Below are 144,179 nucleotides of genomic sequence, written 5' to 3'. Positions count from 1 at the left end.
TGTCAGGTGTGAGATAACTTCAAAAGGCATCACGAAGATGGAATGTCGAGCCCGTTATTCTACGCGGGAAGGCCTCACGCATGCGCCATCCGAGCATCTCGAACATCCTAGAAGACTCCTCCAGCACATTAATTAAACCCTCCCAAATACCAGCCCTCCCTCCCCGTTTCATGGCAGCTGAAGCAACAGCAAGGCAGAAGCTGACATCCAGGCTCTGATCCGTTATCAGCTCTCTCTCTCTCTCTCTCTCTCTCTCTCTCTCTCTCTCTCTCTCTCTCTCTCTCTGTCTCTCTCTCCCTCCCTCCCTCCCTCCCTCCCTCCCTCTCTCTCTCTCTCTCTCATCACCCCGGCTCAGCTGATAAGGAGTCGAACTCTGTGGCTTAGTGGTTAACACATCTGCCTAAGATGCAATACAGCACAGGTTCAAATCCCAGTAAGGGTATGGCTAGCTGATGAGAGCTAAATAGCTTGAAATAGATCTATACTAGTCTCCCTTTATTTATTTATCAGCACAAATAAAAAAAACACAAATATAACAAAGGCAACAGTAAAAAAATATTGGGTTTCTGTTGTGATGGACTTGTGACGAGCCGATTGACAGATGATGGAAGCAGTTAGCTTCCTCCCATAATTGGGGCTTACCAGGGGTTGTAAAAAAATCTAATAGATACCTTTCACCCTGGCTTCGCTGATAATGGATAAGAGCCTGTGGCCTAATGGCTAAGAAGTCTGCCTAGTAAGTAATATAGCCCAGGTTCAAATCCCAGTAAGGGTATGGCTAGCTGATGAGAGCTAAATAGCTTGAAATAGATCTATACTAGTCTCCCTTTATTTATTTATCAGCACAAATAAACACACCCACACACCCACACCATATATATATATATATATATATATATATATATATATATATATATATATATATATATATATATATATATATATATATATATATATACATACACACACACACACACACACACACACACATATATATATATACATATATATTATATAGAATATATATATATATATATATATATATATATACATATATATATTATTATATAGAATATATATATATATATACACACACACACACACACACATATATACATATATACATATATGCATATGCATATGCATATGCATATGCATATGCATATGCATATGCATATGCATATGCATATGCATATACATATACATATACATATACATATACATATACATATACATATACATATACATATACATATACATATACATATACATATACATATACATATACATATACATATATATATATATATATATATATATATATATATTCTTTCTATATTCATTCTAGCCTGAGATGCAATAACTATGAGAGCAACCGTTTGTTCTATCAAAGAGGACCATGCCTGCTTTTCCTCCTTGGTATTTTGCCTGTCTCTCTCTCTGTGTCTGTATTGGACATACAATATTTTTTGCTTGCCACCTCTTTTTTCTATTCTTCATTTCATCTTTCTTATAGACCAATTTGGCTTCTCTAATACTCAGTAAATCTTCATGGTATACTAGTTTCAATGCATCTTTGTCACTAACCTTATGATAGTCTTTCAGTGCCCTTCTATCTTCTTCAACTGGCTGATGTACTTACAACATTCCATGTGCCAGGATCCAGGCTAGAGATAAGACAGGGAGATCTAATCAAGTCAAATCCTAGATTTGCTTACACATAATAGACAGAATCTTGCCAAACTAAAGCTATAGCTTTCTAATCTGTTAGATGTATCCTGGTTGATTCTAGGGTATCCTGAACCTTTTTCCTGGTCCTCCTCCTAGCTCAGAACTATGCAGTCTCTTGATCTGGGTCTCCGTCTGGGAAGGTTCTAAGTTGGCAAACTCCTATCCCTCAGCTGTTTCAGTTGCACGTTCCATCACACATGCCAACCTATGCTTCTTGGTAAGTAGAGTCTGTCAAAATCATGGGATAGATGAAGAGCATGATTAATTGCCATTATTTTTCTGGTTTGCCAATCTCAAATATTACCCTATATCATTAACTTTATTTACAAAACACATGAATAGCAATAGCAATAGACTTATGTACCACTTTACAGTGCTTTACAGCCCGCTGTAAGCATTTTACAGAGTTAGCATATTGCGTCCAACAATTTGGGTCCTCATTTCACCCACCTCAGAAGGATGGAAGGCTGAGTCAACCTTGAGCTGGTTAGATTTGAACTGCCAAATTGCAAGCAGCTGGCAGTCAGCAGAAGTAGCCTGCAGTACTGCACTCTAACCACTGTGCTACTGTGGCTCATACACCAAACTATTACACCAAACTAAGTCTTGCTATGTTTATCCTTACTGCTGTTAATTGTGCAGTAATGATATCTAGAAAAACTCAGGAAATTTATAAAAAAAGAAAATTAAAAACATATAAGAATGTATCTGAACTTGTACGTTGATCTCTAAACACTTGACATTAACTACTAACCATCTTTATTTTTGGTATCTCTAATTTACTCATTATAGCTTGTAGATATGTGGCTGGGGGTCAAGCAGGATATAAATGTAATAAATTAACCTCCTGAACTTCCACAGTCCACTTACAAACTGTAAAATTGAACTGAGGCATAGGAAAGTTGAATTTCATCAAATTTCTCCAGATAAATAAGCATTTCTTCAATAGTTTCTAAAGGATAGTGCTCACCATTAGCAAAGGTACATGACAATTCATTTTCTTAAGATGCTTTGATTTTTGCCATGCAGCAAATAAATATCCTGACAAGCATTTTGCAACCAGTATGTATCATTGTTCTGGGTTACAGAGGGGAAGAAAAGGACAACTGCTACAAAAATAGAAAATAGACAGCAGAAGAACAAAAAAAAAATATCTGCAGAGCGGTCTTGTTAACATCACACATTTTCTAAATATCCTCAGAGAAACTTTTGCTCAACTCTATTTGTTACATCTTGACCATTTTGTCAAAGGAAGGAGCTAATGAGATAGCCAGAGATAGAATTGTCTAAGCCCTATAAAAAACATTGTCAAGGAAGTGCAGTCTGCTGGGTACTGAAGACATAGATGTTCTCTGGGGTTCTAGGTCTGAAGTTCAATTTGTAAACCCAAACCTCTTCCAATGTTTATTCTCTACTCATTTCCATGAATCTACTTTTTTTCCTGCTAAAGATCATTGTGACCACTCTGTGCCCTCTACAAGATGGTGCTGCAGCATTTTTGACCCAAAAAGATTGGCGGGGGGGGGGGGGGGGGGGATCAGACAGAAACTAAATGTAAATTATTAAAATTTAATTGCACTTAATACTTTACTCTGTTATTATCAGAAGCAAAATATTATGGCAGGTTCATCAGGAGCTGCATCTAAGCTCTAGAGATTGCAGTTTATTGGATTATATCCTCCAATTGGTAGGGGTTACTACAGGATCTTTGTGATCCTGTTCTTACTTATTGGAAGGGGCAAAAGCCTGAGGCTTCCCCCTTCCTTTCAGTAAATATGTTTGAGTTTGTAGGGTGAGGAAGGAAAACCACAATGCAAGTTTACCCATGGGAAAGCTGTATTTATACACATGTCCTTCATTCAAAAGGCTTTATTTACATAAATAGTCAATATGCACATAACCTGACAGCTAAAGTGGGAGGCTGTGAGCTCCAGTCCTGCCTTAAGCACGAAAGCCAGCTGGGTAATCTTGGGCAGTCACTCTGTCTCAGCCAAACTCACCTCATGGAATTATTGTTGTGGAGAAAATAGGAGGAAGGAGTATTAGATATGCTCACTACCTTGAGTTATTTATAAAAATAATTAAGGCAGGATAGAAATAAATAAGTACATACATACCTATATAAACACCAGTAAGAGAATCTAAATTCTGCACACTTTTTTCAGAATAAATTAAAACTTGTTCTTTCCCTCCTAAAATACTAATTTTATTTTATTCATGGGAGCCTAATTGACCATTGGCCTTATGGTCTAAGGATGGCAGAAGCTAAACTAATATGTTCAGGGGGGGGGGGGTGGTAGAATTAGTCACATTGTCTCACCAATGATTTATATAGTTCTAACTAGGGCTGTTCCTGGCTTGGGTGATAACTCAAAGTAAGAAGATTTTACCTCAAAGTAAGTCTATGCTCTGGGAAAACAAAGTACAAGACCTTAGAGATTTCAGTGTAAAACATTACAAACTGGGGTTAGTCTCATTATGTAATTTCAGCACTCTGTTTTAGTTTAATTAAGGGCTTAAGAAGACTCAATAATCACATGATTCTTTAGTTTCACAACTTTTTGTTCTTTTCTTTAAAGAGATCCTACCCCATTCAAAACTCTAACATTCCTACATGGCTAAGTCATCATAGACATGATGGCAGAATCTGAATATTCAGATGAAAGGAGTTTTCAGATAGCAGAAAAGTATAAAAAGGGATGCTTTATGGTTGGCAATCATTTTGCAAGTTAAGTGTAATTTTCAAGAACAACCTCCCACTTATGCCTGAAGAGAAAAGTTTTCGATCAGTGTGTGCTACCTATTCTAACATATGCCAGTGAAACACTAACTTCACAATTAATACAAAAGCTATGAGTGGTGCGAAGAGCCATGGAAAGATACATGCTCAGCATTACGAGACAAGATAGAAAGACCTGCATGTGGATTAGAGAACAAATAAAAATATACAATGTCATCAAACAAGTAAAATAATTGAAATGGAAATGGGCTGGTCACATAGCAAGAAGAACTGATGGCAGGTGGACTAAGACAGACATAGAATGGATTCCACTTGAAAAAAAAGTGTCCAAAAAAGAAACCTAAAGCACGATGGAGTGGCAATATAGTCAAATATTGTGGGCCCAATTGGCAAAAGACCACTCAAGACCATATTGGTTGGACACGTGCAAAAGAGGCATTCATTCTGCAGTGGATAGACAATGGCTAGAATGATAGTTATGAAGAGTTTCCCAAATTAGGATTAATTCCCAAATTAAGACTGCCATATTTGAAATGCAAAATCTAAACAGCCATTAGATGGGAGCACAGAATTTGAGTTTTCAGTAGCTCTTTACTTCCACCTAAAAGTTATTTTGCAGTCCAGATGTGGTAGTAGCTATGTATAAACTGGGGATGATTACACTCTGAGTCTTAAATAGAATCCTTTTGTGCTTCTGACACTCGAGATATGACAAGATCCATGATATTAATTTCAGAAAAGTTGTATTTTTATGCTGTTATTGGTATATTTATTTCACATGTTCCAGCTTTTCCTCCGTCCCTTTTCCTTCTTTCTGACTGTTAAAACAGTAACCATCTTTGCCAATGGATTGTATGCATTAAGCATTTTCAAATATCTTTTCTTTGCTTCAGATTGTCTATTTGCAATTTCATGAAGCATGAAATGATTGAATTTAAAGAAGTTATTTTTCTTCCTCTTTGTTCTCTTCCAAATTTTTACTCTGCCAGGACTTTCCTCATAAGTGTTGTTTTTAAACCAAATATTCTTATGAAAAATCATTATCCTTATCATCTTAATCATTTGTTGTTCTTTTTTCCAATCCCTTTTCCTGTTCTGTTGCAAGATGGCACTGGATAAAATTTGATTTTATTAAGGTTAATTGTACAATAATTGTCTTATTTATGTTATTGATTTACTCAGTCAACAATCTTTTCTGATTATAGAATGTAACCAGTTCTGTTCTGCATTATCAGACCACATTTGGAGTTTTCTGTAATTTTAAATGTCACAATTGAAGAAGAACGTCATCAAATTACAGCACCATCAAGAAAGAATAAATAATATGTTGAGTTGCCTGTAGATGAAGTCGTGTAAAGAATGGTGGAAACAGCTCAATTGACTTAAATTGGGGAAAAGAAGATTAAGGGAAAGTTTTAAACAATCTGAACAGCTAACATGCAGATGATGAAGCAGACTTGTTCTGTATTACTTTAATGGGCATGACTTGAACCAATAGGCAGAAATATCAGACAGGCAGATTTTTCCTAGTTTGAGTATTAAACAACCCTTGATGGAGCCGATCAACTTATTAACTGGAAAAATGCTAATAGCCCTGGAAACAAAAATTACTTATGGGCTTGTTTTTCACTGGAGATATTTTGAAGCAATTAGGATAGCCATCTATCAGTTATGTTGTAAAATGCACTCATTTTGCATCTTTCTTTGGAATGAACAGAAATTGCTTAAATAAAAGCTTATACATATTTCCTGGAACCAACACCACCAAAGGTGCTTTTTCAGGAGACAACTGGGCCTTCTGATTTTTTTTTCTTTTGAAGACGTTTTGCTTTTCATCCAAGAAGCTTCTTCAGCTCTGACAGGATAGCGGGGACCAATATGGTCCTGTAATTGTTTATACTTCAATATGTTTTACCAAGATTTCTCTTCTCTTCATAAACTTTTACTTGAGAATAGGATGGTTGTGTACACATTGTCTACACATATGCACCCTTAAATCAGTCTTTTTCTTTTGGTGATTGCTTGGGCAAGTCCATGAAATTTCTCAGCAATATTTTTGGAGGTAATTTGCCATTTCTCTCTTCCTAGGGCTGGGAGAGATTGGCTGGTCCATTCATTTAGTTGACTTTGTGCCTAAGGGACAACTAGAACTCCAGTATACAATTTCTAGCATGTTGTTTTTAACTAGTTAACTCCAATTCTGATTCATAGCATTAACACTTTTTTACTGTAGAAGTTGGACCAGATGATCTCTAACTTCCCTTTAATACTAACATCCTATGGCAGTAAAAAGCAAACTACTGCAGGTTGAACATCAATTATGTTTTCTGCATAATTTGGAAATAATAAAATGGAAGAGGGAAATAGTTAACTAGAAACTGTACAATCAAGGGAAAATTGATTTGTATAGAACAGGGGTGTCAATTTCATATCGTCACATTGTCATCACGTGACATATCGCGACTTTTCCCCCTTTTGCTAAATGGGGGTGGGCATGGCCAGTATGTGATGCATCTGGCCTGTGGGCCATGAGTTTGACTCTCCTGGTGTAGAATATCTAAAGCAGGAATATTCAACCTTGGCAACTTTAAGAATTGTGGACTTCAACTCCCAGAATTCCCCAGCCAGCTGTGCTGGCTATGAAATTCTGGGAACTGAAGTCCAGAAGTCTTAAAGCTGCCAAAGATGGACTTCTCTGATCTAAAGTATACCCTGGAAAGTCATTCCGAGAATAAAAACAACTAAACTAGAAAGACTGTTGATCCAAGAAATTACTTTCATTCACAACAGACTGTCAGCATCCTGAGAACTGTTCTTTTTTCCTGGGAGGCAAGCCCGGATGGTTCTCCTATACAGATTTCCCACTTTCCTTCCTTAAAGAAATAACTGTTCCTGAGCTGGAAAAAAGTGTGGTTTCTTATGTAATAGATTACACAGGCATTTCTTTCCTCAAATTAGTATAACTAGCAATTAGCAGCATGTAATCATCTGCAGGTGAATGAAATAAAATGTCTAGGAAGCACATTAAGTGCAAAATACAGACATATGAGGAAATAAGAAAAGATAACAATAATTTCACATGTATTAATATTCCCCTAGTTCCTGGTCATCATTCATTCTGGCAGTTTCACATTAAATGTTCTACTTTATATACAGTGATGGCGAACCTTTTCGGCGCTGAGTGCCCGAACTGGAACACATGTGCATATGCACATGCTGCAGCCCCAGAGACCCAAATACCAGCTTGCCGGTGTATGCACACCTGGGTTTTTGGCCCTTTTCAGGCTGTTCTTAGGCTGTTTTCAGGCTGTTTTTCGGGCTGTTTTCAGGCCAATCTAGGCCGTTTTGGGCCGATCTCTGCACTCACGAAGACCAGCTGGCCAGCACATCGGAAACCAGATGATCTGCTGGTGACACATGCGTGCCCATAGAGAGGGTTCTGCGTGCCACCTCTGGCACGTGTGCCATAGGTTCGCCATCATGATGATAGAGCATTTAATCTGAAACAACCAGAATGAGTAATTATGAGGTCTCCATAAGAAATATGTTGGGGTACATAATCTTTTCATGGAAGCTAACCAATTTCATTGTATTTATTTTGTACAATGACAATAAAGATTATACTCTACTATAAAGAATGAATATCCTATCTGGACAACCAAGAATTTTCTCTCAATCTTTTCTGCTATTTAGAGCTGCACAATATACCAATTTTGCAGCTCAAATGTGACAGCACTAGCTAGTGGGGAGATGCCATGTTTGAGTCCCAGATATTATTTATACAGCTAGTCCTCAAATTATGGTGACAACTGGGAGCTAAATTTCCATCCCTATACAATGTGATTCTGAAGTGCAACGTCATATGACTGCATCAGTTAGTGATAGCATCCCTACAGTTCCCACTGCTGTTGTTCAGCAACATTAAGGGAGAACTTCCTTGCAACTTCTCACAGATATCCAACAATCAAAGTTGGTGGGGATCCTGGCAGAAAGTTGCAAGTTCCAGACAGTTCCCAAGCAGGCCAACAAGTAGATAAGCAGCTACTGCTGAGTAGAAGAGGGAGTGAGTTGCACAAATGGTAGAGTAGGTACAACATGAACATTGTGGAGATTGGAGTGGCTGTTGTCAGGAGGTCAGGATACATGAGAATCAGAGGTGGTATTCAGCCAGTTCTGGAGAACCTGTAGCAGATATTTTGAGTAGTTCAGAGAACTGACAAAAAGAGTGGCCCCACTGCCTCACAGCCTCCTAGCTGATCTTCTTCTGTTGCCCTGAACAGGAAAATGGAGCTGGAAATGGAGCAGATTAGTGGGATGGGGAGGAAATGGGGATTTTGCAGTATCCTTTTTCTGGCATGCCCACAAAGCCACAACCACAAAGCCATGCCATGCCATGCCCACCAAGCCACAAGTCCAATGAGGCCTGGAAAGTGTTGCAAGGGTGTGCAGGTGGTTAGTAATGCATAGTCTAATATGAGTATAGGAAGGCTAGGGGAGGATATGTGGATGAGGAGGCCTACCAGTTGTGAGTTTCAATTTATTTTACTACCTGTTCGCTCATGTGTGTACTCACGCTCATGTGTGTGCAGGACACTTCTGTGCATGCACAGAAGTGTCCAGGTGGGTGGGCGGAGCCTCCCGCTGCCCCCACTATTGGTTTGCCCAATCCAGGGCAAACTCGCAGAAACCCATCTCTGAGGCCTACCCAAGAAACCTAGGGAAAGTGAGGGGTTTTTGTTTTTATTATCTTGGTTTTTTAAATTGTTGTAGGCTGCCCAGTCACTGAAAGTGATTGGGCGGCCATATAAATCCTCTAAACAAACAAGCTTGCAATGTTCCCTGCCAGCTTCCCTACTGAATTTACTTGTGGGAAGGTGACAGGGAAAGTTGCAGGTTCTGATTATATGATTGTCAAGGCCCTAGGACAGTCAGGACTTCATAACAACTGTACCATTGTGACTCTGAATGGTTGCTGAATAAGTGGACATTAACCAAGGACTACCTATATAAAGGTTTGTTTGGCATTGTCTAGGCATCGGAGTTAGGCAAGAGACTTAAACTTGGAAAAGTACTATTTTTTAGATATTAAAATATGGACTTAAGAAATAAATAATTTATCCACTTATGAAAGACTATTTTTTCTATGAAACAAAAAACAACAACTTTCCTTTCCCTGGTTTTATAATTTTAAATAATTTTATGCACAATTTTATACATTATTGTTAAATAACCAGATGAATATGTGATATTTAGGTGATTTATATTAATTTAGTAGATTGGAAAAAAAATCTATTTCTTTAATATTTCTTGGGGTTATATTTTCACAACTAATTGATTTGTTGGATATTACTGGTTTCATTTTAATTTTGGACAATGTTTTCTTTGTAGTTATCTTTTAAAAAATTAAATATATTTAGAAGTATATTAGGATTGTTTTAAGGATTGATTTTTTCCCAGTCTTGTTTATCTGAGCTACATAAACTGCAAAACTGCAAAAAGAAAAGGAGATGGAAGGAAACTGCTATATTTTCCATCTTTTATTTCTGAGTAGTCTAGGGATAATATTTTCAACACTTTGCAGCTTTTTTTCTTTTATTTTGAAAAGAACTTGTAGTCACAAAGTTTCCAGAGCAAACAAAAAATTGTAATGGAGAGTGTTGGGTTTATTTATTTTTGTTTTTCTTATCTTACCTTACCAGTCAAATCTGTCTGGAGTTGTTATTGGTGTTCTGTACTTGTTTCTCTTGAAAATCTCCGCAGCTTCCCACAGACTCACCATCTGCCTATGCTTCCTAAAAAGTGTTGTAGATTACAAAGTACACAAAGGTATAACATTCCCAGCAAACTCGGGACATGCCAAATCAATTTAAAAAGCCATCAGCCCAAATTGTACAAATAAGACCCTGAAAGTTAACTATGTAAATAATGTATCTCAGATCTTAGGAGGTAACCAGCAATGTTGGGCTCAAGGTTACAAATGAACTGCAGAAATCCAGATGACCATTAGATAGCAGTACAGAGTTACAAAACAGCTTTACAGACTTAGATGTAGAGTTAGCATCTGGAAATTGCAGCTCAGATTTACTAACTTTGAGAACCTTCAATATCTAGGGAGCTAACATGATGTCTCTAGGAGTCAGCAGAATGGGCATATAAAACTGAACAGGCAACAGAATGATGGAAAACACGTAAGAGACATCTAGTTGACTGGGAAGTCCATCTATCTCTTCCTTGATCTCATCAGCAGCCTGAATGGTCTAAAGAAGGAGGGAGAGGAAGCAGAGAATAAATCTTAGTTCAGTATTTGCAGGACTATAAAGTCCTATTTTGCCATTGGTGGTCTCATTGCCAGACTGAATTTAGAGCAGGCCATTTCATTCACTGATCTAAAAAGACAAAATGATAAATTCCTCACACCTTCACCTTGTTACAAGAAATAAAATATTGAACAAATAAATTAATGGGATTTCACCCCAAGGCAAATAAACAAAAGGATTTCAACCCAAGGAAAAATGGCAAGTACAGAGAAGGGTGAAAAGCAAGGAAGCATCCAGAACAAATCTTGGCACCAGTTGCCAAAATCAGAATTATCATGCCATGAAGCACTAGCAGACATGTTGTAGTTAATACAGGATCAATGGCTATTAGCCTTGATGGCAATGTGATATCCTGTGAAAACATCTGCTGGGAGACTATTGTGCTTCCTTATGAAGTTGATGGGTTATTTTGAGGACAAACTACTGGACTAGATGAGGTTGAAGTTTGAGGTTTATTTGACTTATACACCGCCCTTTTCCCAAAAGACTCAGGGCGGCGTACAACATAAAAACACATATTACAAAAGTTAAAAGAAAGATTAAATAGAAGATGAGTCAGGGCACCAGCAAGGCACCTCTTATGTTCGCAACAAAAGCATGAAGTGAAATGCAAAGAAATGTGTGGCGGACTTTGTGGGTAAGAATTAAAAGGAAAGCTGTTAGAGACTCATTTTCAGATACTTTGCAATTTATGGAAGCTACCATTGGACCCTAGCACTTGATTTGCACTCAGCCCCTGGCAAATTTGGCCAATTTGTACTGGGAAAATGTGAGTAAAAGTGTGTACGTGTGATGTTTACGGGAGCTAGAGCCAATAAAATTTAGTGAGTTAAATGACCTGTGTGTTCCCTGGAGCATTTCATTACCGTATAAGATCTTGAACTCCTCTATCTTATTGACAGTGTATAAATGTGTAGCACTAATAAATCCGCCTTCCCCCAGTCCTGACTGTCTAGGACTTTGTGTCATGAAGTCTAAGATGCACCTCTCCAGTCTCTGAATCAGGTTGAACATGGGAGACAAAAGCCTTGGGTACTTGAGTGGGAGGTCTGAGAACAAAAATGAATGAATGAACTATAAATGGAGGGAATTGTAGCAACTAGATAGCAAATGTAGGTGACTGAATGGATCCAAAAAGCGATGAATGCATCTTAGCCATTATGTAGAATGTGTCACTATTGAAGGGTGAGTAAGGATAGGAACTGATCCAGACACAGAAACAGAGTAATCAAAGAAAGTGGCATTTATTTCAGTTTACAACAGATTCTACTACAACAGAAGTGGTAGTTTGTATTTGTATAAGTGAGTGCAAAAATTACAACAGGGGATGTACAATTAGGGTGTATATAAATGAGAGCGAAAATGAAGCTCTAATGGAAAATGTAACAATAATATGCAATACGTACTTATCCATCTCTGTCAGCAAGACCCTTAACATTCCCCAGCTTGCTAATGCACCTTGCTTTCGACTCCTTTTTCCCTCAATCACTTTTCTTAATTGCCTACTTTAGAATGCTAACTTCCCACCTTCGCTAGTCTTGCTGGTGCCACTAGAATAAGGCTTTTCTTGGTGGAAGAAAAGCCTTATTCTAGTGAGAAAATACTCTTCTGTTCCCATTCCAAGAAACTTTCCTGCCAAGATGTGAACTACTGCAACAGTCCTCAGTTGAAGGCTGCTTTTTCTGGCACTGCTTGGTTCTTCCTTTCTATGATGTCTCCCTGAGATTCCCCTTTGGTCTGTTGCAGATGTAACAACTGCATCAAATACTAAATGACTTGGGAGCAGATCCCAGGATGACATTTTGTTATTACATACCTGGTAAGATAGGAAAACAAAACTTTAAAAAATAAAATTTAAATTTAAGACCCCTATTTATTGTTTTAATGTTTTATAAAGGTAAAGGTTCCTCTTGCACATACTTGTTAGCCATTCCTGACTCTAGGGGACAGTGCTCATCTCCATTTCAAAGCTGAGGGCCAGTGCTGTCCTCAGACATTTCTTTGGTCATGTGGTCAGCATGACTAAACACCCAAGGCATATGGAACGCTGTTACCTTCCACCAAAGGTGGTTCCTATTTTTTTACTTTCATTTTTACATGCTTTCAGACTGCTAAGTTGGTAGAAGCTGGGACAAGTAATGGGAGCTCATTTCCTTATGCACCGCTACGGATTTGAACTGCCAAACTGCTGACCTTTCTGATCAACAAGCTCAGCATCTTAGCCACTGAGCCACCATGTACCTTAAAGTTTATAGTACATTTTATTTGAATGTTTGTAGTTGTTTGGGTGAGATAGACAACACAAAATTTTAATAAATAAATAAACAAACCTTTTCTCCACACCCACCTTATCAGAACCCCTAATTGAAAAGACAGATTTTTCAGTAGCGCCTAAAAATCTTAACAATACAGGCGGTCCTCATTTAGTGACCCTAATTGGAACCAGCAACTCTTTCATTAACTGAAATGGTTGGTAAGTAAAACAGCTTGCCATCTTACTTCAACTTTCCTTTCCTTTACTGTAAAATCATAAATGCAAGGATTGGTCATAAAGTTACTTTTTCATCACCACCATAACTTTGAAAGATTGCTAAACAAATGAGGACTATCTGTTAAATAGATCACCACAGAGAAGGCCTGCATGTGTTTATTACTTATGGATGTCTTTGTTTTGTTGATGATATTTATATATAGTGCTGTTCGAATATTACTGGATGTGTAACCTGCGCATTAATTTATTGCAAAATATTTTGGAATGGAACCTTTTAGGAATAGTGGTTAAATATTAGATGGATGGATGGATGGATGGATGGATGGATGGATGGATGGATGGATGGATGGATGGATGGATGGATAGCTAGATGGATAAATGGATGGATGGATGGATGGATGGATAGATGGATGATGGATGATGGATGTTGGATGATGGATGATGGATGATGGATGATGGATGATGGATGATGGATGATGGATGATGGATGATGGATGATGGATGATGGATGATGGATGATGGATGATGGATGATGGATGGATGGATAGGTGATAGATAGATAGATAGATAGATAGATAGATAGATAGATAGATAGATAGATAGATATCTTATGTAGAACTCTTTTCCACAAGAACAATTTGCTTCAGCCTCACAATCTCTTCCATCACTCACTGGCAACAGATGAAGTGGTTTTGTGATCAGGTGCTGCACATATGCAGAAATCTCTTTGGGGTTTTAGAAGTATGGGAAGAAACCTGTGGAAGAACTGTGAAGTTGAGGCAAATGATGTGGACTTTTCTTTTCACTCTTAAAAGGAAGGAGGCTACATGTCATTTGGAAGGGATGCTTTGCCTGAATCTTCATCAAAGCAATGTAGCCCTTTAAATATATCAAATACAAGTGTTCAGAGATAACGATGGACGTGATTTTTAAAACACCGTTTTAATTTTAAAAGAATAAGAAGCTAGCATAATGTATAGCACCAACAAAATTACATGTATCCCCAATTTAAACATACTGCTGAAATTAAGAAAAAAGAATAGGGTAGCTGGAAGAGATCTCAAGGTTCTAATAAAAATAGACTCTAAAAACTCAAATAGCATACTGGAGAATTCAATAATGGATTTCTCTTCACGCAATTTGGAAAGATCTACCTAAACACAATACATTGCTGCATTATTGTCCATTATTATCCATTTTGAAATGTTTAGGCTTTAATTGTTTGTATGTTTTGAAGACAGAAGTGTGTTTGGATAGGAAGGAATTATCAATGTTACTCTTAAATATGCAATCTTATGCACCATAAAAGCCCATATATAGACTACTTTCTAGGCCAGGGGTTTCAAATTTTTATTTTATATGGTTATAAACAGTTTTGATTGTATTGATAGAGATGTGATATTGCATACCCAGATAGACAGAGATACACAGAGAGAGATGAATTCATTTATTTGTCTTCTAGGTTGTTGCATTTGATGATGAAATGTATTATATACTTTATGAGTGTACAAATATCTAGTTCAAAAAAATGGGAATTATAGTGTCTGTAAGGAAAAGATAAAAGTTCCCCTCACATATATGTTCTAGTCATTCCTGACTCTAGGGGGCAGTGCTCATCTCTGTTTCAAAGCCGAAGAGACAGCGCTGTCTGAAGACATCTCCGTGGTCATGTGGCTGACATGACTAAACACCGAAGGCACAAATAACGCTGTTACCTTCCCAACAAAAGTGGCCCCCATTTTTCTACTTGAATTTTTACATGCTTTTGAACTGCTAGGTTGGCAGAAGTTGGGACAAGTAATGGAAGCTTTCCATTACGCAGTGCTAGGGATTCAAACCGCAAAACTGCTGAAGTTTCTGATCGACAAGCTCAGCATCTTAACCTCTGAGTCATCACGTTCCTTCTACAGTATCTGTACATACATGTATTTGTGTGTGACTATGTATGTGTCTGTATACTTATATATAAAATGGTGTTTGTCCTGTTGGTTCAGACTTTCATGCTTTTCCTCTGGGTCTCCTGAAAGCTACTGCGCAACCATATTACCAAAATCAGAGTATTTTATTTATTTTTCTGAGTTGATTTATGAACTTCTACTTTATTTCCTGTTTTTTGTACTCTTGGAACTTTCCCACAGATTCTCTCAATTTTCTGACCACTTTTACTTCTATTCTTTATAGTATATAAGATTGCACCTTTTCATTATCCATTTCCCCCCAAAAATGTTTTCTATCCCAGTATGTAGCTGCTGGTATTCAGAGAAAATTACTTCCTCATAGAAATGTTTTATATTATAAAGTTACTACTAACCTTTTTCTCTATGTTTAGAATTGTAATTATGAATGAAAGTTCATTTATTCATCTGTATATCTGAAAAAAATGTGGTTAGAAATAGATGTCTCTAGATACATAGCTTTCAGCTGTTATACACTTTTATTGCAACGATCAGAAGGAAAACTGGCTTATATTCTTATTTGTTGTTTACATGTGATGGGCTGGATAGTGTTCATTCCTTATTACTCCACAGTAATAATCCTTCTTCACACTGGGATAAATACTATTATGAACAAATCCTAAATACGGCACCATGTTTCCTGATTACTAATAAACATTTATAAAGTGTAAATGATCACAGCATGTTAACAAACATGATCCAGCTCATATTTCTGTGACAAAATACTGATGGTTTCATCAGATGTGTTCTCAGCAACTAAAATAAATAACCAAAAATAAAAGTGTTATGTGTAAACAACAGCTTTGCCTTCTATTTTATCAAAAGCAGATTTATTTATTTGGTGTTCCTAACTGGAGTAATTTTCAGAAAAGGAAAGACTGAATAGGACATCATTTTGCAATGGAATACTAACCTTATTTACTAGCCATAGTAGGGATACTGTGCCCTAATACAGATTTCAGTAATTCAGATGCAGGTATGGGATCATAAAATGTATAGCTATTTCATTCTAATTCATATAGCTATTCATTACTTGTAGATGAAAATTTTCCTTGGTGCAATGTGATAGTGGAAGCAATGTCCAATTCCATAGAAAGGCAGCAAAAATTTCCTTTACTGGAAATATTCAAGCAGAGGCTAGATAGCCATGTGTTAGGGATCCTTAATCTGGATTCCACCACCAAGCGGGGGTTTAGATAAGATGGCATAGATCAGTGATTACAAACCTGGCTGACATGTCAGGATATTTTTGGATTTATCATCCAAACTATTTGAAAACATGCCTTATTCATGTGTGGTTTTCTGGGGCTGTGGGGGCTGTGCAAGAATGGGGTGTGCTCTTGTGTGTCCTCCGAATGCTCTGGAAGTCACACAAGAAAGCTGTACTCTCAGAGCCTCCAGAGCAACTGAAAATTGTGTGGGAATGAATAAGGGTGGTTTTTTGCATGAACTCTGCAAAATTCTTGCAGACCGATATGTGAGAGTAACTGAGTCCGGCACTGTGTGATCTTTTGAGGGAATAATGTTATCCTGGGTAGCATTAAGGAAATGTTTATTAACCCATTTGTGAAATGGCTATCTCTAGACTCACAATATATTAGACCACTATCATCAAGTTTCCAATCTTCTCTTTTTTAGGGACATTTGTTGCAATGTGCCCTAAAAGAAATGGATTGTCTCACCCCTTTCAAGATTCAGGCCCAGGCATGGAACTAAGATGGCATTTGTCACTCTGGTAGATAACTTTTGTCAGGATGTGGGCAGGGAAAGTGCAGCTGTCTTAATCAATCACTTATCTTCTCACTGGCCTTTAATGCCATTGACTATGGTATCTTTCTGGATCTCCTATGTGAGCTGAAGACAAAGCTACTGCTTTACAGTGATTCTGCTCCTTATTTGATTTAGATGTATTAATTATCCAATTTATATTACCATCCATCTGTCTGAAGATACTGTGGGCAATGAACAAAATAAAAATATTCCATTAAAACCATGAACAAATTGAATTAACAAAATAAAAATATTCCATTAAAACTGAAACAAACAAACAAAATTGAGGTCCCATTTAAAATTTAATTCTCACTTATCACGCATGCCTATGCCAGAAATCCAGTAACAGTCTAACCCCAATGCCTAACTACATGGCCCCAGTCAATAGTGGGGAGGATAGTTTCATTTCTTATGTATGTTCCTATTGGTTTGAGGTGAAATGCCACCCGTATACTGATAATACTTAGCCACAATATAACCTTGCACTATGTCTTCAATAGTGTAGACCAGATTACTATGAGAGTCTAGATTGGATGAAAGCAATGGTTGAACCTCAACAAGACAAGACTTAGTGTTTCTCAAAAGATGATCTAGTTCTCTGAATGCTCTGATGATTACTCTGCATGAGGTAAACAATGCAGTGTATTTATTCTGAAGATATGGTTGATTCATGGCTATTATTTTATTGGTGGGTTGATGCTCTGACCAGTAGGCCATCTGCCCAGCTTTGAATGATGAGTCAATTACAGCCCCATTTGGAACAAAAGGTACAATACTTCATCACTACCAATATAGGCTACTGCAAAGTTTCTACATTGGGCTTACATTCAAAACTCTCAGAAGCTGCAGTTTGTACAAAAATAACACATGTTCACAGGTGAGAGCTTTAAAACCATCAGATATACTGATATTGTAGGAATTTCATTGACTGCCAAGAAGTCTTTGAATAGAGTTTTTCCATTTCTGGAAACACCTCCTGCCTTGCATCTACATGTTTACAATAACTTGCCACCCTATGTTGCCTACTGGTGCCAAATGAGTTGTTTTTACAGATTTAGAGAAAATAAATTGAAACCAGAGGAAATGCCAAAACAGACATTATTGAATAAATTTCAAGAGAGTTATAGAGCAAAAGATACCAATCTACATCTCTGCAGCTCCCCAGAAACCCCAAAGAAGAAATCTCTGAAAATAGGATCTTAGGTCTGTACTTTCGATCCAAGTTATTAAGTTCTAGCTGAGTCCAATCCAGAGGTGGGTTGCTATTGGTTCACACTTATTTGGCTAAACCGGTACTGGAAATTGGGACTGAGTGGCCGAACGGGCATGGATGGCAGACTGGCCACACCTCCGAACTGATTCCCTGATCACCTCTGCCATTGCTGGCTTGTTTTTTAGTCATTTTTTTTCATGTTGTGCAGAACAATTTACAGGCAACTGTGCATGGACACGCAGCACACGTGAAGTGTGTGCGAAGCAAACTGGCAGCAATGCCAGCAGCAACCCACCCCTGGTCCTATCAATTATTCCAACTGAATATAATATTACAGGCATTGCCCAAGAATTAATTGCCTTTATGATATTTCCTCCACTTAGCTTTGATCTCAAGATTTTTCTGGACTTGCTTTATGTATTTTGTTGAAGTAGCTTCTTTGACTTGATTGTGCAACAGGTCAGAGGCTTCCAAAACTCCTAAGTACTTGTACCCTTCTTCTGCTGTTACTGCTTTTATCAACTCTTCATTATGAAGTCCGAATCCATCAACTTCAATTATTTTTCCTGTCTTAAGAGCAGTTCTTGCACATTTGTCAATAGCAAATTGCATTTCAATGTTTCTGCTAAACTCTTCAGTGCTTTTCATTGAGGAGATGATGATGACAATGATTTAGATGATGATCTTACCTTATATTTGTATTTTCTTTTACATTGTGAGCCACCACATGTGTGTATGTGTGTTACAAGAAAGGAAAGTAAGATAAGAAGGACTAGAACTGTGATAGCGAACCTATGGCATGTGGGCCCAAAGTGGCATGCAGAGCCATATTGCCTGGAAAATGCAGCGTCATCCATTTCTTTTCCTCTTCTGGTGTGCATGCGTCCATGACAATCAGCTGGCCTTCATGTGTATGCCAGTGTTAGAAATTGGAAGAGCTGGTTTTCTGTTTTCCGGTGTGAACATCCATGTCAGACAGCTTATTGTTGCACATGCATGCACGTCAGTAACTGGAAGACTAGCTGGCTGGTGTACATGTGCGTGCCAAAAACCAAAAGTTCATTTTTGGTGCGTGCCTGAATCCTAGGTATCGCCTCTTCTGGGTTGTGGCTCAGACGAACATGTGTGTGCAAACGAAGCATGAGCACACATGTACATACTTCCTTTTTGGCACTTGGTACTGAAAAAGTTCACCATCACTGGACTAGAACATACAGTATATGATAGAGCCCTAGCAGCACAATGTTTAGAATGTAGTATTGCAGCCACCCTCTGCCAGAAGTTTGATCCTGACCAGCTCAAGGTTGTCCCAGCATTTCATGCTTCCAGGTTTAGTACAATGAGGACCTAGATGGTTGAGGGTAATATACTGACTATGTAAACCATGCAGATAGTCCTGTGAAGCACTATGAAGCACTATAAAAGTCTATGTGCTGTTGTTATTTCTAGTAGATCTTGGTGATAGTCATATGTTTCCTCTGATATTCAGCAATTTCATGAAGAGGGAAGAAGTCACAAAAGCATTAGAATAGAATAGAATAGAATAGAATAGAATAGAAGAGAAGAGAAGAGAAGAGAAGAGAAGAGAAGAGAAGAGAAGAGACGAGTTGGAAGGGACCTTGGAGGTTTTCTAGTCCAATCTCCTGCCTAGGCACGAAACCCTACATCACTTCAGACAAATGGTTATCCAACATCTTAAAAACTTCCAGTGTTGGAGCATTTACAACTTCGGAGACAAGTTTTTCCACTGATTAATTGTTCTAACAGTCAAGAAATTTCTCCTTACTTATAAGTTGCTTCTCTCCTTCATTAGTTTCCACCCATTGCTTCTTGTTCTACCCTCAGGTACTTTGGAGAATAGCTTGACTCCCTCTTCTTTGTGGCAACCTCCAAGATATTCGAACACTGCTATCATGTCTCCCCTAGTCCTTCTTTTCATTAAACTAGACATACCCTGTTCCTGCAACCATTGTTCATATGTTTTAGCCTCCATTAATCCGATGAAACAATATGTATTTTTCCTTCTCTCCACCTATACCAAAGTGCACCAATAATATTATGAAAAGTTCATTGCACAATGCGGTTATTGATTAGAATGGAAAAAATGTGGTTTGCTTAATAAACGTCGCATTATTTGCATTCTTGTATTTTTCCTTAGGTCTCTGTGCTGTGCAAAGCAAATTACACCAAGAAGCTTGTGTTTCAGAATATGCCCATCCGTTGTTTCTCTTGTGCTTATACCAGAAACATATTTTCTGTTTTAAATACGACAAGCCGAGCAGAATAGTTTCTGAAAGTTAATGAAATATTGTAATGTGATCAAGATCAAATAAGTTCATTTTTTTCCTTTCTGTCTCACCCTCCCCTTACAAAAGTAGTGATTTATCTTAATTGCCACAAGCTGTTTACAGATGCATTCCATATAATACAGAATCATCACAATCAGCACATGGATGGAACAAGAAAATGCAAGAGGAGGACTGGTCCCTCCTTTTTTGTACTGAACTGAACAGCCACCATTAATTAATGAACATCTGGTTCATTATCTGGTATAAAGATTATAATGGCCTAGAAGGCAGCATTGTCACTGAATGGCAACTTGGTAGTGCCTGAGGAGTGGCTATGAAACATAAGGCAAAGGATATTTTTAAAAGATCTCAGCAGTTTTAATTCTTACCATAGAGATGGCATTTGGCAGGACCCTTCCGTGGTTTTTCTGATTGCTTTTTAGCCAGACAATTATTATAGTAATTAGTAAGTAGGACTTTCTCTTTTGGGGAGCTGGTGGCCCCTTTCCTAGTTTCCTATATCTTCTGCCATATGTAGAGCTTGATTACAGCTTCTAGAACCCAGTTCTAGAACCCAGTGCTCTAGGCAGGATGATAGCAAATTGCTTTAAGACTATGCACTCACATCACAGACTTCTTGAGAAGTCTGAATTTTAGGACCCAACTACTTTTTGCCCCTCTCTCTGAGCTGGTTCAAGGCTTCTTTATATAGTTCCTCTATTCCATGGGTGTGAAACTCATAGTGTCATGTTGCCGTCACATGATATTTTGTGATATTTTTCTCCTTCGCAGAGTTTGGGTGGGTGTTTCCTGCATGTGACTTATCCGGCCCGCGGGCCATCAGTTTGACAGCCCTGCTCTACTCTGAACCTCTCACCTCAAAACTGTTGTCAATAAGCATCAGCAAGGAGTTTCAACTTTATTGAATTGCAGTCTGAACTATTTTACAGTCCCAGGATCCTGAGGTGAAAAACTGCTAAAAGGTTCAAGACCTTCATAGTCAGGTAAAGAGCCAAAAGTGTACCCCATTCACCTGACTAGTAGCACACAGTAGCTACTCTTTCAAATATCTATAAATAAGTGTCTTCTCCCCCATCTTAACCAGCTTTATTTCTATGCAAGGTTGTGGCAGTGGAACAGCAGGAGGGGTTAAGGAAAGGGCATCCTATCTGCAGAGCTCCAAAATAGCCGACATTTGCTTCTGATGTCTTTGCTCATTAGCGGGATCATTCTGATGCTTTTCCTCTCTGGCAAATATTTATTTTTCCAGTTAATTTCGGTATACTGGCTTCCATTGTGCTGTATATTCCCAAGCTTATTCTGGGTTCATCATGGCTTGCAAAATGGCTATGGGATCCATTCCACATGCAGCCTGGTCTGGACTGGCTTCTTTAAAAGTGTTCTTGGGTTGGGCTCATCAGAAGAGTCATTCTGATTAACTGCTGCATCTTTTCTGTCTATCTACTCAGTCATATCAAGAAACTTTTCCTAAACCAATCTAGGCTTGGGTTTTGGGATGTACCTCTGGTTCACCCAATTCATAAAGCTTTAAATATTGAGAACTTTAAAAGTTTTTCTCGGGCATTATTTTCATGAATCATCTGCTTGCACTTTATGGGTGGGCCACTAGCTAGGGCCTCTTCCAAATCCCATTGCTGACACTCACAGAGAAGTAGAAATCCTTGTACACAGAGAGGTGTGCAACTGACTGGTGAGTAACAGAAGGCAAACACAGGTCTCTCTCCAAAGATTTAGAAAACCTTCTTCAGTTTATTCCCGCCAGATGCTTGACCAGTTAGGGAGACAGGTTGTCAACAAAGATGGACCCTAAAATTTTCAGCAGTCCAAACCAAATACTTAAAAGTAATTCTCAAAATATAAAATCAAGGATGCAAATGGGTGTGGCTGTAGCAAGTTGAGACTTATTCTCCTACTCTTTGCACTAATAATTTCAGTGTGCTTTCCAGTCTCAGCTGTCAGGATATAGTCAATTCCTTATTTGAGAAGTCTCTGACCCCTTTATGGTTCTGAGAAAGACTTTCTGTGCCTGGAAAATGAGCTGAATCTTGTCCAAGCAACATAGAAAGGCAGCAGAGTATGTTTATATTCAGATCTGATCAGAGTAATCTCAGCAGGCTTCTTTGTTGTCCTCTGGTATCTACCATCTCCATCAACCTTCTTCTCCAGCCATTCCCACATACCCTTTCTTGAGAGAAGCCTTTATGCTTAGCAACTCAAAATCTGCAGGCATTCATAATCTGGAGCCATGACTTAATCACAAGGATGCTGACGTTTTCCCTTCACCACACAGAGAATTTCAGTTTTTAGTTCATTGGGTTTTAAATGCTATCCTATACTGGTGCATTATTGTTCATCAGTTTGACTTTAGTTTGTGGTTCCTATTTGATCCTTTTGTTGCAAGTAATTAAAGAATTCCATTTGACACTGAAATTATAAAATATATTTCAAAAAAAATTAGCAACCTAATATAAAACTAGCTTAAACAGACTGATTTACAGACTGAATATGCAGTTGTAAGTGGTACTTAATATCTATTTTTTTATACTTCATACATATTGGCGCTCATATTTGGATGATTCACTGAATCTGAGGATATACTTACAAACATTCTCACTTCTCCAAAGGTCTACATCTTGCACTCCCTCCAGATACAAATCAAGGCTACAAAGTGTTCACATATTGAGGAAACACTGAACAATAGAATTGGATATAATCAACTTATTGATGAAAGTTCACTGTGTTTGTTCTATTAATCATTCTCAAAAGTCTAATACTAATATTAAACAGCATTAGAGATAGATTAGAGCCCAATGGTTTAACTGCTATACGGTTAAAGTTTAGCCATCAATTGCTGTCCTCTGACTATGATCACATAGATAAGAATATTGTCAGTGTATTAGAGTTCTCTATTCCCAAACCTACAGCTGTGTGAAAAAGTTCTGCACACTTTCAGTTTTAAGCTGTATTTACATGTTTAATCACCTTTCACTCATAGAAACCACACAAAATTAGTACTTCGATGAAAATTTCTGTAATTGGATTGAGATGCATAATTTTTATTAATATAACTAAAGTCTTTTTTTGAGTGAGTTTATGTGCTAAAACAAACACAATGAATTTTCGAGAATGTTAGGATCGAAAGTAGCCAATCAGCAGTGAGCTTTGGCAGACCAATCAAAATGCACAGAGGCTAATCTATGAGCCAATCAATGTTGTCATACTCTCTGACTATAAATAGGCATGAAAAGCATTGAGAAATTTAATTTAGCTCTGGCTCCTGGCAAAGATGAAGACCTTTGCTTTCACCATTACTGAGCAGTGGCATTGCATCACTGTGCTTCATGAAGGGGGTTACTTCTGTACAGAAATATCCAAGAGAGTGAAATGCCATCGTACCACAGTGAGCAGAGTGGTTGAAAAATACCAAATAACTGGTTCAATTGATGACAGGCTCTGCTCTAGAAGACCAAGAAAGTCGACAAAACAGCAAGATCAGGCTCTGCAATGCATTTCGATGGCTGACAGGAAGCTCACCTCAGATGACAAGAATTTCGGATGAAACATGTGATGTAAAAGTGTGCACAAGCGCAGTGCATCACAGACTGCTTGCCAGAGGTTTCAAAGGCTGCAAGGCTCGAAGTAAACTTTTGCTCACAGATGCTCACTGCTCTCAACAATGTGTGTGGGCCAAGAAGTATGCCAAGTGGACCAATAAACAGTGGGCCAAGGTCATCTTCAGTGACGAGAGCAATTTCTACTTGACTGGGAATCAGTGCAATGAGTATGTCAGAAGATTTCCAGCTGAAGAATTTAGGCCATAATACATCCATTGTACATGATGCATCCATTGTACGTGATGTATCGCTGCTTCTGGTATTGGTCAGATACAAATCATGAAAGGAATCATGAATTCTAAGCAGTATGTTGAAGTCCTGGAAAAGTCCATGCTTCCTTCAGCTCAGCAACTTGTAGGGAAGGACTTTTACTTCCAAGATGACAATGCTCCTTGTCATTGAGCCAAGTCCGTCCAGCAGCGGATGAAGAAGCATGGTGTACAACTCCTGGATTGGCCAGCTCAGAGCCAGGATTTGAACCCAATTGAGAACTTGTGGGCCAAGATTGGTTACAAAATAAGCAAGAAGCATCTGAAGACCAAGCAGGAGCTGATTGAATCCATTATTGCAGCCTGCCACCACATTCTCACCAAAGATCAAGTGCAAAGGCTTATACAGTCTATGCCGAAGCAATGCCACCTGGTGATAAGCAATAAAGGCTGGCCAATTTCATATTAGTCACCATGTTTGGTTACCTAAATGGTCCTTTTCAGGGCCACAAACAATAAAAATGTTAACAAAACACTAGCATCGGTTTTAGTAATTGCAACACATATGCCACTGGGTATGCATCAGTTAATCTGTTTTCACAGTCATTGTAAGCATGTATTGTAAGCATGCAAGAAAATTCACAATCTCCATCCAAACAGCACCAAATTGAAAAAAGCTTATGCTTTTCACTTAAAAACCACCAGTATTTATCTAAATATAACAATGTTTGCATAGTTAGCATACAATATCATAAAATCAATGGCTTATCCAAAAAATGTCATAATCCGTAAACTGTAAACCATAAAGCGTGCAGGACTTTTTCACACAGCTGTAAAAGGATATCACAGTGATATCCACAGGGGAGGGGGAGGGGAGGGGAGGGGAGGGGGGAGGAGAAGGAGGAGGAGGAGTCCACTGCAAAATGCAACTTAGATTTTTGAATCTAAGGAGGCTTCTTAACTTCTTTAAGGGTGGAAACATTTATAACACCCTGGATCCAATGACCTACCCCCTTTCAGCTGCTCAAAGGGACAGAAATCTAACCCGTGGGTAGCCAAAGATATTCTGTAATTCCATTTCTCTATGGTTATAGCCCTAAAAGAATACCAGAACATATAAATAAGATGGTGATATAGTCACCACACAAGACCTTGCCCAAATAGAATTTAAACTGCAGTTTAGCAAATTTGAATAACTACATGAAAATTGGCTAGGTGACCTTGAACCATTCACTTTTTCTCAATCCAACTGACCTCAAAGATTGTAGTTGTATAGAAAATAGGAGGAGGAAGGAATATTAGGTATATTTACTGCTTGAAATTATTTAGAAAAATAATAAAGGTGGAATATAAATAAATACACTGTAATAATTAGTAATAATTGCCAGATGGTATCTCTACTGAATGATTTTTATCTAGAATCTAATTAACCACCCCATGAAGGGCTGCTAGATTGCAATTGCTTGATATAGTAAAAGACATCACCGCATTGTATCTTCTGTAAACTGCAGGCTTCTCTTACTGCTTTAAGCACAAAGCCAGCTGGGTGAGTTTGGGCCAGTCACTTTTTCTCAGCCCTAGGAAGGAGGCAATGGTAAATCACTTTTGAAAAACCTTGCCAAGAAATCTAACTCATGGGACTTGTTCAGGCAGTCTCTGAGAATCAGATACAACTGAATGGAAGAAAAAAGTATTCTTTAATTAAAAAAAAAACCAATCGAATGGATTTATGTCTTGCTTTTCACCATGAGAAAGGATTCCCATATCCTCTATAAACAACAGCCTTCTTTTTAGACAAACAGCATGAAGATTATTATTTTTTAAATCAGAAACAGGTAAGTTGATTCTCTCTAGAGGATTCAATCTATGGTTGCCACAATACCATGCTGTGAGCCATACTATTGGGGGTTTACAGAACTTTATGTGTTCATTTTACTGTAAAAAAATGTGCAATTAATCCCATTTATGACTGGAGAATTATGTGGAAGACACTAGGTTGCCTACTTTTGTCTTTCAAGAAATACGTAACAAGTCATATTTAATATTTGGATTGTGTTACTAAAATATTTTTTGGGAGAGTAGAGATAAATTTGCTCCTTCTGTCTCTTGAGCGCCCTCTGGTCCTCCACACGTTTCCATGGGTTACAGATTAAAAGTGCACAACAGAGAATCTTTGCTACTAATGTAATTTTGCCAAATGGTTCAACATGCTGGCAGATCATGTACGCTGCATGTAGAACTAAGTTGAGTAGGCTGTCTGCTACATGGGATCGCTGTACAAATTGTAGAGGGTGACAGACCTAGTATTTAAGGAGTCAGAACTATTGTACTTATTATTGCTCCTCTCTCTATGATACCAATTTTCTAGGGCTTAAAATCTTCAAATATGACTCAGCTATTCAGATGCTTCTTGAACTTCACAGTCTAAAAGAAAGGTCTTCCTACCAACTGATAAATAATCTGAAGCAACATAAACAGTGAAATAGGAAACTAACCTCTACCTTTCTTAAATCATGTCATAGAACAGGAAATGATGAAAGGAAGGTTGATCAAAATGATTAGACAGTTCAAATATTTAGGGTGAAAGTTTATATGATTATAGTTTAGGAAAAAAATCATACTTTATAGTTTGAGGAAGGGAACAGGACACAAAAACTGCTGCAAACCAGGGGATGGGATAAACTTCTAACAAAAAGAACTGATCTCAACCAACACTACTGGCAGTCCCAATTTTGGCCCTGGACCACCACATTCCATCAACATACTCAAAACCATGAAAAAGGGTGACCTCACACCTCACATATCCATTGTTGTGCCTTTGTTCTTTGGGCCAGTCACTATCTTTCAGTTCCTAAATGGCATAAAAGTATACACAAACAATCCCCTTAACCGCCCCAGACACAACATTGATGAAAAAGAAAGATCCTACACTATTTGGAACCAACAAACATTCAGTATGTCTCAAGATGACTCACAAATATGAGAGACCATAAAATATTTTAGATTTACAACAGACAATAAAATACGATTGATAGGTAAACAGTAATTGAAAATATTTTTAAATATTTTAGGAATGAGAAAATAGGACAGTTTTCATCTAATCCATAAAAAAATGCCTAGGTCGGAAATAAAGACTAATACATTGTTTTGTACATTCATTGCCACTATTTTGCAGGTATATTTGGTGTAGGTAAATCATTTATCAATTGTAATTATTTGGGAGTACAATTGGGGAGAGGAAGGGTGTAAGGGGGTATTCCTACTTTGTAGAACCATCTATGATTATTTTGCAAGGAATGTTCATTATATATAAAGAGGTATAACAAATGATCTTGAAACATATAGTAGTAGTCCTTGATATTTAATTTACTGGATGCCAAAATATGATTCCAAGAAAATCTCCTATCAAGAATCATTTTCACCACATTATATATTGTGATTTAATATTATTTAAATTTTTATACTAATACATTGCTTCTCATATATTACCTGTCGATCTATAGTATTAGTGGGAAAGAAAGGGCTTTTCTTTTTAAGTGTAGAAACATTATTCTTTATTTTTTTAATTTTCATTTAATGAAATTTCTTTCAAGAATTTTCTTTCAAAATTTCAGTGAAATGTTCAAGGCATTATGGTGTAGATACCTGTAAATCTACTGTCTTTTACTGTAATATCATATTTCTAGTATTTTGAAGTTTTCTTGGCTACCTGCATTTCAGTTAAATCCCAAAGGAAGATATTCCCATTGAGAAATATGGATTGCTGAAGTGACTTCAAAATGATGGAAGGACAAGTAACACAGAGCAGCAATAGTAGCATCTTCTACTGTTTCCACCAATAAATTAAACCCCAACAAAAAATTGTAACCTCCTCTACTCTAAAAATGAGGTTGGAAAACCCAGAGGAAAATGTTTGAGAAACTGCAATGTACTTTTTAGCACAGTAGAAAACAAAATAGACCACAACAACAAACTCTACTATCCACTGAAACAATGTTTATTTTCTAAATGGGGATTACAGCGCCATGTAGAAATTCTGGGAGAATTATATCATTTCTGCTCAAGCATTCATAAAATCAAAGATTCTTAAATATCACAAGGCAATGATGCTGTAGACCAGTGAAGCCTGTAGATTGAATTTTCAAGTATTTGTTATAAATGTTTGCACTATATAAACTGGTATAAAGTGGCCATAGGAAGCATTTACAAAGACTGCAATAACAAAACAGTAAAATGCAATTTCCTCTTGTGTGTAAATGAGATTTTTAAAAAGTGCTGAATGTTCACACTTTAGTTGCAGTGCATGCATACCACTTTTTATATCCGTGCACCATGCTAATTTGCTCTCTGGGCATACTGTGAACCATTTACATAATTCCAGTTTCCTAAAATCTGGAAACCTCAGGAAAATTCATGTGTTCATTTGCCTGGAGCAAAAATTCATTGAACCTCCAACAATTGGTATGAGCTCTTGGAAACATGAAAAAAGGGGGAAAGGGAGCCACTTTTGGAAACCTGCAGTTTAGCTTTGACAACTAGCACCACAATTTCAATTACTGTGCAACCTAAGGCTACTTGTCACAGTGAATGGTTGTTTAAAAACGGCTCTTATAGTCCTAAGTACAATTGTTATAGAAATAAAATTATGGAATGGTTATTCCACAATAGTCACAGTAGCAAAAGTGCAAATTATAATATTCTGAATATTTTTTTTAAGTTTCTGTTGTAGGGGCAGAAAAAATATGATCTGGAAAAATATTTCAATTTGGTTGTTAGGATAGTTTATATTTTATGTGTATAATTATCATTTTAAAACAAAGCAAAGCAATTAGCAGCATTTAGTTGCAGCCATAAATATGTTTAATCAATTTGAATCACCATTATATCATAACCTTCCATTTATTCAGAAATAAGTTGTCTAACCTCAAAGGACACTTCCCAGGCTCCCAGGTCATAAGACTGCATTTTCATTATGCAATGCTATTTATTTGCACTTCAGTTAAAGAATTAGTTATTGTTATTTTACACCATACAATATCAAGATCATGGCATCTGGCCCTCTCAATTCCTGGGAAATAGGTGGGGAAGAAATGGAGGTAGTGGCAAATTTGATTTTCCTGGGCTCCAAGATTACTGCAGATGGGGACTGCAGCCAAGAAATTAAAAGATGCTTGCTCCTGGGGAGGAAAGCTATGGCAAATTTAAAGAGCATACTAAAAAGCAGAGACATCACCCTGCCAACAAAAGTGTGTATAATCAAGGCTATGGTTTTCCCAGTTGCAATGTATGGCTGTGAAAGTTAGACCATAAGAATGGCTGAGCGCCAAAGGATTGAGACCTTTGAACTATAGCAATAGCACTTAGACTTATATACCATTTCATAGTGCTTTACAGCCTTCTCTAAGCAGTTTACAGAGCAAATTGCCCCCAACAATCTGGGTCCTCTATTTACCAATCTCAGAAAGATGTAAGGCTTAGTCAACCTTGAGCCGCTGAGATTTGAACTGCCGAACTGCAGCTAGCAGTCAGCTGAAGTAGCCTGCAGTGCTGCACTCTAATCACTGCGCCACCTCGGCTCTTAATTATGGTGCTGAAGAAGATTCCTGCAAGTCGTCCATGTAAGATGATCAAACTGGTCAGTCCTATAGGAAATCAACCCTGACTGTTCGTTAGAAGGCGAGATCCTGAAGATGAAACTCAAAAACTTTGGCCACCTAATGAGAAGGAAGGACTCACTGGAGAAGAGCCTAATGCTGGGAAAGACTGAGGGCAAAAGAAGAACAGGACGACAGAGAATAAGGTGGCTGGATGGAGTCACCGAAGCAGTAGGCGTGAGCTTAAATGGACTCCAGAGGATGGTGGAGGACAGAAAGGCCTGAAGGAACATTATCCATGGGGTCATGAAGTTAGACACAACTTTGCAACTAACAACAACAACCATACAATAATGAATACTTTTGTATAATGAAAACAAATACCACAACCCCATTAGCAATGAGAAGAGAAGAACATGCTATTGAGTTCTATTATAATATTCCATGTCTGGTATTTCTGCAACCAATATGCAATATGTTTCTATCCCGGCAAGTTGTGATTCAGGTATTCATACATTCTAAACATAGCCTTTCCATGATTGATCTTCGACCATCCAATTCTGCTTCTCTCTGAGCCCCTGGATTATAGACTGCTTCCAGCAGAAGCAGAAATGTAGCTATGCACAGGAGTATAGGGAACAGCAGACATTAAACATTTGCACATGAGATTCAGAAATACCATACTTTCAAACTATATATAATAACAATGTTATATTCAGACATACATCAGCAGCTTATTGAGTAGGGTAGGGAAAGAGAGTATTATAACTCCTAGAATTATAGAAATCCCTTGGTACTATCCTTTTTTATGCATAGTTGCAGAATTACAATCCCAAATATTTGTTTGTATTTCCTTTGAAAAAATATAAATTGCATGAGTTATGACTGTAGAATACAATTAACATGCTGAATAAATATATGGTTAAATTGGGTGGGTACTTCTCCCTCATTTCCATATTCAAAAGTCAATGGAATAGATAACATGGAAAACAATTGTATAGCAACTATATTATTTCACCAACTAATCTATTATTATTTATCCAGGCTCATAGCAGTTCTTTAAAATATAAGGCAGATATACTATATATTTTCACTGCTACCTTATAGAGATTTACCCTGTATCTCCCATCCAATTCACGGATTTACCAGGGAAAAAAATCCACATTTTTTCATGCTCAGAATAAAAATTGTTTCTCAGAGAAGATGAGATCACAAAATATAGTTATAACCTTCTTTATGTTTTCATTTAATTATCGGCAGGAAAAAAAGTGAAAAGGCAGCTCCCACATAGCTTGGCATTTGTAAGTACAAAAGAAGCAAGTCTTTCTTTGAGTACTATCTTTGCTAGCATCTTTATGATCATACTCATAAAGAAGAGATTTCCTGTTTCTTCTTACTGCTGTATTTGAAAAACTACATAATTACTGATTGTTTTTACCATTCTAGAATGGACCCTTTAAAGTAAATATTTAATATTTATTAGTGGGCAAGTAATAGTTAAGGTTCTGGACTAAGAACAGAAACTAGGAACAGGAAGAATTAAGTTCTAGTCCCACCTGAGTATGAAAATGAAATGGGTGACTTTGAGCTAGGCACTTTGTCTTCGCCCAAAAAAAGTAGGCAAATTTCAAACCACTTCTGACAATTTTGCCAAGAAAATTGCATGGACTTGAAAACCACACTGGATTTGTTGGTAAAGAGGTAAGGAAAACTGTCCTCTACTCTCAGTTTCATGAGATTGACTAGATCACAGCTATCAAATTCGCTATGGCATGTTGCCACCATGTGACATTTCGTGTTCTACCATTGGCCGCCAGTTTGACACCGCTAGACTAGATAATCTTTTAGAGACTATTGCAAATTTGTTAAATAATGATCATCCTAGTTTCTAGAGTGATTGTAAAATCAATTCTGCCTAAAATTCAGAAATTAACTAGCATGTTTTATTTAAAAAGTTGTAAGGGTGAAACAATTCCATTTCACACTTACATTAGGAAATTGTGCTCTATGTTTTTAAGGGACAGGTAGGACAAATAAGAGGTGAAATAAAGACGAAATCTTGATATCAAAGATTAAATTCTGATATCAAAAACATAAATGAGAAGGAAAGCTGGATTATGAATTGAGAGCTTTGATTTGTAATTCTGAGGTGCAGTACTAATCTAAAAGCACAAGGTAGGTCAGGACAGAATGAAACATTTACTACTTTTATACATTGGCCTTTGGCAATGTGTTTATTACTATTATTTATTGCATATATATGCTATCCATCTCATTGTCAAACAGTTCTGTGTGGCTTTTTAGATATTAGATTAACAGAGTTGGAAGGGATCTTGTGGGTCCTTTAGTCCAATCCCCCATCCAAGCTGGAGACTCTATACCATTTCTGACAAATGGCAGTCCAATCTCTCCTTGAAAGCCTCCAGTGATGAAGCTCCCACAACTTCTGAAGGCAAGCTGTCCCATTGGTTGATTGCTTTCACTGTCAGAAAATTTCTCCTTATTTCTAGGTTGAATCTCTCCTTGATCAGTTTCCATCCATTATTCCTTGTCTGGCCTTCAGGTGCCTTGGAAAATAGCCTGACCCCCTTCTAACTGCATTGTAAGACATTCAGAATTACCTGAGGTAAATTTTATAAGTAAATAAATAAATTTGAAAAATCTAATGTCGAGTGAAAAATTTGATTTATTAAATTTGGATTTCATGTATGAAACTAGATTAGCTGTCCTTCCTGGAAACCTGGATAGAGGTTGACTTTCTTCACAATATTTGGGCGATTAACAAATTTTACAAATAAATACATAAATTGGAAAAATATAATACTGAGTGAAAAATTGGATTTAATAAAATAAATTTGGATTTCATGTATGAAACTGGATTAGGTCTCCTCCCTTGAAACCTGGGGAAAGAAATTGACTTTCCACACAACATCTGAATGCCAAAACAATCTTATCAAAGATTAATAGGTTGTTTATTAAACTTGGTCCAGCATTTAAAGATTTGGAAACATATTTTGTGTTTAAGGTAAATCTTGGTGAAAGTTGTCCAGAACTGATCAAACCAGCACTCTGGACCAGAGCATCTGCCAAACTAAACCAGATACTTTCTATTCTAAGATCTTAATGTGGTAGCTTAAAGTTAAGCAGACATTTCTTCTTTCTGCTGTGGATATGAACAATGTCAACTTAATATAGAACCATGTAATCATAGTAAGGGACTCCAGAGTTCAACTAATTTAACTTGCTATTCAATGCAGGATCTGCTGAAGCATTTTAATTGATAACTGTCCTAGCAGTATTTGAAAATTTTCAGTGAAGGGAAATATACTATCCATTTATTCTTCTGTATGATAGCTATTAGATACCTGAAGATTTCTATTGTATCTCCTCTCAGTGTTTAGTGTAAGCTAAACAACCAGTTTCTTTAACAGTTCCTTATACTGTTTGATTCCCAGTCATTTGTTCTCCTCTGAACTTATTTCAGTTTGTTGACATCTGTTTTAGATTGCATTTTCCCTTTTAGCGTATGTATCCTTTTCAGATGTACTACTGGGAAGCTAAGTGTCCCACCCACCCACCTCCATACTGGTGTCTTTCCTTTCCTTCCCTTCCCTTCCCTTCATCTTTCTAGTTCTGTGTCATTTGCAGATTTGAATTTTCATCCCTTTAATTTCTTCATCCATAAAACTGGTGCATAGCACAGAACCCAGGATAGAGACCTGTGGAACTGAACTGGAAATATCAAATCTGATGTAGAGACTTCTGAAACTATCATCTAGGTGTCATAATTTGGTTATGGTACCTTTATGAGTTATATCATATTTTTCCATTTTATTAATGAAGATGTCATGAGAAACTTGGACAAATGTTTTTCTTAATTCAGGTATATGCACACACTGTTTGTTCAATCTATTAAACTAGTAATACTCTGTGTATATACACATATGATCTACAAAGCATATTTGTTAGACATCATTATTTTTGTGACTTTTACTAAAAATGATTTTGAAGAAGTGAGCCTTTGCTTTGTTTTGGATTTGATTTCATAGATCAAAGAGTTGAATGATAGAACAGGCCACTGGTGAAATTCAGTTTTTTTTACTACCAGTTCTGTGGGCATGGCTTGGTGGGCATGATGTGTCTTGGTGGGTGTGGCAGGGGAAGGATACTGCAAAATCTCCATTCCCACCCCACTCTGGGGCAAGCCAGAGGTGGCATTTGCTGGTTCTCCAAACTACTCAAAATTTCCGCTACCTGTTCTCCATAACCTGTCAGAACCTGCTGGATTTCACCTCGGGAACAGGCTCTGTTTCAAGCAGGATCCTTTGCTCATTGGATCTATTTCCCACTCAGGAGGAGGACCTTAAAATCAGATACATTCATAATTTTTTTTAAAAAAAACTAGCCATACTTGTTATCTTGAGCCTTCAGAATCAGAGCCTGAAGATTAGGACTTGAATTGCAAAATAATTTGAAATATCACAATAGTATCCGGAATACTCCAATTACAGAAATTTCTTCCTTCATCTTCCAAAATCATCCAGCTCATGGTTGTCCCAAAGGTGCTTTAAAAAAAAAAAGCAACTGGAGGTGAGGGGCTGTCACAGAGATGAGACAGTCAACGTAGTCTCCAAAGACCTGAGGACCTTTAAAAAGAGATTCAACTAAAACCAAAGAGAAATTTCCTGACAGTGAGAACAATTACTTTGGGGTAATTGTGGGTGCTCCATCACTAGAAGCTTTGAAGAAGAGATTGGACAATCATTTGTCTGAAATTGTATAAGGTATTCTGCTTGAGCAGGGGGTTGGATTAGAAGACATCCAAAGTCCCTTCCAACTCTGATTCTGAGAAACTGGAAGAGAATGAGGTCTTCCAACATAAATCCTTAAAGACTCTTCACCAGTGCCCCTAATAATTGTGGGGAGGACATTCTTGTATGAAATGATAGCATCTGTTTGTAACTGTTCTCTCTTGATAGTTGCTCACCTAAGTATTCCTGCAGAGCATTATGGACAGATTTCCATCCTATGTGTATTGGAGGGTGTGCAATGTGAGAGCAGATACTATTTGATGGTGTAGTATGACAACACTGCAAAATTTGGGTCAGATTTGGATCAGGGGTTGCCACAAAGAAGAGAGAGTCAAACTATTGTCCAAGGCACCTGAGGGTAGAACAAGAAGCAATGGGTGGAAATAATCAAGGAGAGAAGCAACTTAGAACTGAGGAGAAATTTCCTGACAATTAGAACAATTAATCAGTGGAACAACTTGCCTCCAGAAGTTGTGAATGACCTAACACTGGAAGCCTTTAAGATGTTGGATAGCCATTTGTCTGAAACGGTATAGGGTTTCCTGCCTAGGCAGGGGGTTGGACTAGAGATCTCCAAGGTCCCTTCCAACTCTGCTATTGTATTGTATTGTATTGATTCTGGCTCCTCTCTTGAAGTCAGTTCATAAGGGAATCAGAAGATGGTGGTGGCCTCCTTGGTTTTATATTTCCCTACCTACTTTGGTCTCATTGTATGTGAAACAGTGATGATCAACGAGTTACGGGATGAGCTTAATCCTCTTGAATAATCAGCCCTGCTGCCTGTATCACCCACAGCAACTTGAGAGAGGCAACTATTTACTTTATATAAAAAGAAAAGCAGTAAGGAGAGGAGGTCAACAGTTGGAAGAGATTAAAAGGGCTGCTTTTCCCTTCTTGCAGGCTTCCCTCTTCCCTAGGAGCATCAGAGCTTAAGAGGAAAAAAAGACTGGTGGAGGAATCTTCCATGCCGTGAGATATCTTCCCTTGTTAGCATCTTCGACTTCATCTTCTTCGGAATAAAAATGACACTATTAAGCATTCACCCCACCTACTCCAGAGTGTTGCCCCAAACACTTTCAATTAACTCTTCCGCTTCCCGCTCCATAGAAAATCCACGAGGATTCCATCTTCCTCATTACCTGCAGCGCTGGCCCGATCCCCGCCAGAACGGCTTGGGGAAGGGGCCTGTAAGAGGAAGAATCACGTCACCCCTGAAATAAGAGGGGGGGGGAGCCGGGGTTGGCTGGGAGCGGGTGAGTGGGTTGGGAAAGAGATGGGATAATTTTATTTTATTTTCATTTTTATCCCGCCAGTCCCATCGCTCTGCCTTCTGAAGGGACGCGATGGAAGGACGGAGGCCGCCGTGCAGGGAGAGGTTCCTGTCCACGACGCTGCAGAGAAAACAGCTCCTCCCTCCTCCGGCAGACAGACAGCAAGGAGATGTCACGTGGGTCTCCGCTAGCCCTCCTTTCTCTCGGCTCTCCTCCCTTACTCCCGGAGATAGATAGAAGCCCTAGCCTGACGCTGCTGAAAAGGCGAGGGACGGCACTTTCTTTCTCTCCCCCCCCACCCCCTCATCCCTTTTGCTTCTGCTTCCCCGAACTGCCTTATTCAAAGAACCTAACGGGGAAATGCTCTTGGACCAACGCCTTACAAGCGAGGAGGATAATCCGCGCAGGTAAACAGAGCTGGGTTTGGGGAGAGGGACAGGTGTCCGTGTTGTTGCTGGGAGGGGAGCGGGAAATGCCCGTTTAGCAGGGATTCTCAACTGTCAAGGCTGCGCAAGGGGCTGGGGACGGTTTTTTGCAAGCAGGATTTGGAAAAGGGAGAGGGTTGCAAAGCGAAGCGGGGGAGATGGTGGCGGCGGTGCTGCTGCGATTAGGAAGTTAAAGCCTTCCTTGTAGTGATTTAGTAATAATCGGGGGGAGAAAAAAAATCTTGCCTGGAATTTTAGAGGCTCGGATGCGCCGAGTTGGGGGGGGGGCGGCTAAGAATCAATCGTATTGATTTTCCCCTCACCTTCCCTCCCCCTCCCTCCATTGGTAAAATATGTGGCAATTTGGCGAAGGGGAGGGCTAGAAAAGTGGAGCTATGCTTCGGATGCAGATTTATATTTCGGGACGATTTAATTGGGATCCATTAAATTGAGAGAGGAACGGGCGTTCTTTTCTGCTCCTCTTTGCTTATCTGACATGTTAGAAGAAACTGCCTTAATCCCAGCTGCTGCCTCATTTTAGAATCCGTGTGTGTGTGTGTGTGTGTGTGTGTGTGTGTGTGTGTGAGAGAGAGAGAGAGAGAGAGAGAGAGCGAGAGAGAGAGAGCGAGAGAGCGAGAGAGAGAGAGAGAGAGAGAGAGAGAGAATATAAATTGAGGTATAACCTGCAGCTCCCTTAAGTAACAGAATACATCCAAATAAGCAAGCAAAAAGAAAGAAAGAAAAGAAATAATTAGATTGGAAGGTATAAAGAATGGTGGAAGGAGTATTAAACAGATGAAAATGAATACATAAAAAGTATTTTTTTATGAGGACACTTATCTCCCCTTGCAGCAGAGGGTATTTTTGTAAAGGGTGTGGGGAGTTCCTCCCCCTTCCCAGCCCCTTTTTATTTCAGCTTGTAATTTGTGTACTCCCCAGGTCCTTCCTGCATCCAGAGAAAATCCTTCTGATATTTAAAACAGCAGGATGCTGGTAAGGCTATAGATGCCAAAATGACCTGCTATTAAGGATTTATTGTTGGATTTATTGCCATAATGCTCTGCCTTATTTGATTATCCCTTTCTTCTTCTCTATTGCTCTATCCTTATTTAATATCCAAGTTGAGGAACTTATAGCTAAAATGCTATTTTAATAATAATAAAAGCAATTTACTTTAAGGTGGGGGTATTGAATTCATTGATGAGTTTTGAAATAGGTATTCTCATCTATTAATTAGGCAAAAAGGACCACAGGCTTTTAAAACAAACAAAAAAACCTCTAACAGTCCATTTAAGTCATACATGTTAAGTCATCAGTCCCTTTTTCACAATTGCTTTGCAAACCACTAGACATTCAGTGTTTATCATTATATCAGCCATAATAAATTTGCAAATGGCTATTATTTTGCAGCTGTTGTGTTTATATAGGCATAAGAAAGGTGGGCAGCACAAAGAGAGCAGAAGAAGCTGTCATCAATTTAATGTAAGAAGAATATTTTAAAAAGGGATCTCCTTAGTTCAGCAGCTGGTTCAGCTGACATTTATAGGAACCCTTCTTCTATTCACTTCTGGTTTGCATGAACGTGTATGTGCATGAGAGCTGAACAGGCAAACATATAGCCATACGCAGCTTCCTACTTTCTGAAGACAGCCTAACTGGCCACTTTTTCTCCTAAGCAATTTCCATTGAACCAATAACAATCACAGACCCCATCCTTGAAGACACTCCTTTCCTTTAGAAAACAACCATAGTTTTATGATACAAATTAGCCATAACTACACAAATCCTAGAAGAGAATGTTTTATTAACCCAATTTAATTAATGAATTAATTATATTAAATTTAAGGATTAATTCCATTTTCTATTTTAGTTTTGGGAAGGCACAAAATTCCCACCCATCCCTAATTCTAACATTCTCAATAGATCTGCAGTATGAAGAGAGACACAAAGTCTTAGCAGAACCTTGATCTCCAAGCCTGTAATTCTGGGAAGTTTTTCCAACCTGTTAAGGATATTTTTTACTCTTATCTTTTGCCTCAGTAGCAGCCCTTATGCTGAAGCAATGTCACTTTCTTCAGATGCACCCGGTTCTGTGTTACTTTTTTGCATCCAGCCATTCACAAAGACATACATAAATATATCTTTCTCATACACTGAATCCATTTTTTGGCTCATAAACTGCTGCCAATCTGTTTCTCACTCTCAACACAATAACTACCCAAACCTCTATTTCAGTCTTTATTCAACCCATCATGACATCTGCTGTAATGAGTTATACACTTAATTAGGATACATTGATATTATACAACATTTGCAACATCATATTCCTGTAACACACACACAAACACACACACACACACACACACACACATCTTTCCCTTGAATTCTCCCACCCCTTTATTATGCATGCTGATTTCAATCTTCACAACCTTAATAGCGACACCCACAACTATCATTTTTTTTAAAAAAAAAATCACACTCTGCTATCATGACTCTTGCCTGGGACACCATGATTAGGATAACATACCACAGTGATGCTTTCTGTTCTTCCTTTTTGCACACCCACCAACTCCTTTCTGAAACACCTCAACATTCCTTGTGCAATCTTCATTCTCATAGCCATACCGTCCCTGTAGATGGAGGATAATTTTCCTTCTTTGCTAATAGCAGTCTGTTCTGCACAAGTTACTGATTTTTTTAAAAAAATTACCAACAAAAGGGTATTCCTTTTCCATTACTTACACTGTCATCTGAATACAGCTTCTTTGTTTAATCTTCTCTCACATACATTTGCACACAAATTAAGCTTTTCTTTCATGCAAAGTTAACTTTTACCTTTTATCCACATACATACATATATACATACATATCACATGCATTTATTAATCTTCTTTGTCTAATATTCTTCAGAAAATCTATTTTATCCATATAATCCTTTCCTGAGTTCTCACATATAGCAATCAATTTGTCTTGTGTGTTGTTTTTTTAACTCATTAATTCCTCTCCTCTCTTTAAACATTTTTCCCTTCATGGAAAAACACTGAATTATCAGGCATGAGCATTTTGCTTTAATTCTGGGCACTTCCAGTTAAAACCATCTCTGACTGCAAAGGTGGAAAAAGCTCTCTGCTGCTTGTCAGATGAAACAGTAGACGGCTAGACGTCCAAATGGATCCGGAATCATAAAGACAAAGCAACATATATTCTGTTGGGACCTTTTTTTTGGGGGGGGGGTGACGACTGTGTGGTTCACCGCCGAGTTTTGCAGTGGTGGAAAATCCCAAATTCAATTCTTGCTTGGCATCTGCATGGCGCACACCCTCATTCCGGGGAAGAGGCCGCTGTTCAGCAGCGAAGGGCAGTTTTTACGTGCGAAGGTCTCCTTAGCACCTTCAATTTCGCGCGTTATCCGGGATTTCAGGAAGCAAGGCTGGAAAAACGGGAGCGCACTGTTGACAGACCTTGGAGGGCTCTCGCAAGTTGGGCGAAAGAGCTTTTTTTTTTTTTTAAGGAAGCAAAGGCTGGGAAAACGGAGAGCTGTGGCTGAAACCTTGGAGAGCTCTCGCTAGTTGGACGCGAGAGATTTTAGGAAGCAAGGCTGGCAAAACGGAGAGCGAGCGCTGTTTGAGACCTTGGAGAGCTCTTGCCAGCTGGAGAGAGCGCGTCGTGCTTGGGGAGACACAGCGCGTTCTTCACCGAATATTTATGTCTCTGTAATGCTTCGATCCCACTCCACCCCTTCTTTTCTCGCCCGCTTGCAGATAATGAATTCTCTCAGTGGCTTTCTTTTTTTCTTTTTGCACAACTCTCCCACACATACGTTAACACCGCCGTCCTGTAATACTTTCCGTCACACACCCCGGCTCTGGTTCTCCAGCACATTCACACACACACCCTTCCCCTTGGTCCTTCCCCCATTCCCTCGAGTTTCAGCACAACAACCTGGAAACGGGGACGGGGGTGGGGATTGGAAACAGACCGACTTAGCCCAAGCGTTCCCTCTCTCCCTCCCTTCTCTCCCCCCCCCCCACTCCCCGGTCAGTCTCTAGCGAAAGCAGCCGCAGCAACGGCTTTGAAAAGCACGGGGCGTCTAGCTTGCAGCGCGCGCGCTGCCTCGCCAGAGGAGGAGCCCGGCAGCTGCCAGTGGGCGCGTGAGGAAGCGTGACGGGGACCGGGGTGGGGGTGGGGGCAAGGCAGCGGCCGAGGGCTGGATGCGGTGTCATCAATTTCTCTTTTGCTACCCCCCCCCCCCGCACGTCCCCACCCTTCTCCCTAACGGACCAACCCTGACGGAAAGGGCCAAGGTGGTCCTCGGCGCCAAATAGGCTCCGCTTCTGTACACGGGAAAGCCTCAGCGGGGTTGGCTTCTCCTCAAGACGGTGAAATGAGGCTTTTATTCCCCCTGCTTGCTGGTGCCTTGGGTGGTTGCTGACATTGGCCGCTGCCTTGCTGATAAGTCCAGGTTGAGAGACTGAGGCTTATTATGACTAAGACCACAAAAGCCTCAAAAGAAAATATCTGCTCCTTTCATAGACTAATCCCTTAAATATCCTTTTTCTCCCTTCATACACTCTCTCTCTCTGTGTGTGTATATGTGTGTCTATTCTCAAATAGTCTGCATGGAAATAAATTCTGCAATCAATCTAGGTGGCCCTATACAGTAATTCAAACTTGCCTTTTCCTTTGCCTATTTTATTCACTTTTCTCAAATTTATTTCCATTCTTCCCTACTAATTCCTTGTTTTATTTTCTCATGCACATATTCACCAGTATCGTGTATATGATTTTTTTTCCTGTTTAACATTGTGTTATCAGTTGGTGTTACAAGTTTAATGATAAAGGGTTCAGATTATCCTCCCTCAACCAAATTCTGAAATTACAAGTTTGAAAGCTGCCTGTCCAGCACATGATGACAAATCCATGATTCTTTTTTTTATAAAAAAGCTTTCATCCTCCATATTGAAGTCTATTTTTGAACCAATAGATTGTCTATCTATTCATATTTTTTCTTAAACCACCCCCCCCAATTTGCCATTTTTAGTAGATGGAAAATGTTTAGTAGAGCTTAAACAAATAGAGCCAACACTGTAAAATATTAAATAATAGGACAAAGAGCTAAGAAAATGATCCTTAATCAGAGAACAAGTTCATGTAAGACCTTTTTTTTCTTTAAAACATTGGATAATATTAACTTTAAGAGTTAGTTTCTAAATAAATTTGAGATTTGCATCATAAGAAGGAAATATTATTTTAAATCTATTTCTACTACCTCTTTGAGTATTTGACTAACATGATAGTTTATGACTATATTATATACATGCAAGCTTATGTATAGTTATAAAATTAAAAAAAAAAATTGGGAAAAGGTATCCCAAACTCTAATTTCTCTCCTTTATTTTTGTCCTTACAATATTTTGATTTCAAGCCAAAGTAATAATTATTATTTATGTCTCCAAAGATACAAAGTTTTTATCAATTCCAAAATGATATACTTTTCCTTCTTCATGCAGTTATCTCTTACCAAATAGCATTAAAACTATAACAAGAAGTCCCACACTACATTTTTGGGGTACTTCGGATGAACCACAATGTTGACATGCAAATTCTGTTTTGAAGTTAAAAAGTATTAAAATGTAGAAATTGCCATTAATTTATTGTATTTATTTTTTAAAAAATCTCCCAGTGTTTTCAAAATATTAATTGCACTGCAATCATTGTAAGTTAGCCAGACTCATAGTGAGACAGGTGGCATATAAATTTATTCATTTGTTCAATCAATGAATCAATCACAGTATACTGCTTGCACCAAGAAGTAAACAATATAAAATGTTTTCCTCTCCTACAGCCTTTGTGCTGTGATGGCATAGTGCTAAAATACTTCTAGTTGCAAAATGCAAATTATGGATATCAAGAGGTGCTTGCACTTGAGATAGATGAAAGTAGCATATGTCATTTAATACTTTAGGCATAATCTAAAAGGTTTATGTTCTGGTATTGCTACTATTTGAGATTTTTTTTTATTTGCTGCTGCAAGTCAATTAGTTTTCTTAGATGACAGCTGTAGCTGCAGTGGAGTACTGGTATATAAATAATGATGTGATTGAACAAATATCAGTAAATATGCATTATCCGCAAATGGTGTGTATAGCTGGGAATATTTGAGGGGAAAGGCTGAGATAATATTTTAAAACATGGGAACCAGTTTAATTTGCTTTACAGAGAAACATGTACATATAGTTTAGTTACAAATTATATCTAATGTGAGATTATGAGATTGCATGTAGTTGTTTATGCTAGAAATGATAGCAGATATTAATCAAATTTTGGCCTCTGTATATAAGTGATTACAATGACTCAATTTTCCAAGTTTGAAAATGAATTTAATAAAGCAGATAAAATATACAGAGATATATATCAATAAATATATTGAATCCAAGGGGGTGGGGAACAGGCATACCATTGAAGAAATTCACTCCTAGTTTGCTGCTCCTATGATTTCATTCACTTTATATAATATTACAAACATGTTTATTACATGGAAAATGGCTAAACATAGGATAAAACAGGAGATATATACTTTTTACCATGAATCTTTTTGAGGGTAGTAAAATAGTAGTAAATATGTTTTTATATCCCTTTGTATCATAACTTTGTGTTTAATGAGTAATTTTCAATTTCTTTTTTGCATTAAAACTTACTGCTACTAATGTAGCAGGCTGTGCCCTAGAAACCTTTTGAGCACAATATATTAAGTATGTGGATCTATTGCAGCAGAAGACCTTGAATTTACTTCTGGTTGCATTTATATTTGTTGTTACTTTCAGCTCTTTATTTTTCAGTAATGAAGTACTCAGGATTATGAATGTAATTTTGTTATCTTTGTAATTTTTGCAGGTTTTTGTAAAACATTTTTTTTAAAAAAAATGGTGCAAAATCTTCCAACAATCAAACACTGGGATCTTTTCAGTTTTGGCTTTGCAGAAGAAAAACAAAATAGGAGCAGCTGTGAGGCTCTGCATAGCAAGTAGCTTCTAAGCTACATGACAGCTTCTGGATTTCAGCCCCATTGGGAAATACACAGTCTCCTGGTTTATTACATGGCAGGCAGTCCATGGTCTGATGAAAGAATCAACTTTGGAAAGACAGGATTGGAGTCGGTAAATTGCTTGCAGTGAAGGTGACAAAATTCCTTGGAAATACGGCTATTGGATAAGATGACTTCTACATACACTTGGATACTGACTTCTCCATATATGCTGGAATATTGATTAAATCTTGCTGGATTTGTGGATCTTTTAAAAAGGTCTTCTAAGTAGTTTATGGACCTTCCTACATTTGTGTATTTTCCATCCATCCCCAGCTTCTTTTCATCTTGTCAACATGGATTTTTAATATTAATATATTTGCTGATTCACTCTTAGTCTTCACTTTGAGAAGCAGATGACTGAATAACTTTTTATCAGTGCCTTTTATTTTTTAAACTTTTTTTACAGTTCAAATAAAATTGCACATTTGTTGGTGCTTTATCTTTCCTTTCTTCCATTATTTTTATCTTTATTATTGAAAAAGAACAAATTTGCATCTTGGCTGAAAAGCCTGAGCCTTTCCTACTGGGGGAAGGCGGCCACATTATTTTTCCCCAGAACCTGGAAAGCAAGAATTAAGTATCTGTTGTGAGTGGTCACTGGAAAGATTTTACCCTGTCTGCTTCAACGCCCCCACCACCACTCCCCCCTCCTCTTCCCCCTCTCCCCCACCCCACCCCACCAAGAATGGGGCCTGTGCTCCTTCGGCGTGGAGGCTGCCTCCTACTTTGGATGGCACTGCTCCTGGGATGTTGGGCTGAACTTGGCAGTGGCTTGGAGTTCCCAGGAGCAGAGGGCCAGTGGACTCGCTTCCCCAAATGGAATGCCTGCTGTGAAAGCGAGATGAGCTTTAACATGAAAACCCGCAGTTCCAGTGGGCTGGTCCTTTACTTTGATGATGAGGGCTTCTGCGACTTCTTGGAGTTAATTCTGACACAAGGTGGGCGGCTCCAGCTAAGTTTCTCCATCTTCTGTGCTGAGCCTGCCATCTTGCTCTCTGACATGGCTGTCAATGACAACCTGTGGCACACTGTGGTCATTCGCCGCAATTTTAAGAATACAACACTATTAATTGATCAGGCTGAAGCTAAATGGGTAGAAGTGAAGTCTAAGCGGCGGGACATGACGGTCTTCAGTGGTCTCTTTCTAGGAGGGTTGCCTCCAGAGTTACGTTCACCTACCCTGAAAGTAACACTCTCCTCAGTGAAGGATAGGGAACCTTTCAAAGGATGGATAACAGATGTAAGAGTCAATTATACACAGTCTTCACCTTTGGAGAGTCAAGAAGTACGTCTGGATGATGAACAGAGCCACTTATGTGCTAGAGATATTTGCCTCAATGGTGGTGTATGCTCTGTGCTCAACAATCAGGCGGTGTGTGACTGCTCCCATACTGGTTTCCATGGGAAGGATTGCAGTGAAGGTAAGAATCTGTTTTGCCCTTTCCCAGTGAGCCTGCCCCTCAATGAAAGAGGAGGTCAAGAGATGGAGACTGCATGGCTTTTCCTCCATAGGAGTGAATCTTGCAGCTATGCTTTCCCCTGATTCATCTCACATTTGAATCTTTTGTTAAATATTCCAACCCCTCTTCTTCCATCTCTCTGAACTATGTCACAAGCATATTTTTGCATTGTAAAGATCAAGCTGAAAATTAGGTTGAGGATCAGAATTTTGTAGAATTGTAAGGAATGCAAATAAAAAGAATAGAGGTTTGGGAAGCTGTACTGTGAATAGGTAGATGTATTTTTTACCCCACTCAAGAAAGGATAATGTTAGTTTTCAGGAAATAGACTGGCAAATTGATCTACCAATCAGGTCACTTGAAGTATTACAATTTAACTGTACAGTCCTAATAATTGGACAAAAAGGAATAATTCTAAATACAGTTGCTTATATTTAACAATTGTGTGGATTTAGTTGTTGCAAACCTCATTATCTGCATTCATGGGAAGAGAGCTTATTGGATTTATTTTTCATAACAGAGAAATTCAGTATTTCTCCTGTATAAGGCTAGATTAGTAAATATATATAACAAATTTTCTTGCCATGGGATGCCCTCAGAGCCAATATAAATAATATTGTATGAGGGAAAATAATGTATATCTTGTATGCTTGCAAAAATAAAAGTTATATTATCAAAGGTGAAATGGAAAGGATTGTTTAAAATAGATACAAAATAGATAATTGGGTAGCTTCATTTAGTAAAGCCCTAGTCCTTTCTCTTTATCATTTTAATCTAATTTTACTGGCAATGGAACAAATACTTGTGGAGTATGTCTTTATATGAATTTCCTGTCTTCTTTATATGGAAGTTAGCCTCAGTCACCCAACATTTTTTTCCAATTTAACTCTTTATTTGATAAAATTTCATCTGATCTACCATTTTTCTATCATTAATCAAAAAGCCACTCAGTCTGTTTTAATATATATTTACAGTTGCTCTTGAAATTGTAATATCTCATATGTTGTATTTTACTGGCTGCTTTATAAAGCTGGTCATTAACCAAAATTAATAAAGTATATAGCCTGTGTATTGTAGTGGTTTACGAGGAAACACTTTTGAATTGGTCTTCTGGCAGTGCTTAGTTTTAAGATGGTATGGGATTTTAAAGAATTTTTTGCATAAATTTAGATTTTTCTATTATGATATGTGAATTTTCTTATGTAATTTATACTGATAATTAGTTGAGAGATTAGCTGAGAGATTAATTGTGATACCACCACAAAAACTATTAGAAGTAGCTTTTTAGGCAATGCTCTTAAATCCTAAAAAACCTGGAAAAATTAAAACTCTTCATTTGAAATATAAAACTATGATATCTCCATTTTAGTTTTTTATTTCAGTTGATGCATATTAAACTCATAACCCATTTTAGAAATCAGCAACAGTTTTAATAGGGCAGGAAACAAAATTATAAGAGAAAATATATTTTATCTTATAATTAAATATATAGTCCTAAAAGTGTTTAGATTTGCCCAGAAGCAATTTCTTTGGCTTTCTATTGGATATACAGGTAAGTGCTAAAATTGCAAAAATATATAGCATTTGCATTCTCTTAATTGCAAGGATGCTTCATCTTAAGAGTAAAAATGCCTTAGACTAATCACAGAGGAACATTCACTGTTGTATAACTATAATGTTAGATGGATGGATGGATGGATGGCAGGCAGGCAGGCAGGCAGGCAGAAACTTTATTAATTATGGACGACTATTACTCTCCCTTCCTTCCTATTTGTTAATGGAAGCAATTTTCAATAAGTTAAATTGCATATCAGCAACACATTGTCTGTTTATCAATTAATAATATTGAATTTGTATTTATAGGAATAAAATATCTATATATAATTTGTTGCACTCATTAAGGAGGGTAATCAGAATAGCTATTGGGTATAGTATTTTCATTTTTAGAATGTATTTTGAAGTGGTAGATTTGAAAATCTTCAGTGGATTCTATCCAGAGGTTGAGAAGCTGAAAGATGGTGTCCCTTGCATAGTGCTGTGTTTTATATGATTGCTGAAGAGTTGTTCATCAGACTTGTAATGTATTATTAATAGGTACTTAATGTATTTTGAATTTCTGGCTATTAACATTAATTGTATTTTATTAGTACATATCATATAACTATTACTATGGGTAAATCATAATTAACAAACTTACATTCCTTAAATATTTGCAAATCACCAAACACTGCATTTGTAGTATTATTAAAGTTAGCAATCCCTACCCATTTTCTGACCTTGAAAAAGCTAAATAGCATGTTGTTCCCACTTAGTAGGAAAAGTAAGGAAATCTTAGGCAGAAATTAAATTAGAAAGTTGAAAAAAAAGTAGAAACAGGTAATGGCAAATCATTTTCATACCATTGCCAGAAACCGTACATGGATATATTCATTAGTTATCAGGAATGAGAATTTTAAAAATAATTTTTCATATTTAATAAATATTATATACAGTAGTATGCAATTCATGTCTCAATTTAAAACATATTTCAGGCTATATTACCCTGACAGCCTGTTCCATTTAGTTAGTCAGATTAAAAACCTTTCTATAGAATAGGAAAAGGGTATAGCCACAAATATCTCTACATCCATAACCATTTAGTTCACTTGCTTTAAAAAACATAGCAAGGATGGTTTGGAACCAGAATACTATAACTGTCTGCAATTTACAGCTTGTCAGATAATAGACATAATTTTTTTTATCACATGCATTGAATTTGAAGAAAAATCCAAATGAAAAATTAAGATGCCTGAAAAACTGACATATTCTATTGCATAACCAGATCTTCAATTCTAGTTTAATTAATGGATTTGTCAATTAACCATGCTGTAAGATAACAATGAAAACTCATAATATTCTCACATTTTCAAACATTTAATATATGAAGCATTTCCTTGATAAAATATCAAAAGATGCCTAACAAAATGACCCATTTTTAGTAAATTAAAATATTATTTTTGACAATGCAAATCTAGGTTTCAGCCTCCTGGTATAGCAACAGTCCAAGTTTAGAAAAAGAATTGATGAAAATCAGCTAGTAGAATGGCTAATTTTAATCAAAGACAACTGAAATTCCTAATTACTAAACTAATAATTCCTTCATTACTACACAATATTTAATGTGGATCACTGAGTAAAAGGCTTTAAAAAAGCAAAATAAACCAATGGTTTATTCCATGTGAGGAAAATAGATAGGTATGAAAATAATATTAGTGAAAAACATATATTAGCTGTGATAGAGATGAGTTCCATACTAAAGATGATTAGGATTTTTAAAGCAAAACCAATTTCATATAAATTTATGAAGTCATATCATCAATACAGTATATATTTCTAGATGTTATATCTCATAAACATAAATATGATGTGTAGAAAGGGACCTCAAAAGGAGAATTAAAACATTTATGAAATTGGAAAGTCTTCATTTTTCCTTTATTTTTTAAAGAAAGAATGAATAACAGTTAATCAGATTTATAGAATTTTGTTCAAGGCATATACCTGATTTAAAAAAAACTTCCACAAGGTATGGCATGGAAGACAATAATGAAATATATATTTTGATGTAAACCTTGTGACTTAAGTATATACTTGGGTTTGATGTTGGAACACAAGGGCAAAAGGAATGAGGTTTGCACTATGACATATTATGTTTTGTTATCATTAAGAACAGATGATTAAAAGATTAGGGTTGTCCCCTCCACAAAAAAATGTATGTGGATTGGATGGTAATCGTGCATTCTTTAATGAGAATATAAAAAGTTGTTGAAAAGAAATAAATATAAAGTGAAAATAATTAAAGAAACTGCTGCAACAGCACTGAATGCCTTTAAAAGGTGAACCTTAAGATTACTAGCTGCTTGGGTGGGACTGCATGGATGAGGCTATACATACCTGCCAAATTTAACTCTTTCTATACTGTCCAATAATAAAGCTTTTCTCTATTTTCTTTACATCTCTGTTCATTACTTCTTTCTTTTGCCTCATTTTATCCACTTTGTCCTGGGCTTCCTTTGTCTTTCCCTTCCTGGGCCAGTTAATAGATTCCCTCCCACCCCCTTTTTGGGGTGTTTCTGATAAGAAAAAAGGAGGTAGAATGTTTCAACATTTCTGTATGAAGAGCTTGCATGTGAAATGCAGAATAGTAGATATATGGAATATTTTGTTTTACTATTAATATTAGCTATTGATTCAGTTAATATAAGGGCATTGCGTTTACATATGCATACATATGTACGGTAGACATATATCCACATGCATATGTAGAAGGGTGTCACATACATATATTTATGTCGATTGTGAAAATTTCTGGGACTGGTTTCAGTTGTATTGGACTATTTTGGGATGGCAAGATATAGAATCTAGGATTCTTTCTGAGAGGATTTTTCCCCTTTGCTTATTCTTCTATCTCAGTGGTAGTCAACCTGGTGCCTACCACCCACTAGTGGACGTTACAGCTTTCATAGTGGGTGGTAGGGTTTGCTGTAACTGCTTTATAAATTTTATAAAGTAAAGTTACTTCCTTACTTTATACATCACCACTACTGTGGAACCAGTGGGCAGTTAGAAAATTTTACTACTAACAGAGATACCAAAGTGGGTGGTAGGTATAAAAAGGTTGACTATCCCTGCTCTATCTATTTTGCTTTTATTTATTTATGGATTTCTTTCTGATGGTTGCTTAAATTGAGAATAGTCTTTCTTTCAGATAAATAGGGCAATGGATAGATGGATTATCCCATTTCTTTTTCTCACAATACCAGCATTTCACAATCCTAGCAAATCCAATGAAACAATTTGGCAAGATTTCATAACAGATTTTTTAAGAAGTCATTCTTCATATCTCTCCTTAATTCACTAAGATCTTTTCTTGCCAGACACGAAGCCAATGGCTTATACAGTAAAAGGAGATTAGATGAATCTTCAAAGAAAAGTATATTGATAGCAAATGGTTCAACTCTCAATACAGCAGCAGCAAAGCATCAATAATGATGTAGGTTAAATAATATGTGCTCACAAAAATATAAACATAGTAAATCAGATCAGATTATTTTAATTTGTTAAATCCTAGAATGTTTTGTTATATGATGGTATTTCTGCAAGATTTTGAATTTGAGAAAATTCAATGGAATTTTTAATACTTTTTATTGAAAATTATTTTATTTCCATTAAAAAACAACTTGATCACTATCTGAATGTTTTCTATTAAAACCAAAAATCATCCATATACTGTTTTGCTAGTATTAAAAATCCTAAAAAAATCCTGTTCCTTTTAATGAGACAATGATGAGCATTTGAAGGAAGACAAAGTAATAAGAGTTAAAAGCAAACCAATCCATGTTTAAAACAATTATAATGTTCATTAAAGCAAAAGTTTTATAATATTATTCCAATATTAGTTAGTGGCCCTTCCTTTGAGCATTTTAATGACCAGAACATACTGCAACAGTAGTTTCTAGGTAATAAAGTAGTAAAACTGATTTATTTATAGTCTTGAGGGTCATATTTGATTAAATTAAGGAAGAATACCTATGTACTTTCTAAATTAATTTAAATGAGCCTTCAAAATGATGTTCATGTTTCTCCTCCACATTACTAATTTATCCTTTCCTGTAATATAAAACCAGAAAACAATATCCTTTATTGCTTTTATTATTATTTGTTCAATGTGAAGTCATAGCTGCCAATTCTTTAACTGGTGTTGATCTTTGTAGAGCATAGAATAATAGGGTTGGAAGGTACTTTGAAGATCTTTTAGTCCAACCTCCTAGTGAAACAGAAAATCCTAGATAATTCTGGGTAAATGGCTGTCCAGTCTTTTCTTGAAAACCTCCAGTGATGGAGAACCTACAACCGCCAGAAGTAAACTGTTCCACTGATTAAAGGAAATTTCTCCTTAAATTTGGGTTGTATCTCTCTTTAATGATCTTCTGCCCATTACTTCTTGTCCTGCCTTCAGGTGCTTTGGAGAATACATTGAATCCTTCTTTTCTGTGACAATTCTTCAAATATTGGAAGACTGCTATCACATCACTCTAGTTCTTCTCTTTGTTAGACTAAACATACATAGTTCCTTCAGTTGTCATCATATGGTATGGCCTCCATACTTGTTTTCATCTTTGTTGCTCGTCTATGCATTCTTTCTAGGGTCTCAACAATGTTTTTGTATCATAGTGACCAGAATTGGATGCAGTATTCCAAGGGTAGTCTTACCAGTGCAGTATAAAGTGATACTGTCAATTCACATGATATTGAAACTACCCTCTGTTGGTGCAACCTAGGATTGCATTAGTTTTTCATTTGCATTTTCTTCTCAAGAACCTTGGATGTCATAATATATGTGTCTATTATATATGTAGATCTAAACAGAGTATATGTATGTCCAAGTATACAGATGTGTAGATTGCATTGTATATGTGTAGATCCAAGCAGTGTGGCCTTTTGCAATTGATAGATTGAAATATTGCCAATGTGGAGATCACTGGGACAATCACTGCTGGTTTATTCCAAAATCAATTTTGATGTTCACATCTTGACACTTTGTGACCATATCCTCCTCCTCCCCCTTTAGCAATAGTTTCTACATATACCTAACACCTGCCATATAAAGTTCTGTTTTAAAATGTAATTGGCTTTATAATTACCATCTAATATCTTTGTTCATGCAGGCGGCACACAACATTTATAGGTAGTTTACTACTTCTTTTAATACAAAAGACAGCTGATTAATTTTATGTTAAATCACTGCTGAGTTTAACCCCGTATTATATATGTAGATTAACCAATAGATATTCCATTACTTACGTATGCTCAAATCCAGTAGCAGATGCCAAAGACAATTACTCTGTACAGTGAGTTTTTTTAAACAAAATACAAATTTCATGTTGCATATAGTGAATTGTTTTTATTTTTAGTTTGAATACTGATTATATAAGCCACACAGAGTAACTTTGGACAGGGAGATGGGCAGCATATAAAATACATAAATGAATAAATATATAAATAAATAAAAATATTTGCTTCATGATATATTATTTTGTTTCTAATCTAAGTTGTGGATTTAGGAAATTAGAAAAGAGGATATATGATTGAGGCATCCTATAAAAACATAGAAAGAAATACTATATACAAATTTCTTATAAACATGTGCTCTATAGCTGAGTGATCTTTTAAGTTACTCACAATCATGTGTATTGCATTCACCCTACCAAAATAGTAATCAAAGCTAAATGGGTTTGATGCTAATCCAACCGAAGATTAAAAAGTTATTCAATATATAGTGTAAATGTCAACATCTCAGACATGGAAAAGAAAACAATATTAAACATGGTTTAATTTTAGAATAGGGTTTGAGCCACTGTCTCTGATGTTAAATTTGAAACCAAGTGCAAAGAAAGGTTACTGAAGATTTTAAAAAAGCTGCTAGTAATGGAAGACAAGGGAAAGTATTTTAGTAAATCTTGGTAAAAGTTTTTATAAACATTACCGGAAAGAACAATGATTATTTGACAGTCATCTATAAATTATTAAAGATTACAAAACAATATATTGACCATGCCTTCCACAATCCATTTCAGCAATAAACACAAATAGGAGAATCAGCCTAATCACCTAAATTATATAATATGTCTATGAAAACATTATTTTTAAACAGTTCCAAATAAACATATGGCTCCTTTAAATCTATGAAGGCTTTCTCATTGATAACATATCTATTTCCTTTGACCAATCTGTTTCTGTAATACATTTGGAAAAATTACTGTCTACATGACCTGCATTGATATCAAGGACTTGTGAAGGTGGGATTAGACTGTTCATTCTTCTTTGCCAGCCTGGACAATCCCTGGAGAACATTTCCAGTAATGGAATTCTTATGTGATTAGAAATATAACTACATTAAAGAAATAATAAACAATGGAGATAACAATTGGCATATATTACTTCATATACAAACAAGTTGCTCATACACATCTTCAACGTATTTTCTCAGAATAAGAATGCTTCAACAATCAATTTTCTACTGGTATGGGAAATGAAATTTGAAATGAAGTGAAATTCTTCCATATACAGTATATACAGTACTGAAACAATTAAGGTGCTAAAGCACAATCAGCTATTCTGCAGGACAGTAGGACTAGCTTCTATCTATATATTTGTAATAGAAATGAACTATTAGGTCAGGAATGGAATATTGGTTGCATTCTCTTATTATCCAACAGCAGTATTACTTTACATTTTTATGTTAGCCTATTTCTACTCATAACAGAAATGCTGCCTGTATGTAAAGAGACTAGTGTTTTAATTATTTTAATGTTATTCCTTTTTAGGCAATAATTTTATATGTGATTAGTACCCAGTAAAACATCAGAGGCCATTAAAATTGCTTGATAATATATTTGTTATCATATATGTGTATCTATCTATCTGTCTACCTGTCTGTCATCCATCCATCCATCCGTCCATCCATCCATCGATCTATCTATCTATTTATCTATCTATCTATCTATCTATCTATCTATCTATCTATCTATCTATCTATCTATCTATCTATCATCTATCTATCTGCATTGATCATGAGGAGTGGGGCTTCTGAATATCACTCATAGCATTACTGTAGCTATATACGGTAAATAATTTATTTGATGTTTCCTATATTTCTTCTTGTATGTTTGGAATCATAAAATCTCCAACTTATCTATCACATCGATCAATCTGTCCATTCGCCCATCCATCTATCCAGTAAATCACTGAAATGAATCTAAAGAATCTTTACAAATAATTATTTTACTACAGTGTAATAACTTACAATGCTATCTAAAATAGCACGTACACATACTCCTCAATGAATTATTGCATCTTCTTTTCAGTTCTTTTTTTACATATGAGCAAAAGTGGTTTACTTCATATAATTACTGTGAGGGACAAACTGTAAAAAGCAAAGTCATCACAGAATCTGTCTTAGAAAAATTCCATACAAGTGGGTAATACTAAGGATGATAGTTTATTAATTCAAATTTAAAGGCAAGTGAATATACAAACTCATTTGTTCTTGTTGAACCAGTTACTATCCATCTTTGGTATCCTATTTGCTATTGTGAAATAAATTGGTTTCTTCTTCCAATGTAACTTGACTTGGAACTGAGGAGTAGTGATCTTTTCCTCAGTTAGCTTCTGGTCACACCTTAGCTGTTATTATTGAGCTCTTCCAGGTATCAACAAGACTGATTTTTTAACATACTGTTAATTTCAGATTGAACTTGGCCATAAAGTTTGTCAATCTTCTGCCATCAGTAGTTGGGTCGTGAACTTGGCTAACCATTCTGTTACATGTCTGTACAGTCATTCTGTAAAAGACTATTCTTGGTCTAGTTAATTTTATTTGGCCACTGACTGCATTGCACCCAATGCTTTAATCAAAATAGAGCTGGAAGGGATCTTGCAGGTCTTGTAGTCCAACCTCCTGCTCAGTCATCAAGATGAAGAGCGAGAGGGAAGAGCCCGTCTGGGAGAGGGCCCCACTGCCACTTCACCTTTCGAGCTGAAAGGTTTTCCTTGGGGCGGCAGGTGTGAAAACCTTCGGAATGGGGTGGATGGGAGTCGAGGGTGCCTGGGAGTAGGTGCGGCTTTTCCTTCTGGCTCGCTTGGGCACAGCCTCCTGGAAGTGACTGCAGGCTGCGTGGATGTGTGAATGATGAGGATCAAGCCGAAAGAGTCGATTTCCTATCTTTAGGACACCCCCTTGGCATTGCTTGATGGAAGCCCCTTGAAAAGATGAACAGCAACTAAGAAGCCTTTTCTTTTGTTTATATCCCTCCACACCTTCCCTGTTTCTCAGTTCTGGTGGCTGTGCCTTCTCACTGCCTTCATTAACTTGGCTCTTCTGGTTTACCTGTGTGAATGGCTTCTTTAGTCAGGCTCCACAATTACTGTGTTCACTCTTAAGCAACGTGGAAATGACATTGGCTTTGGCTCTTTCATAGTAGATGTATACTTTCTCTTGAGAGTAAACAATGCCATTTCATTTTTAATAGATGCCAGCCAGTGTGTTCACTGTAAAGACATGACAACAAAGGTTATCTTAACCTGGAGGCTTTTGTAAGAGTAGATTGAGGAGATAGCAGAGGAGTTATCCCTGCTAATCCCTTCCATCTCCAAACATTCACAGTTACCTCTAGAGCAGTGTTTCTCAACCTTGGCAATTTTAAGATGCACAGACTTCAACTCCCAGAATTTTCCAACCAGCCATGCTAGTTGAGGAATTCTGAGTGTTGAAGTCCAAAAGTCTTAAAGCTGTCAAGTTTGAACTGAGGTTTTATTTCTAAAGGGTTAGGGGTGCAAGGGTTTTGTAACTTGACAGCTTTAAGATTTGCACACTTCAATGCCAGAGTTCCTGAGCCAACATTTTGGTTGCTAAGCAAGAATGTTGTTAAGTGAGTTTCACCACATTTTGCAAGTTGGTCACTATTACTGCCAAGTCACTCCCACCCGGTCACATGACCACCAAGCCACTCCCACCCAGTCACATGACCACCAAGCCACTCCCACAAAACAGGCCACACCTACTGTGAAGCACCTACAACTTCTTAAGACAAACTGTTCCACTGGTTAATTTTTTTCACTATTAGGAAGTTTCTCCTTAGTTCTAGGTTGGTTCTCTCCTTGATTAGTTTCCATCCATTGTTTCTTGTCTTGTCTTCTGGTGTAGCCCCTGAAATTTCTCCTTAATTTCAGGTTCCTTCTCTCCTAGATTAGTTTCCATCCATTATTTCTTATCTTTATTGTCTTTACTATATTCTTCCTGCCTATGAAAACAACACCATTCCCTCATTATTTTTCATGTCCTGAGTATTCTAGTCAGTAGTGAAATTCAATTTTTTTTACTACCGATTCTGTGGGCGTGGCTTGGTGGGCATGGCAGGGGAAAGATACTTCAAAATCTCCATTCCCACCCCACTCCTGGGAGAAAGATATTGCTAAATCTCTATTCCCACCCCACTCTGGGGCCAGCAAGAGGTGGAATTTGCCTCTTAGTATTTTCTCCAAACTACTCAAAATTTCTGCTACTGGTTCTCCAGAATCTGTCAGAACCTGCTGAATTTCACCCCTGATTCTTGTCCATTTCAGTTTGATGTCTATGTATAGTTGATTCTTTTCATCTTTTCTGTAGTGAATTTTCCCATGTTCATGTTTCTTAAATTTTACACTCCGTTTGCAATTATGCACTTGCAGCCTATTTTTCCTTTTCCTGCCCTGCAACATCAATAAAAAGACATTAAAAGGCTTTAATCTAATTCCACCATATGCACCATTAGTACCCTGAAATTATCAATTCTTCAGCAGCACATTGAATGACTTCTGATCTCATGGGACCATCATCTTCTTTTATCAACAATCACTTTATGTTGTCTATCCATATGGCTTGGTAAAGTACAGAAGTAGTTTATCATTACTATTTTTCTCACTCTATGAAATATCTTTGTTATTGTCACTAAATGGTCATCTGTCTCCAGCATTACTTAACAACCTAACCCTATATCATTGCTACCCTATATAAATGCCTGCTCAATTTAGCTGGATAGCTAGGATGATCTTCATGTGTTTGGCGACCCTGCTGGGAATATATAATTTTGGTGTACACTCTAGATGTTCTTTGGTTCTCTCTCATACAAAATGAGGCAGCATAGCAAGACTTGAGGGGGAAATTATTGCTATAAGAAGTCAGCTAATATATAAATATTGCTTTATATCCAGTTTTTATCCTATTGATGGGGAAAACCATGTGATGAGGGATTCTTCCAGAAACAGTAGAAGTTTCCACTGTAAGAAAGGGCATTATTCCATTTTATTGTGCCTATCCACAAATAGTATGATTCTGTAATGATGTAATATTGAACACTGGTTCTCCAAATTCTATATTATTAATCTTTTCTTGGTCAAAGATACGAATTGCAATCAATGCATCTCATTATATATCATGCATTCTTAAAATTGTATATATGTTTGCTTTACCTTTTAAAATTAATTGTATAAAAATTATTTCAGATCCTATATGACATAAAAATTGGAATCGTAAAAGCTTGATATCCCAACATAATTGTTTGCTGTAAAAGTATGTAGGGAGAAATATCTATCAGGTTCAGTTCCAATTGGGGAGAAAGACACTGGAAACATGGAGGCTGATTGGAAAGATGGTTTAATGGAGCAGAACCATCAAGCACATGGTCCTGGTGCAGTTGATCATATGGATTGGAGGGTGAGGGTTATTTATATCCTCTCTGGGCTTTGAACTTTCTGTTTCTATGGCAAGAGCGTACTATTGGTTGCTGTCCAATTCCCATGGGGCTATGCTGGAATTATAGCTAATATTGCAGGTTATTGGAGCCAAGCAAGGTTGAAGCTTGGGCTGATGCAATTAAGGGGCTTGTTGTGTAGTTGCTATTGTAGCTGAATGGCTGATCCCTAAAGGATAATCCCATCATCCTGGAGCTGATTTTTTTTTTGTAGATAAACTGGTCCAGCCTTTCTTAATAGACCCCAAATATCTGTTGGGAGCAGGGAGCTGAATATCTGCTGGGGGCAGGGAATTTCTGTCTCACTTATGATTTCCATTTCTCTTTTAGGGGAACTATAATATTCTGCCTTTTAAATATTTCTCAAAATATTTCATTCTTCTAGGAGGTGTGACTTCACTTAAGTAATATACTTATTTTATCCTATGATAAAATATGAAGCTTATGAAAATCATATGTGTGTGATATCACATATATAAATTGTGAGATATATTGGGGACTTGTGTACATGTACATATTCAGGCTGAGTAGTTAATGGAAGAAGATAATAAGACATATGATTGGTTATAACTACAGAGGATGAAAGTATTTCTGTATCATCATAAGGATTATTGGCAGCCATGATCAGGCTGAGTAATTCATACTTTTTAAAATATGAAATCAGTCTTACACGTTTGTATTTTGGAAGGAAAAAAAATCTAAATTTCCTTTATGGTGGTAAAAATATCAATGAGTAGAAACAAGGCTTGAATTGAATTCTTAAGAAGGATAATACTTCTATACTTTTCTTTTAATTTTCAGGGAAACCACAATGTGTTTTAAAGTATTTAAAGAATATACAATAACTTCAAACTTTGTTCTAATTGATCACTGTGTAATTTTATGAGAAAGCTAAAAAGGAATTTGTTTTACTACATTGAAGTCACTTCTTTCATTTTTAAATATTATTTATGCTCCTCATCTTGTGGTGCATTCAAGTTGTCTTGAATGTAGAATAAAATATAATCCTATCCTTTCCTATTACTGTATATTTAAGAAAATTTGGAATGTCCAGTGTGTTCAATACAATATATATGTTTATTTGCTTAGAGTGCAATCAAGAGCAATAAAAGGAAAGACTGTATTTTGGAGGTGTGAATAAACTATTACATTATTAATGGCAAAAATACGTATATCCAAACTTTTCCCAATGAAAATCTGTTATCACAGTTTTTTTAAATGACATTCCTTTCAATGCCTTCATTATATTGTCCTATGAAATTCTGAGTAATTGTAGGTAATATTTTAACATACAGGCTGATATCATTTTATCAATAAATATGCAATGAATAGCAATACCGATTGAGCTACAAACATAATCCTACCCTTCATTTGTTTAGGCAGATTTGTAATTGATCAGTATTGTGCATTGCTCTGAGTATTATTCCTCCCTCCCGTCATTCATTTAGTACTTGAATTGTTTTAAGAATGATTTCAGATTTGACTGCATATAACTTTTGTTCTGTCTAGATCTAGAAACTAGTTTTCTTAATTGTCTGTCAAGTTTTGTTTTCTATTTTTCTAATGTTATCATATAGCATGTTGATGAGAAGATAATGTGGTATTAAAAACAGTGATCAACACTCTCAGAAGCTAGGATTGTGGGTTTTCATGTAACTTTTAAGTATATTATTACAGAACTTGTTTCAAGATGTAAGACTGACTGAGCTAGTTTGAAGGAATGCTTATAATAATTTGGAGATTTTTTTTAAAAAAATGCTTCAATTCAAATATTTTGTGTATGATAGAGAGCTTTTTCCCACTTCAATAACTTAATAAAATTAATTCTGGGAGCATGGGAAAGGATCAAGGGGACTCCAGGAACTTCATCAACTTTTCAGTTGGATTGGGAAGTTTTAAAAATTAAAAAAATTGGTGTTAATTTAAGTTTGATCAGGAAAATGGAATTTGTACTTATGCTCTTCTTGCTTTGTCCACGTTAGTAGTGTTGTAATAATAATACTGCTTCAGCGATGAGAATACCTTTTCAACCCCGGCTGCATTCAAAAGCTAAGCAGATAGCCTAGTCAATACTTGGAAGTACTACATTGGAAGAATGTTGTCAATTTGTAATGCAAGTCATTGGGCTTTAGCTAAACGGATTGAAACTGACATGTTGTCAAATTACTGGTGTTATCTAGGACTGTATTTTAGTTTTACAGTATAAAAACAAACAGCAAAATTTGCATTATTTATTTAGTTCATGGATTTCTAGTGCCATCCAATTCAACTCTGAGTGATATATAATAGAAAGAAGCAATAAACAAAGAAAACTATATATTAAAAATAACCTAGGATATAAAATATAAAATAGTGATCAAACAGGATGATCATCTAGATAATGTATTCAATGAATTAAAATGATTTAGAGTTGCTATCTTGAGTATACTTTCTAAAAGACAGGACTAGATTCTTAGTTGCTCAGTGTTGGGTATTGCTGGGTCTTTGGGGAAAAAAGGGTAGCCTCAATTTTAACTCTTAGAGCAGTGTTTCTCAATCTTGACAACTTTAAGAGTTGTTGGCCGAGAAATGCAGGAAGTTTAAGTTGATACTTCTTAAAGTTATCAAAGTTGATAAATGCTGTCTTAGAGGGATAAGCATAATAGGAATGATGCATTGATTTGAAAGTATAAAACCAGTAAACAGAAATGAGGCTCTGCTTCTCTTATTTATCATCAGTAGAAAAAAAAACTAAAAAGGAAACATCAGGTAATGAATTACACTTGATTTGTTTCATAAACCTTTGAAATAGGATAAACAAGTTCAGTATAATTGTGCTTCAGTCAATCACTGTATATTAAAGGCTAATTGCTAAATCAACAGTAAACTGAACCAGAAGTGAAGAACAGTGCTATATTTAATAAAAGTAACAACTAGAATTTATTTTATTTTTTTAGTGAGTAAACAAATCTGCCACAACTGACCGCCTGTGGAAAGCTTTTTATTATCCTTCACAGAGTGAGGAATAAAATGTAGGAGGAGGTTTTAAAGCAACTCACATTCAATAAATAGTTGTCATGCTATTTTATAGATGATTATAAGGAAAAGGTAAAATAATCATCATTCTGAAGCTTAAAAGCTGTTAAAAGAAGGCAATTGAAATGTGAATTGCTAAAATGCCAAAAATGCCAAATTCTGTAAATACTGTAAAAGGATATGTGCATTTGTAACATATTTTATGGAATCTTGGATATTGTTTACATATTAATGTAATTACAATTTAATAATAATCTTAAAATATATACATATACTCTTAGATTAAAATGGAAATTTTAGTTTTGAAATAAACATTTCATAATCAACATTTTACAATGAAGTACCAAAGAAAGTGAAAGACACTATGAGAGAGCACTGATAAAATGATCTGTTCAGGTAAAACACAATGCTTGCCAAAATGACAGCACATTTTTAAGGTAATAAAAGAGCTTCATTAATTGCTAGAAGAAAAAGAAAAGTCATACAGGTATTATTATGGTTCCTTGTACAGTCAATCAGATATTTAGATTGGATTTTGCATTTTTATCCAACTATTGAGTTCTTCCCAAATATCTTGAATAGCAGATGTTCTTGTTTGATGGTGTTAAAGATATCATTGCAGGATGTAATCTGATCCAATTAAAGCTGCCTTTTGCAATTGACTGATGGGGAATTTGTCAATACTGATGGTATTCAAGTGGTTTAGGATTGCAGCCAAGACACCTATTATTGGATAGTACTATTTTTGCTTTCTTCTCCCACAGTTGTTCTACTTCTATTTGCAGGATTTTGTTTTTCATGATTTTCCGTATTCTTTTTCTTCTATTTTGAAGTCTTCAGGTTACTGCCATATCCACTATCAAGACTTTTTTGTCTTTCTTATTGATAATTATTAAGTCTGGGGTGTTATATTTTATATACTGGCTATGTAATATTTTGCTTTGCCGGGTCCCTTTTCTGTTCTTCATTTGATCTTTCTTGTAGGTTATTTTGGTTTCTCTTTTGCTTAATAACTTCATGTTATGCTAATTTCAGTCAGGGTGGATTTGATTTAAATCAAGTGATTTAAATCACGATTTAAATCATGATTTAAGTCACTAGTAAAAAGGCTTGATTTAAATCAACTCAATTTAAATAATAATTTTTAAAGAGCAACTCTCATCTCTGTCCTGTAGCAGTTCTTCGTCTGACCTGCTGTTGACTTATCAACAGTCCCAATATTGCAGAATACACAGCCTCATGCTCCATAACTAAGCTCCATTTCATGCTGAATAAATTAAATTATTAATGTATCTTAAATATAAACCTATCTTTAGATAGATTTTTACTACAAAAGCAAATTTGACAAAAAAAATCTGACTTAAATCCATTTTGATTTAAAAAAAAAAAAAAATCATCGATCTTTATCCACCTTGATTTCAGTGCACTATCTTCACTGTTCTTCAACTATTCTTCAGTTGTCTGGTATACGTGAACGATTCCTCACTCATGATTGTTATTATTTTTCTGGTTTTGCTAACCAGGGCTTTTAATTCTGTTTTAATGCAGTCCATAATTCCACTTGTGTGTTTAAAGACTGGAATTTCTCGGATGTGAATTGGTTTTATGGTATTTCTTCCAGTGAGTTTGGATTTTAAGTTCTTCTTTATTCTCATGATGTACTCACTTCTAACATTCTTTTGATTCTGTGTGCTTGATAATGTCAGTTTGAATAATGCCCAGGCACTTGTAGTGACCATCCAGGCTCTTGTATTATGTTCATAGTGCATCTTGACTTTTTTAGTTTTCACTAATTTCTCCATTGATAGTATGGCACATTTTCCACTCCAAACTCCGTTGCAATATCTTGGTTGTATCGAAAGAGAATGTTGAATAACACTTTTATTTCACAGAGTGTTTTCCCATTCAGATTGTATAGCCTGGCAGATGTTTTTGCTCTTTGATTGCCGTGGCCTGAGTTATTCAGTACTGTTGACAGAGGAATCAATGCAATAACAAACAGTTGTGGGGAGAGTGTGTTTCCTTGACATTAACCTCTCCTGGTCTATCACCATTGACCAGCAACTGTGTCTTCCATTGTGCCATTGATCCTTGCACAAAGCTTCTGATGTTTCTACTACTCATGTTATTTCAAGGCAATTGATTATCCAATCATGTGGCAGGAAGTCGAATGATTTCCTTAATCAGTCCAAACTACATTCAAGTTGATCTTCCTTCTCTTAATTTTCCAAAATCATCTTGTCAGTTAGGAGCTGATCTTTTGTTCCTCTGCTATTTGGATGGTTTTCTTTTTGCTCGATCTAGTTTTTAACTAGATGCTGTTGGAGTGTATCCACTACCTCATCGGTTAGCTACTTGGAAGTTGTTGGTAAGCAGGTAATTGGCTTGTAGTTGCCTTTTGCCTCTATAGCAGGGCTGTCAAACTCCCAGCTTGCAGGCTGGATGCATCATGTGCTGGCCATGCCCATGCCCAGTTTAGCAAAGGGGGGAAAAGTTCCAATGTCACGTGATGCTGCCATGGTGACAAGAATTTGACATTCCTGCTCTATAGTCCCCTAAGGTCTTTCATTATCAAGTACATTTTGCCAGATGTTAACCAATCTTTAATTTACATCCTTTGTAATGTGTTGTTAAATTGCTTTTCAATGAGAGGGTGTAGACCAATCACTTATTTCAATTAAAAATGATGTATTTTATCTTTATGTGATTCCTGATTAGTTCTTGATATTCCTTGCCCTTTTCTTTAACAATTATCCTATTATTACCAGTTCTTTCATTTCACTTTCTTTTTTATTCTTATCCATCTCCTTTACCCAACCTGCATTCTATTTGTATTTCTTTGGATTGTCCATAACTGCTGTAGGAGATGACTGGGCTGAGCCTGAGGGAGGGGTTAAATGCATCATCAGTCTTGAGTCTCTTTGTGCCACAAAAGATCTACATCCAGTCCACCTTGAATTCCATTGACTCATATTTGCTGCCAATTTGCTTTGACCGTTAGCAGTTCAGATTCTTGTAGAGACAATTATCATTAACCTATATTCATTTGAACTGCCTGGACTCCTGGTATTTCTAAGTTTGACTGCTGCACCCAGATCTGCCCTTTCAGGTGTTAACTAGTTCACTTCAGTATTTCCTCTGATAGATTGGTAGAAACATTTCTGAATTAACTGAAATTGGAGGTTTTGCTTTTAAGGTACAATTACACACACATACACACTTGTTTTTCAATCTCTTTTCTACCATCTGTTCTAGCTTGCTTGGTTCTGATATTAGCATACTATATTATTTTCCAATTTGATCTTCCATTTGGTGGTCCACTCGCTTTTTTGTTTGTTTGTTAATATTATATTTAAGTATTCAGTTATAACTGCAGCTGTGTTATACATTAGTTGTTTTGTTTCTTGCAGTGAGCAGGTGCTTATATTCAATATTACATATCTTTCAATATTTGTGCTATTTTGTAAAGCTGCAATGCATTCAACCTTATTCTATTTCATGGTAATTCTTTGTTTCATATTATGAATGAGCATTTGATTGGGTAGTCTGTTTTCTATCATTTCCGATTTTGGATGGTGTTCTTTCAGAACTGGTGCATTCTTTTTGAATATTCTCTTCTTGTTGGACTTGATTTTTAATAACAGATAATTATGTTTTTGTTTTTCAATCTTTGTAGATATGTCATAAGTAAAAAAAAAACCTTTCTTCCAATAGTGCTACAACTTCTGGCTCTGGTTACTTTGCCAATAGCCCTGAGTCCAGTAGCTCATTTGTCACCAAATGTCAAGATACTTCAATACCAAGTATGGCTCTTATTGATCCCATATGGCTTTCTGTAAATTACATTTCATCTTTTCTGGCTTCTCTGATGAGGCCTGTACAATATGGTTGAACCTCTAGCACAGCTTTCTTTTTCCTTAGAGTGCACAGTGCCACAACCATGTCGAAGGACGGTTTCACTACAGTTGTTATTATGTTTTGTCATATGACCACCAGATTTTTAGCTCAGATTTACATTTTTCTGCAGCTATTCAGTCTTATATTGTTGTTAGTGTTATTATAATATTTATGATGCCTAGGCACTTAACAATTCTGGGATTTTCTTCAAGGTACTTATTATCATTTAGGATCAAACATACAACATATTTCTTCTGTTCAAAAATATTATTCGTATACTCAGACTATGAAAACTGATCCCAATCAAAATACTACAATTGTAGTATTTCTCCATTATCCAAAATCAACAGAATGCCAGTTGAGATAACGGGGAAAATTTTGAATGGTCCCATGTTTCAAATATGGACTATTTAAATAAGTGCCGCATTGTATAGATTTTATGGGGCCTTATAAGGCTTTCTTAGTGGAGCCTCTCATAATATATGCTTCCAATTTCTCATTAGCTATCTGTAATTCCACTCCTACATGTTGCCTATGCTGGTCGGTATAACTGTACTTGTCACAATGTTATGTATTCCTGCACATTGTTCATGTTTTCAACTTATCATCATCTGTCATTCCACTCATAGATGCTGCATTGAAAGAAAAGTTTTAAAAAATAAATCATTCTTTCCCTTCACTGTATTTACAGAATAAAATAGGTATCATCATTAAATTATCTAAGCTACTCATCTCTGGTAGTCACTCATCATTCACAAACTTCCAACAAGGAAGCCTTCACCTGCAAACAAAATAAACAAGCAAGCAAGTGAAAAACAAATAACCTTATTGAACAGGACTACCTTGATAACACTTCTGGTTTATTTTGTTATCTAATCAGTGAAGTGGCCATCTCTGATGATAATTGATATGGAGTAGGGACAAATTGAATGTTTGTTAGGAAATAAAACCATATGTTACTAGAGTTAGAACTGCACAATAAGCTTCCTACAACTTAGATATGATGAATAATGCCATTGTTGCTGTTAAAGGATATGTAACTTCTGTAAATGGACTATGGGAAAGCTACTTTTCTTCTTTGCCTTATACAATTTGAGCATATGGGTGAAAAACTGATGCTGTAGCTAATACCTAGTAATCAACCCATCATTGTTGCCCTGTTTATTTCCCAGACTGATAATGATTATAGAGGTCATTATGTAAAAAGGTACATCATTATTCTTATTAAATTTACATATATATATATAGAAAAAATAATACAAAATAAGGAAAATATAAAAATGGAGTGAGAAAAAATTAAAAAGAAAAATAAAACATAAAAACCCACAATAAAAAAGAAAAAGAAATCCAAAGGAATCATTTTCCCTTCAAGACAAGTATAAACAATTTCACAATTTATCACCTCAAATATTATAATAATTTTTTTCTTCTCATATCTCATCTCTTATCTATAAATAAATGTTAAAACCTCATTCAGTCCTCTGAGAAAAACTAATTAGAGCTACTAGAAAGAACATCATATATATTTAAACTTGATCAAATAGGTCAACTTGATATTTATTCCTTTTGCTTTTAAAAATCTTTATGTTTATTCCTTTGAAATGTTTATTCCTTTTATCTTTTTTGTAAGCCCAAGATAAGAATGTTGTTCAAGTCACTTCTCTGATTTATTATTTTTGTGTCCCTTATATTTATTAATATATCACCCAGTTTAATTTGTAAATCCAATGTAACATCTTTTTCCATATCATTCTTGTAATGTGTCATTTTTAGATCCACATTCAAAACAGCCCAGTTTCAATATTGTCCATCTATCACCTTTTATATATTAGCAAACCTATGAGACGGTTCTAAGTATATTGAAAATATCTTTGAATTCTCCCTGAGTTATAAATATTTATCTTCATCCTTGAGTCTCTTCTTCTTTAATCATAATCTTTATGTCAAGCTTCAAAGGGCACTTTTGCTGTTGCAACTATTATCACTTCTCAGCTTGCCATGGAACTATGGGGCAGGGAAGGAGGAGATAGAACTTAGGTTCCAGACATCAAGATGCTATCCATGAGAACCAAGGATGATTTGACATATGTTTACCAGAGCCTAAAGACTTTCTCACAACAATACCAGGAATCTCCATTGGATAATGTGACCTGGTCTAATAGGGGGAAGGGAAGACCTGAACTTTAACTATGTGGGTTTGCGCGAGAAATAGTTAGATCTGGTTTTGTTCTCATCTTTGCCAATATGATGTAGTCAATACAGTTTTGCATTAAGAAAGTGGATTGTCTCGGTCGTGCTTGCTTTGGTTGGGTTTGTTGGTCAGAACATTGATACTTTAGTTCTTTTTGATTGTCTCTAGTGTCCAGCCTTCAAAGTTTCTTGCTATGTTTTTATCTAACACACATTTTGTCATAGAAAGATTTCTTAGATTCAATATCTTCATATATTTTAATAAAATCTTAAACAACTGATAAGGATTCTTATATTTAATTTCACAATCTTATTTTAATGCATACGTTTATAACTTTGAAAAATCAACATTCTAATTTCCCTTTTGCTATTTTTTAAAATAAATCCTTACATTATACTTGTATGAAATTTATTTTAATGAGGATTAAAGGTGAAATCTACAATGATTAATGGTATTTAAAGATTGCTGTAAGAATAAAAGCTTAAGATAGGAGAATGGGTTTTAAGCAGAATGACTGAATTTGAAATATTTAAATATAACTAAAATGCATATATTAATAAGTCTACTATGCTGTGCATATAAATTGATATTAAAATATGACAAACAAAGAGAAAAAGTAGAAATTTGTATGATAAAATGAATGTAAATTTTTAAACAGTTACAGTAATGGTAAGACTTACAGAAAAATACTCAAGAAAATTTACACATGTTATAAGTTTAAAAAATGGTAAAATATTTTATGAAAGATTCAATAATTGCAAATGTCTTTCAATAATTGTAGAAATAGATAAATTATATAAAATAAAATGCTGAAATGTGATGATACAGAAGAAGCAGTTTATCATGTTAGTAGTTGTGTAAAAAAAATCTCCACAAAAGTACTGCAAAGAAATACATAGCATTATTTTTTAAAAAAATTAAAAATGAAGTTTTAAATTGAAACACCAAGTTTATTTCATAAACTATTTTGTGATACATATGTTGATGGCTGCAAGGACAAATGTGGCTTGGCATTGAAAAAGAGACACTTTGCAGGCAATGGATTTGAAAACCAAATTTGGAAAATATTCAGCTGTATAAAAATAAATAGTATAAATTTAGAACATAAGTTTTATTAAATTTTAGCTAAATAGTTTCCTCTATATATCAATATCATACAAGGTAAAATCAGATACTTAAGAGTAGAGTTTTTAAGAGGGAAATAATTGATGTAAAGTCAGTAATTAGAAACAGTTCCAATGTTTACAAATATGTTAATGCAATCATCACTTGGATAAAGTGGAAGGGAATTTAAAACAATGTAGTTTCCCAACATCGTTTTTACTATTGCTCCTTTCCTTTATTTATTAAAATTGTTTATTATCATTATTTCCCTTCTCTTCTCTCCAAATATGCAAAATAGTGGTGTTATCAATATTATTAGGTTTACAATTTTCTTTAAGATGTCATAAGCTTAATTCTATACATTTATTTATTTAATTTTGAATTGCATTAAAATCACAAACTTCATCTGTAAACATCAAGAACATTTGCAGAATGTAACAGTATAATATAATATTTTTGTGCAGAAAAAAATCATACTTCTGCTTGTGCTTGTGCAAAAGATCTTGATAGAGTAAGTGTAAATTGAATGAGAATCAGCAGATTAATGTTGCAGGAAAGAAATAAAAAGCCTACTGAAATGTTACTTCTATATTCTGAGAAGAAATAATTCCATACTACTGTTTTAATGAAACCATATCTCAAATAGTTGTCGAGTTTTGAGCATGAAAGTTCAACAAATTTCAGTGAAATTACTACAGATTTAGAGAAGGGCAATGAAAAAAAAATCAGGGATAAAAGTCTATATAAAGAAAGTTGGTATGTTTAATCTTGAGGAAAGATAACCAAGGAACAAATATAAAACTTCTTTTTTAATACCTAAAAGGAGATCAGGATTTATTCTTGCTGATTCCAGAGGGCTGGACTCTGAATAATAGTTTTAAGTTACAGAAAAAAAAAGATTCCAAATGAATTATCCTAATGGTAGAAGCAGTTTGACAGCGGAATCAATTTTCCAGTGAAATTGGGGCTCCCCCTACTTTGATGCAGTTAATTAAAGGCTAGCCTATCATTTGTCTGGAATGTTTTAACAAGGGATTCCTGTACTGAGTAGAGAATTGAAATCAATAGCTTATAGGCCCTTCCCATTTCTATGATTTTATAAATGTATGATTGATCTACAGAATGGAAAGGCATAGTTTTTGGTCTAATACAAATTCATTAAATGAGTTTTATGAGGCTTGTCTCATAAAGTTTTGTCTCAGTCTCCACTAAAATATAACAATAAATAATGCTGCTGGTAATATATTTTGGGGCCTAAAATGGTATATAAATATTATTATACTTAAAATATCTAAGTTAAATGATGCTGATAGAAACTGGCTCAGGTCTATTTTTTTTACTGTAACAGCAGTAATATTCTTACCAAAATATAATTTTCTCAGTTCCAGAGTAAACATGCCATACAACTTTACTCCTATAAACAGAATAGTACCATAGTGATAAGATGTTTTCAGAACTATTTAGATTCTTATAAACCATACAATAGCAGAAAATACATATAATTCAGAGGTCAGCTCATTTTGAGTGTTTTTTGAGCTTACTTTCTTGCAGATATTTTGTTACCAGGCTCAGTAACTTCACTAGTGCATGGGAGCATGATTTTTTTCTGATTGTTTTGATATAACTAGTTTGCTTTGCTAGATTTGAGTATGTTTTTTACCTTGATAGTTTCTTGATAAAAATATTGTTTCTTCCGCAGCACCACTTATTTTTTTTGATAATATAATAATATTTTAATATTTTATATTCATTTGGCTTTTTTGTTGGTATTTGAATGCTGGGTTATGCCTAGTTGGGTCATTCTGCTGGAAGATGTTAGCTCACCAGTGGACTGGATTCTTAATAACTTTTGAGTATTTTCATATTCTGTAAGGATGGGAGTTGCTCAGGACTGTTAAACTCGAGGCCTGTGGCGGGTATGTGTCATGTGCTGGCCATGCCCATGCCCAGTTTAGCAAAGGGCAAAAAAGTGACGATGACATGATGACGCAAGTTGGACAGCCCTGCTCTAAAGTCAAATTGGAGTGCTTGGGGTGGGGAAGATTGAAACAATTCCCATTATATAAGTGGAATTTAGTTTTGTATTGAATCTGGTTTGGGGGCGTGGCAGGCCGAGTTACTACCTACTTGGCCAAACTGGTCTGAACCAGCAGGAACCCACCGCTGGTTTGATATTTTGATAATCACTGATAAAGAAACAAATTTTATACTTTTAAAAGTGGTAGCCACTAATATTATTTAGCCGTTGCCTCAGATATTTCCAATACTGTTTTCATCTTGGTTTTTCCACCTTACATTGTTCTAATTCCATTGAAACTTCTTTGACCATAAGAAAGATAATTGGAATGACAAAGTAATATGTTTGAAATTCTCTGGATAATACTGATATATTACTGCTTTCTACTCAGTGGAAAATAGTCAGTAGATTTCCTTCTGTACATTTTATATCTTTATATACAAATTTCAGTGGTAAAACATGCTCTATTAAATTACAGGAGTGTATACTATATCTTGCTTCATGGAACAATAGGAAAGCACCAGTCCAGAATGTTTTGGGAGAAATCTATGAATTTTTTGTGAGTGTTTGAATACAGAAAAACTCAGTTTTATGGATAGAGTTGAATAAAAGACTACTTGAGCATTTCCAAGCCAGGTAATGATTTGGCCTATGTTTTGCAGATGTACTGATACCCTGAGAATCAAAATTAATAAATGAAGAGGAGCTGTTTAAGAGACTGTACTTCCATCTTTTAGCCCATTCTTTGAAAATTTAAGAGAATGTGGACTGCATATGCCAGTGGTAGTGTACCTTTTTTGGTTCACATGCCAAAAGCGGGGGGAGCGCAGGGGGGGTCGTGCGCAGGCGTACCACACCCATAATGCTATGCACACGACCCCAGCATGAATGCGCGCATGTCCCGCTCCCTCCATTTTTGGCATGCTTTTTTTGCCCTCCCCAGGCTCCAGAGGCTTTATAGGAGCCTGGGGAGGGCGACATCAGTCCCCTCCACCTCCGGAGACCTTTCAGAAACTTCAGGAGTTTCCCTGAAGCCTCCGGAGTGTGAAAAACCAGCCCTATGGGCAAACTGGAAGTTTAGGAATGGACTTCTTGTTTGTTCATAGGGCTGGTTTTAGTCCTACAGAACCTTCAGGGGCCTTCCGCAGGCTTCCCTGAAGGCTCTGGAAAAACGACTCTATGAGCAAACTGGAAGTGACTACCAGTTTGATCATAGGGTCATTTTTTGCCCTCCGAAACCTTCAGGGAAGCCTCATGAAGGCTCAGGAGGACTAAAACCAGCCCTACGAGCAAACCGGAAGTATGTTCCCGAACTTTCGGTTTGCCCATGGGGCCAGTTTTTTGCACTCCAGAGGCCTCAAGAAAGCCTCTGGTGGGTGAAAAATGGCCTCAAAAGAAGGCCGAAGTCAGTTGGCCAGCGCATGCATGTACGCCTCGCGTGCCCTGACAAATGGCTCCGCATGCCACCTGTGGCACATGTGCCATAGGTTCACCATCACAGGTATATACCATTCTGACAGTGGTTCATTTCCTGAAATAACAGTAAATAAGTCACAGAAATCTACACCTTTGTGAAGTTCTGATCTTTCTGGAGTTCACTTGTACATTATAAAGTTACATGAAACTGTATCTCAGTACTGGAGATACAAAGGGATTTGGAGTTTCCTAGATTCTTAATGTCAGGAAATTCAAAGCACTAAGATTATTACTTACTACTTAGACACAAGAATCTAATGTACTAATTGCCAATGCCAATTGGCACTATATAAAAATAAATGGAATTCATTGGGGGCTGGAATCAGTCTCTTGGAATATACAGGTGAAAATTAGAATATCGTGCAAAAGTTCATTTATTTCAGTAATGCACAAGATAGTTCAAGCCGTGATTTGTCATAATTGTGATGGTTATGGCTTACAGCTTGAAAACTCCAAATCCACAATCTCAGAAAATTAGAATGTTGTGAAAAGGTGCAATATTCTAGACTCAAAGTGTCCCACTCTAATCAGCTAATTAAGCCATAACTCCTGCAAAGGGTTCCTGAGCCTTTAAATGGTCTCTCAGTCTGGTTCAGTAGGAATCACAATCATGGGAAAGACTGCTGACCTGACAGTTGTGCAGAAAACCATCATTGACACCCTCCATAGGGAGGGAAAGCCTCAAAAGGTAATTGCAAAGGAAGTTGGATTTTCCCAAAGTGCTGTATAAAATCACATTAATAGAAAGTTATGTGGAAGGGAAAAGTGGAAGAAAAAGGTGCACAAGCAGCAGGGATGACTGCAGCCTGGAGAGGATTGTCAAGAAAAGGCCATTCAAAAGTGATGGGGACATTCACAAAGAGTGGACTGAGGCTGGAGTCAGTGCATCAAGAGCCACCACACACAGAAGGATCCTGGACATGGGCTTCAAATGTTGCATTCCTCTTGTCAAGCCGCTCCTGAACAAAAAATGACATCAGAAGCGTTTTACCTGGGGTAAAGAAAAACAGACCTGGTCTGCTGCTCAATGGTCCAAAGTCCTCTTTTCTGATGAGAGCAACTTTTGCATCTCGTTTGGAAACCTAGGACCCAGAGTATGGAGGAAGAATGGAGAGGCACTGCAAGATGCTTGAAGTCCAGTGGGAAGTTTCCAGTCTGTGCTGATTTGGAGAGCCATGTCATCTGTTGGTGTTGGTCCACTGTGCTTCATTAAGTCCAGGGTCAATGCAGCCATCTACCAGGAGATTTTGGAGCACTTCATGCTTCCTTTTGCAGACGAGCTTTATGGGGATGCTGACTTCATTTTCCAGCAGGACTTGGCACCTGCCCACACTGCCAAAACCTGGTTCAATGACTGTGGGATTACTGTGCTTGATTGGCCAGCAAACTCACCTGACCTGAACCCCATAGAGAATCTATGGGGCATTGCCCAGAGAAAGATGAGAGACATGAGACCGAACAATGCAGAAGAGCTGAAGGCCACTATTGAAGCATCCTGGTCTTCCATAACACCTCAGTAGTGCCACAGGCTGATAGCTTCCATGCCCTTTTGCAGTAATTGCTGCAAAAGGGGCCCAAACCAACTACTGAGTACATATTCATGCTTATACTTTTCAGAAGTCCGATATTGTTCTATGTACAATCCTTGTTTTATTGATTGCAGATAATATTCTAATTTTCTGAGATGGTAGATTTGGGGTTTTCATGAGCTGTACGCCATAAACATCACAATTATGACAAATCACAGCTTGAAATCTCTTGCTTTGCATGTAATGAATCTATCTCATATATTAGTCTCACCCTTTAAGTTGCATTACTGAAATAAATGAACTTTTCCACAATATTCTAATTTTTTGAGTTTCACCTGTAAAGATTCCAAGCTGAGTAGGCCAGAAAATGTGTTTGACACATAACCATTGGATTCTGCCTGGTTTCTCTTACATTGAAAATGGTAATAATTGGGTTTTAAGAATATAATCTTGAAGTATACTTTCCATCTTTACTAGGTGAATTTTTGAAAATAAAATAGGTTCCATAGTTTTAATTGGATTCTCTTTCAAGCATATTTAGATTTGCAGGTTCAGTTTTAGAAATTGCATTGACTTAAGTGGGCATTACTGAGCATAGTATTAAATGACTAAATAATTAATTGTGTGGTTAATATTAATAGTAATAAAAGCATAATCAATTATAATCCCATTTTCACAACTTCTGGAGCTGCCTTATGATGGCAAAACATCTGGGAAATTGTTTTATGGATTTTGGGAACTGCAAATTGCATTTTATTTTCTTTCCCTGAAAATTTTTGATTATTGGTGTAGAAAGACTATGCTAGTCTTTTCTCCTAAGTTGACTGCCACCATTCTCAGATTAGTTTCTGGAAAAAAATCAACATATGTTTGGACAATTTGCTAGCTTGCTCTGTCACAAAGAAATTGGCATTACTATGCCACCCACTCTGTTACTTCATCCATTGGCAGGCTGCCTAAATTCTGACAAACCATTTTTCATGTCATTTTTCCAGATGAAAGGTTTAGAGCTTGATACTTTCAGCAGGATAGGTTATATGTGAACATAATCCTGTGGCCATTAGAAATACACTCAAAATGGTTTCTGATATAACATTATTATATTTTTAGCAATCTTGAAGCTTTTTACTAAACCCAACTGCTTAACAGAAATGTGAATGATTATTTCTGTGAATGAATTCTGCTTTACTGAAAAACATATAGAGTTGCATGTTAGTTGCTTTTTTAAAGGGTGGGCTTTATAAATCAGTGAGCAGACTAATAAAATGTTGAAAATATTAAATCAGAAGTAGTTAAATGTTGCAGTATAAAAGAGTGGAAAAAAGCTGAACCCAAGAACAATGCACAATAAATTGAACAAAGGCTGCAATGGAGGCAGATGGTCTTTGCTTGGCATTAAAATAAACCAGATGAACTTCCCTGAAAAGAGCATCCCACACAGTTCCATTGTCAAGTTGACCTATCCTGAAGCCTTTGAAGAAAAAATCTCTTACTGTTTGAATGTATGGACAAGCATTCTTTTATGCACCCTCAACCCTAAATGATGAAAACCTTCAAAGTCAAAAACTATATCTGAGTAGGCCAGAAACAAACTGAGAGCCAGAACATTGAGAAACCATAGGTAAAATGTAATCATTGCACAGTCTCAGTTAATAACTTCACATGTGCATTTTGGATTAATTGCAATTTCCAAATTGTTTTTGGAAATCTCATGTAAAGCACATTACAGCAGTCCAATCTATATTATGTGGGTCGGAGGGGGGTGCAGCAGTTGGTGATGCTGCTGTGGTTTTCAACTGAAGATGGCGAGTGGGACTTCGTCGAAATGTCGCCAAGATACTCTCAATATTACATGGGAAAAGATCCGAATACGCCAAGACCTACATACCTGTACCCGTGAAAATCTACGAACATACACACACACACACACACACACACACACACACACAGATGTAGATGTAGATGGAGAGAGAGAGAGAGAGAGAGAGAGAGAGAGAGAGAGAGAGAGAGAGAGAGAGAGAGAGAGAGATCCTACAAAGGGGGGAACTCATCTACTACATTATCATTGTAGATTATGGATGCTATAGATGTGCAGGTTTGGAATAATTATATATGTATGATTCTGATGAATCTCAAGCATTCTTTAAGAAAAACAAAGGAAGCCTAATCAGATTTCTACTTCAAAAGATTTACTCCTTTGCTTTACAAAGAGCCTGATGGCTTACCTCAGCTCTCTACTCACTGAGCACAGGGTCAGGGAGACATTTTCTTGATTTGATTGCTTCAGCTATCCAAGTAGCACCTGTGTTTAATCAGCTTCATATAATTCCTGGCCTGGTGTCTCCTAGGGCTGACATTCCACAGGTTCAGCATTTTCTTCAGATTCAGAATCTGAGTTCTGAACCTGACAGGCTGGACATTCAAGAGCTACATTCCAATGTGTGAGTTTGTATGAAAGCTGATCTAAATCTTATGGCAATACAGGTAGTTCTTTGGGTAGAACCATTTGTTCAGTGACCATTCAAATTCACAATGATACTAAATGATACTTAAGTCACGTCCTCATAATTCCAGCCATTGCATCATCCCTGTAGTCACATGATTGTGATCTGTGTACTTGGCATCCATTTAGCAAAAATGATGTTGCAGCAAGCTGTAATCACACAATCACACTTCCCAACATTTCTTGCCAGCTTTTCACAACTAGAGTTAATGGGGAAGATGGCAAGAAGTTATAATTTGCAGCCATGTGAGGTCCACATTTGACAACTGGCTTAGCCCTCTATTAATGATGAAAATTGCTGGAATTGCCTTTTGAAGTGGTGATGTGGTCAAGTGACATTGCACTTTACAACTATGATATTTAGTAAGAACAGTTCTGGTCCCAGTTGTTATCATAATCCAAGGACTACCTATAAATTCTACACTGAAGACAGCACCGTGAGAAAAACCTACTGTGCATTCCTTCTAAGAGATTGGATATAAAATTTACAACATTAATTGTAAAAGCATTAAGAAAACAACATTAATTTTCTTTAAAATTTATAGCTAAAATATGTTGGCAATACATTTTATTGAGCACAATATAATTTGTGGTTTTTTTTGTTTATATTTACTTTTGTGCAAGAATGTTTCTGCACAACAACAAGCCTCAAGTTGGACTGCAAGAGAGTAATTGACCAAAATCACAGACTCAGCTTGTGTGGCTTAAGATAAACTAAAATATGGGTCTTATCCTAGATTAACACTTTAACTTCCATACCACACCACCTCTCACTTGACAGTTTTTAAAGTAAGAAAATGTGATTTTATGTTGCAACAGTTTCACACTGAATGTGGCCTATGCTCCACAAAGGAGAGTGTTTCTTAAAGACATTTTTTTTCCTTTCCTCCATGAAAATTGGCATAGGGAGATGATGGAACATCTCTGAGGCATGAACACTGTTGGGCTCCTCACTTTTAGCCTCATCAATTAATTGGTAGGAAATTTTTAAATTTGTGATTAAAGTTTCCATTTGATTAATGTACTAATTAATCAATTGCAGTTCTTAGCCATAATTCCCAAGGGAACTTTCCCTGTCCCCATATCAGAAGGCTGCAGAAAATTTACAAAACTTTGCATGAATTTTGATAAAACCATAAGTAGCTGTGTTTCAGGTACAGTAATATTGCTAATGGGAAGTGGGGGAAGAGAACAGGAATAGTATTTTCAGGGTTCTTTTTTTGATACTGAAATGGATTTTAAATATTGTATGTGTGATAAATTTCAGTCAAGCCGAGAAATGGAAGAAAAAGACAATTTGTACTAATCACTATATTGACTCATGAGGACACATTCTGGCATTGTGAATTCTGTTCATAATCCTTATGCTTCTAGTGTTGTTTGCAAAGATAGCTCTGACTCATTTCCACGTAAAAGTTCACTATCATTAATCATAAGAAAATTACTTTATTACATGTCTTTTTAAACACAAATAGTATAGCCCCTTACTCTAAAACCACATACGCACACACAAACATACATGCACATATGCGCACATGTGCGCATGCGCGCGCGCACACACACACACACAAGTATGCCCAGGAAGACCTGCTCATAGGAGGAAAAGCAACTGGCAGTCTTTTTATTGGACAAGAAAGGTGGCAGGGCACAGCTGCAAAGCAATTGTCCAATGGGATGATGTGGTGGCTGCAGGTCATATTGAATGCTTTGCAAAGTACTGTCAATAGATTTTATAAAATGATCTTAGAGGCAAGCTGGCATGAGTACAGGAAAGAAAGCAGTTTAAATTATGTGTGTCTAAGTCCTTCAATTTCAAAGATGCCACCTGATTAAATTTCCATTGAAATAGTGTATGTCAGTAGTGGGATACAACCGGTACATACCGGTACGGGCAAACCAGTGCCTGCTGGGAGCACCAGGTACTGTTTCGGTATGGTGCTCCAGAGGGCCCACCTGCCCACCCTCCTTACCTGTATTTGAGCCAATCGGACTTTCGTGCACAGAGCGTACAGCACCTGCCAACACTCCGACAAGCAGCAGGAGTTTCGTGGGCGGCAATTACGCATGCACATGCTGCACATGTGCTGCGCGTGTGCATATGGTGGACGCCGGGCCCTGTTGTAGCGTACCAGTTGCAACGGAATCTAGAACCCACCACTGGCGTACATTAAAGGGTTAGAGGACAGATAGAAAATGTGAGGTAGACAGTGGTCTCCATTATTTTCTTAAATAGCTAAATTTTGCCCCCGAGTTTCTTTAAAAAAAAAAACAACCCAGAAGTTTTTCTATTTTTCCTGTCCTGAGGTATCAGGATTTTATTTTGATTGGGGAATCCTTCTTTTTTTATTTTCAATGACAATCTTGTTAAAAGTGTCACACTGAATATTTATAGCAATTAATGTTCAAAATTTAAATCAACATCCATACACATAACATGTAGAAAGAAAAACATACCTTTTACTCTGCATACCTTTAATTGAAAATGTCCAATTTTGCCATCTAAAGAAATTCAGGAATACTCTTGGTAAATTAAAACTAAAGCACATTGAAAGGACATACTGTTTGTAGTAACTCATTGGCTCAACTAGATTCAAGAACTTGGATATAAAAGATCTGAAAGGCAGGAAAATTGATTTGCTATATAAATGCTAAACTATGTAAATGATGTTTCAATGATTTTGTTTTAATTACTTAGAAAATCCAAGAAATAAATAATTATAATTATGTTACTAAAAATAATAGCTCAGGGAATAGATGAATTTTCATTACCATTGCTTAGATTTTGAATCAACTGAAGATTGAATAATATCCATAACATTCTGGACAGTTTATTTAAAGCGTGATTCACAGCTCCTAACCAAACTATATGCCACATATCTGTGGGTCAAACTTTATGTTGCATTTATAAACATGAAGGCAGGATTCAGGCAGCATTCCACTCAATCTCTAGAGGCAGGCTGTTGAAAACTGACTGTGACTGTCTCATTCATTGGTCACTGTCTTCTTATGCTAATTATGAAGTATGAAGAAAATGCTATGTAAATTCACTGCAGATCTATTGGATATCTATTTTTTCTTCAATATCAATCAAAAAGGGTTTCAATGTATTATATCTTAGTCCTAATTTTATTTACATTAACTGTATAGTAACTGCCATATGAAAAAAAAAGAGCTTTATGTATTATCTTAGCTAAAAGACCAGTTTCAGTCCTTTTAAATGTTGCCAATGCTACCACTTTTCTATAACTCAGATGGGCTTGAGATAATCCCTTTGACTATTGCATGATACTGTAAAGTGGACAATGTCACTAACAAGCATGACTCCCTAGCAATAGAAAATATTTCAGAAGGTTCTATATTCTATATTCATGAGTCTACCATCATCCAAAAGACTAGATCATTCAAGTATCTTGGAAGTTCTTTCCATGCTTCAAAGCCGTAATCCAAACAGTTGAGAGTAGATTCTTTCTATGCTCCATAAATTGGTTACCATATTGTGTTTTGTCTCCTGCAATAATGATAGGTATGTCAGCTCTTCAAAAGCAAAGGCTTATCTGATATCTGCCATGCAGGTTTGTTGTTATTGTAGTATGGCCTTTGTAGAAATCATGTAACCTAAATTCTAAAGGACCTAAATGCATGTCTTTAGGTGTGTCTAACATTTTACTAAGATTAGAGGTAAGGTTGATTTCCCTAGAAGCCCAGATTCAACTTGGTTGCCTTTGACAGTTGCTCAAATTATTTTCAAAATCCTCTGGGTTTCCTTGGCTTTACATAATAACTTAGTTATTAATTACTTTAACCATCAGACCTCTCCATGAAATACATCAGTTTAGTTAACCATGAGAAAGTTCATGCAGAGTTGATCTTTGATCTGGATCTACAAAAGGATTTAAATTCCATCCTCTCAAATCCAACACAGTAAGCAAGATCAAGGAATCAGGAATTTACACATATTTCAGTAAGGAATTTTCAATGCTATTCACAGGCAAATACAGAATCTGGGAAACTTTAAGAGGAATTTCCCATTATCATTTATAGAGAACTCATTAACAGTAGAATATCTTTTAATGATTTGAAATACCTTTTCCCAAGAATGTCCCAAAATGATTTTTAAAAAGGCAACTGGACTTTTTCACTTCTCATCAAAAAGCTTCTTCAGTTTTGACTGAATGGTGGAAGATGGAAGGATTTCTATTCCTTGAAGTCATCTGGTTGTTAGCATTCTTTCTGAGACTTGAAGGTTTATCTGTGTCCTCAGATCACCTGAATATTGCAAATGGATGTGAAACCTTGGAACTGCTGAAAGAACTGTATTGTAAACAGGAGACAGATGGTGTTTTATCCCTCCTCCTAGGCTGAGAGAGTCTTAAAGTAGATGGCTCTTTGACCTCTCTTTCAAATCTGTGGTCCCCTCTGTCCAGAATGTGGAATTTGCTGTCTTCAGAACAATGACTTTGTCTTTCAAATGTAGATGGATTGCTGAATCTTGTCCTGATTGGTTTGTTTTCCAAAGTTGTGCCATGAGTTTGTGAATGGTTATTTTGTTTCTCCAATGTATAAATCTGAACGTGTCTCACTGTTTTGTACTGCAGTACTGTTAGACTAGAAGATATTCAAGATCCCTTCCAATTCCTTAGCATTTCTGCAATTAAACCACTTATTTTAGCTTGATGATTTTACCTAGCTAATGAAAAGAAGCCAAATACATTTTAAAAAATAAGAAAGTTTACAGTAACATTGCATAGCTTCTCAGAAATAAATCTTATTTCAGAGTGGTTTGTCCGACATAAATTGCTATAATATTGTAACTCTTTCCAATAATTTGAACATTTAAAAATTACCTTGTTATTGATTACTTTAAAATAAATTGATGATTAATAAATGACAACTTTTGAAAGGTTAATGAAGAAATAAAAATAAAATGTATGAACTAAACTACTGTATGAAATGTACTTTGATGACATAGAAATCAAACAGGTTTAAGAAGGCATGAGTAACAATGATGAGTATCATTTCAATCTGGAATCAAACTTCAACTTCAGACTGAATCACACTTGGTGATGTTCAGATCTGGTTGGTGCTGAACATTTAAAGTTTTAACCCCATTTGAATTATAATTAAACTGCTATTGCTGTGCTGGAGAATAACAGGCTCCATTTTAAGGTGTTTCCTACTTTTAAAACACATATTATTTTAGAAATTATATTGAATTAATAACATGCTAATGATTTTTAATGCACCATAAATAATTTAATGCTTTTCCACTTGGAAATATTTTGTTATTATTAAATAATAAAGAAGATGATTGTAAATACTGGTAAATAGAAAAATTCACAGAGAAATATAAACCATTGAACTATCTCAAAAGGATAAATTGAAGCATATATAGAGCATTTAATTATTTATAATTTTTCACTTCCCTTTAATAACGGCAAATTATATAACTGTGAAGTTTTATATAAACTGAATATATCATATAAATAACTAGATAAATAGATTAAGTATGGGTAAATATCAGTTTATATTCTAAAATTATCAAGAATATTATGTTCAAAAATATTCAAACTAAGTGAAAACTCTGGCATTTTGCTATTAGGAAAATATCATTTTGCTTTTATTTATATTTTAAATTTCTATACTGCTTTTCATAAAATTATTTCAAATTTTCAGAACTAAAATAAAATTTAAATACTATAAACAATTATAAGGAGCATTGAAATCATATATTTCAAATTTCACCCAGCATCCAAAGAATGAAAAAAAAAAGAGTTGAGAATGTTAACATAGAAATTTGTGTTATGAAACTGAGGTTTAAAGGATTTTTGATCCATATTAATTGTATCCAACTGAGTCTGATCATACAGGTCTTTGTGGTAGCTGGAATTTTTTTCTAAAATATCTGTTTGTTCCTTAAATATACTGCCAAATGACGAACAATCCTTTAGTAGATAAGAATTGTGTATTGAGGTGCAGGAGGAGAAGTGAAAGCAAATCATACCACATGATCTAAAAGGCCATTTGCCTAAGATTGGATTTATTCATATATTAAACTATCAGAAAGGGATTGAACAAAGATGTAACAAATTTGCAAAAAGCTGGTCATGCTTTAAATTGATTTTTATACAATTAATAAATCCAATTCTGTACTCACTTAGCTGAGAATAATTCTCACTGAACACAGAAAGAGATAGCAATGAGAAAATGTACAAAGAGTCAAATTATAATTAAGTTCAACACTATGAAAATAAGAAAGCATAATATAGGCAACCTTCATACAACAATAGGAAGCAGTAAGGTCATAAAATGTAGAATTGTAATAATAAAACGCAACTTTAAAAGCCTGAGCATATTTTAAAAAGGCAACTTAAAAAGCCTGAGCACGCACGCGCACACACACACACACACACACACACAGATATAGTCTTTGTATGGCAGCTGATTGCTATGTGAGAATTTCTTCCCCAGATTTAACAAGGAAGCCACCACATGCAACCTTTGGAAAAAAAGGAAGGTCAGGCTGGGCACATCTCATAAGCTGTAAGAACAAGAAGATAATGAGGGTCTGCTAGGGGTGGGGGAGCAGAGGATGGCAGAGGCTGCAGAGGGCAAGGGGTGAAAAAGACAGAAATTGGAGGGAGATGGCAAGATTGGGGAAGAGAAAGTCCCCTTTTGGTTGTAGTGTGGGCAACCTGCCAAACATGGTCAAATTATGGTCATGTGGCTGTTAGGGCACTGCAACATCCATATGTTTGGTCGCTGAATACCATTCGTTGAGCGCTGCCATTACTTGAGACTACCTCTAATGGGAACTAAGTTGTTCTATCTTACACAGTTCAGATTCTTAGAAATAAAAAAAGGCATCCTTGTGCATGTACATACACACATGCATCTGTCAGCATTAAAAATTATAACAGCTTTAAAACTTTAAAAAAGAAATAAAAAAGGTGAATCAACTTTTACATAGTAAATGCAGATCTATGGGGTGATCTATAGGGAGAGCTTTCCGAATTCTACCACCATTAGAAGGCAAATAAACAAACATTACCTCAGGTTGTCATTAAAGTAACAATAAATGGCTAGTAATAAAAAGGTTCCAGAATTGTTTCCCTTAAACAGAAGTGTAACTTCCATTCAGTTTGGAACTTTAAATGAGTTTGAAGACTTAAAATCTTGAGATTTATAATAATGAGGATAAAATTCAACTGACATTCCACTTCATTGTGACAATATTGCAGCCACATCATTTTTTTTCCTTTCCATACCTTTCCATCCCAATTTATATCTTTTTGAGTAATTTATCAGTCAGACTAAACCATGATATGCTTACATAATGAAATGTAACAAAACATCGTTCGAATTTGAAGAATTTGAATTCTTCAAGACTCGGCTATATGTTGTATACAAATAAATTTTATACTTCAATTTGGTCTTTGCAATATATAAAATGTTAATATTGCAGTTATTATTACCATTATGTAAATTACACACACACACACACACACACACACACTCACATACATGTATTCATATATGTATAAACTATTTTTATTATATAGTTCTTAAAACCAGTCAAATAACTAAGGTACCATTTGTAAATTAGCCAGGCATAATTTATAGGCTGGCCATAACTGGATTGAGATGGGCAGCTAAAGAACCTGAATAAACAAACAAATAAATAAATAAATATTATTTCTAAGTGTTGTTCATTACATTGTTCAATGGCTTTAAATCAAACTATAGTCCAAATTCTAGAAAAAAATATAGTAGCAAATTGGGATATTCTAATACCGGAGCAACTCATAGCGCACATATAAAATCAGGAAGTCTGTTTGCAGTCCCTAGAATTATTCACCACTGTATCATTCTGTCAGCAGTTTATAAATATTTAAGGCAGCAAGCTGCTGTTTTAATTTCTATATAGCTTACATTTTATTACAGTGATAAAATTTGTGTTTTTCAAAGGCTTGATTTTTTTATAATTCTTCTTGATTTTTCTGCCTATCATATCATCACCACAGCATTGATAACACAATTTAGGAATAATGTTTTGAAACAAAATCCGATGCCTCTCCAAGTTTCAATATTAACAAGCAGGTAAAAGATTAAGGAATGCTCTTTTTCTTACTTTGTTCAAAAGTGGATCTCTAAAGTTGTGTTCTCTATTAGGACTGATCATACTTACTGTATTATTAGAATATTGATTTAGTATTAAAGATGATAGCATCAAAATTAATAAAATATTGCTGATATTGAAAACATGACGTTTGGAGTTTATTCTGTGATTTTGAGTTAGAATCTTTTCATGAGCAGAGAAACAAATGTGAATGAATAGGAGCTGTTATTACAAGAGAAGGAAGGAAGATATTTTGAGTGACTGCATACGTATTAACAGCTACGCCAAGGGTCTGCAACACAGGTGGGTTCCTACTGGCATTACTACAGGTTCAGCGCCTGAAAAAGTTTTCGTGCATGCGCTTGCTTCGCTTGTGGGCACACCAGATGCCAGTGCACAGTTACACTTAAAAATGTCTGGGCATGCACACAGCATTAAAAAAGGAAAAAAAGTATATTTTTTCAATGAAGATTGTTCTGCACATGTGCAGAACAGAAAATCAAGATGGCACCGCTAAGTATAGAACTGGTTTGGTCACATGTCCAGTTGAGTTACTACCTATTTTTCCGAATCAGTCCAAACCGGTAGGAACCCACTTCTGATCTGCAACCCGTGGCTCTGAAATGTGGCCCTTTCATCCTTCTGCTGCGGCTCCCTGTTGCTCAAAATATGAGTCACAACTGTCAATGTGAGACATCCACAGGCATGTGATTTAATGAGGTTTTCAACCCATCTTTTTTTTCAGAGTTCAAAATGTTTTTGTTGCATGCAGAAATAAAAAAAAAGTTTTCTCTGTAGCAGTTCATTGATTCATAAATGCAACATACTATAGTTTTTTTATACATAGCATAAAGGTAAGAAAAAAAAATAATATATGCAGTGCTAACTTCATTTTAGATGTCAAAAGGGTTTTCTGGCTCCCTCTCTTTTCTGTGGGAGACAGGTCCAAATAGCTCTTTGAGTGTTTAAGGTTGCTGAACCCTGATCTAGGATTGTTGAAAGGCCCTTTGTGAGGTTGGCTCACAAAGCCTTTCTTTAAAAAAAAAAACACAGCAACTTTCCATAGAAAGAAGAACATTTTCTTCTAGCTCAAATGATAATCCATGCCAGCAATACTGTAACACTTTTGGGTTCTCTCTAGTTTTGTGCATATCATCAACAATTCAGAATTTTAAAAGGAATAAAATAAATTGATTGTGGCCTCAAATTAATGATTAGAAGTCAAGAGATGGCCTAGGCTTGGGAAAAAAAATGTCACAAATATTCCCTGCATTTAAATGATGATCTAAATGCAAAAATATGGATTTCGTTTCCTAAAATAATAAAAGATACTGCCTTAGCATTTATTGGTATAGTGCACATCCCTTTCCTTTCCTTTCCTTTCTTTTCACCCCTTCTATTTATGCTGTTCTCTGTGTCCCAGATTTTGCGAAACAAGAGTAAAGTAGGCCAATATTTTTCATTGCAAATAGGTTACTAGGTTTTGTGATAAAAGTGGTTAAAATACATCTAATAATATTAATCACATTTCATAATAGTGATAACTATGTATTTCGTCGCTGTCTTTAGTTGAATAGATGTTTTAGTCTTATTAAACAACAGTATTGCATTTTTGAGGATTTCCTGATTTGTGAAATGTTTCATATAAAACAATCTATACATGCAGATATGTCTCTAAATTCTACAATTTTTAGAATTGTATTGTATTACTATGTTCATGATTTCAAAAAATACTTCCTCAGATTCAAAGAAGGATTAAACATATTAATTTAGTTCATCAGTCTTCCATGACAGGTACTTAATAACATGTGTTTATTTAGTATTTTAATATCAAAGAGAGGGAACATGGGGTTTGTTAGTGCTAACATATACACAGGCAATTGTGTTCAGAAAATAATTTGCATCTAAGTGCAAAAAGAAAATATAAAACCAGCAAATCTCTGTAAGATTTTACATATTTCTGCTTGCTGTGGTAGTCAATTTGTAGTCATGCATTGAGATCATAAACTCTGAAAAAGAAAATGATTTTTGTATTTTTGTATTTTACATTTTGTATCTATCTTGGAGGTAGGACAGTTTAACTTGTTTGAATTTTGGATTTTTTTAATAAGGGGGGGGGGAGGAAACAACTCCCACACACCAACACACCATCTTTTTGCATGGGGTGAATATGTGGTATAGGTCATTTTTATTATTAGAATGTAATTAAATGTATATGAAAACTAGATTGCTATTTTTAAAAAAAAAAACGTCAAATTTTTGTCAAATTTCACAAAAATCTGCATTTTTTTAAAGCTTTGGTGTTTTCAGTTGCAGGGAAGATAAACAGAATATAATTTGGGGAAATGTGGAAAAATGGGGGGGGGGCTGATCAAGCATAGAATCCAGTATTTCTACTCCATCTCTTTCATATCAAGAGTACAGTATGTTTTTAAAATCATTTTTATTAGCATCAGAGTTCCCAAGCTACAAATCCAAAGCAGGGAATCATGGCAAATTTTGAGAAAAGCGAACAGTAATTTAATTCAACTGAAGTGAGGTGCTCTAAAGTGGCCATTTCTGTTCAGATTTTATGATTCATGCCAAGTAAGTGCACAGCTCACTTCACATAAATACAGGACTAATCTAACCAATTTTGTAAATACTGTATATAGCTAGTTGAGTTTGGAAATCTAATCTGGCAGTAATTTCCATTCAGCTGGTAAATAACCAAAGCAGGATATAATGCAATATGAGAGCATTTCTTCTACCAGTTTATCCTTTTTCTTTCAAATTACTTTTTTTACAACTTTGGTAATTCCAAACCAGCATGAAAGATACTAATCTGAGGGAACTGTAGTACACTGAATGTGTAAACAAATAATGACAATAAAAAGAATAATATCAGAAGCTGCAGTCTCAGAATTTTGGAGGAGATTTTTTTGTACCGTATAGTATTATAGTCTAAGAAGAAAATTTGGAACATAAGTGTGAATTTAAAACTAGAAGAAAAAAAAACCCCAATTACTTACACTAATCTGAAGATACTACTATGATAGCTGAAAATATAAATGATGTGCAAGTTCTAGTAATGGAAGTCAAGAAGCACGGTGAAAAAGTGAATTTACCACTAAATATAAATAAAATTGAACTATTGAGAAATAAGTAGTAATAGCTTCAACCCTATAAGATTGCTTATCAACTTTAAAGGAACAAACCATCAAAAAGTAAGTTACTGATTAAGATTTGGTAGGCTATCAATAAAAGGCATGGAAGAGACATTGCAATATCAGGATGTGTCTTCTAGGACTTCAAAAATCACAATAGCAGAGGCCATGAATTTCCTGTGACACTTTATGGAAGCAAAAGTTATATTTAAAGTAGTAGAAAAGAATTAGTGTTGGAGGAAACTCCTAAGGATGCAAGGGATAGCCAAGAAATTAAAAAAAAATCCAAGTTCTTACTCAGGACATAAATGAACAGCGATCGTATTTTGGATGCATGCATGAAAACTCAGTCCCCTTGAGAAAGATGGAAGGAAAGGAAAGAATATAACCAGCTTGAAGATGGATCAAATTAATTACAGAAGAGATGCTACACCATTGGAAGACCGGATCTATTGTGGACAGATCATCCTGGAGAAAACCAATCTGTATAGTCACTAACTGTTAATACCAACTTGTTAGCACATAATCAATCAGTAAATAAATCATGTTTTGAACATCAGGAAGAAAACTTACTTGAAATCCTTTTAATAAAAAAACATTCTAAAAGCCAGTCTATTAACAAGCTTGAGAAATAATTAGCAAAAACAGAACATTTCCTAATATTCATTATTTAAAGCAGGAGTCCCCAACCCTTGGGCCATGGACCAGTATCATCCCTTCCAGTTAGGAATCAGACCTTGCAAGGAGAAGGCAAGCAAGCAAAAGTTCATTGGCACATGTGCAAGATCTAGGATGTGCATGAAAACGATCCCCCCCACCATGTCCATAGAAAAAATTTCTTCCAAGAGACTCTAGTTTTGCAATAGTGCAGTGATGATTAACTTTTTTTGGCTCACATGCCAAAAGCAGGGGAAGCGCAGGGGGGCATGCGTGGGCATGCCACACCCATAATGCAATGTGCGACCCTCCCAGCACACATGCGCACATGACAGGTGCGACCTCCCATTTTTTTTGCATGCTTTTTTCGCCCTCCCCTGGCTCCAGAGGCTTTATAGGAGCCTGGGTAGGGCAAAAACAGCCTCCCCCCTTCCCGAGGCCCTCCAGAGGTTTCACAAGTTTCCTTGAAGCCTCTGGAGTGCAAAAAAACGGCCCTGAAAGCAAACCGGAAATTCAGGAATGGACTTCCGGGTAGCTTGGAGGGCCGGTTTTAGCCCTCTGGAGCGTTCAGGGACCTGGTGGAGGCTTCCCTGAAGGCTCTGGAGGTCAAAAACCCACCCTCTGAAGAAACTGGAAGTCACTTTCGGGTTGCTCGTAGGGCCGGTTTAGCCATCTGGAGCGTTCAGTGAAGCCTCCTGGAGGTCCCTGAAGGCTCTAAAGGCGAAAACCATCCATAGGAGCAAACTGGAAATCCATTCCTGAACTTCCAGTTTGCCGTAGGGACAATTTTTTGCACAGAAAATGGCCTCAAAAGGAGGCCGAAGTCAGCTGACAAATGACTCTGCATGCCACCTGTGGCACGCATGCCATAGGTTTGCCATCACGGCTCTAGTGGCAAAATATTGAGGAATTCTGATTTAAAGAATGTTAATTTCATTGGTGAAATAATTCAGAATCCATATACTGTATTCTTAAGGTATATTGCATTCTTGCAATTGAAATGCATTCTGTACAATTGTGAGAAAAATGTTTATCATATAGTCTTTTGTATATAAGAGGAAAAATGGTATGTGGGGATAACTGTTCATCTACTGGATTTTGTTTTTAAAGCTGCAAATCACCATAGATGAATTTTAAGTTTGTAAAAACATGGGAACACGTTCCAGTATTCTGAAGATATAAGCCTTTTTACAGCTGATTGTAAAATGCATTTAATATTTTTTTTTAAAGAAAGCAGAAGAAAATTTAAAATGTCTAAACTATTTTTGTAATTCAAACTCTAGAACAAGGTATTTGTGAATCTAGGTGAGATCAGTGTGCCCAAGCAAATTTGGGTTGGTTTGCACACTGTTCAGTTGTTCTCATGTAAGCCTCTTGGCAATATACAACATTTGACAAACTTATAGCTTGACATCACTCACAAAGAAATACTAGTTGTGTGAAGTGACATACATATTTATTGTTACCCATTATTGACTGCACAGCTGCAGTACACATGCATCAGTTGCCCTCCACACTAACTGTGAATGTTTTATTAATTTGAGATTAACCAATTAAACCCTCATTTTTTTAAATTAAATTTGCATTGTTATGAATATTTATTTATTACATTATTAATGTACTGCAATTCTAATTGGACTCCCAATGGTTTACATACATACATACATACATGCATACAAACATAATCTACCTTAAACATTCCTTTAAAATCTCTCTCTCTCTCTCTCTCTCTCTCTCTCTCTCTCTCTCTCTCACACACACACACACACACACACACACACACAAAAGCACACACACAAACACACACACAAAGAGAGAAAGAGAGAGACAACATTCAAATTCACAGGGCAGGGAGAGAAATAAAAACAAGTAGAAATAGTTTACTTAATTCAGTTTCTTTAATGGAATTAACCTGACCTCAACACTCTTTCTCTATTTCTTAAACATAAATGATGGAATTATTCAAAGGATTTAGGCTTTGAAGGCCGGAAGGCATCAACACCATTTACATTTCTATTGCATCAGATATGTAAATGATAATCACCAAAATATTACACTCATTTAAGTTTTAGGAATACCAAAAAGTTGTTTTCCTTTGGAAAAAATGTAGCTGTGCAAAGAAAAGAATTTTTCTAAATATGTTTTTAAATTGTAGCCTCATAATTATTGTGGTAAGTTTGAACATTCATTCTTGCATTGATAAGAAGCCTGTAGCTATTTTGAAAACAATCATAATTTTGGTTATCCCATCTTCACGAAAGAGTAGACAGACCATTGCCTTTCCTAACACCTTGAAAACCTGGCTTTGTACTCAAGCGTGGATGTTGATTAGAGACATCCAAGTCTCCATACTTGATAATGCATAATGGATTTGATTGCGCCAACTGCTATATGGTTCTTGTTTAATTGTATATTATGTGTTATGTATTATGTATTTTTATTTGTTTTACTGCAAGTTGTCTAGTGTCACATAAAAGTGACAGAAAGTTTAAGATCTGAACCTCAATTATTAAATCACATATTTGTCCTCACAAAATACAACAAAGTACCTGTTTTCTATGAAACAACTGGGAGTACTCAAAAAACTTTTAATGCCTATGGATTCAAGAGGCATTATTGTAAATAAAAGTAATACTAGACATTGCTGTATTGCTTTGCAGAATCCACTTCCTACAGCAGACAATCCTCAAATGTAATAAGTTTCAATTGTCTGAATTTTGAGTAGATTATAATCCAATGTATTTTATTTTCAGAATAACAACAGTAACACAAAACACATGTAAGTGATGATTGAAATTTAGACAGCTGTGACCATTTTTTATACTGTTACACAGAATAAGATTTTCTACTGCTGTGTTAAAATACTTCACAATCTCTTACTCGAGTATTTTTAAACTGAAGGTTCTTCTGAAATCAAGGGTCTGTGAGTTTTTTTTAGAGTATGCATATCTGATTAAGTCACAAAAGAAATGTCAGAATCCATCTTATGTAGGAGGAACAGCTTGACAAATCTCCAGTAGCCTGATGTACAACTGACAGAACTTTGACACTGAGAGAAGTATCTCATTATCTATTAAGCTGGAGTTGTGTGTTACCTTTTTTTTTTTTTAAAAAAAGAAACCCATCAATTTTAAAATGCTGATAGTATAAAAATGTTATTCCCAGATACATGCACATTATAGTATCCTACCTTATTTCATTAGAACAGCATTTCTCAACCTTGGCAACTTTAAGGATTTCAACTTCAAGAATTGCCCAGCTAGCATTCCGACTGAGGAATTCTGGAACTTGAAATCAACACATCTTAAAGTTGCCAAGGTTGAGAAATGGCGTACTTCAGAAGTAATGGAACTTCGTTCAATCATAAATCGCAAGCAGCATGTTTACTATTTACTGTTCATTTTTTTAAATCCTTTCCAGCATCTTTAAACAATAGTACAAAATACAGGAATAAATATTAATTCTGTTCAGTTACTTTGACATTTTTACTTTAAAACGAGATGCAGATTCACACATTTCTTCAGTCAGAATAAGATAGATAAAAATTTTAAAGGATAATGAAGGGAAACATGAAATTAACAAATATATTCATATCTAATTAACTTCTCCCAGTGTTTGGTAGATTTAGCAGTATCGAAATAGATGCATGTTAAAATGCAGAGCTTCTGGAAGAAACAGGATGTAGCTTACCCTTCTTTAACTGTTGGCACTACAGCAGAATTTCTAAAAAGCATAACCAATGTTAAGGTTATTTCAGTATTGTGAAAAATTATAGTCTTAATACACTAAAGAATTCCAAACTAAGAAAGTCTGGGATAAAATAAATTGTGACTGGTATTTTCCCCCTTACCAATTTTATCCACTTGTTTCCCATTTCCTGACATTATTAGTGAACCAGAAACAACTGTCTTTTCTACCTTGTCTTTCTTCCTCCCCATTCATGTTGTCATCTACTGTTGGAAAAGAGCTAGCATTAGCCCAAAATATTTTGCTTTATGGGAGTCTTTGGAGTGGGACATCATAGAAGCCGTGGCTTGAGCACCCATGATAATACAAATGGCTGACAGAGTTGTGATCAAGAGGAGATATGAAGATAATATCATCTAATTTTGAAGAATCATCATTGCTCACAATGACAAGAACTTCCAGAAACAGTTTCAAGTGCAATAAATGTGTAAAGAGACCAAAATTTGAAACATAGTATCATCAAAGGATTAGAACAACCAGTGATTCGTGTTCCTTGTTTTCAAGCACAAAGACTGTGACTTTTAGAAGCTGAATAATGTAAGTGCTTGCATATAGGGACTAGTAAAAGGAACCAATAATTGTGGTGAATAATTCCTCAGTTTTCTTAGTTGTTATTGATAGTCTACTCTTCACCTCATCATCTGTAGAACTTTGAAAATTCTTGTTTATTATGTATGACTGACTAGTGAAATACAATAATCAATGAATCTAACAACAGGGGTTAGTATTCTACATGGCCAGGAACAATTTGAAAAGAATAGAAACAAATTAGCTAGAAAGGCAAGCTTTCTATTGAGAAAAAAGAAACAAATGGGCTAATTTTAATATTGTAGAAGTGTTCCATCACCCATATAAACCATTCAATCTTGGAGTAGGCTTTTTCAGAATAGCCAGAATATTTGATGGTGGATATTTTGCATACCTCTTTTATATATTTATTTTAATTAAACTGATGGAAAGGGACTGAAGAGAAAATGTAGGAAATTGTTTTGTTTTTTAAGAAAAACCAAGCGAAGCTGATCTTTATTTGCTTTGCTATTGGATGTATAACAATTGATGACTCCTATTCTTTTTGCTTAATGTGGAGTGTACTTTCTGCAATCCTGAAACAAATAGTCCTGTATGTTTATAGGAATAAATAAAAATATATAACTTACAATATTTTAAAATGAGTTTGAAAACTCTGTCATTTTGGAAATGTATAATACATGAAATAATGGAAGAAGTTCATAATGTCTAGTTCTGTCTTAAAATTAATAAGAAAAATTACTTACTTTTAATTAATGTATTTCATTAAGGATTCCCAGTCACAGATGGTTATGCACATTTTAATTTGGGATTCTATTTTATATATTTAATGTGCACAACAAAATATCCAACACTTTTTAGAGTGTTTTGTGGCACAGAAGGTTGCATATCCAATTTGGCTATTCTCCCATTCTCAAATTATGCATGTTCTAATACAAATAGGATTTTTTTTTTGCATGCTTATAAAGGTCCATTTAAATATACCATCTTGCTTTAGTATTTCAGTTATTTTTCGGGGAAATATTTAGGGGGAAAGTCAGATTTTGACACACCCCAGTCAAAATATATTTATTTAAAATATTCAGTAGTATAAAATACATTGACATGATAGGAATCTCAGCATTTCTCTTGGGAGATTAGAGTAATGCATCATCACAACAACCTTCTGATTTAATTGAGAAGATAGGTAGATGAAGATAAAGGTTTGTTCTCTGAGCTTATGGATTGGTTTCCAAATGTTTCATTACCAGGCTAGGTAACATCTTCAGCAGAGTTTAGGTGATGTCAGTGTCAGTGTTCTGTTTATGAGATCTTAGAAGTGAGTCTGTCAACTGAAGGTCTTGTGATGAGTTAGCTGTGAATCTTCTGATGGGTCTTGTGATAAGGAGATTACCTCAAGTCAGAGTCATTTGGAGGTGAACTGCTTGTGTGAGTGGGGAGGGGGAATTGCATGAGTTGGTTGAAGGTCAGTGCTGTTTCTGGTTGGTTGATTTGTATTCTGAGGGATTCGTAGGCTGGTTGTAGGTCAATGTGTCTGTTGATGGAATTGCTTGTGGAATGTCAGACTCATCACAAGACCTGTCCCAAAATCCTCACATGGCACATCCATACCTAAGCCCTTATAAACAGAACACTGACACTGACATACCTGAAACTCCACTGAAGATGTTACCTAGTCTGGTAATGAAATATTCGGAAATCAACCCACAAGCTCGGAGAATCCTACACCTGAGCTGCAGATATTCACCACTATATCAAACATAGGTAGATCTTCAGTATACTGTATATCATCTTACTATGTTTAATATTTTGAATAATATTCAAATAATGGTATATGGATCATGTTTCAACTATAAATATGGCTAATTTCTATGTTTATCATTAATTTTATTTTGAGGATTTTAATCTATATCAGACCTAGTTCTGAAGTAACATTGATGGCTCATAATTACCTTCTGTGCTGAACTAGAAACAGGCAATTTGCAAACAAGTTGTAGATCTTTATCATTGTTGAGTCAACAGGTAGAATTTGTTGACTTCTTGTTTTTTAAAAATCCATGTAGGTCTAAGTTACATTTTTATTACTTTTCACATTATATTTGCATCTTCAAATACAAATATGAATTATAAGGTCTATTTTATGTATTTAGTGTGCATATATCTTTCAAAATAAGATGTTTTAAAAACATTGCATCTTTTAAAACTTTTACTTACTAACTGCTATCTTGTCATACATTTTAATGCCTCATTTAAGAGAATGGAAATTTTATTATTCTCGGGTTATACTCTATAAAGAAAAAGGTGTTAGAAAACACAATTATATCTGAGTGACCAGGCACTTAGGTTTTTCTTGCTATGAAGCTCAATGCCTTCATTACCCATATTAGAATGCTGAGGTGATAGAATGTTCATAATTGTGTGTATAAATTTATGTATGTCTATTTTGTTTTCTGCCTTTTACTCTGTTGAATATTCAGGTTAATAATTAATATTAATAAGGAAAAACAAAATTTTAATAAAAAGTTATTAAATTAATTATTGACCAGATAAAAAGGTGACTATTAACTTACGTTGGAAATGCAGAAAGAATAAGATCCAAATGCTGTTCCAGAGGTATATGTTGGGTAGATTATCCCCATCCACAATTGTGTATTTTCCTGGTGCAAAATAGATAGAGAATTATCTGCTGTCCAATTTTCCAACTCTGTTTGAATGCTGTTATTGTACATAAAAGAGCTAAAACTAAATTAGCCTATCTTAATTGCCTATAGCACAGTTTTGTTATTAAGGCTCTAGAAGCTTCTGAGTTTTTTTTTAATGTAGCTATAGATTGCAAATTCTTGACCATTCACATATTATTAACTCTGTTTACTGTCTTTTGTCCCATTTTGCTAGATATTTAGTTTGATATTGTTTAATAAATTTATTGATTGATATATTTATACTAGCTGAAGTGAGTAGCATTTGTATTTAATCTGAATATAAGGATTGACTTGGTGTGTACTGAGGGCAAATTAAACTGAAAGTTACCCACAATAACTTTCTAATATATTTTGAGAATGGAGCAGAATGTTCATTTAATGACAAGTGAACTTCTTCTCTGAGTGGTTCATGTCATGGGAGTATAAGTCAATTGGTTCTTGATTGTTTCCTCATCTAGGTAGACTTCTGATTGGTCTATGTTGAAAAAATTACAAGAGAACAATTTCCTGAGTGGCTGAAACTTAAACCAGACTGCTGATTCATTCTTTGTATAGGCACCCTTCTAACGGATATATTTTGGAGAAATCTAAGAGAAGTGTTAGGTGTTCTTCCTAGTGAGGCTGCTGCTGATTTTTCATATTCTCCTAGATTTTAATCAAATATTTTGTAGTTATAATATACATTTTCCACAAGTACAGAAGATGCTGTAGATGCATAATGATGACAATGGATTTCTGCAGTTGTTAGGTGATTGAATTATGTCTTGAATATTTCTCTTTGTTTCCATTAAAATGTTCCATAAAACATGCTTTTTTGATATGATTTAGTTGAAAAGTTGACTTAAATGTGTTTTCTTTTTGGGAAAAAAACTGGACTTGGTGTCTAGGCCACCACAGTATTAGGCTTTAACATTTTTTTTAAAGTTAATTTAATTTTGAAAAATAGTATTTATCATTTCTTGATAACAAGTTTTGTTAAATGAAGTGCTTAGTCTTTATATCAACTCAAATATTTATTTAAAACAATTAAGCATAGAAGTATCTAAAAATATCAAGTTGATATTTCAATGTAGATAGCCTTCATAAAATCAGATATGCATATCACTATAACTTTGAACATGTATAAGTGGAGAGATATAAACCATAAAATAATGATGTGAGAAGCTCAAAGTATAAATAATATTTTGAAAAAGAATGAAGTTTTAGAATTAGGCAAATAATTATTAAAACTATGTCAATTATTGTCAGTAATTTATATTATATATCAACATGTCATAATGACATATCTTCCAAATGGTTCCACCACAAATGCGCGAACGACAAAAGCGCGCCTGACTAAACCGCGGTGACAAAACCGCGCCGACAAAACCGCGCTGACGAATGAGCGCTGAAGCGCGCCGACAACAGCGCGCCGACAGAAGCGCGCTGTAACCTAACCCTAAAAATAACCCTAAACCTAACCCTAACCCTAAACCTAAACCTAAACCTAACCCTAAACCTAACCCTAAACCTAACCCTAAACCTAACCCTAAACCTAACCCTAAACCTAACCCTAAACCTTACCTTAACTTAAATCATGCTTCTGTCGGCGCGTTGTTAGTCACAAAGTCATGTCTGACCCATTGCGACCCCATGGACAATGTTCCTCCAGGCCTTCCTGTCCTCTACCATCCCACAGAGTCCATTTAATCTCATAACAACTGCTTCAGTGACTTCATCCAGCCACTTCATTCTCTGTCATCCCCTTCTTCTTTTGCCCTCAATTGTTTCCAGCATTGGCTCTTTTCCAGTGAGACTTTCCTTCTCATAAGGTAGCCAAAGTATTTGAATTTCATTTTCAGGATCTGTCCTTGGTTTGATTGCCTTACAGTCCAAAGGACTCACAGGAGTCTTCTCTAGCACCATAGTTCAAAAGCCTCAATTCTTTGGCTCTCAGCCTTCTTTAGGGTCCAACTTTCACAGCCACACATTGCAACTGTGAAAACCATAGCATTGACTACATGCACTTTTGTTTGTCTCTGCTGTTTAGTATGCTGTCTAGGTTTGCCATAGCTTTTCTCTCAAGGAAAAAGTGGCGTTTAATTTCTTAGCTGTAGTTCCCATCTGTGGTGATCTTGGAGCCCAGGAAAATGAAATCTATCACTACCTCCATTTCTCCTCCATCTATTTTTCAGGAATTCGGAGGGCCAGATACCATGATCTCAGATCTTAATGCTGAGTTTCAAGCCAATTTTTGTACTTGTCTCCTTCACCTGCATCAGGAGGCCATTTAGTTCCTCTTCACTTACTGCCATTAGAGTGGTATCATGTGCATATGTGAGTTTGTTGATATTTATCCTAGTAATCTTAATCAAAACTTGTGATTCATCTAACACCTTTCTTATGATGTGCTCTGCAAATAAGTTAAATAGACAGGGTGATAGTATACAGCGTTGCCAAACTCCTTTCTTAATTTTGAAGTAATCAGTGGTTTCGTGTTTAGTTATCACTGTTGCTTCTTGACCCGCATATAGGTTTCTCAAGAGACAAATAAGATGGCCTGGTACTCCCATCTCTTTAAGAACTTGCCACAATTTGTTGTGATCCACATAATCAAAGGGGTTAGCATAGTCAATGAAGCACAAGTAGATGTTTTTCTGAAACTCCCTAGCTTTCTCCATGATCCAGTATAAGTTGGCAATTTGATCTCTAGTTCCTCTGCCTCTTCAAAACCCTGCTCATACTTCTGGTAGTTCTCGGTCCACATACTGCTGGAACCTAGCTTGTAGGATTTTGAGCATATCTTTGGTAGCATGTGAAATGAGTGTTATGGTGTAGTTTGAACATTCTTTGGCATTGCCTGGTCCTCCCTATTCTATTGTTTTCTTCTATTTCTTTGCACTGTTCATTTAAGAAGGCATTCTTATATCTTCTAGCTAATCTCTAGAATTCTGCATTCAATTGGGTGTATCTTTCTCTTTCTCGCTTGCCTTTCACTTCCCTTCTTTTCTCAATTATTTGTAAAGCTTTGTCAGACAGCCTTTCTAAATGCTTTCTTGCATTTCTTTTTCTTTGGGAATGGTTTTAGTTGCTACATCTTGTACAATGTTGCGAATGTTGTCCATATTTCTTCAGGCATTCAATGTCAGCTTTCCAAAAACATCCAAAATTAAATCAGAGTCCAAGGCAAAGCATTGCTCTAAGTTAATTTTGGATAATATTTGGAAAACTGACACTCTGTCTATCAGATCTAATTCCTTAAATCTATTTGTCACCTCTACTGTATATTCATCAGATATATGATTTAGTTCATACCTCTGTGGCCTAGTGCTTTCCCCTACTTTCTTCAAATTAAGCCTAAATTTAAGCTCATGAAATGATCTGAGTGACAGTCAGCTCCTGATCTTGTTTTTTACTGACTGTATAGAGCTTCATAGCTCAGAGCATGTAGTCAGTCTGATTTCTGTGTTGACTGTCTGGTGATGTCCATGTATAGAGTCATCTCTTGGGTTGTTGGAAAAGAGTGTTTGCTATGACCATCATATTCTCTTGACAAAATTCTACCAGCCTATGCCCTGCTTCATTTTGTACCCCAAGGCCAAACTTACCTGTTACTCTAGTTACCTTTTGGTTTCCTACTTTAGCATTCCAATCCCCCATAATGATAAGAACATCATTTTTTGATGTTAATTCTAGAAGATGTTGTAGGGATTCATAGAACCAGTCAACTTTATCCCCTTTAGCACCAATGGTTGGTGTGTAGACTTGTCTACCATGATGCTGAATGGTTTGCCTTAGATTCAAACTGAGATCATTCTGTCATTTTGGGGATTGTATCCCAATATTGGTTTTCCTGTTCTTTTATTGACTATGAAGGGTATTCCATTTCTTCGGAGGGATTCTTGTCTGCAGTAGTATACCTGATGGTCATCTGAATTAAATTCACCCATTCCTGTCCATTTTAGTTCACTGATTCCTAAATTGTCAATGTTCAGTCTTGTTATCTCTTATTTGACCACATCTAGCTTGGCTTGATTCATGGATCTTACATTCCAGGTTCCTATGGAGTATAGCTCTTTACAGCATCGGACTTTCATTTCATCACCAGATACATCCATAGATGAATGTCCTTTCGACTTTGACCCAGTTGCTTCATTCTTTCTGGCGATTCTAGTACTAGCCCTCTACTCTTCCCCAGTAGCATATTGGACATCTTTTGACATGTGGGGCTCATCTTCCAATGTCATATCTTTTTGTCTTTTTTTTTTTTTTTTACTGTCCATGGGGTTTTCATGACAAAGATACTGGAGTGGGTTGCCATTTCTTTCTCCAGTGGATCACATTTTGTCGGAGCTCTCTTCTATGACTTGTCCATCTTGGGTAGCCCTGCACAGCATAGCTCATAGCTTCACTGAACTACGCAAGCCCTTTCACCATGACAAAGCAATAATCCATGAAGGAGATTTTGGTATAGTAACATTTTTAAAAACTGCTAGCATTTGGTAGAAACGTTCATTTTCATTTTGTCAAGTCTCAAATTGTACTTTGTTTTTACAATAATTTAATATCCAGTGGTTTTCATACCATTTTAAAATATCAAATAGCTATTCATTTTAAATGTGAAGTGTAAGTTATACAGTTTTTCTGTAAAACTTACCTACTTCTTTTAATTTTTAGTTCTTCCTGATCTCCTCCAGCATTCCCATTATTAAAATAAATTATACTAGGGAAATGCTCAATATGCTGAAAAGCATAGTGACAAAATAAAATGAAAGGGTTGACAAGGAATGCAGTAATAGATATAACTTTTGAAAAAAATTCAATGAAGCATATTTAAGGATTAATTTTTACAGAAGTTAAACTAGGAACAAAATGACAGATGTCACTGTCATCAGGACTGCTTTAGAAAAAGATATGCATTTAAAGATCTTTCAAATGCCAAATTTTATATAATATCATTGCTGCATTTAATTATACAAAATTTTATTGTATATATATATATAAACTTGTTGCTCCTAAAATGGAAGAGCTAATAGGAAAATAAAACATTTTGTAATATAAGCTGCGGATATAAATTCAGCATCTTTGTGTTGAGATTACAGATCTCCTGAAAGAACAGATAAAGAACTAAGATAGCAGATGCAATATTTTATGAAGGCTATCAGAGTTCTCCTGGGAGAAAGTATGATACTTTCTCTAGAATTCTAGATCATACATTTATATTCCTTGAATATCTGAATGCCTGAAGACACATGATTTGCTTTGATTCCTAAGTAAAACATATCTTTCTAACATTTATCTTCAACAGTGCTTTGTATTGGCTTTTTAAAATTTATTTATAAAATTTATAGGTTACCTCAAGGTAACAACTTGTGAATGACTTACAATCATAAAAAATAAAACTTAAAACATATTAGTACAAAATCTAAAATATAATAAGAGAATAAATACTACTCCAAAACTACTAACTAAAATGTTTAATTCTCAATAAATGTATATAAAATATTCGGAACATATTTGAAATATATTCATCAAAATGCCAATATGCAAAATTACTCATGAAGCTGTTAATTGGAATCCAGCTGGTGAGAGAAAATGAAAACACTAGTGGGACGTCTTAAGATGTTCCCTTACCATAAAGACTTGAACAATCAATCCAGGCACAGATGGAAGCAAATGCATTTGGCAGAGAAACCGATTGCCTCCCTGTGTAAAAATAGTGATGTGGAATGAGTTTAATCTTATATTCTTTTAGCCAGATCAACTATGAGATGATCTAACATCATACATAGAAAATAAACTAAAACATTCAAATTCCTCCCTTCCCCAATCTCTTCCCCTTTACTTCTGTTTTATGCTTTAGAACTGATTTGATGCACATTTTTTATCCTAAGACAATAGAAGGCTTTCTTCTCAGTAAACTAATAGAAAAATCTGAAAAAATGATGTTTGCTAATTTCAGTCAAGACTGGGGCATCCCATAATAAATTTAGAGTTCCTCAGTTCAAGTAAAACCTATGGGATGGAATTTACTTTTATGATAAGTATATTTCTCAGATTCATATTTTATTTTGTCACAGGTTCACTGTGTGATAATGTCCTTAAACTGTTACTAATTGACTCCTTGGACTCAATCTTGTGACCATTCTACATATTTAATGTCTGATGTGTATTAGTGAAATTTATAAAGAAGTTTTAAATATGCTATATATATGCTGCACCAAAGAAACATAATATTTCACTGCCCCAAGCTTTGAAGTCAGTTACTTTGTAATTATTTTGCAATATAGCTTTCTACAACCCACTGCGTCAAAATTTTCCCAGATTTTAAAACCCTAGCTTGGAAAGTATGGGAGCCGTGTCCAAATATACTGAATGACTTCAATTTATAATATCTTTATATATATATATATATATATATATATATATATATATATATATATATATATATATATATATATATATATATATATATATATATATATTTCCTCTGTGAAATCCATTGACATTGATCTTAGCAGTTATTCTTGAGGCCTCACACTTTTCCCAAAGATTTCATGACTTTATTAATTTATAAATCAATTTATGAAACCACACAATACATAACAACTGTAGACCCTGGCCTTATGTTGAAATAAAAGAGATCTGTGGCTGGCGATCATTTCCCCAGTTTCAGCTGCTGTGCTAGTCTCAAGAAGGTTGGTGGAATATTATTTGCCACAAATAGTTGGCAAACTAACATCCCATCACATATCTGTTTTTCAAGTAGATGGCCTGGCTTTTACTGCTTTGCTCTTTGTAATGTATTTCATGGCTTAGGACTTTGCCTCACACATATATCTTGGGCCAGCTTGCATCTGTGTGTCTCTTCACGTACATTCACTTCTGTTTATACCAATAATGCAGACTGTCATTCTGTCGTGTCAGGTTCTTCAGCTTTTGAATCTGAAATATCAAGGTTGATCCCTAACAGATCTGCACAAGGGAAAGTAATAACCAGTTGCAATCAAAACATGCTTACTTCCATATGTTCCATACACCGTAATGTACTGTATGTATTAAACCATTTTTCCATAAGATGTTAGCATTATTATGTGACTGCACTTAGGTGGTTTAATAGATCTGTTAATGGAGAGGAGAACACCAAAAATGAAAATTGTAATAACAGCAATAACATCAGCACCAGGAAAACCAGTTGGGTGATGGTGGTGTTCCTCTTAATATGGGTAGTGATAATAGTTTTACAAATCCTTTCTTGGAAATTTGTTCAAGGAACATAGGGCTGCACCTTGTCATATACCTTGCACTAAAAGAACAAATAAATAAGGTTTTCTGGCATGCTTATTTAAGAGAGAAAAATATTGGATTTTATTTAGATATTTTTGCTGGAGGTGAGAAAGTAGTTCACAAAAATCATTTTGTTTAAATAAGGATCACCTTTAAAATTTCTGTTTGATATTATTATGTTCATCTGATTCCTGAGTGCATTTTAATCTCCAGTGCATAGTTATTTCAATGCATGTATACGAAGGGTATAGGTTGTTGGGGCTTTTGAATACCTGTCTTGTGACTTATGTTCCAGTTTCAACTGTTTCATATTTTAACCATTTTTATTGGGTGCTAAAAGGGATTCTGGAGTTTCAAGTTACTCACACATACCAGATCCAAACTATGGGTAGGTTGGGAATGATAGAACTGCCTAACCTGTTTGATTAAAGAAAACTGGAAATCCGTTGTAGACCTTTTGAATGAAGCAGAAAAATGCACTTATGATTTGTTGTTTTGATGACTTCAAAAACAGCCACTAGATTATAGATAAATTGAGCTTTTCCATAAACACAGAAAAAGAGATAATTTTAATAGCACTTTTTTTTACAAAAGATACCAGAAGTTTCTTTTATTTACTTACTTAGGTACTTAACTATAATTTTGATTTTTTTCATCTTGTATGAAGTTTGTATGCCTGTTCCTCCTAGCAAAACGAAATTAAGTAATTCTAAATTCCTTAAACTGATTTTTATTACACATTAGTAGAAACTAATCAAGGAGAGAAACAACTTAGAACTAAGGAGAAATTTCCAGACAGTTAGAACAATTAATCAATGGAACAACTTGCCTCCAGAATTTGTGAATGTGCCAATACTGGATGTTTTTAAGAACATGTTGGATATTCATTTGTCTGAAGAGATTTAGGGCTTCCTGCCTAAGCAGGGGATTGGACTAGAAAACTTTAAGGTCCTTCCCAACTCTGTTATTCTATAATTTCAGGAGAAAGAATGATTCACAAGCTGGGCACTATGGCAGAGAGAACAAGTCTTCTGGAACCCACCAAATGAAGGTCCCCAGCTAATTGTACCTTCAACATGCCTACTCTGTCAGATCTAGTGGCATAGGCTGATCTAATTGGGGAGAGGTGGTATTACTTAATTTGCCAGAGGTTAAAAGTAAAGGTAAAATTTCCCCTCGCACATATATGCTTGTCTAGGAGGCAGTGTTCATCTCCATTTCAAAGCCAAAGAGCCAGCACTGTTCAAAGACATCTCTGTGGTCATGTGGCCAGCATGACTAAATGCCGAAGGCACATGGAATGCCGTTACCTTCCCACCAAAGGTGGTTCCCATTTTTCTTCTTGCATATTTATGTTCTTTCGAAGTGATAGGTTGGCAGAAGCTGGGACAAGTAATGGAAGCTCACTCCATTATGTGATGCTAGGGATGCAAACTTCCAACCTTTCTGATCGACAAGCTCAGCATCATAGCCACTGAGCCACTGTGTCCCTTCTTCAAGGGGTTAGAGATATATAAATGATTTCTCACCCAGTGGCAGCGGATGAATTCACCCAGCAGCCTCTTAAAAAGGAAAGTAAAAAGAACCCAATCTCCGTAGTAACCTACATAGTAGAAGCCAGAGGTGGATCCTGTTTCCCTAAATCATCATGAACTGAAAGAAGGAGGTGAACCAGCATAACTCTGTTATGCCTCACACACATATCTCACATGCATACATTCAAACAACCAAACCTACATATAATCTAATATTTGTAAGAATGTGATTGTGAAATATGCTTTTATTATATATTTTGATCTCAGGCTGCAACAATATATTATCATAATCATCACTTTTATCACAATTGTTCCCTGATGTGATAAATAGATTACTGAAATATATATTTCATTGAAATGTTGTTTAAAGCAATTTTTTTTGAAATTTTATTTTATCATGAGCTATTCTAACTAATTCTTAGAATATAATAATGGTACAAATAGACTTAGCATCACTTTTTAAGTATCATTTTTCTGGATAATAAATTATTTGATTATTATATTTCTTATCTTAAAAAATATGTTTTAAACAAATGCCTTTATAGGTTGTGATATCAAATGCAGCAGCTTTATTATGCTTATTGGAGTAAATTTATATAGTGCTCAAACAATAAAGAGAAAGCCACCAATATCATTTTCAATTTTAATATTTTTTAATTAAACTTTTACAGATGCAGAGCTTTAAAATGCATCTTGTATAGATACTCAAGGTGCTAGGTTCCTTTATGACTTTTAGTGGCTTTTAAAATGAATCACTTGTGACTTTGTTTTATTTATCAATCAGCACTATGAGTCTATCAGATACCTCTCTTTTCACTAAATAAATAAATAAATAAATAAATAAATAAATAAATAAATAAATAAATACATACATACATACATACATACATACATACATACATACATACATTATTTATTGCTGTTTATTTCTATTTCTCTAATAAATATGGAGTAGGTGAATTGCTAATTACTGATTTCTTATTTTATGGAGTAACTAAAATTAAAACAACACAGAAAGCATATATATCAGTGGTGGGATTCAGCTAGTTCACACCTATTCGGGAAAACTGGTTGTTAACTTTCTAAGCAGTTTGGAGAACCGATTGTTGGAAGAAATCTCATTTTGTTTTTTTCCCCACTTTATAGGGCTACTCCTGTAAGGAAGGCAGGAAGGAAAGATTCTGGTGTTGTTTCTAGCCGATTCTTTATTGCCCTGCTTACAGAAACTGCCTCTCCAGTTAACCCTTATTACATTATAACAGCTAAGGTGAAGTGTCCATCGACATGAGTGATGTTGAGTTGGCCATGACCACCCTGTCACATGACCACCAAGCCACACCTACCCAGCTGGTCATTAGGACAAAGAACCATTGTTAAATTATTTGAATCCCATCATAGATATATATCAAACTAACTTCATGCAACAAAAATTAGTCTTGTGTTTATTTTTTTTAAAGAATTTTTAATAAGTTCCAATAGACTTTGCAAAAAAAGTTAGAAGAACAATAGCATCACAATTAAAACAAAACCTTGACTGATACAACACAATTTTAAGACTAGTATGGCATCCTCATTTAGCTTGGACCAAAGATGTCATGAAAGAGCACTGTTTTTAAGAAGTTACAAAAAATCAGGAGGATAACTCTGGGGAAGAGAATTTTATAAAGTGGAGTATACTACAAGTAAAGAGCCTCCCACTTTCTACCCTAAATAACTCACAAAAGCAAGGATACTCTTAGCAGGCCCTCTCATAACCATCAAACCAGACAGACAGATTTTATTTTAAGCAGCATTTTGAACTCAGCCGAGAAGACTTCTGGTAACCAATGTAGTTACCAAAGGTGTTATTCTGCACTGGCAGGATTGATCTGTTAATACTCCAGCTGCATTTTGTCACAGCTATAGCTTTGATGTTGTCTCCAAAGAGCAAGTGGCATGTTGATGCTGTCTCAATGAACAGCGTGTAGTCCAGATGAGTGGTGATTATAGCATGAATAGCTATTGCCTGGTGAAGTAGGATTATACTGGCACAACAAACTGCCAAGCTGAAAAGTCTAAAATGCTTCCCTGTGTAGCCAATAGTTTTAATTATTGGTTCAATGATTATCTTCTCTATAAATAAACATTTATTCAACTTGTAGGGATTTGTAGAGATTCAATCCAAATCTGAATTTAGATTCAGAAATCTAAATTTCCCAGCGACATGGAAATTATGCAAAATGACTCAAAAGATTAAAATAAAAATAAAAGTAGAGTAAAAGCAAAGTAGAATAGAGTTGGCAGTTTTCAAGAAGAGTTTGGACAACCATTTTGTAAGGCTTTTTTTTTGAGGGGGGTCATTAATTTAAAATGTAGAATGGCATAGAAATATATTTTTATTGTTTCAGATAAAGTTGAAAGTGCTTAGAAAATTTTAAGATGCAGAAGTGAGCCAGTGATATTGCTGAGGAGTGAAATAAGAAAGTAAGATCATGCCATTGCAAATCATATGCCTTCCTTTTTAGATTGAAACTTCCGATCTTGAGAGCATTTTTCCAACGAACAAATAGTTTTTAAATGGGTTTTTAAAACATTTCCAGCTTAACTGTATTTAAAAAGAAAATATGTACCAAGATGGAGTGGATGATGGATGTGGAATAAAAAGTGGCAGAGGCTGCATTTTCAAAGCAAGCAGTCTTTAGAGAATGCTAATTTAACAAGAACTGAGTATGCAGTACTCAGATAATGCTAATAAATGATGACCAATTATTTAAAAGTAAATTTCATTCTCTTCAGTGGCTTTTTTCACTACTAAACTATAATATAGATTGTAGCCATAGTAATCAAAACCATTAAACCCAAAATTGAGAGATAAAATTCAACTTTGTTCTTTGCAAGATATTTTTTAAAAATTAATCATGTATGGAACATTTCACGTTTGATAAATTGCATCATCATCACTTTTTCATTCACTCCTCTGGCCTGCTAGCTGTTTGGTCTAGTGGTTAAGGCACTAGACTAGAAACTAGGGAACTGGGAGTTCTAGTCACATGGTACACAAAAAAGCCAGCTTGGTGACTTTGGCTTTGTTACTTTCTTTCAGTCCAACCACTTTCCCAGATTGTTGAGAAAATAGGAGGAGAAAGAAGTATTAGATATTTTTGTTTCCTTGAGTTATTTATAAAAATAATAAAAATGGGATATAAATAAATAAAATATTAAAATCAGAACTATTTAGTCATTTTTTTTCCGTTCTGCAAAGATACTAGCTTGAAATCACATTTGAAGTAGCAGATACATATTTTTATGACAGTATATATTATGAACAATTATTCAGTGATGGAGAAGGAAATTTGGTACATTCTAGGAGTTATATTCTCATAAAGTTTAGTGCCAGTATTCAAAACAGATTGAGTGGAATCCTGTTTAATGGAGCTTCATTTACAGATAGATGAAAAATTGTACATAAGAAAGAAAAAGGGAGAATTGCCCCTCAAAAAAAGGGTTTGAATCATATTTTTTATAAAGGGCTTCTGGGAAAAAGCAATACAAGACAATATTGCCAATTATTTATTTATTTAAAATATTTAGTAATTTTAATATAGCCACTCGACTTTTATCAAACTCTGAACAGCTTCCAACTATTTAAAAACCCCTCAATATATCATTAATACTTACATATATGTTACATATGGATGAATACAAAATATAGGGGCTTACAATCTAGAATAGACTATTGAATCTTTAATTTATGTAGGAAATATACCATCAATCTGTATGAGGGTATGATGAAGACTGGACGTGATGGTTTCGAGTAATGAATTCTGGGAAGTCAAGAGTCTGAAGCTTGGCTCAGGTTCAAGAATCCCTTTATTGAGTACATCATATCAGTACTTAGAAAGATGAAACTATTCTAAATTATTTCCATGTATAGGGATAGTTAAAAGAATAGTATTTCCTCATTCCCCCCTAAGTCTCTCAGGTCACATGGGCCAATCTGTCCAGTTGTTGGTTCCCGCCCAGCTCTGACAGGTGTCTGATGACATGACTTTGGTTGACCTGCTGGCTGGTAGAAGTTATGACTAGCCAGCGGAGGCATCACATTCCTAAGTCCCCACCCCCTCCTGAATGACAACCAAGAAATGAAGCAAAATTAAGCGTCGTTCCAGTTGAAGTCATTTTGCAAGTTGATACTGCCATTGAAATATGAAGATTTTTTTTACATATTCACTTTATTATTTTTTATTTACATTTATCCAATTATGATTCAAAAATTCTAGTAATTTAGAATTTCAAATATGGGTACAACATAGCGCAAGTATGTTCCATGTAATCTTGAGTGATTTGTTTCTGCCTATACTTCTATTAATTAATCAGGGAAAACAAGTAAATATTTGGGTTGGGAGGATTTTAGTGGCAGGTAGAAACTTATTCAGATCCTTCTGGTCAGACATCTGGGAGGTACAGATAATCCTTGATTTATGACATTATGACAATATCTGAGCCTGGAATTATGGTCATAAGTCATTGTGATCATAAAATGAGGCATCACTAACCACACATGGTTTTTTGACATTTTTGGCAGTAACTATTAAAGCACAGTGTCAAACCCTCAGCATTATTGTTGCTGTCACATGACATTTCACAATGTTTTCCCCTAATGGCCTGTGCATGACGCATCCGTCCGCAGGTGGTCAGTTTGACACTCCTGTATTAAAGGAATCAATTTTCCCTAATGGAGTGTTTTTGCCAGAAACAGAAACTGACAAAAAAAGCAAATAGCAATTATATGACTGTAGGACACTCTAAACAGTTGTAAAGGTGAATTGGTTGCCAAGCACCCAAAATTCAATCATATGGGCATGGTGTGAGTGTGGCTGTTGCAACTTTGAAAACTGGTTGTAAGTAGCTTGGGGGGGGTCTGTTGTAATTCAAATGATTGTTAAGCAACCTGTTGAAAGTCAAAGATTATCTGTACTCATTACAAAATGTAATGAGGAGAAATAAAAGGTAATTATTTCTGTATGCTATTATGACGTTATTTTACATTTCTGGGAAGAATAGGGTCATCAGTATATGTTATCTTGGCTGCAAAAATCCAGACAACCATTAAATATCAATTAAGCTATATAGAAAAGAAAAACTAATTCTGATGAGCTCGTTTAGATTTTGGCATCTCTAGGAAAGACCCACATGCAAAACCTTTCTACATATAGAAAGTAAGAGAATCCAATGTGCAAAGTGCAAACCCAATGCACACTTAATGCTGGAATATAATCCTGTTGCACTTTACTCTAAAGGTTCTGTGTGGTGCAATAAAATCCTCCTCCACTCTCAACCTCAATTTGAGTTATGACATTCAACTGTTTTTATTATCCTTTTAAATGTCTCTTTTGAATGGTTATCAATATACACATGGAGAAAAACTATATTTAAACACCATTCAAAAGTATCTGGAAGCTTCAATTGGTGCCGAATGCAATCGTGCAAGCAGTTATGTGAGTCCTAGAGCAGCACATGTTACACCTTTAAAGCCCTTCACAGTATGGGACTGTGCTGTTTGCAGTTCTTCTATTGTTGGTTGCATTAGTGCATCCACTAGATCTGTCAGAGTTGGCACATTGTGAGTACCATTCTCTAGGGATCTTCATTTGGTGGATTCCAGGAGAAGTTCCCTCTCTGCTATGGCAACCACTTTATGGAACATTGCTCCCCCAGAAATTACATTAGCTCCATCTCTTTTCATAAGCCATCAATAGTTACCTTGTGGTAAGATGGGCAGCCAATCAATCAATCAATCAATCAATCTTTTGCAAAACCCTAAAAGTTTTGGCTAGATTGTCAGGATTGGGACTGCCAGGCAACAGGAAACCTGTACAGATGGCTCCATTGTGGAGGTAGCCATTTTTATTCTCCCTCTCCTGTGGTTGTATCTTTCATTTTTATCATACTTATCAATGAGGTTTTTTTACATTGTACACCTTTGATTTTAGTCATTGTTTTATTTGATAGTTGTCCACCATGCTGAGTTGCCTTCAGTGGGATGGGCAGCTATATTTGATTAACAGTTGATTAATCAATACATTTGATTAATCAATAAATTAAATAAATAAGAGAAACAATAAAAAGCGAAAAGGGGGGGGAACAGAAGAGTGTCTCTCCAAAATCCAGATTCCATCTCTAACATCTCCAAGAAGGATAAAACAAGACATTGCCTTTGTGAAATCCTGTAGAAATAATGTTGGTCAGTGTTTATAACTATTTGACAGATTCTTTCTTTCTTCTGTTCTTCCAAATTATCCAATCATGGAAATGATTAATATGTTTTGACTGTCACAGATCATCTTATTTCCCCCCACACACACCCCAAAAATAGGATGGTTGAAGCATTCAGTACAAGGAGACTTTGGGTTATGATAGCAGTTGGGACTGGGATTGCCCTCACTAAACAATATAGTTATAAAGTGTGATTTCTTGTGATTGTGTAACTTTCCGATGACAAAGCCAGGCAGTCCCAGTTGCTGTCATAACCCCAAGATGTAGGTATTGTTAAGCAGAAGAGGCATAAAGAACATGTGGTGGGGAAGTGTGAGGGCAAGCTAAGGGAGGAAAGAGAATTAGATATGCTTCCAGCCTTGAGTTATTTATAAAAATAATAAAGGAAGGATAATCTCTTTAGCAAGGCCAGTAGCTTCGGACTGAATTTTTGATCCATTCTGAGTGCTGAGTACTGGTATCCTCAGGATATCCACTGACAGAGGCTTTTAGTTCTGCTCTTTTTCTTAAAATTTCTTAAAATCCAGTGTCTTGCCTGTTCAACTGGAATGAGCAATTAATGCTAGCAGGACAGAGCAGTTATAACTTCCATTGCTTTCTTGCTGGTTTGTTGGCCAGCAGTAAAAAAAATGATGATAAGGAAAATTATGATGATTCATGAAAGGAACAGAGTTTTTTGAAGATGTGTTTTGAAAGACCTTCTGAAATCCGGAGATGATATTGAGGGGGAAATGTGACACACTGTACATAGTAAATGTAACATTGTATGAATAGCATTACAAGTGAAACCATATGATATCTGTGTAAGTTTCAAATGTGATGGAATTTATTAAGAACTGAAATGAAGTAAAGTCCTATTTCTTTTCTATATGGACATTCATAAGATATAAATATTAAAGAGATATTAGGATCAAATATGATTAATTCTGACTGATCTGTCTTGTGATTTGTCAACTTTTGTTTCTCTTCCTAATTGACCTCCTATGTTTTGGTTATCAATTGATTAATTTATGCTTGCTTGTATTATATGAAACCAAATTCAGTCCAGCAAGCACAAATATAGTTTGCCAAAAGATTGACAGTAACTCTGTTATAATCATCTCAGGCAGAAGTATAGCCTTAAAGTAAGCTAGCTCTTACTGTAAATTCATATCACCTCTACTTAAATTAGTTTGATCTGTTGGATACTACTTGTTTGCCAGTTTCTATTCTCTATTGTATGTCATGATCACACTAATATTGGGTTATGTACATTTATGTTATCTCATTTTAAAATGACCTGTGGGGTTAAGAATTCTTGTTTGACTCTACGTGTGATTGTAATTCACACAACCATTTATATTGCACTCCTGTACACCATTTGATGTAGCAGGCTAAACACAACTCACAAACCATTAACAATTTATTCCCATAACTGTGTATTCCATGTTCAATATTTATTGCCCATCTGGATTTAAAAAATCAAAGTTATTAAAAAACTGGCCATTTTGTTTTTCAAATAGTACAATTTTAAAATATGCAGTATATGATAACACTCAGTAAAATACATGGGTGATGTAATTATTCTTGTAGAAGGTTTAGCTCAAACCAATTTACCAAATTTAGAACCAGAGAGTATTTTAAATTAGGGTTCCATTTTAATTTTAATGTTTAACAGCTCTGCTTCTCCTGTGTCTTTAATCTGTAGGTAGAGCCATTTAATAGATGAAGTACTGTGTAGTACAAAGATGAATAATATAAAAAGGTCATCTTGAACAAAGCAAAGCAAACAAAAAATCACAGGAGCAGAGAAACTAAGAAAACAAAACCAAATAAACAGCTCTTATCTTTTCTAATGCAAGAACATTTCTAATGAAATATGTAAGGATAATAAATAGGATTTCTTGACTTTGAGTTTTCCATTTGGTTTTCCTTTAGCTCCTGAATAGTTTTTTTACCCTCTTGGAAAAGGATTTAAATCCAGAGGATGAACCCTTCAGATAAACTTGAATCCCAGCAGCTTTCTCTCTTGCTCAGTTTAAAATTTTGTTCATGTAGAAAATTCAATGCCTGACTGATCTAAAAAAAATTATGACAGCTGAATCCAGATACAGCAGAGGCCCATTTAATTATCAAACTCTCCTTTCATTTGAGAAATGGCATGTTTTGTTTTTCTTCCATATTGTGTGGGATTCCCTTTTCCTTTTAATTGAAGAAACACTGCTTCCCTTTGCTTCGGGTCTCCCCTGCCCTGCTTCCTTTTGGATAATAGCAATGGATCACTTGCATGTGGTGTTTGATGCCTTGCATGATGCTAACATGCAAAGGCAAGTTCCAGTCTGCATGCTGCTTAATGAATGTTTTTCCCCTTTCTCTCCTTCCTTGTTATGTGCTTTCAGAAGACAACTATGTGAAAGGTGGGTGATTTCTATCTTATTTTTTAAGCTCTGTTCTTTCCTTGCATATCCCTTCTCTTTAGTGTTTTGCCTCCAGGTTAGTGTTTATAATGATACATCTTATCATTAAAACGGTAAGTTTATTTTGTTCTTCCTTTATGAGAATGTTGAAATCTTAAGATCAGGCTTCTGGAAATTTCCCTGCTACCCACCCTCACCCGCCAACTGAAAATTCACTGCTAAAATGCAAATGATATCTTGGTTTAATTGGGGAAAGTAGAAGTCAAGTACCACATATTTGTGCTTTGTAAACTTATTAAGTGGTTGACTTCATATACAAGTTGCTTTAATGAATTATAACATGATAACCAAATAAAGTCCAATTTTATATTTTAAAAAATTCTAATCAACATATTATATCTCAAACTAAGGCAACAATTAAGAAACTATCCTGGATATACATAAGAATTTATATGGTTCCCTATTTTTTCCCTTTAAAAATTGGTCATAGTATACTATAGTATACTAGAAATACTATATATTAATTCAAAATATATTATAAGCCTTTCTTATAAGCATAGAGTTCAATTTTAACTTTGACATTAAGGAACTGCTTCAAGAAAGAGGAAAGGGGAAATTTCCCTTCTACATTTCCAGAAACTTTCATGACTTTACATTTTTTAATGAAATCAAGCAGAGGAAAAACAACAATAAGAAAAACAAAACTGAATTCACTGCATTCTCTGTGGTTACATGATAATATTTTGGATTATTGCTTATATTACTGTGGTTAGGAGTGTATATACTACTATTGGATAGAGAGGATGTGATTTAGTTTTATTACTTTACATGGTAGAGGCAGGACATGATCCATATTCAAGATAATGGATCATATTCTCAAATTGTTCACACTAGTTTCTAGTTTTGCAAGAAGGGCTATTCATTTGTGTATTTAATACAATAATACAATAGCAGAGTTGGAAGGGACCTTGGAGGTCTTCTAGTCCAACCCCCTCCCTAGGCAGGAAACCCCTATATAGTTCCAGACAGATGGCTATCCAAAATCTGCTTAAATACTTCCAGTGTTGGGGCATTCACAACTTCTGGAGGCAAGCTATTCCACTGATTAATTGTTCTAACTGTCAGGAAACTTCTCCTCAGTTCTAAGTTGCTTCTCTCCTTGATTAGTTTCCACCCATTACTTCTTGTTCTACCCTCAGGTGCCTTGGAGAATAGTTTGACTCCCTCTTCTTTGTGGCAACCCCTGAGATTTTGGAACACTGCTATCATGTCTCCCCTAGTCCTTCTTTTCATTAAACTAGACATAGCCAGTTCCTGCAACCGTTCTTCATATGTTTAGTATCCAGACCCCTAATCATCTTTGTTGCTCTTCTCTGAACTCTTTCTAGAGTCTTCACATCTGTCCTACATTGTGGTGACCAAAACTGAATGCAGTATTCCAAGTGTGGCCTAACCAAGGCATTATAAAGTGGTATTAACACTTTACATGATCTTGATTCTATCCCTCTGTTTATGCAGCCTAGAACTGTGTTGGCTTTTTTGGCAGCTGCTGCACACTGCTGGCTCATATTTAAATGGTTGTCCACTAGGACTCCAAGATCCCTCTCACAGTTACTACTATTGAACAAGGTATCACCTATACTGTACCTGTGTATTTCATTTTTCTTGCCTAAATGTAGAACCTTACTCTTTTCACCATTGAATTTCATTTTATCAGATAGTGGCCAATCTTCAAGTTTGTCAATATCCTTCTTTATCTTAAGCCTGGAGTGTTGGCTATTCTGGCCAGCTTGGTGTCATCTGCAAATTTGATGAGTTCCCCATTTATTCCTTCATCCAAATCATTGATGAAGATGTTGAAGAGTACTGGGCCTAAAACAGAGCCTTGGGGTACTCCACAGCATACTTCCCTCTATGTAGATGCAGTTCCATTGAGGACTGTACGTTGAGTGCGGTTGGTCAGCCAGTTACGGATCCATCTGGTGGTGATGCTGTCCAACCCACATTCTTCTACTTTACCTTGTAGTATGTTATGGTCTACTTTATCAAATGCCTTACTGAACCAAGTAAACTATATCGATGGCATTCCTCTGGTCCACTAATTTTGTCACTTTGTCAAAGAATGCAATAAGATTAGTCTGGCATGATCTGTTTTTGACAAACCCATTTTGGCTTTTGGCTATTACTTTGTTTACTTATAGGTGTTCGCTAATTCATTGCTTGATTATCTTTTTCAGAATTATTCCTGGTATTGAGGTCAGGCTGATAGGTCTATAGTTTCCTGGATCTATTTTTTCCCTTTTTTGAGATGGGAACCACATCAGCTCTTTTCCAGTCCTCTGGCAGTTCCCTGGTGCTTCAGGATCTCTGAAAGATATAGTTCAGTGGTTCTGAGATCTCATCTGTTAGTTCCTTCAGAACCCTGGGGTATAATCCATCCGATCCTGGTGACTTGAACTCATCTAGGGTAGACAGGTGCTCACTTACCATTTTCTTCCCTATTTCAACTTGTGTTCCTAATCTGATTTTTGTGGTGCTGTTTTTGATCGGTTGGACTGTTTTATCCCTTTGTGTAAAGACAGATGCAAAAAATGAGTTAAATATTTCTGCTTTCTCCCTGTTGCTTGTCACTTTCTTGCCACTTTCTCTGAGCAATGGACCAATTGTTTCATTAACCCTTTTCTTGTTTTTAACATATTGGAAGAAGCTTTTTTGTTATATTTTACTTTTGTGGCAAGCCTTTCATCATTGTGAGCCTTAGCTTTCCTTACTTCATCTTTACAGGCTCTGGCTATTTGCTGATATTCTGTCTTAGTAATGTCCCTTTCCACTTTTTATACTTAACTTTTTCGTCTTTCAATTTGTCAGAGAGTTCTTTATGCAGCCGTGCTGGTTTCTTTTGGGAACTGTTATTTTTCTTCTTCATTGGTATTGTGCTAGACTGAGCTTTTGTAATCTCATTTTTTCAAAATTTCCCAAGCTTCTTGAGTTGTTTTCCACTTAAGGATTCTCAACCATTAAATTCTTCCCAAGCTCTCTCTAAGTTTATTGAAATTAGCTCTCTTAAAATCCAAGCTTCTAGTTTGACTTTGTTCTACTACTTGTGTTTGCATAATGTTGAATTCCAATATTGCATGGTCACTTGCCCCCCAGAGTTCCTATGGCTTCAACACCTATCATTTCCTCTCTGTTAGTGAGAATTAAATCTAATATGGCCGATCACCTTGTTCTCTTCTCTACTTTTTGGGAAACAAAGTTGTCTACTAGATTCATTAGGAACCTGTTGGATCTTCCACTTGGTGCAGAGTTTGTTTCCCAGTTGATGTCAGGGTAGTTAAAATCTCCCATTACTATTGTGGTGTGCTTCCTACATACCTTAGTTAGCTAACTAGCAAAAAGTTCAACTACTTCCTCTGCTAGGTTGGGTGGCCTGTAGTATAGACCTATATCAATGTCATTTCCCCCCAAATCTTTAATATTGACCCAAATGCATTTATCACTTTGTTCATGAAATTTCATTTTTCTTATTCATTAGATGTATATTCCATTATTTTTCCATGAGTGTAAGATGGCATATGTAGCACTCTCATCTTTTTTTAAACAACATCCCTATGAATAGGTTATGCTGAGAGATTTACATTTTTAAAATCAATCACAACTAAGGATAGTCATGAACCTGAGTCTATCCAATCTCAGTTTAACATTTGAAATATTGTGTTTACAATGACTTTCAGTTGGCATTGAATTTAATTTATTCCAATATCACAAAAAATAAAATAAACATTGATTATTAATAAGTAGCATCTTTTTAACTATTGCCTCTTATACCACTATTCTCTCTCACATAATAAGGACTTCTGAGAATATGATTGTGATCCAAATTCCTTTAGATTGTGTACAATTTATTTTATTGAAATGGCAGAAAGAGACAGACTTGCTTTAATAAATATTTTAAAGAACATCTTCCAAAGCAAATAACAAAAAATAGCACATAATCTTGCTAAGTTAGTATATTGGTAAGTATATTTTTAGCTAATAAAACATCTATAAGTATGTGCAGATTCTGTAACTTTATGGAAAAGTTACAGCAGATTAGTGTTTTGTTTATCTGATGTTTACAGGGAATCTGATGAGCCACCTACCAAGGAGAAAACAGTATCCACCATCTGTTGTGGTCTAATTGTATTTTTGCCAATTGTGTAGCCCAGGCAGGAAGCAAAGGAGAGAAGGAACTCTTCTCTTGTGGACTACCAAAAACACCATATGGTTCATAAGTAATAGAAACAGAACCACTCCACTTCAGGAAAATGGCTTTAATAGTTATTGTAATATGTTCTAAAGAAAGATATGGCAGTTTAAGCAAAACCATGCCAACTATTTAATGAAAGGAAATGCCTTTGAAAACCCAATGAGGCAAACATGGAAGCTCATGGAAAATCAGCTGGCTTTTCATTGCACTCTGTGGGATCACTTCAGTAAAGAAGATTAAGAATTTTCTCCTTTAATCAATTTTTTTAACCTAATTATTCATAAGGAAGAAAAAAAAAGATTCATGCTACTATTCATGTGTTGCAAAATAGTGTCTGAAGAACATTTGTAGTTAGGATGAATTTGCAGAGCCAGACATTGATGTTTACATATTCTCACTTATTGTATCACTTACATCCATACACATTTATTCATATATAAGCTTGCTTATATGTGATCTCCTTCCATTTCCGTCTGCTACCTTCATCAACATGTCTATCATCTAATGAGAAAAAAGTAACCAACAAAGAGAAGATCAGCAGAACTTAAAACCGCCAAGTAACATCATCCTTGTGGTTCAACAATTACAAGTAGTTCCTGATTTACAATCCCATTTTGGACCAGATTTTCCATTGCTAAGGAAGCCAGTTAAGTTAGCCACAATTGATTTTATGACCTTTTTTGGCCATGATTGTTAAATAAATCACTGCAGTTACTATGGGAATTATGTGGTCATTAAGCAAATCCAGCTCCCTCCCTCCCCCTTGTGGCTTTGATTTGCTTCCTCTGACTTTGTCACAAGCCAGATGCGAAAGTAGCAAATGGCAATCACTTGACCCTGGGATGCTGCCATTGTAGTAAAAACTTGCGGTTTGTCAAGTTTCTGAAGTTTAATCATGTGACTATGGCAGTTCTGCAATAGTTTTAACTGCAATGGTTGTAAGCAGAGGTGGGTTGCTCCCAGTTTGGCCTGGTTCAGCCAAACCAGTAGTGGTGATGGCAGGAGGCTCCACTCACCCGCCCAGATGCTTCTGCGTATGCACAGAAGCATTGCATGCGAGCACGCATGTAAGCACGAATGAACCAGTAGTAAACAGGTTAGCAAACCACCACTGGTTGTAAGTAACTTTTTTCAGTGCCATTGTAACTTCAAATGGTTGTAGGCAATGACTACCTCACTTCCTGTTTAAACTGGGAGAGGAGAAAACACAATTAGCAAACAAGTTAATCTCTTTAAGTACAGGTAATCCTTGATTTACAGCCACAGTTGAGCCCAAAATTTCTATTGCTATGCAAAAGAAGTTGCTAAGTGAATTTTGTCCCATTTTATCACCTTTCTTTCCAGAGTTTCTAAGTGAATCACTGCAGTTGTTAAGTGAATCTGGCTTCCTCAGATGTGCTTTGGGTTTGGAGAGGAATCCTGTCATTGTTTCCCAAATCCTAGACCCTATAGAAATATCTGTGATTCCATCTACAGTCTAACAGTGCCGGAGCAGAGGGCATGGCATGGGAAGAAATTGAGGGAAGCACTGATGCTGAATGAGTCAAAGCCTTCATGGTAATTCAGCATGTCCAAGAATTGGTTTAAAACTAGGCAAACCCCAACCCATAAGGAAAAAAATAAACAAATAAATGATTCAAAATGGCAAAATGATGGTAAATTAGACTTCCTGACTTTTTCCCTGCCAGCCTGTTACCAACAGAGCACTTAAAATATTAGAGACTTTGACATTCAGGTTATCTGTGAGGTCAGGCAGAAACACTCTCTCAATCAACCATCTGCATAGGTTGATTACAGAATTTACATCCTAATTAAGTGATTGTTTTCAAAACTGATTAAAAATCCATCTAGAGAAGAAAAATTAGGTTATGTAGTGGTACACATTTCAGTGTGAACTGGTATGAATGAGATCAATCAAAATTCTTTATACGTAACCATGTGTATAATTGCAGATATTCACACACAGCAAAAGTAATATCCAAGCAAAGTGTTCATGGCCTAATAGAGCAGTGCATAAACATTAAAAGCTGATGCATGTCAAAACTGATCAAGGTTAATATACCAAAATGATTTCGCTATGTGAGGCAATGAAGCCTATTTTAGCCTTTCCCCTAAAGATCATTCTTTTGTTTTAATTATAACTACACTTTCTCTGATTACATTTATAACAACTACTCTGAAAATAAGACCTCCCCAGATAATAAGCCCAATTGGGCTTATTAATAAGCCCAATTGGGCTTTTGAGTGCATATGCTAAAATAATCCCTTCCCTGAAAATAAGTCCTCCCCGAAAATATTGCAACACAGCAGCAGCCATGAGGTGACCACACTCCCTGCCTCCTGCACCTCAAAAATAATAAGACCTCCCCAAAAATAATGGCACATGCTTATTTCAGGGGGTCAAAAGAAAATAAGACCTGTCTTATTTTCAGGGAAACACTATAGACATAGATGATATAGATGATATATATATAGATATAGATATAGATATAGGTATAGATATAGATATAGATAGATATAGATATAGATATAGATATAGATATAGATATAGATATAGATATAGATATAGATATAGATATAGATATAGATATAGATATAGATATAGATATAGATATAGATATAGATACCTTTCTCTCATCCTCATTTTGGTAACATTCTCTTACTTTCTTTAAATTTGTCTTACTTCTTCATTCTATCAGGCATCTTTTTCCTACTTCTCATTAGAATATCACCACATACTACTGTGGTACTTGGTGTGAAGCAGAAGCCCAGCCTAGAGAAGATCACTATTTTAAACAAACCTTTGATGCCCAAGGCCAATAATTAGTTAATTTGGAAAGCTGAGAGGAAGAAGCTTGGAGCTTAAAACCTGGAGAATTGTAATTTCTTTGCTTTACATTTGGCAGTCAATTGTTGTTTAAGGCTTCATTCTTGTCTGCAACACAGCTTCTAATCTAGGCAGATTTATCTGGGACTTTTCCATCTAGTTTAGTCGAAAGGTGAACTAAGGGTTAAGAAGTGCCTAGAGATCTGAGCCAAGTGTGAAGTCTGACACTTTATAACACAATCCTCTTTATTCATTTGCAAACAGTCTGTATTACTTTTTCTTTCATTCTCCTTCCATTCATTTTGTTTAAATTATTTTTCATAAAGGGTTTGTACCATTTCTTCCTGTCATTGTTCTTCATTCACTTCAGTTTTTTCTACTTTTCTCTCTTTCTTTTTTCTAAGATCATTTTTCTCAGTATTAGTGTTTATACTGGCAAATAATGATCCGTTCCACAATCAGATCTTCTCATCCCTTTTGTCACCTTCACTGATTCTCCTAGTCTTTTATCATAAACAAGTAAATTAATCATGCTTTTACAGTGTATGTAATAATACAGTGTATGTAAGTATGAATAAAAAACATTTAAAACTGGTATTAAAAAAACATTCTATTTGTTCGTCAAATACAGGTAGTCCTCGACTTACAACCGTTTACTTAGTGACTGTTATAAATGTTAACAGGTCTGAAAAAAGTGACTTATGATTATTTTTCATACTTACAACCATTGCAGCATCTATGAGACACATGATCAAAATTCAGATGCTTTGCAACTGTTATATATTTATGACACTTAGACTCCCAGGCAGTGTTAGGTTTCCATTTTCTTACTACTGGTTCGCTCATGCGCACACGCACGCTCATGCACAATGCTTCTGTGCATGCACAGAAGCATCCAGGCGGGTGAGTGGAACCTCCCACCACTGTCACTACCAGTTCACCCAATCCGGGCCTAACCAGAAGCCTCTTGTCTCAGGGTCATGTGATCTGTTTTTGTGACCTTCTGTGGCAAATGTGGCAAGAAAGGTCATAAAATGGGGCAAATTCACTTAAGAAATGTTTCCCTTAGCAACAGAAAATTCAGGCTTAATTGTGGTCACAAATTGAGGACTAAATGTAATCAATGTTCTAATTTATTCCTGGATCTCCAAATGGCATTCTAATTTCACTCTTCTTGTTTCTAGCCCCAGGAGGGCGAACCAATGACACGTTGCCCTGTCAGCTGGCCAGCCTTTTTTAAAGCCATTTTCCCCGTCCCCAGGCTCCAGAGACTTTATAGGAGCATGGAGAGGGCAAAAAGAGCCTCCCCCACCCCCTCCAGAGGCTCTCCAGAGGCTTCAGGATCTTCCCTGAAGCCTCCAGAGCACAAAAAACCGGCCCTGTGGGTAAATTGGAAGTTTGGGAATGGACTGTCGGTTTGCTCGGAGGGTTGGTTTAAGGTCCCAGAGGCTTCAGGAACCTTCAGAAGGCTTCCCTGAAGCCTCCAGAGGACTAAAAACCATCCTACGAACAAACCGGAGGGTTTGTTGCCCTTCGGAGGCTTCAGGGAAGCCTCCTGAAGGTCCCTGAAGCCTCCGGAGAGCTTAAACCAATACTATGAGCAAACCAGAAGTGACTTCTGGTTTGCTTGTAGGGTTGTTTTCTTGCCCTTTGGAGGCTTCAGGGAAGCCTCCTGAAGGTCCCTGAAGCATCAGGAGGGCTTCCAGGGTGGGGGGGGGGGGAAGCTGTTTTCACCCTCCCCAGGCTCCATGGGAAGAGTGCCTCTCATGCGTGCATAAGCACTGGGGGGTTTGCACATTGCATTATGGGTGCAGCACGCTCACACATGACCCCCCTACGTTCCCTTCTTATGGTACGCGAGCCAAAAAAGGTTCACCATCGCTGTTCTAACCCATTGCTTCATATCATGTATCCTCATTGCATTCATTCAAAATGTTTCAATGAAGTTCTTTCATCCTTCACTGAATTATAACATGCAACATCCATGCATCCATACACATATGCAAAAAACCTTACCTTTGCCATACATTTGAGTACTTACCTTCATAATTAAGTCTATATTTTCTTTTCTTTTATGCCTTCATAAAAATAACTGTATGTGATCAAATCACTTTGAATAATATCTTCCTTATTTTTTCTTAGTTTCAGAGGCAATTATTTTGTTTTTTTCTCTCTATTTGTTTAGTTAATTCATTTTATTTATCATGTACTTTTTTAATACCAAGTTACAACTTGCATGATCATCAGCACAGGACTCTTGAATATTTTACTCCATTGGTCGTTGATTATGGCTTTGATTAACCAAGACGTTTACATTTTACTCAATAAAATAAAGACAATGTAGCAAAGTTAGCAGGTTAATTGTCCTCATGCTATATGCAACAATTATTATTAAGAGTTTCATTGGACACAGTAAGAAGTATTCGTATGTCAATGCTTCATACATACTTAGCTACATTTTAAAACAAAAAAAGAGTTAAAAGTTGCACATTTTTAAAAAATTCAGTTTGACATTATTATGGTCACAGACCAATGTACAGATATATAGTTAACAGATAACACAGGCAATATACAATTCAGATACAATAAACTAATATAATTTTTAAAAACCATATTAATTTTTATGTTATCTACCTGAATAAGAATAATATTGTGAGAGTAAAATGTGAGAATAAATTCTAATATTCAAAATTCCATTTATGAAAGGAAACGTAGCATATTCATTCATTATTTATTTATTTATTTATTTATTTTGTATAACCATCCATCTCAATCCAGTAATTCTGGGTGGTAAATAATCATAAAACCAATTAAATTGGTATCAGCATAAACATAGCCCTTCACATACTTGAAGGACACCACTAGGTCTTTAGGGCCTTCCAAAAGATCAGCAGGGCTGGGACCATCCTAATTTCAGGAGGGTGTTTAAGAAGGCAGGCACTATGCAGAAAAACATGACTTTTGGTCTTTGTTAGCTGACATGACTTGGTCAGTGCATGCACAAGGTGTATACCCATCCTGCTAGACAGGATTGGATGAATAAAAACAAATGGAAGAAGTCCTTCAGGTAACTCTGTCCTATGCCATAAAGGACTTAGGTACCAGTATCTAGAATTCCATCTGAAAACACAATAGCAACCAATGCAATCCCTGAAGGAAAGATGATACATTGCTGAATAGCTGACACCATTTGCAACCCATGCAACTGCCTTCTTACCAGCTGAAATTCTTAAATGCTCATCAAGGGCAGTACCATATAGAGTGCATTGCAATAATCCAAATGAGAGGTCATGAGCCCTCTAATCTAGGAATCAAAGCTACTGGCACCAAGCCCAAAGGCAGTCTTAGTAACAGCAACCATCTGCTGTTCCAGCAGGAGTCATGAGCCCAAGAAGATGCCCAGATTGTGCATCAGGTCCATTTGAGACAGTGCCACTCCATCCCTTGAGCCAGAGATGGAAAAACCTTGGTACCAGAAAACCCAAGAACCTACAGCCACTCCATTTTGCTTGCTTTGAGCCAAAGTCCATTTTGCCCATCCAGTCTCCTACAGCCTCCAGGAACTGAGACAGGACTCAGGAAGCCCACGGGGAGGATATTAGCTGGGTATTATCAGCATATTAATGATACTCACCCCAAATCATCAGATCACCTCACTTAATGGCCACATATATATGTGAGATAAGGGGAAGAGACAATAAAACTCTGTGGGACACCACAAATCAGGAGTCATGTGCTGTACCTCTTCATTCTTATCATCATCACCTGGAACAAACCCCAGAGGGAGGAGAATTAGCACAGCACTGTGCCCTCTATTACCAATTCCTGAAGCCAGTCCAAAAGAACACTATGATTGAAGGCCGCTGAGAGGTCAAGAAGAGCAAAGATGGATACACTATCTCTCTCAAGCTCCTGCCAGAGATCATTCAGGAGCATAATCAACACTGTCTCAGTCTTAATTCCCAGCCTGAAAGTGATCCAGATAATCCATGTCATCTAAGCCCTTTGAATTTGCCATGAGACCACTTTCTCTACAACATTTCTTGGAGAAGAATAACTGAATATTTCTTATATTATACAATTTTGATAATTGTACTATTATAATTTCTAATGGTAGAAAGAACTTTAAATCTGCATAGGAAAGAAAATGCAGGAGGGGTGCATTTATGCAATAAATCCCATTGAGTTCTGTGGAATATAATCCAGAAAAAATACATTCTGTAGATATGTTTTGGATTTAATTTTAAGACTGCTTTTAACTTATTTGACAATAACGTCTGCTGCTTATAGTGGTATTTATTTGGAATAGATTCCTTTACAATAAAAACAGTTACTGTGATTATTGAGATAATTATGGAGAAGCAGGATTGATATTTGTAACAGAACCCAGTTTGTGGTGCAAATTTACTATATTGTTTAAAATTTTATTTCTTTCATTGATAATATGAAATTTACAATATGAACTCTGCTTATGAAAGCATTCTTAATTTAGGAGATCACATTACCTTTTTATTGCATATATGCTCAATTTTCTGTGTGAAGTAGAAACCGTAGTAAAGTTTAGAAATCTTACCTTCCAGTGAAAACCAGCATATTCCTTTTCAAACCTTACTTATATGAAGAAATGTTTAACAATGAAATGCATGAGACTGTATTTTATGACACTTCTGTCCTCTACCCAAAGGAATTGAATCTTATTTTATGGTTTTGTTTTTAAATGACTTATATTGAGGTGTTTATTTTGTCTAAAGTTAATTTCTATTAATGTTTGTAAAATTGAACATGATGCATATTTCTTTTAAGAGGATGGAAAATATAGTCCCCAATCCCACATTTGTTTCTTTAAGAAAATATAGCTTTTATGTTTAGAAAATTTGGTTGGTAAGGAATTGTATAACCTATAGTTCTTTATAATTTTGAAAAACAATAATTAAGAAGCAGACCTTAATTTTGGTGAATCAAAAGTGCAATTCATTTTCAGCTGGTCAAAGCAACTGATAACAAGGATTTCCCCTTCCTCTTTATACTCTACTGTTTTTCCATTTGCTGTATAATGATGATGATGATATCCAGAAATGTATTTATTTTAGGTTGAATGTTTCACACAAATAAGGAGATGTCCCTTGCATTTTCATTTCAATGTGATAAAGTAATTATTTTATTTAATTATTTGAAACGCTCATTTTCAATGAGAGGAAAAAGATCAGACCCAGCCCATTCTTCAGATTGACACTACTCCAGGTTCGGAAAAGAAAAAATAATAATAAAAAGAAACTATTTTATAACTGCAGGATGAAGCATCCATCTAGAAAAAAAAATGTGATCCAAGTATTTATGAGATTTATGAACAAATATTCTAGGAATTGGTTGAAGTTGAAATCATTTTCTTACTAATTTTGTCATTAAAACCCATTTTAATACTTAAAGAAAATAAAAGGTAATTCAGAAATATTGTGTTCAAATAGTAGTGCAATTGTCCCATTCCCACCTCCAAAAGAATTCCAACTGGTGGTTGAAACATGCTCCTTTAATTTTGCAGTATTATGCAAATACCTCACAGGAGACCAACACCTGTTATCAAAGAAATTTAAAAAGCCACTGTGACACTACCACCTTCCCTTGAACCCTTGTTCATTGCTGACTGTGCTCTTGTTTCCCTTTAAGGTCTGGCGCACTTGATGATGGGCGACCAAGGTATGGGTTCTGCTCCTTTTCCACTCTGCTTCAATCATTTTATTTTATTTTATAAAAGTCTTTGTTTATTTTTTGTGTAGCTGCTTCAAAGCCCATCATAAGAAATGATGGTCAAATGCTTGTGAGCTGTCTCAGGCTGTAAATAATCACACAGTCCTAGTTACATCTTTCGTTTCTCCCCCCCCCCTCTTTTGCACTGTGTGTCTATAAATAGATATATCTTATGTTGCTGTTATTTTTTTACTATTTGCTCCCTTTGTTCTATTTTTTATTGTTTCCCTCATCCCACTAACAATAAAATAATTGTTTAAAAGGGTGCCATTTCTAAAAATCATATTGAGAAATTGCTTTGAGTTTAAATATAATGTTGATCATAAATCTGAAATGCACTCTTCACATAGATATGAAAGAAAAAACTTGACTTATAACCCCACCCCACCCCCAAAAAAGAAATCTGCTTTGCATTAATGCATGGTTGTTTGGAAAATGCAGAAACCATTTGTTTTTGGCTTCTGGAATGTTAAGAAAACTTTTTTGCAGCATAATGGAATTAGTGATGTGACCTCATCACCTTGTGAAAAATTTTGCCCACCCAACCCAGTGTTCATGTTACTTTTGTGTCATGCCTTTGAAAAATGAAGCATGGGTTACTTCTGTATTTTTGTGCATGTACATGAAAGTTGGAAAGCAGTAATTCTTAAAATGTGACACCAACTGCATCTCCATTTGTCTTCAATCATTTGCCTCAAGCTTTGTCTCTTTTCATGTTTGGACTGTGATGGCATTTACATTTACACACACAACTCTTACTGTTGTTTCTCTTTTGTTTTCTCTTCTGTCTGGCAATACTTTCTTCATGGAACCATTTCATCAAATCCATAGGTAAAAGTAAAGGTATTACATTACTTTCTTCTTTCCTTCCTTCTACCTCCCTTCCCATTCTTTTAAAAATCATCTATACACTGTAAAGTATGTCTGAGTGATGCAAGTACTGTATATTTATTTAGTGTTTGTACATTGTGTTGGTGGGAGGTAGGTATGCTTTTTTATTTTACAAGAAAAGTTGGTATGGGTCAGGAGGAAAAACAGACTCAAAAGTTTTTTCAAGAATGTTTGTGCCTTGAATACGAATAACAGGGCTGTGGTGCTATAATCTAATGTTATCATGACAGTGTAAAAAGCATATAGATGACATAGTCCATTAGCCAAGTTTTCCAGTACAAAAATTATGCATGGATCAAAGATATGACAGAGATGGGCAGAAATATAGGTGAGAATTAATTGCTAATAGCTAAAAACTTTAGTGAGTGTACAATATATGGTATTAGAAAGGCGATGCCAAGCACCAATATTTATTTGGAGAAAATTTAAGGAGGAAAGGATGGGGATGGGTTGATAGAGGCTTTTCCAGGACCGAAGCTTGGAAGAACAATCGGGGGCAGGCCCTGGAGAAGCTGAATTCAACTAACCATCTGAGGTATGAATTCTGTTTTCATTGACCTCCAAATGCAAAGCATATCTGTCAGAAGCTGTCTTTAAGCATGAAGTCACCAGATAGCTGCCCCAAGGTCCACTGCAATGACATGTAAGTCTAAGTACCATAAGAGCAGAGCTTTTGTCTACTATAGAAGGTTGGCTACAGTTTTGTCTGTAAGAGTTTTGTGCATAGGTTTTTAACTTTGTGTGTAATAGCAGTAGACTTAGACTTATATACCGCTTCATAGGGCTTTCAGCCCTCTCTAAGCATGGCTTAGTACATGTACAGCTCAAAGCATGGCTAAAACAAGAGAGAAAGGAGACCCAGAAGATTAAAAGAAAGTAATGTCAGGGTCCCAAGTAACACCCCCAATGAAAGATATGCCCAAATGTAAAAGATGGCTTCCAGGTCTGACAAGTACATTGTGTAAGATTTTTGGGGAAGAGACCTTATTTGTCCTCTTAAATTTATTATTTAAACCTCTATGTGAGAACAAGTAAAAACAGGCAACTCTTGTATCATTATATAGTAATTAAAAATGAAGTGTAAACCATCCAAAGCATTTTAGTGTCACTCTGACTTTAAGTGGAAAATGAAACACCCAATTTTCTTTTGTTGATATCAGTGGAACTCAAAAGGATTTCCAATTGAAAGAGTGTCAAAATATTTAAGTATATATAGTATGTATGTATGCTTGTGTGTTTCTGGAAGTAAATTGTTTTGGCAATGTAATTGTATCGTTTGGTTAACATATGAACCACAGAATTTTCATCCACTCTCCATTTTACATTCCATTTTACTGAATGTATTATAAACTACCCAAACTGTTACAATAAATGGTGCCGCTTGCCTATAATTTGCCCCTTAAGCCAGTTGCTTTAGTGTACCTGGCAGATACTATCAGGAATGACATCACTGTAATAATACAATAAAAATATAATAAAGAAAAAATGAGATATTTTTGTCCATTCTTAACATCTAAATCCTCCCTTTGCCTAATAATAGGCTCAGCTATATATGCACCGACAGAAAATGTATTCTGAGAGTAGGTTTGCTGATGCTGTTCCTTCACCTTAATCTGTTCTATAGAACTTTACCTTCTTGCCGTTTGTAAGGATATGGCTAGCTGATGAGAGCTAAATAGCTTGAAATAGATCTATACTAGTCTTCCTTTATTTATTTATCAGCACAAATAAAAAAAACATATATATATATATATATATATATATATATATATATATATATATATATATATATATATATATATATATATATATATATTTGTTCATAATAGGAGGCTCACCATATGTCCACAAATCATTTAGCCTTAGGAGGGATGTTTTATTAGAAGAGGATGTGTTTTTCCTCCCACTGGGTCATGACCTTGCTGCTGTCACTATTTTACCCACTTCCTTGCTGAACTATATCTGCATTCCATTATCATAGGGACTTTACCATCACAGAAAACTCCTGATTATATGAAGCACTTTGAAGAGATAAATAATATAGGCTGTCCCCATCCCTAACCCCAATGGTCATTTCTTTTTGGATCTGAATAAATCAAGGCCAGTCCTACATGTGATAGTATGATAGTGTTAGAGGAACTTCTTCTTTATTAACATTTATATCTCATAAAGAATAATTTGCATTTTTTTAATCCTTCCCATTTACATCAATAATCATGTATAATTCTGGTGTTTTCCTCCTCTTGCTTTTTATTCGAATAACTTATTGAACTGTAGTTTTTAAGGCATTTTTAGGCATAGTACCACATGCACTAAACTGCAAGATTTTAATATTTTAACTTACAAACGGCAAGAAGGTAAAGTTCTAAACTCAAAAATTCATTTCCTATGCAGTCTATATCTGTGCATTCTTATGCAAGGTATTGATTGCAGTGAAACAATAGATTCTCAAAGGAACTCACGGCAAAAAAGCTTTAAAGCCTTGACAGTAAGTGACTCCTGAATTTTTTTGTTTTGTTTTTGTGACCCTCAAATGCATTCCGAACCACAATTCCTCAAAGCCAGTAGAATGATTTCTTGCCATTTAGAGGCACAAACTTTCTGTAATTAAAAAAAAACAGTTTTGAGTCCACTATATCCATAAAATCACAGCTTCTTGCTTTTTATGCTACTGCAATTTTATTCCAGTACTATTATTAAACATTGGTTTTAGCTCCCTAAATTTTCTTCTAGTAAGCTTTTCTTCTTGTTTCATATTCTCATCTTTCATTACCAACCTCATTGCTTCTTCATTTCTATCTTTCATGTGTTCCTCTATACACACTCCATATGCTCACACACAAAAACGCACTTGCAAAGCATTGCAAAATAATTTCTTTATGAATGAGAAATTCCAGTAGAACATTTTTATATTTTATTTATGTATTTATCCCACTTTTATTACTTTTATAAATAACTCAGGCCAGCAAATATATTTAATACTGCTTCCTCCTCCCATTTTTCTCACAATCAAAACCCTGTGAGCGGAGCTGGTCTGAGAGACTGACTGTCCAAAGGGGACCTAGCTGGTTATCATGGCTAAAGCAGGACTATAACTCACAGTTTCCTGGTTTCTGCCATATGGTCTTAATCACTAGACCAAACTGGTATTTTTATGTTTATTGCCCATTTCCATCTTTTACCCTGTTTTTAAAAGAACAAACAGCCAAAGCAATCAGTTTTATTTTCATGCCCCATGATTAAATCAATTACATTACAATTAAATAAGTTAAATCAAATTAAATCAAAATAAAGTTTAAATTCTCCATTTCTGAGTTAGCTTTGTTTTTCCTCATTTACATGGTCATATAACTGATATCACCAGCTGTGGGAGGTCCATTTTTTTTTGGGGGGGGGGGGAATAGGTTTTGCTTGAAAAATCTAACTGGCATCAAAATTCTTAATGGCTGTTAAAGAAGCTTAGTATTGAATTCCATCAAACACTTTGGCCACCTAATGAGAAGGAAGGACTCATTGGAGAAGAGCCTAATGCTGGGAAAGATTGAGGGCAAAAGAAGAAGGGGACAACGGAGAATGAGGTGGCTGGATGGAGTCACCAAAGCAGTAGGTGTAAGCTTAAATGGACTCCAGAGGATGGTGGAGGACAGAAAGGCCTGGAGTAACATTGTCCATGGGGTTGTGATAGGTTGGACATGACATTAATACCGTTCAATGTCTAAAGTTTCATATATCTCAGCTTAACACATCAGAGTCAACAGGGCTCTGTTATTACAGGTAGTTCTCACTTATTGAGCTTAACAAATTTCTGTTGTTAAGCGGGTTTTGCCCCATTTTATGATCTTTCTTGTCACAGTTGTTAAGTGAATCACTGCAGTTGTTAAGTTAGTAAAAAATAATCACACATGGTATTTAATAATCTTATAAATTATGACTTACTGATCTTCAAACTGTGATTATATATGTGTGTGTGTGTGTGTATATATATATATATATATACACACACACACACATAATCACATGATAATAGAATTGCTATCCTTACAAATGATGCAGGTTTATTAAAATTTAATGTAAATTTTAAGGTAATGGCAAATCTTGTTCCATTGTGTTAATACTAGAAATGCAATTATGGAAATGTCTGTAGAGATTCTCAGTCATCCAGGCAGGTCATGGTTGTCCCAAAGGTGCTTTTTCTTAAAGCAACTGGACTTTCTTGGTTTTTCTTTGAAGATGTTTCACTTCTCATCCAAGAAGCTTCTTCAGATCTCACAGGATAGTAATAATCCTCTCAGAGCTGAATAAGTTTCTTGGATGAGAAGCGAAACATCTCCAAAAAAGAAACAAATTCCAGATGCCTCCAGAAAAAGCACATTTGAGATAATTGTGGAATTTGATGTCATTTGCACTTTACCCGAAATATTTGTCTCTATGTCAGACACAGGGGCGTAAACATCCTAGTCCAGCAAGGAAAGCAGACTAGTAATTCTGATCTAAATCCATGGATTAGGACTTCTCCATCTCTAGGTAGGTTGTACGATAGGTGAAAGATGGAGAGAGAGGAAGATAATGCATAATTGCAAAGTGGCAAATACTTACTGTTCATGAGAGGCACAGAGTTTATAATTTCATGAGGTGATTTGTCTACTACCTATTTCTTTTCACTTAAAATAATGAGAATCTGCTACTGTCAACAGTTGATTTCCCACTGTGTTATAAATCCCTTTAAAATAAGTGAAGCGAAGTGTTCCCATAAATATCACAGTTTTGTAGAACAATGAAACAAAAAACTGTAGTTTACATAAGAATAGGAAAATATCCATGTGTTATTGATAAATTTCATTCTAGAAATGAAATCCCCTGCTAATGCATTTCTACAATACATTTTAAAACTAATTCAGAATCACTGTTCAAGGTAGAATGGTTGAAAAAAAATAACACGGATGAGACAGTTGGGTAAAGAAGAACACCAAATCTTTTTTAAAAATCTAAACTAATTTTGTAAACCTATTATTTCAAAGAAAGTACACAATCTGCTACGATGATTTCTCAGAAGTAAACATAATTGGCGTCAGAGTTAAGTTTGTTTCTATTGTGAAACTGAGGGACAATATATTGTGCCCCTTTTCAAAGCAACAGCAATAAAGCAGTCATTACCAATTAACTAAGCTATTTTTCCCCTCAAAGTGTCAAAGTTTTATTTTATTGCAATGGTACAGAATAGGTGTGTTTTGTATAAGAATAATATGTTCTTTTTCCTATAGATTTTCTTAAATTAACCAACCAATCAACCAATTCCTATAAAACCTTTGGAAGTCATTCAGTTAGGCTAACTCATGTGGCTTTATTTCTAAGAATTACCAAGACAAGGCTACAAATCACCTTAGCTTGTGTGTCATCCTTTCAGGTGTTGTCTTAAAATAAGATTTATTACATTTATTTATTTTCCAAATATGAGAAATGGGGAAGAACAATGCGGTATCTTCAGTTTGCTGGTGAAAAATAGTTTGTCAACTTTCATGTACTCAGAATGCAATCTGTTGATCCAATTAAATATTTCAGCTTTGCAGTTTTTGTGGTATTTCAGAAGAAACAAAATTATTTATATTGTTCCATTTGATTCCAACTTTTCTGCATGGAGTTTAGGAGAATGAGCAAGATTCCCACATCCCAACTATCATCCAAACGTATTGTTCCCTCCACATATCTCTTACAGTTATGCAACTGAAGGGTTGTGCATCTGGAGGCATTCAAGTTGAAGGAAGCTGACTTAGAACACTATTGGCCAGTTCAAATTTCTCTAAGTGCCAACCAGGGGTGGGTTTCAAAATTTTTTACTACCCATTCTGTGGGTATAGTCTGTTTTGTGGGTGTGGCTTGGTGGCCATGTGACTTGGTGGGTATGGCGAACTTGATGTCACTCACCTGGAGATGTCATGGATTGGGTAAAATGTGGTGAAGCTCACTTAACAACACTCTTGCTTAGCAACCAAAATTTTTGGCTCAATTGTAGTTATAACTCAAGGGCTATCTCTGCCTTTCTCTGCATGGCAGCCTTGTCCTAGTAAACCCCTTCTCCTTTCTGGCAATTCTCCTCTATGTTAGAGGCACCAAAATAATCCAGACAATGTAAGGTTTCTTGCTGCAGCAAGGGGTTGGACTAAATGACCACTGAGTAGCCTTCTATCCCTAAATTGCTGTGCTGTCTGTCTGTCTGTCTGTCTGTCTTTCTTTCTTTCTTTCTTTCTTTCTTTCTTTCTTTCTTTCTTTCTTTCTTTCTTTCTTTCTTTCTTTCTCCCTTCCCTTTCTGGGAAGCAATCCCCCCCCCAAAAAAAATATTACTCACAGAAAGGCTCATTCCACATGCCTGCCAGAAAGATAAAGAGCTTATAGAAAGTTTGGTTCCATTCACAAGCAGGGAATGATCCAAACCCTTTTAGAAACACAAACCCCAAAATTTCAAAAACATAGAACCATATAAGAATTCTACATTTTATCCAGTTTGTTGTTCAGTTGACCCAGAAACAAACTGCGGAATGTCACTTTGCAAACTTCCTTTTCAATTTAAAACAAGTTTCAATTTAATTTTTGCAGCATTAAGACTTGTGGACTTCAACTCCCAGAATTCCACAACCAGGAATGCTCAGTTCGGATTTAAATTCCACAGCCAGGCATATTCAGTTCCAATTCAAAGCAACAGCATTTTTTCTCCTCTGATGAATCCCTGTTAAAAAGTGATATTCCTTCTTTGTTTTTATTTTTTCTTTCTCCCATCCATTCCTTCCTTCCTTCCTTCCTTCCTTCCTTCCTTCCTTCCTTTCTCCCTCCCTCCCTCCCTCCCTCCCTTCCTTCCTCTCTTCTCCCCTCTCTCTTTTAGTTTTTAAAACCTCTTTTCCCTTGCTTGAACCAGCAGGGAAAAAGCGCTTTTTTTAAAAAAAAAAGCTTCTGATGGAGGTTTAGGGGCGTGGCCAAGTCACCGTTACCACCGGTCCAGTCCGGTCCACCAGATTTTCACTACCTCTTCTGGCGTACTGGACAGGACTGGGAGGAACCCACATCTGGTGCCAACTTACAGTTCTAATTCACACACACACACACACACACACACACTTATTAAATCACAGATTCTATCTTATTATTAGCATTATATTTTGACCTTTTAAGTTGCAAGATCACATCAGGTATACAAAATATGTTTGTTCTAAAACGACACACAAGTTAGCTGCTTTATATTACATGTTTCATATTTGTTACATTTGTTTCTGATTTTAAAATGCTGATTTTCAAGTAATTGCTGCTTGAAGGATCTTTTCTAAACTGCATCTTTCCCTAAAGGCACTTCTCCATTCTTTTACGATCAGCTGTTGGATGCCTCTTAAAGTCCTTGCAAATTTCAGTTGGTGCTAGTGCAATAGAGGATTTCTGGTACCTCAGAAGATCTACCTCTATCTATGAATTCCACCCCTAACATAATACATTTAAGTTTAAACAAGCATTAATTTTACCAATATCTACAGCCTATATAGTTAATATTCTATCAAATGGTTCTCTTTGTCTTATATGTACATTGGTGCACAGCAGTCTGTGGCAGGTATTAGATCTATAGCTACAGATAACAGAGAAAGCAAGATTGCTTTCTAAAGGAAAAAAGAACTTACCCTCATGATTTTGTATTTTGTTCTTTTAAGCTTTCTGTAATATTGCCCCACACTTTAGTTCTTGAACATTGACCTCTAGAAATTTCTTGTGACCTGTTCTGACCTATGCTTCCCAAGACCATGAAGCAAACTCCTTGTCCTGACAAAAAACTCTTTTATTAATTTATTGTGAATTCTGCTCATTCACATCCAGCAAAGTATTTCAAGAGAGAATTTACAGTCACAGACCTTATCTGGCTTTGAGAACTGCCAGGCCAATATTTGCAAAATTTGGCAAGGAGTCTAGGAGAGTTATGAACCAATTAAGCGAACGAACTGTGTCCTGCAAACTCCACTCCTCTTTCACTCCTCTTTAGTCCCTATGGGAGGGGCCACACTGAGAACAGGCTCCAGCTGTTTGTCTGCCTCAATGATGTTTGACTCTGAAGGCAGCTAATAACTGCCATATGGCTCTGGCCCCCTCTCTGCTTCTGACTCAGAGCCCTCATCAGAGCCTTCCCCAGACTCCAGGACTGGCCCATGTTCCTCTCCAACCTTTTCACTGTCCAAATATGCTGCCAGCTATGTTGGCCACTGGCGGGCCACAACACGTCCTATACTACCAGCCAAAATATGAGTGATGTTAAATTCAACCTTCTATTTAACATTTTTTTTACAGCGTAGGTAGCAACCAGTGAGGAAAAGCTGATAATGTTTGATGTTTCAAAAGAAAGGGAGAATTAGCTCCAACATTTCTTCAGTTTCAAATGGCTCTGGAAAAAATGACATTTAAAATGTCAGAAGGTTAGGCCACATGTTTCACTTCCAGTGTATACAACAGAACCACAAAATGTTATTTTTAATACATAGCATTCATTTTGGATTAGATAAAAAGCAAATCCTTTATCTAAATGCTAATAATAAGACATGAATTCTTTCCTCCCGTACTGTGTTTCTGGCCATCCAGTGTACCAAAACTATGATCTGTACATTTCAAACTTTCTTTCCCATCTTTATTTCTAAATACTACTTTGAAAAGTAAAAGGGATTATAGGGATTTGTTGTAAATGTAGGAATAGTCTCAATAATGGAAAGATTCCTTAATTGCAGTGGCAAACAATTAATTTGGAAAACTCCTCAAATTTCCTGTTTTAGCATTCCTGTTTTAGCATCCTTATAAACCAGTTTCCCCTTTCCCTAAATTTCCTATAACATAGTATATATACTTATCCATCTTATCCAAGTGTCAACACTGTTAGGTCTAAGGAATGAATTATATAACTTTTCTTGTTAAGTATGTGTTGTCAGTTATTTTTATATATTAAAGGTGTCTAAATGTGCATATTTATAAAAATTCATCTAAAAAGTTATTTACACACATTTATATCACATTTAGACCATCATCATCACTTCAGTCTTTTGTACATAAAGGGAAAAGAAGAATCTTGCTCATTCAGAAATTTCTTCTGTACAGTTGCTGACCAGATATATCCAGAAAACTCACAAACTTGGGCAGGAGAGTGATAATCCTCTTCTGTTGTTCCTGAGCAGCTGGCATTTAAGATGAGCTACCTGGTTTATTTTTTAATAGCATTTTTTCTTTGACCCATTTAAACTTCCTGCTTGCCTGGCTAATTCATTTTCCCTTTCTACCTCCTTCAGCTTTAACTCCATCTCCAACTTGCTTTTCTTCCTTCCTAGCCATCTGGAGTGCCTGTTTTGCTGTAGCTTTAACCCAATCATTGCCACTTCAAATACAATAAAATAATTTTGGATAGCTTGACCATGGCAACTCACCAAAACTGCCTTCCTGGATTCAACACAGAAGTTGATATCAGAAAAAAACTCTCCTCTCCTCTTTCCTCATCCCATATCAATATTTATAAAGCCAAATTTCATATAATGTACATCCCTCAGCCCAAATATCTTGCTAAACCCAAGAGGGCATATAGACATTTCTCATTTTTAAACTGTATTCAGCAGTAGTGCTATAATTTTCAGTTTTTTGTAAGGTGATAAAGACCCTGGAATTGGACCTAGGTACTGGGTGAGGCTATTTTGATATGGTAGCTATTTATTCTGTTCTAAATTTTGCACCATGCAAAAAAAATGTTGCTTTCAATTGCAATATTTATTTTATTGTTTGCTTACCATACTGAGGCATGTGTAAATTAGGTATATATGTATACTGTATCTATGTAATTAATAAATATACTGAAATTTAATAATATCTATCTGGAGAATATAGTTGGTTGAAAATTTTTTGAAATGAAAAAAAAAATCTTCAGAAGTGAAGTCTTGTCCAAATTACAGTGTTTCATGAGTAAATTATATTTGGTACATAATGAAATATTTTTCACTTTATGTTCCTTAAAATATATATTTATAAATAAAAGAGATTTTATTTTAGGTAGCTGATGAAAAATTATTATTAATGCAAGTTTAGTTTGTAGTAAGGAACTTAGGTACATTAATTAATTCTCATTTTGGCCAAATATTGGAATTAAGCAAAACATTGCATTGCATGGAGAGATAAAACACTGTAAATTAAATGTAGTGTACATATTTCTACATTTTTCCAACTTCTGGGGTATAATCTCATTGTAAGATTGAACATAAATTTGTAAAAAAAAAAATGGTTTCATGTCCCCAATGTCACTTTTTCTGCAAGAGCAAACTGACATTTTTATTAACGAGGGCCAAAGAAATGCCATATGTGATTAGGTTAATGAAATTAAAAACATTTCAGTAATCTCCTTCAAAGATTAATTTTATCTATAGTTATAACGGACACATTTGGTTGCATTTATTTAATTTTTTCCCAGTAGAGAGAAATGGCAAAGAGCCATTTTTCTTCATTTGCAGGTCACTTTTCAGGTTTTCCAGTTTGTTTACTATATCAATAGTTGATACAAATTAAGTAACAGATGGTAAAAATTTAATACCTGGAAGATTTTGCATTTTCTTTATTTTGTCACTGTTTCACCTTTCACTCTTTTCCATCCTGTGCCTGGTATCTAGAGTTCAGGATAACATTGCTGTCACATATACTCTGCTTTGTCAGTTTATACAATTTGAAAAAGTTGAAAAATTCAAGTTGAATGACTAGCAATCTACAGTACTGATTTCTAAAATTGCCCATTGATAACCAAAAGTATTTTTGGCCTTAAGCATTCTCCTCTTATATATTAATATGCAGAATTTAATTAGTACAATGTTTGTATGCCATGAAACTAAGCTTACCAGATGATGCCAAGAAGAAGCGAGTTAGCAATTCACATCTTGACTGTAATAGGGTCACATGAAATTAAGAGTAAAATTAATTTTGTTGATATTTTCATTGACTGCCTAAACAAGTAAAATTCATATGTCATCCATATTTTTTTAAAAAATCTGAACATTTCAGACATAGAATTTTCTAGTCTACATATGTAATGTGGTAGAATCAAAAGTCAAAAGCACTTAGCACAGATTGCATTATTTCATGACAGAATATGATGTATCGTTCAAGCCATATTTTAAAACTTGCCCAGGTTTTTATAAAGTTAGGTAGTCGTTTTAAGTTGTCTAGTTTCTTGTGCTACTATTACTTGAAGAAATATATATTTCATACCAAAAACTACACAAATGACGTTTCCTTTCTCCTCAGTTTCTATTAGTTTAAAGCTATTCTAAAGCTGTCACTTTATTTGCTATGGATATGTATGAGAAAGCATGAGAGAAAATGGGGAATAGCTTTAGAGTTTATCTGTTGCTGTTTTTGTTGCTGTTAAACTTTATAGCATTTACATTTTAAATGGTTTTTCTTCCTAAGCTAGACTCAGTTTCTTATTTATGTAAAATAGCTTCTAATGAATTTTAAAATATATGGGTTAAAAGAAGTGTTTTCAGACTCTTAACAATCCCAGTCAAGTTAGTTCCCAATTATGCTTAGCACTGCTTCTTGGTTTCACATAGGTTCCCTATTCTTCACCCACAAGCCACCATGCATGCCAGTTATCATTGGAAGATGTCAGACTTCATATCTTGCATAAAATGTTGATTCTCTAGAAATTCATGCTCACATTCTATAATATTAGAAGCTTCACAGTTTCATCACAGCTGAGTAAGCTGCTATGACATAGGCAAGAAAGTAGTCTTATTACTCAGAAGATCTCCCAGTGTTTAAATTCTTGGCTTTTAACTAAGCTTTTCTTAGCCTTGAAATTAAAAAAAAAATTTTCCTTGCACCATCTGACCTAAGAATCCCTGATTCCTACTTTGCCATGTTCAGTCCTTACAAAAAGAACAATAGAGAAACCATTTTAATGATCTCCTGAAGAAAGGGTGTAGTGGCTCCTCAGTTCTACTTTCATCTTTCCCAAAGAACAATTAGCTATTTTAAACCACATTTGCTTTGCACAGTAAGAATGACTGAATTTGACCATTATCCTGGAACACCAGCTGTGTCTTCGAAGAGTGAAGAAAATAGGACAAATGTATTACAAGAACTGTTACATTCAGAATTTGCTTTTGTGAAAGAAGTGATGCCCATGATAGCATAACTGAAAATACATGCAAAAATAGAAATAAATAAAGAAAACAGATCTTTACAAACAAACATGGTGCTGGGTCTATTTCAAACTTTTACATAGTTATTCAATAATAATTTAATGTCATCTTTTAGCAGTGGTCATGTTTTATCTTTATGAGAATTAGGCCAATACAACTGGAGGATTTCAGGTGGGGAAAGTTTGATATTTACAAGTAAATGTACATTTATTTATTCTTTTAAGACTATTCTCTAAAAGACATGCATATAAACTGAAAAACATTATGTGTGTATAAATTTAATAGGCATAGTATTTGAATACATTATACTTCCACAAATTTAATGGACTTTCCTAAGAATTTAAGGCATAAATAAACACATACTAATGTAATGTGTGAAATATAATTTTCAGGATGTAACTTGATTGATAGATTGATTGATTACGTGCCATGAAGTTGCTTTAGACTCCTAGCAATCACATAGGTATATTTTCTGCATGGTAATCAATCAATTTTTTCAGTGACATATTATAAAGGAGAATAATCTAGACCAGGGGACCAGGACCAGATATGTCACATCATCATGTGACATATCAAGACTTTTTCTCCTTCACTAAACCGGGCATGGTCAACATGTGATGGAACCTGCCCATGAGCCGGGATTTTGATAGCTCTGATCTAGACCTTGTGTGCATCATGTGTATATATAGATATGTATATTTCCTATACTTTCTTGTTCCTTTCATCTTTTTGTCCTCATAGCAAACAAATGCAATCAAAATTGTTAAACAAATCTAATGATGTTAGGAGCCATTCCCGTGAAAGTCCTTCTTTAGTATAGTATTTCAATAGAGACCTGCAATATTCTCAATAAAGCTCTTTTTAATATGTATAATGGCACTTTCTCATGTTTCTAATGATCATGAGATGCAGGTGATTGTTTTGTAGGGATACCGCCAACATGGCACTATAAGATATTTGCAAGGTCTATATTGGACAAGTTAATACAGAGAATGTTTGTCCTCTGGCATATAAACAGCACATTTTAGAGTCTTCTAGACTGTATTCTCTCCCCTCCTACCTTTCTCACACACATGCCTCTCCCAAAATTATATTGTCCACTTTTTTCCAAACAAGAATAATTTTTCAATAAAATTTCAACTATTTCATATTGATTTGCAGTTCTGATGAATATAGTTTGTCACTAATGTAGATATAGATCCATCTCTATTTATACCTAAATCTTTAAGTGATGGGAACACTTGCTTTCTTAGGTTGCCTCCCACATTTTTTTTCATTCTGTCCAGAACAGTGAACCTGTATATCATTTTTTTTATATTTATCACTTTCCAAACTGTCAAATTTTAAGCTATAAATCTGTACTGTCCAAAAACTCAATCCTGTATTTAGGAAGTATATAACAGCAGAGATTTTATAGGCATGACATTGTTAGATAAGTTGTTTTATTGCAAAAAAAGAAGAAGTCATGCATACATAGAAAATCTGAGTAGTGCAGAACTCAGAATTCAAGTTATATGTACGCATGTCTCTCTGTCAACTGCAGAGTTTAAACTTTAACCTTCTTCTCATTCTTTCAAGTCAATGGACTGTTGAATATCTTTTTGTCAGCATTGATATTGATATTGATTGTTCTAAACTTGTAGACACAATTGAAATAAAAATTAGGAAGAAAACAAAAACTAACTAAATGCTGGAATTTATTTTTATATTTTCATTGCCCCAACTTCTACAGAGGTTGAGAGAGAGCTGATAAATATTCATAACAGAGCTGCTATAAATATCTCATAAATATATGAGATACATGTATTTTCTATCTTGAAGATGGTTTTGTTCTCCCCATTTCTTCATCCAGCTATAGTTGAGGGTAAAGATAGTGGACTCTCCATTTAATATTTGAAATAGGACTTCTAAAAATATTCTTAATTTGTATTAGAAGTAAAATAATTGATCAAATCCCTTCTGGAAAATATGCTGAATTAACTTTTAGGAGTGGAAGAAAGGGCATAACAGGGAATGAAATAAACCATGTAAGAAAAATAAAACCAGTATAGAACAATAGTATCTAATCCTTATGAGTGAGTTATAAAGTCCATAGAACCTGTTTCAGGATTCCTGTGCAAAAGGAAGAGGATGCAAAAATACTTACCTGGTAAGGGAGATTTCTTGATCATGAGGGGATGCAACAATTCAGGCAGTTTGTTGGATAAGTGCCTGGTATTGCAAAAAGAAAAAATGCCTGGTATTGCCAAAAAAAAAGTGGAATCATAGTCCTTAACAAGTTGTTTAATATAAATCATGGAGAAAGAGATGGATAGCTTAATCTAAGAAGACTAACTGCCTGGCTTCATGGCACATCTGCAATATGGCTTCCCACAAAAAAGAAGAGAGATATAATTAGTCATAGCTGTGCAGTTCCCTTATTTCTGCCCTCAAAAAAGAAAAAAAGAAAGAAGAAGGAATGAGACAATGGATCTACTCAAGGTCACGTATCCAATTTCACATTAGAGACTTAATTATGGATTTGATCAGTTAGTTGCTTTTCTTTTCATAGAACACACTAGTATCACATGGTGAGAGGATCACACAATGGGGATTGAAGGAGAATGTTATTGTAAGAAATATTCTGGTTTAGCCTGATTGTTCTTCAAGAAAATGGAAGTTAAAAAAATAGAAAAGTTTAAAAGAAAAAATAAAAGTGTAGTACTTGATTTGGTAAAGTTTATAGCTGTTCCAAATTCTTGTGGTTCATTTAAACATATACAGAGTATCTACTGCCTATGTTTTGGAATCAGGGTTGATTAGTAAACATATGGTCACTGACATGGCTGCCAATGACACAAAATAGTATTATGCCCACACCTTTCCAGAGGCCCAAGACAAAGCAATACTTAGTCTCAAGAATGCACACAATCTGTTTCCATTAGAAAGGATTGCTGCTGTGATGAAATCCTTTTTTTTAAGCAGGAAAGATTAGTTGTTTTCAGAAATAGGCATAAGAGCTGGTGATAATAAAAGGACCATACTTGGGAGTTGCCAGGATGATCTACTACAAATATAAATGGGGGAAAGCCTGAAACTACTTCTTTAACTTCTTTATTGTATGCTTCCTTTTCCCCCTAGTATATAAGACTGGTGCCTCTTCTCTCCTGAAAGAGATTTATTACCATTTGTTGACCTGTGTTTTTTCTAAGCTGCATTAATATGCTTTATGATTGTCTAGTTTTGCATTCTTAAAATTCCTTTTTTTGATTGTTTCCATTCTAATTGCTGGACACATAATGTTTCATCATTTGGGGGATTTGTTTTTTACTAAATTCCAAAGTCACTATCCTATTTTGCCTTGAGATTTATATCAGCCTTGTATTATTCATATTTCAGTATTTAAATGTGTCAAGTCTATGGCTGGTTCAGGACATATCAACCTCTCAGTGAGAAAAATACTTAACAACTTACATGCCTGAATATCTCAGAAGAGCTTTTTCTAGAGCTCAATTCAAACAACTGGACTCCATGATATGGAGGTTTAATGGAATCCCATTTGAAAAGAAGACTGCATCTGTGGAGCAAGAACCATTGAAGATATTGAACATATTCTTGTTGACTGCAAACTGTACTGTGCAAAAAGAGCACTCTTACCGAAAAACTAAAAATATTCATCTGAGAGAGAATTTTTTGCAGGGAACAAATCTGCAAATCATTAGTAAGATTGCACTCTTTATGTCAAAGGCCATTATGAGTAGAACAGAATATCTAGATCAGATTGAAGTTAACTGTAGTATGATGATTTATTATGAACAGGTCCTACGGTTTTCTTTGTGTTTATTTGCATTTTTATCAGTTTTGTAAAGTATATTTGATATTTGTCAATTGAAAATCAAAAAGGTTACCTATTGTCTGTCTGTCTGTCTGTCTCTGTCTGTCTGTCTACCTATAATATCTATAGTGATACTGTGTTAGAATGAAATATTGCAGGCTAACTCTGCCTTCCATCACTAGGAGTTCAGTCCTAACCAGCTCAAGATTGATCAGCTTTCCACCCTTTTGAGATTGGTACAATGAAGACCTACATTGTCGAGGGCAATATGCTGAATCTCTGCTGTAAAGTACTATGAAGCGGTATATATCTAAGTGCTATTGCTATTGCTAACATCTATCTCTATTCTTAATAGCTGTATTTGTCTTTCTTTACTAAACAGTCAAAATTTTCAATCTTGTACGTCTTTATTTTAATATGTATCTTCCCAATATTTTAAAACTATTTCTTATTCATTATTTTACTTCTGCTGCTCTACTTTTCTCTAAACTGTTCATTTGAATCTATGAGACTGATTTATTTGTTATGCTTCTATAATATAAAACTTCTGGTTTGTCTTCCTTATTTCCTTACCTCTTAAATATCTTCTCTAGAATGACACATTTTTTCTCCACAATTGTCAAGATTTTTCAAAATATTATTAATAATTCTCATTATATTTTACATTCTTATTTTGATTGATTTTTGAAATAGCATCTCTAGCCTTGATTATTATAATTTTCTTCAAAAGTTTCTTTGCTTCTTATCTGATTATCTCTATTTTAAATACAGATTCTTCACATGTCCTTATATCTTTCTACATTCACTTCTGTTTCTTGTCATATATGAGTTCCCAGGACCATATATGAATTGCCAGCATATTGAAACATTAACAGGGAAGAAAGAACAATGATTAAATAAGCATTTAAATTTTGATAATTGTATTGTATCAAATAACATTATTAAATAAATTTGCCAGTTCGATTGGTCACATATTGGATTTGTGCCAGGGAAATTTGTACAAAGTTTTAACCAAGGACATAAAAATTATTAAGGTAGCATCTACCGAGTGTTCCCTGTAACAACAGATTTCTTTTTCCATAAGTGTTCATCTTCGATCTGTAAGTCCCAGTATTTTATGTTTCCAGTTGTTTTTCCTCAATCCTAGGATTAGCTGAAAGAGCAATATCAGTGAAACCCATTTTATTCTTCTCAATCATTGTTATATCAGGCATCTTATGAACAAGATATATGCTTGTTTGGATGTTAAAAACCCATAAGATCTTAACCCTCTCATTTTCTAAAACCTCAACATGATGGTGTTAGTAGCAATAGCAAAAGCACTTAGACTTATATGCCACTCAAGAGTGCTTTAAAGCACTTCCTGAGTAGTTTACAGTGTCAGCACACTCTCCCTTAATCTGGATCCTCATTTTACTGACCTCAGAAGGATAGAAAGTTGAGTCAATCTTGAGCTCATCAGGATTGAACTCGAGACTGTGGACAGTTAGTCTGCAACAACCACTGCAACAGTACATTCAAATCTTTGGCAAAATTTCCAGTGAATAATTCTGGGAACTCTGATGCTGCTTGTAGTCAGTTTGAGAAATTTTACTGCGCCATTGTTTTATCCTGTTTATTACACAGCACCATGTGCTATTGTTCATTACATATTGAATTTTCATCTACATGCAATTAGTTGGGAAAGCTTGTCTTTGAGTTGGTAAAATAAAACCTTCAGTTTCTTTCTTTAATATTCCTGGTATCATAACCTACTCCATATATTATTAGTAGAATCATGTGTAAAAGTTGTATGCCACCTGACTTTGGCTGAATGACAATAAAAATAAATTAAAGATAAAATATGGCAATTCTGATAAAATGAGGGGTCTCACTCTCTCTTGCCAATGACTTTGATGAAGTGCCAGTCCTTCACTCTTCTTCTACAGAGCCACAGAGTGAGGTCATCAGAAATCTCAGGGCGAACCTTGCTCTAGAGCAGGGGTGTCAAATTCATGTCTTCATGGTGGTGTCGTATTACTTATCGGGACTTTTTTCTCCTTTACGTGGGTCCAACTCCAGCACATGACACATTCAGCCTGTGGGCCACGAGTTTGACACCCCTGCTCTAGAGGCCAAGCATTGCTTCAGAGAGGGTGTGGTTCCAGTGCTCCAATATATAACATCATTTAATTTACATTAATTTACATCAAATAATAATGTTTATTGGAGATTATAAACATTACTGATTATTGTTTATTGTAGATATTTAGGATAGATGTTTGGCAAAATTTATGTAATTAAATAAATTTTGTAGAATAATTAATTGAAAATAATCTAATGCTGTAACGTTCTTTCACAGATTTATTGTGATTGCTACTCCTAATTTTTTTTATCAAACATCTTGGTATTATGCATAATAACAAAATGTTCACTACTTTGATGCTAACAATAATAAAACTGAATCCAGAACAGATACAACAAAAAATGAAAAGCAAGCAATTCTTGTGAATTTCCCACTCATCTATGGTGAGAATTAATATAAAAAGCTAAGAACTCAGAATGAATGAGGATTAAACATTTCATACTTACTTTGCATTTAAAGATCTTGGGTATATGCAATGACCTAGAAATATCACAAGAGCTAATGTTGAGAATTATTTTTAAACTACTCAAACCTTCAGGAGGAGCCAAAAGGGAACAATATATTAGTATATTCATGGACTCTTCTTCTACCAGCTTTACCATTATTTGTGAGTATGGCCAACTTTTTAAACGTTTGTGCTTCAGTCTGAAAAATATATGGTACACGGAAGTTTAAAATATTTTCTTTATTTTGCTTTATAGAACATACAAATTCCAAAGTCTCTGAGCAGCTTATGGTATACCAACAAATAGAATTAAAATTTAGTAATAAAATCTGTTCATGATAGAATTACATACATTGAGGGTAATATGATTGTGCTAATACCAAATGCTTTCTGCAAAGCCATATTTTCAAGGCTATTTTGAAATAAGAAAGGGTTAGGATCATCTGGTGTTCTAGATATCTGAGGAAGACTATTTTTGAAGCTTTTTATGTTTTA

General features: G+C 35.6%; 1 protein-coding gene across 1 annotated transcript; it reads left to right on the top strand.

The window, feature by feature from the left end:
• Window positions 1-43,356: 43,356 nt before the first annotated feature.
• On the top strand, window positions 43,357-124,253 carry LOC116507757 (neurexin-1-like). Its single transcript, XM_032216084.1, has 2 exons — window positions 43,357-44,958; window positions 124,144-124,253. Exons 1-2 carry the CDS (start codon window positions 44,223-44,225, stop codon window positions 124,251-124,253), a joined length of 846 nt encoding a protein of 281 aa, XP_032071975.1. The 5' UTR covers window positions 43,357-44,222.
• Window positions 124,254-144,179: the final 19,926 nt, after the last annotated feature.

Source organism: Thamnophis elegans, chromosome 4 (genome assembly GCF_009769535.1).
Source record: "Thamnophis elegans isolate rThaEle1 chromosome 4, rThaEle1.pri, whole genome shotgun sequence".
Classification (NCBI taxonomy): Eukaryota; Metazoa; Chordata; class Lepidosauria; order Squamata; family Colubridae; genus Thamnophis; species Thamnophis elegans.
This window is presented reverse-complemented; position numbering and strand designations above follow the sequence as displayed.

What these genes read in the sequence shown, in the direction of transcription:
- LOC116507757 (XM_032216084.1), top strand. Translation starts at nt 44,223, where the DNA reads ATGGGGCCTGTGCTCCTTCGGCGTGGAGGCTGCCTCCTACTTTGGATG. An exon ending in TGGGAAGGATTGCAGTGAAG is followed by an intron (nt 44,959 to 124,143) that starts GTAAGAATCTGT and finishes TTTCCCTTTAAG; the next exon opens with GTCTGGCGCACTTGATGATG.